This window comes from Fistularia commersonii, chromosome 10, assembly GCF_037954325.1.
Source record: "Fistularia commersonii isolate RoL2024-O1a breed Wild chromosome 10, RoL_Fcom_v1.0, whole genome shotgun sequence".
Classification (NCBI taxonomy): Eukaryota; Metazoa; Chordata; class Actinopteri; order Syngnathiformes; family Fistulariidae; genus Fistularia; species Fistularia commersonii.
Window position 1 is genome coordinate 18,328,347 of NC_141293.1, and position 144,179 is coordinate 18,472,525.

Here is a 144,179-nt window from a genome sequence, read left to right on the forward strand (position 1 = left end):
GTCTGTTCTGCTGGGAACTCTGTTCCTATCTGTCAGCATTGTTCTAATAACCAAACTACATTATGTCTGACAGAGGCTGAGAAGCATCAGGCAAGGCTTCGGCCCCGTCGTCTTTAAAAACAAGGATGTAGCCGATCGGTTGCCATTTAGAAATGCCGCGGGGTGCTACGCATGCCAGACGGACGGTTGCTTCGCGAGATACTGACAGCGTTTGGTACTCTTTCCCCTCAGGTTAGACTTTTGTGACTAATCTGAATATTCGTGCTCGGTTGTCAGACAGCTTTCTGCCCTTCTTGGTGAAAACTAAGAGCGCCGGTTAAACATGCGAGACCATCGCCGTGTCGTTCTCACCTTGCTCGATTTACAACGCCGTCCTCTACTGTCCTCCTTCCTAGATCATATATGTTCCCTTTCATAGGTCACTCTGTACCTTGTTATAAAAACGGCGCCGTGAACTTATCATTCCGGTTCCTTCGGCCCTTTTTAGACGCTGTCCTTGTCCGACTGCCCATGGGTAGTCACATCATTATTTATTTTGATCTCTACCTTCTCCGCGTGAGCCTTCCCAGCTTCCCTCCGGCCCCGAATGCCCCCCTCAGCCTCCGAGTCTATTTTTTTTTTCAGCCTCAGAGGTTAACTTCTTCATCTGACTTCTGAACCGCCGCGTGTAAACCTGAATCCGCGGATCTGGATCAGGTAACTCGTCTTCTCTCTCCCTCGGGTTCAGAGGATCTGATTCCCTTCCACTTTCTGTTTTGAGGCACGCTGTTCTCCATGGATGCTCTGCAGCTGCAGGTTCCTGAAAAACCTTGATGGAGGTTGAGGTTGCTCAGATAGCCTTAAAGAGGCGTTCATGTGTATAAACCGATGAGGAAGTACCCTTTTTGCCTGACGCCCATTTTCAAACATTATCTTTTGTATTCTTGCTCTGTGTTGATTTCCACCTCCAATTTTAAACAATATTGGATACAACAATATCATAACTTATGGATCATATGCTGGTGAGCATCTTATGCGTTATCAGATAGGTGATTCTGTTAGCTGCTAGCTGTTAGCGCTGTTATAACCCACACTAATGCATCTATCCAGTCAAGTCGTCGTCCACTATCTGCCAATTTCGACTTCACTGGGGCCAGAATTGGGGTTTTATATCCTGGGGCGGCATCGATCATGTGGTGGAGGAAGCTTCAAGCAACTGAAGTGCTCTTAAGCAAAACACTGGCACCGTAACCCCTTGCTAGGCGATGCTCGACGGCAGCTAATCGGCTAACGGAAGGATTTCAAAATGTACTGCAAAGGATTGATAAAGTGCATTAAAAAGCCTTTGTTGTGTTACCCAAAAGTGTCAATTTGTGTTGGATAATGCAGATATCCAAAATGTGGAATTACCTTCTCATAAAAAATAAATATAATTTTATTTCGCTCACATTTTTTCTATGAAATGTCTGTAATAAATGCAGGTTTAATCTTCTAAACCTACGCACTATCACAGAGATACATCCTCTCTAATGCCATCTGGTAGTGGTATCTGTGCAACTGATTCCTGAATTTAGACTGCGCGCACACGTCACACTCCGTCAGTCTTCTGTCAGCCTTGGCTGCCAAACATTAGAACCACCACACAGTTTGCAACCCTCTAATAACCCCTTAACTCGAGCAGAATTATCTGCACCACGCAATAGTCTAATAGCAAACCGTAACAGTAAAAATGGCATGACAAAAAGTGAGTTTTTGATTGGCTTTTTTTTTTACCAGGATTAATTTTCAATCTCATCGACTCTCTGGAACCCAAATAACAGATAACATCATAAAAGACGGTATTTGTCAGTTTTAAAAGCAAATCTTGACTCATCTGCTTTGCCGTTGCAAATGTTAATTAGTGGAAGGACTGCGCTTCTCTTTTTGAAGATGATCATCTGACTCATCCCGATCGGAGTTATTCTTATTCTGGGTGATGCAAGCTACTGACCATCCAGAATAAACTAAAGAAAAAAAAACACAATGAAAAGAAAAAAGTAATATAAAACAAAATCAAGCCGAACATGCAGAAGTGTAAGTGCCATGACACTGTCACAAAACGAGTAAATGCAATCGAACCACTTATTTGAAAAGCAATTATCTTTTAATAACTCAAGACCGTCCAATGAATGACATAGAATAAGAATAAGAATAAGAATAAGAATAAGAATAAGAATAAGAATAAGAATAAGAATAAGAATAAGAATAAGAATAAGAATAAGAATAAGAATAAGAATAAGAATAAGAATAAGAATAAGAACAACTTTATTTAACCCAAGTCAGTGCCATAAGCTTCTCCTTGTTTACAATCCTACTTCATCATGGTTTTAAAAACTGTAAGATGCTTAAGGGATCTGTCCTCATCTGGTCTCATGCTGTTGTTTTCTTCTCATGATTTGAGATTAAACCCAGAGGCCATTTGTTGCTGCTTTCTTTGCACTTAATACTAAAAGGAAAATCTTCGAAAAAATGTCCACCTGTGGCAATGAACATGGTTAGTTCTCAAATTGACGGAGAGCCGTTGAATTAGGCCTTGAAAGCCCCGGCCGGACCTCATCTGCCGATACAAAGCGAGATACCGTCTATCCTTTAAATTGAAGGATGAGGGTCTCGCTGTGTACCATGCTGCCAGACAAAATGTCTTACCGGCTGCATATCCTGGAGTTCTCCAGGATGGGCTGTATCTGATTGGTTTCAATGTATATCCCTAAATATAGTAGACCGCTAAGATACATACAAAGCATACATAGTCACTGGAAATTAAAAACTATCATCATCGACCACTATCCTCGAAGACACTCATATCACGAAACTATAGCTTACAATAGGCGACTCTACACTGTGCATGATATAACAAATACTGTTATATTGCACAAAAATGCTGCACAAAGCAATATCAAAGATAGTTGTGTGTTCTTATAATCGACCACCGGAGCAAAGATTAAATGTATTATATTTTGGGAATAAAGGATTTCTTGTAAATGTCTCCCTTGATGGAAAAGTTCATATTCTCGAAGTGAGATTGTTCACTATTTCTCATCTTTATACCTGTTTCGGGTTTTTCTTTTTTTTTTGCACACCTCCTGATAATTCGGGATCCATGTTCTTCACTTTCAGCTGCTGGCCTTCAACGCCACTTATGACTCAGTGCTTCTGTTTGCCTGTGGACCGATCGACACCCACTTCCTGGATCTGGTCAAAAAGCACTCAAAGTCAAAACGCTTTTCAAGTGAATTTCAAGGTGCATTTCCCCGCAGCTTTTACCATCTGTTATCGTTACAAAGCCCACCAACACATAAGTTTAGCTTCAGTTATCGCAGTTACTCTGACTACTTCTGGGAGTTCAAGCTCAACATGCCCATTTACAATCTTGACATGAATAAATGAAGACTCATGATATTTATTGAAAACACATAGAAATCATTCTTTCAAAAAAAAAAACAAAAAAACATCGCATTTATAGACATTGCTCTGAACTTTCACATCCTTGTTAAAGTGAGTTTCTTACATTATATTGGTTGAACGCAAAATTGATTTTACTGGAAGTTCAGATCCACAGCTGATGCACTGCCTTACACTTTATTTCACCTTATTCAAAAATTTAGGTTGTGAAGTCATTTCTAAGTTTATTTTCAATACGTTATAGAGTTACATGAGATGAGATGAGATGAGATGAGATGAGAACAACTTTATTAATCCCGAAGGAAATTGTTGTGCCAGAGTTTCAAGTAAAAAAAAAAACAAAAAACATAACAGTAATAGATAATAGTAGAAAGGAGGAAGAATAAGAAATATAATGAAATATGAATTGTCTTAACTGTTAGCAGTAACTACAAACATACATGAAGCTATGACCAAATGTAATGCTTTGCCGAAGGGAATACTCAAATCTTTGTACTTTTTAAGACCTGAAAACACTTGATAGCCTTAACTTTGACACTTCATATTTTATTGTATTTCTTATTCTCCCTCCTTCCTACTATTATCTATCATTGTTATGTTTTACTTGAAACTCTGGCACAACAATTTCCTTCGGGATAAATAAAGTTATTCTTATTCTTATTCTTATTATTCTTATTATTCCCCCACTGATAAATGACATTTACCAAATTAGTAATCAGGTATTACATTAATTTACCTTGTCAAAGAGTTAGAAAAGAAAAACACGCGCACAAAAAAAAGTAGAATTTAAAAAAAAATAACCACACCAAAAAACACTCCAGGAAGAAAAGATGATTTATTTTACATATAACACAAAACACTTGTTCTGGCATGCTTGCATCCTGCCTCAATAAGACCCCAACAACAGGATAAGCAATATCATGAATAATGAATAATTAAGCTACTAATACAAAATAAACAAAACAATATATTTTGTCTGCATTTAATATATACAATGATTTTAGACAGGTTGAAATGGTTGTTGATCCAAATCCAGTTCGCACACTAGATTCCTGAGAGTTCAGGTTCTTCTCGAAGAGCCAGTACGACCAACATTTTCCTAAAATTGTAATATCCTCATAAGAGATAGAAAAATCCATAGTCTGATTCTGATCAGCCTGCATGCATCCTGCCTGTTTTTGTTTATTTATTTTATTCTTTTCATTGCTATTGTCACTATTTATATTGTCGTTTAGTTCTGATTGTGTATTTTTCCCCCTTACTGTTCCTTCATGTTGTCCATTATTATCCCTGATGTTGTTGCTGCTGTCTATTTATTTATCTTCTGTCTCTCTATTTACATTTTTATTCATATTTATTTTACTTTTTTTATTTTTTGATATTATTACTGTTACACTGCTGCCACAAAGGGATTTCCCAAATGGGGATCAACAAATCTTATCTTATCTTATCTTATCTTATCTTATCTTATCTTATCTTATCTTATCTTATCTTATCTTATCTTATCTTATCTTATCTTATCTTGAATTACTTATTATTCAGTGCTGGTAAATATAGAGATATTCGGGGAAATTGAAAAGGAATTACGGTGACAAAAGTGGAGGTTAAAATGAGAAACTAATAAATAAATGAAGAATAAAACAGGCTGCGAGAAGAAAGAAGTTTAACTTTTTAGGAACTTTCTCGAACCTGAGGGTGGCGATACTGCGAAAGTGGGACGTTGGTAAAATCGAAGAAGAAGAAGAAGCGGTTTTTTCAGGCATTTACTCAGCTGTTTCTTTTTTGTTTACATGTTTACGCTCCGAGGATGAAAGTTCTTTATCCATGTGTCGGTGTGTAAAACTCTATTAACCTAACTTTTATGATTAATTTCAGAGTATCGCCGTAGGTTAAAACCGCAACAGATAGCGGCTAGTTAGCTCGTGTTGTTAGCATGTTTAGCATCAAATGAACGGTGTTCATTTCAAAGCCTTCTGTGTTTTTACTTTAACAGACGTTCATTTTTTTCAAGTATAGCTTAATGTATGTAAGTAGAGACACGCTTGCCGTACTAAATGTTTACTTTGCGAAATTTACACACCAAACCAGGTGCATATCTTCTTTTAGATTGAAATCCCTTTTAGTCCCCCCTCACAAACACACACACACATACAATGCCACAGAGACACATCAGTATTTGCAAAATTCTCAATGAAGAATTCATGCATTTTAATAATCAACATGAATGCTGTGTTCCATTTTCTCTGCAGTTCTGAATGACTTGAAATCCTAATTGCTCATGATGAGCACAGAACCTGCCAGCCTGGAGAATCTCCGCGTGTTGTATCATAATGATGACTACATTGTTGTGGACAAAAACTGGGATATTCGCATCGATAGCAAGATGTGGTATGAGAAACACACGGTGCAGGCACAGCTTCGGCACTGCTTCCCTCAGCTGGTAGACCCCAGCACCTACTATGGCTTCAGGTGAGACTTATCGCAACAGTTATAGAGAGCAGGCCGTCAAACTGTACATTTCTTTGTTTTTGAACATTTATTAGAACAGGTTCCTTGACAGAGTCACACACATTCTTACAAAACCTCATAACAAGATACACATTATACAATCTTCTTTATAGGTCACTTATTTCCTCACTTCGCTTAGCAAGCGAAAAATAAAATAAAAAACAAAACAAAACAACAAAACATCTAGCTCAGTCAAATAGAGATAATATCTTCAACTCTCCAAATATGTTTTAATGGGTGCCCATTTGTCAAGATATAGGTCTGTCTGAAGTCGTAAGTTTGCTGTTATGCGTTCCATGCAGTTTACCTCCTTAACCCTCTGATGCCACTGGTACAGGGTAGGTGGGTGGGGTTTGAGCCAGTTTACTGTGATCATTTTATGTGCAATTAATAGAAGAACTCTAAGCGAAAACACCTGTTTTTTCCTTAAATCGCTTGTTGATGCTGTACCCATAATAAATTGCTGTGGATCTCTCAAACTGTACATTTCAATGTGCAACCATCCATTTAGAAAATGACAAGCCTTTAAATTCGGCTAATCTATTTGGTGAGATCCTCTTGCAAAATGTTGATATTCTCATCTTTTCTGTTTTGCTCAGGTTCTGTCATCAACTGGATTTTTCTACCAGTGGGGCTCTTTGTGTTGCCCTCAATAAGTTTGCAGCTGGCCAGGCTTATCGATGTTTTAAGGACCGCACTGTCACAAAGGCCTATCTCGCTCTGGTATGTTGCATGGAAACAGATACACATACACACTTGCCATCCTTTCAACATTGGAGGTTACAGGATAAATGTGTTTTTATCTATGATGAATTAAAGTATGGAAGTTTTGTTCTTTAGATACGTGGCTTGGTGGAAAAAGACACACAAACTCTGGACTTTTCCATAGGCAAGAACTCCACAGAGGGAAAAACACATATGATGTGCATAGAAGGAACAGCTGGTACGTGATCCTTTCTTGCAAAATGTCTTTGATTGTTCGTGTAATTCCCATGGGACTCATTACTTTTTAAGATTAAAGATAAACTTCATAGACTCCCATTGGAGAAATTCCATTGTCACAGCAGCGCAACAGTTATTATGTCAAGACAAAACAAAAAGGAAAATGAATGAAAACATAAATAAAAGGCAGAAGACAGAAGCAAGACATCCACAAATGAATAAACAACAACAACAACAACAACATCAGGGATAACAATGGGCAACATAAATGAACGGTGAGGGTAAAAAATAAACAACCAGAACTAACCAACAATATAAATATAGCAACAAAAATAAATAGCAATGAATAAAATAAATAAAGAAAAATAGGCAAGATGTGTGCGGGCTGGGACAAACGAGGATGAGAGACAGCAGTTAGGACATGACGTATTAGGATATGAAGATAGTTGGTGTGAGAGAGGAGGATACAGAGAATAGGGTTAGATAATGAAGGTTGATTCGCTGTGGTGACCTCTGAAGGGAAAAGCTGAAAGAAGAAGAAGAAGAATTCTCTTCATTTATATTCAATATTATGAGGAAGACGTTCATGGTAAGCATGGTGGAAAACTTTCAATAGGGAGGAAGCAAATCTATAAGTAATGGTTGGACAATAAGCTCAGGGTCTGGACTGCTCATAAAGTCAGTTTCAAAAGTCTTTTACTGCTTTTGCGATTAGCTCATCCCCACTGTCCCATGCTCAACTACTGTTGGAATGGCAAAAAAGTACAAGGCATTGTTACTGTATTTAGAAAAAAAAAACAAAAAACTAAGTGAGACAATAGCTAAATAGCTAAAGAACAGTGGTGTCTCTCAATACAGACTCATCCATATAGACCCCAGTGCTCCTAAAACATAGAAATGGATATAACCTCTAGAATCTCCTACACACCAAACTGTCTGTCTCTGTAAACTGATACACTGACCTTTTTTTCATCCAAGCTGACAGGAACAAGAAAAATATGGACTACACCGAAAGCTAAAAGAAAGAAAGAATATGCTTGAAGCAACCATCGCTGAGCAGAAAATAATACATATGTTCAGAATATAATCAGCTGTATACTATTAAAATGTGCATTGCTGTTACTTCAGAATAGGCCTCTTATTAGCACAGAAGAGGGTCCCATTTTTCTGCCTGGAAAGTCACAATTCATGACTTTTGCACTACTATTCTCATTGCGGTAACTTTTAAAACATCATAGCTATTTGCAGTACTATAGACAGGTGTTAAATTGCTTTTTAAGTGCCATAATACGTATCAGTATGTCTTAACACTCCGTAATTCATCCAATATTCCGAAACAAGGCAAAAAAAATGCGAATCAGGGTAAATTTGATTGTATTGTCTCTTTTTCTGTTTTCTGTTTACATATATGGTCATTCATTTTTTTGTCTTGTCAGGCTGTGAGAATCCAAAACCCTGCCAAACGGAGCTGACGGTGCTGGAATATGGACTGTACGATGGAGACCCTGTGACCAAGGTGCTGCTGCAGCCGCTCACTGGTAACGGCAGTCATTTGCTTCTTTTCATGTAAAAAGAACTTGATCAGTCAAGCGTGGGAGGCAGCTGCCACATATTTTGCTGTCAGTATCTGAATAAGAATAATAAGAATAAGAATAGGAACAACTTTATTTATCCGGAAGGAAATTGTTGTGCCAGAGTTTCAAGTAAAACATAACAATAATAGATAATAGTAGGAAGGAGGGAGAATAAGAAATACAATAAAATATAAAGTGTCAAAGTTAAGGCTATCAAGTGTTTTAAGGTCTTTGTATAAGTTGCTTTGTATAACTGTATAACTTTTTTTTTTTTTTTTTTCTCCGTTTATCAATTTTATCGCAACGTCTTGTATTTTATGAAAATGCACAGCGGTGACGTGCCCATCGTCTTCCCACTCAGGTCGGACGCACCAGTTGAGGGTTCACTGCAGTGCAATCGGCCATCCGATTGTCGGTGATGTCACCTACAGCTCAGGAACAGACGACGCCCCCTTCCGGATGATGCTGCACGCACACCTCCTCCACATCCCGCTGAAACCGCAGGCGCTGCTCGTCTGCGCCGGAGATCCCTTTCTCACAACGGTAGACAATAAATGGCTCCCACAGAGAACTTTGCGGACACTCAAGGACACAGTGGACCTCCTGCTGAAGTGCAGGCAGGAGGAGCAGAGAGCATCCAGAGAGGAGCGAGAGAGAGTCAGACAGGTGGAGAAAGAGAGGAAAGAAAACAGGAAACAAAAAATGAAGGAGAGTGAAGAGCAGAGGAAAAGGTGTCAGGAGTGGCTGAGTGAATGGGTCGGGGACTGACGAGCCTATTTAAATGTATTTTGCAGAAAAGTCTGTGAGTATGTTTTTATGGCACCGTTGGTGTTTACTTTTACATTTTCATTGGCTGTTGTGACGAGAAAATTAGAGATAATATATGTATTACCATGTGCAACTATAAGCTTGTTAAATACTGATATCACAAGGTTTTTAGCAAATGAAGAAATTTATCAAAGTTTGATTATCCAGACAAACCATTATATAAACAAATAAAGAATCATACATCAGTGCCTTATAACAGGGGCTTCCCGCAACAACCAGTTTTACACACTGAGCTGTGCCTCTGCTAACACTGGGACTAACAATGAGTCCTGTTTTCTGGCAAATGAGGATATCAACATTTTTTTTCCCCCCAAACCTTTCAGTGACCAATATCCGTGTCCTCTTAATAACCTGTTCTCACTCTGTTGCTCAGTCCTGTCTACATTCCATGGAAAGTCATATTAGACCGCACTGTATGGTTTGATGAATGATGCCGATCAGTATCGTGACAGGTAAAGAAAAATACACCGTACCTGCTCTAGGAGATAACTGAATTGTGTGTTGTTTTATTTCCTTCAAGGCTAAAACTTGGAGAATAAATGATAAAAAATCCAAATCACAGTATTGCTATCTCATTTTAGAAACAGCAGTACTTTTGTGAAAGTCATGTTATAAGATGAGAAATAAAACACAAAAATAAACTGTGAGGTTCCTGAGGTTGAAATTGCAACTTTTTGTCACTCAAGAAAAAACAATGCAGTTTAACTTGTGAACTATGTTTTGTAGCATCTTCAATATTAACAATTGCTATCCTGAGAACTGCAATGTTATATAAGCCTGAACTGTTTTCCTTTACATAGTGGTTAAGCACTGTAATGTTAATTCATGTAATAATGGGGGGAAAGACCACAATCTCTATTCAGAATCTAACTCAGTTCAACTAAAAAAATCTAACCTTTTAAAAATATATATATATATTTTTTGTCCCCAGGGACCATCCATACTGGATCCATACTTTATTCAATGTCCCAGAATGTATTAAAACTAATACTTAAATATGACCTGGGTCATACTAGGAGACAATACTTTTTTTGTAAAAGCATTCAGTCTGAAAGAGTGAAACAATGGAATTTCTCAACATGTTTTCATCCAGAAACTATGGGGTCTAAGAAAAAAAGTAGCCTGTTGGGTAGCAGCTAGTGAAAATAGGAAAAAATAATGGAAAACCTTAAAGGATTTTATTCTTAAGGGCAAATACGGTGAGTGGACTGCTCAACCATCAACCATGGCGAATTAGAGATTGAAGCCCAGAAGGCATTGCAAAAGGGCTTGTTCTTGCAACAATCTCAGAGAGGGAAATATCCTGTGACATGCATGCAGACACAGATTCAATGTTTTTACGGTTTGTAGTTACGATGAAAAAATAAATACATATGTACATTCATCCATAAAAATGATGGACATGGCTGCAGAGTCAATAATGGCTGCTCATTTGGAACTTTAACTCTTCTAGTTGGAGACATTACATCGGTAAATTATCAAAAAAAAAAAAAAAAAGCAAAGAGTCCAGTGTCTGTCGACTACATGTTTGTGTGACCTAACAAACAATTTAAACATTTAAAAATGATTTGAACGATGATTTTGAAAAGGCGACGATGTTGTAGTTCACTATTGTCACCACTAGGTGGCGCTGCAGGATCCGCTCTACCATAAACATCAGTAGAAGAAGAAGATCTCAAATTTTTTTTCCGGAAAAACATGAATTAGTCGTTGACAGGTGACAGTCACGTTCGGGACCAAGCTGTAAATGGATCTTTTTAGCGAATTTAAATAATTCGCAGAAACCGTTAAAATATTAGAGTTTATCTCAAAATGACCTTCGACTTACTTTCCTATAGGAATTTAGTCCATGCTGTGTCGGGAGCAGTGGTAAGTTCATTAACACAGATTTACATCTCGAATCCATTTTCACACGGTAGCCTCACTTTGGGTCACGAATTAAGTTTATTCAAAATCATCAATGTTTTTTTTTTTTTTTTTTACTTTTTTTTTTTCTTCCCACATATATGCAACTGGATAACCTTTTGAACGGCATTCATTTGATCCTCATATCATATACAAATGACACACATGGATGTGAGTCAGCTATGAACTAATCCATGTAATGTGTTATGTGTTGTAGGGAAGTGTGACTGCTATGACGGTGTTTTTCCCTCTTGACACAGCCCGGCTGATGCTACAAGGTAGGAAACGGTTTGCACAGGTCAGAGCTGCAGAAACAAGCAGGCACAAACTATCTCTCCTTGTCTTTCTCTTTTTTTTTTGTTGGTCTTTTTCAAAGTGGACGAGAGGAGGAAGGCCAAGTCAACTCCAGCCATCTTAGCAGAAATTGTCAAAGAAGAAGGACTGTGAGTGATGTTTTTTTTTTTTTTTGTGTGTGTGTTCCGTGTTGCATTTAAAAAAATAACATTAGTAAGAGCTGCTCCTTTAATTGCACCCTTTATATACTGCTCAAAAAAGTTAAGGGAACATTTAAACAACACAATGTAACTCCAAGTTAATCAAACTTGTGTGAAATCAAAGCGTCCACTTTGAAAGCAACGCTTATTCATGTTGACTTGTTTTAAGGACATTAAATCAAAGTTGGATCAGCCTGTCATGTGTTTTTCCACTTTAATTTTGAGTGTGACTCCAAATTCTGACCTCCATGGGTGTTAACATTTGATTTCTCTTGACAATTTTTGTGTGATTGTGTTGTCAGCACATTCATCAATGTAAAAAACCAAAGTATTTGATACGAATATTTCATTCATTGGGATCTAGGATGTGCTTTTTAAGTGTTCCCTTTATTTTTTTGAGCAGTGTATTTACTTATTGTACTTATTAAAGTTTATCTGTATCTCTTTCTGATTTGTGTTTGCAGACTGGCTCCGTACAGGGGCTTGTTTCCAGTCATGTGCAGCCTGTGCTGCTCAAGCTTCGTCTACTTCTACTGCTTTCAGAGTCTCAAAACCAGCTGGCTGGAGGGTCAGCCGTCAACACCCCTGCTCGATTTGGTGATTGGCATATTAGCGGGTGAGATATCTTTAAAAACAAAAACAAAATTAAACTGTTGAATTACCTAGGAAGTCGGGGAACAAGTCATCTTCACCATCAGGCCAGATCACGTCATGTTTATTTCATAGAATTATAGAATTCATTCACTTTTCAGCACTGTGGAATCTAAGAGTGTGTGTGCGTATGTGTGATGGAAGGATGTCAATCATGTCATTCATTGCAGGAGTTTTGAAAAAAATCTGCATCCCCAAAAATGCTCCAAAAAGAAAAGATGATTTATTTCTCATATAACACAAAACACTTATTCTCACATTCATGACGTTTCAAGCAAAACATTGTCTCTTCCTCAGATGCTTACCGGAGATATTTGTTAACAAATATGTTTTTGTGGTGCCCTTTTTAAAGAGAAGAGAATGATCATGTGAATCATCCCTCCTTTTTTTCGTCTTTCACGCCTCTTGTTAGATATATGATGTCCTTTTAACATTTTAACATTGTAATATTATCTTCAATACTTTTCGAGAACCGACCCGAGACACAGATACTTTTTTATGTTTTTAATATATGCACAGATATACACAAAAGGGGACTGAAAAAAAAACATATAATACAATCAGCAGACAATATAAGTTATAAAAAAAATATATAAAAAACATCTACATGTGGGATCAGACCAACAGAGCAAATGTGTTTTTCTTTTCTAACTGTAATTCATTACAGTCAATTTGTTTTAATACAATCTACAAACAGTCATTTGGTTAGACTGTGTCGGTTATTATTATTTATCTAATAGTAAGTAGTTTTTCCCCATCTCTAATGAAGTCATTATCTAAATATAAATATTTTATATTTCTGGATTTTTCACATATAGCCCCAAAAACGAATTTTAAGCAAACAACATAATTTCTAGTGCAGATGTTTTCCTCCCGGTACGTTTTAACTGAACTCACTGTGAAATCTTTGTAGAAGACCGTCGTTGGTACTTGGATGATCCCATCTTCAGATTCTCAAATGTCTCTTTGTCTGTTAAGGTGTTATAAATGTCTTAGTTACCTCACCTTTGTGGGTCGTCAACACCAGGCTGAAACTTCAAGGATCCAAGTTTCGGAGCGAAGACATACAATCCACCAACTACTCAGGCATTTTCGGTAAATGATTCATCAAAGTTGAACAAACCAATAGAAGTCATGCACTGCGTGACTGCCTAAATAATCGCTCTTTCGGACATTTTTTTTGTAGATGGATTCGCCCAGATTGCTCATGCCGAAGGCGTCGGAGCCCTGTGGAGCGGCACCGTCCCGTCGCTGCTGCTCGTGTTGAATCCAGCCATCCAGTTCACCATTTACGAGAGTCTGAAGAGGCAACTCGGCAAAGGGGTTTCGGCAGAAGTGAGTGAGAGGACGAGATTTGCTTTGTTCGGGGCTTAAGGTAAAAAAAAAAATTGGATGTCTCAAAGTAAAATAATCAAATAAAATAGGACAAAGTTTTTTCACTCATTCGTCGGTGACAAATTTAATTTGTTCTTTTTGGAGCTCAGGGAGTTTTAGCGAAAAGGTGATATATTATGTGCATCAACATTGGCCTCTGCTGGCGTAACTTGGTATTGTCACATTATCTCACTATTCTTTTCAGATCTGCTTAAAGTAATTAATTTCCGGTTCCGCCTTGGTAGAAGACCGATTCTGTTAATATCACATTGCAAAGAAAGTCCCTGGTCTCCAAAAGATAACGTGACTCCTTTTTTCTTAACACCCGGGAAGGGCGGCTCTCCACGCCTTTCAAAAAGTAAATAGAAGAAACGTCACTGATATTCGTCAAGCTGGAATATTTCATCCAGAGCAATTTTGGATATTATCCCGTTCGATATTCGAGCAGCCATGATGAGACAGATTTGCAGTTATAATGTGGCTGTCAGGGTTAAACAAAAGGAAAGTTTTTTTCCTCCCCGAACCCTCTAGACATTGCAAACCTTCACAACAGCAGATCACGTCTCTCCGGGAATATAAAAAGAACTAAAAAACCCTTGTCCGACAAATGCGATCCATCTTCCGCTCTCCCTCCCCAGCTGTCTTCCTTGGAGACCTTCTTAATCAGCTCTCTTGCCAAAACTGTTTCCACAACAGTTACGTACCCGCTGCAGACTGTTCAGTCCATGCTCAGGGTAGGTTTTGTGTGCACGTCAGCGGGTTTTTGTTAACTTGTAGAAAAGGGATGGGGGTGAGCAATATTGCAATATCAATGCAATGTATAATCGAAAATTGATGAATTCATTATTGTTTTATGGTTTTATAATTGCTGCAGTTGGGTCAGTACAAAAAGTCAACAGGCAAATCAAGACTCGTTTCCAGTCTGATGAGCACCAAATGTCTTCTGGTCACCAGAATGCGGTAGGTGTGTTTTGGTGTTCAGTTTCCAATAGTTATTTGGATTATTAATATATTTAAATGTCCCCACTGTGGGACCATTAAAGGAAATATTCTTTCATTCGTGTAGTCCTTTATTTTTGGTTTGATATGTGCAAAATTTGGCCTCATACAAACAAAAATCTGCAAAAATCTAATTCACATGGAGGGAAATGACTTCATGTTATTCGTCTGACTGATAATAGTCTCATTATTGTCTCTTCGTAGCACACATGCAGTTCATGGGGTTAAAAGAATCTTAATGTAAACAGAAAGAGTGGTTATCTCCCCCCGTTTGTGCCTTTGGGTCCGATTTTAGGTTTTAAAATCTCCTAAATGGCCAGTCAACAATAAGAGCAAGAGATCCATTGAGGTTCTTTTTTGTCTCTCCGCCATTCGTTGAACATTTAATTCTACTTAGGGATTTCAATCTCTCTGCAACTACTGTTATTCTCCATTTTCTAAATGAGACTGCATTGCAAGTTGTGCCAGATCAATGCGCTTAAAGGTTGAATTCTTGTCGAAATCTTCTGGTCGTCGCAACCGGACTTGAATTTCTTCACTTTCAGACGTTTCACCGCTCGCCCGAGAAGCATCTTCTGATTAAGGGCGTTTCCGGGTGTTCATTTTACTAATCCACCATTCCAGGGACCAGTGTCAATGTATAACTGTAGGAATTAGTTTAGCGGGGGTAGCTGATGACGTGATCTTTATTTTGTTGTGTTCAAGTGTCCTTAGCTTGTTTCCCCATTCCAGAAAGTTTGGTGTGCTGGGTCTGTTCAAAGGCCTGGAAGCAAAGCTTCTGCAGACGGTGCTGACGGCCGCTCTCATGTTCATCCTCTATGAGAAACTGGTTAGCTGCACCTTCAGAGTCATGGGACTGACCGAGAACCACGAAAAGAAGCCTTAGCCGGCCGCTGTGGACTTCCGGCCGGAGTGACGGCGGTGAATATCCCTCGAATGCACTCCTAAAATCCAACACTCTTTTAACACCGAAGCCTTCAAAAGAAAAAAACAAAACAAAAACTTTTAATGCATTTAAGAAAACATTGCTTCTAGGAAAGGGGTATCCTTGAATTCAGTTTTGGTGGCACTAAAGGCTACCCAGGAAACCTACACTCCCAGCATAAACCTACTTATATATTAATATCTGCTTCATAAAAGAAAAAAAAAAAGTAGAAAAGCAAGGCAGGAAAAGATGCCCCCAACCGACGGAGCAGGATCCTACACAACCGTCCCTTTTTAGTAACCCGCTGGAGAAACACTTGATTCATCAGAAGAATGTAGATGTGGGTGAAGGTAAGCAGCCAAGAACTCACCAGATACCTCAGGAAACAAAATCCCTCCAGATTTTGGTTTGGACAAAGTATCGGCCGTTACACACATGACATGTTTTGCGTTTAGTCTCAATTTTAACTGGTGCTTATTATGTTCACAGTGTGCGTTGACCCCCCCCCTCCCCATATATATATATATATATATATATATATATATGTGTGTGTGTGTGTGTGTGTGTATATCTATATACCAATATATAGATGTTTATACAAACACACACACACACAAGCATATTGTATAGCACTGCAAACAACTGTGGCCTTTAAAAAATTGAAAGTGTGTCTGTGTGTGTGTGTGTGTGTGTGTGTGTGTAAACATATCTGTATATTGGTATCAGTAAATCCTTACCTATAGATGTGTATATATAGCTGATCACGCATCAGGATTTGGTATATAAACTTTAGCAACATGTTTCCCAACATGGATATCACATTAAAAACTTCCCTAAATCCACACTGTAGGATTATTTTCATTGAAAAATCCCTCAGTCCAAAACTCAAATTCTTATTAAATAAGAATACATTGAAAAGTCTGATGTTATTTGCCAGGAATGAATGTATTTGACTGTAAGGAAGAACATAAAACTTTGGCAAGCTATTTTCCGCCTTTTATTTTTGTTGTCTTCATCTACACTGGTTTGTTTTAATTGTGGTATTTTTACCGACAGTTTGCTGGTTTTTTTTTTTTTTTCTACTTTGTTTTTGAAAGATGGCAATGTTGTCCGGTATTACTTTGTGAATTCTGCGGTAACTTTTCAAAACAGGAAGAAGTTGAAGTTGTTTGAACGGGTGGTTTTGAGCTGAAAATGGTTCACGATTGATACATGCCTGCATTTATATTTCCAGGAGATTATTATGGAATAAATATTCTTGATTTGTGATCTGAGAGCGTGATTGGCTTTATGTCTTTACACAGTATATGGCCCTGCGATCAAAATTATTTTATTGTGACAAACTGAACAAGATTCTGAATGTTTTAACTAAATGTTTTAGCCCATAAACTTTATCTAACCTGATACTGGCAGTAATGAACAATTGCTTGCATGATTCTTTGACATTTGACTTCATGGATTTTTTTCAATGCATTTATTATTAATTTTATTTCTATTTTCAGACACCATTAGATGCTGAAGAGTCAGTTAATTTTATATAAATATATTGGACTGCTGGATATTTCATTGTGTGCTATAACTATTATCATAATTGAATAAGATAAGATAAGATAAGATAAGATAAGATAAGATAAGAACAACTTTATTAATCCCGAAGGAAATTGTTGTGCCAGAGTTACAGAAAATATAACAGTAATAAATAATAAAAAGAAAAAGGCAGAATTAGAAATAAAAATAAACTATAGACTATAAAGTGTCTCAGTTAAACTATAAAGTGTCTTAGTAAACAAGTGATAAAACTATAAGTGTCTTAGTAACAAGAATTTGTCACGAGGAAAATTTGTCATTTTCCTCATTTCTTTTTCATCTCAAATCATATTTAATATGTGGAGGTTCTCAGTCATCCAGGTCCTGTCGAAAATCTTCTTGTTTTGCCGATTGGACCTGAATTTCTTCACTCCAAGACGTTTCATCCCAGAGGCTTCTTCGGTTCTAATGACCTGCGGGGAGTTTCCGACTAGAACTGCCAGGTTTTTGGACGGGTCTGGATTATGGTGGCTTGTTATGGAAGTGGAAGAGTTGATGTGCAGAAACGGGGTGTAAGGAGGGCTTGCTATGCTAACGGAGGTGCCGTTTGTGGAACGAAAGAGGAACTTCGTGGAATCACCTGGATCGGATTGTGAAAAGCTAAACAAGGATGAAACATGTTGGCTCACATGAACTTGTGTGTGTTACTTAGGGGTTTCTTCTGGCGGTGGGTCTTTCCTGGTTGTTTGGAGGTTCCAGAAGGTCCTGGTCTGTGCGTGCAAATCTGTCTCGGTATCGATCCCGGTACGGCGTCGCACGTTTGCGAAAGGTCGCGTCTGAGGCCCCTCCTCTTTTGAGAGATGGTTTTCGGTTTCTTGGACTGGTCTCTTGAAGCGTCCGTCTTCTCCGGCCAGAATACGAACTTTGCCGCCTTCAACCGAACGTCCCTCGTCCTTCGGGTGCAGGCGGACCTCCGAGTCCTTTCCTGAAGCGGTGGCTCTCCTGTGCGGAGGTTGTTCGGTCTCTCCGATGTCATCGCAATCCTCGGCGCAAGTGACGGCAAACGCCGCATTCTCCGTCCTGCGCCGGGGTGTTCTGTCCTTGGAAGCGCACCGGTTTTTGCCTCAGGGTGTCGTGGGGTTTGAAATGTACGAATATGTGGTGTTTCTTAAACACCCGCAACGTACGGTATGACGATGTTCTTTGGTTTGTTGTCGTTTTCTACCTGTTCTACGTTCCTGCACCCGGTGGTTTCTGTTGCTGTATCTCGGCCTCGCTTCCTTCAGGTACATAATCTGAATATGAACCAAATTAAATATGGAAATATTTTATTCATTTGTCATTGAAGACGTCATGGCCCCCATCTCAGAACATTTGTTTTTATATTCTCGTAGTCTCATGTATTAAACATGTTGACGTTTATGTTGAGATACAACTGTACTTACAGACAAAGTGGATACCTAATAGCTCAGAGGCAGTCGTGTCCTGATTACATTTTCTTCTCCGACGTGATTATTTGATTAAAAGAAAATAAAAGACGACGCCGAAGACCCTTTTTCCTGTAAAAGTTAAGACTTTATACTTGTTTGAATAACAGGCAGACTCCTTTTTGGAAAGGGCAGCAGAGCGATGAAAGAACTCTTATTCTAATTTTTTTAGGCAGTCCTGTATATATATATACTGCTCCAAAAAATAAAGGGAACACTTGAACAACACAATGTAACTCCAAGTCAATCTCACTTGTGTGAAATCATAGTGTCCACTCAGGAAGCAACACAGATTCATTTTGACTTGTTTTAAGGACATTACATCAAAGTTGGATCAGCCTGGAGTTTGTTTTTACACTTTAATTTTGAGTGTGATTCCTAATCCAGACCTCCATGGGTTGATACAATTGATTTCCATCGATCGTTTTTGTGGGATTTTGTCGTCAGCACATTCAACTGTGTAAAGAGCAAAGTATTTCATAAGAATATTTCATTCATTTAGATCTAGGATGTGTTTTTTAAGTGTTCCCTTTATTTTTTTGAGCAGTGTATATATAACATACATATCTATATACAAATAGACAGATAAAGGGTTTATTCTTTTATTCTTCGCTTACAGCAATGGGCCACCTGGTGGATTTGAAACAACGTTTACCTCTGGACCATTCTGACACACCTGATATAACCTGAGTAATACCGTCAGAAGTCCAGCAGTTATTTTAAAAAATCACACATTCCAGTTTAGACCGACGTCCGTCCAGATCCAGCTGCCTTTATCTACTCCAGCTCATTTGGATTTTGACTTGAGTTCCTCAGGTTTCCACCTTCTTATCATCTACCTCATAGTTGGTGGAGCTCGTAAAGGAGATTCCTCAATACGTGTCTCGACACGCTAAGTTTCTGCTGCGTCGCTCCTTCTTGTCGGGTCTCTCGGAGTTTCCATGGGTGTTTACTCCTCTTCTATTCCCGGGCGTAGCTGCCTTTTGCCTTCCACTTCCCTGGGTGTCGTCGTGTTGCGGATGTTCTCCTCTCGACCCTCCGAACCTCTTCTCAATCTCACCTTCTGCGTTCTCTTCTTCCTCTCACACCGTCTTCTTTCACGTCATCTGTAAATCTCCACTTCGGGCCTCCTGACTGGCAGTTCCAACCTCAGCATCGCTCTACCCAGACTCGCTATTCAGCATCCTTCCATCAAACGGCAGCGCGCCGTGCAGCTGGCAACAATCTGCCCGTTTGATTTGCACTTGATGCCCACTTGCCAACACAGAAGACGGAAATCAAACAAACCGTCGACGTGACATCTGGGTCCCACTGATGCAAGCGTGCAGTTTTTTTTTTTTTTTTTTTTTTAGTTTGTTTGTTTTGCACGAGACGACGTCTCCAGTGCAGGACCGGGTGCGATAGAGTTTGTACTCTTATTACGACAGCTGTGACAAAGGCTGATGATGTCATATGAAGTGAATTCTTAGTCGTGGAATATTAGAAATATCCAAGAGAAGAAGGGTCACGTGAAAGGGTGGGTGTCAGTGAAAAAGCTGAATCATCAGGTGATGTATATATTAATGCACTTATTTTAAATTAATCATGAGGTAAAACCTCGTTTACCCATTTAATGTTATGCTTTCTCGGGCGCACGTGGGAGGTTTGGTGTATTTTGCTGACCGCGGCTACGGCATCATGCTGACTAAGGTCATGGAATCGTAGCGCGCGTGTCGGAGTAGAACATATCTAGCACAGAGGTGCGCAGAAGACTCTCCACCATAAACTAAACGATAAATTAAACCTTTGTGCCAGAACGAGCGCGAGAGAGGGAGGATGAGGAGGAAAGACGGCGCAGAAAGGTGGGAGAGAAATGAGTGCTGGAGATAGAGGAAGAAAAAAAATGGGTGAGCGCTAATACCCTGATGGTCTGCAGTCTTTTCCCCTCCGTTCTGTATAGCTCAGCAAATAGTTGTTCTGATTCTGGCTTCTCTCTCTCTCTCTTTCTCTCTCTCTCTCCTTTCTTGCACTGGTGTTAGAGAGGGGTTATCTTGGATAGCAAAGGAAAACCAGAGAGAGAGAGAGAGAGAGGGGGGATTGTGCACGAGCATGAAACACTTTATCATATCCTTCCTGCTCCGCTCTAATTGAGCCAAGTGTTTTAGTAGATTGAAAGACACTGTGGAGGTAGGAGAGATGCTGCAGTGTGTGTGTGTGTGTGTGTGTGTGTGAGGGGGGGGGGGGTCAAAGAGGACAAATGAGAGCTTAAGTAAAGGAGACTCGTTTTAATGCAGGACACTGCAACAAAAAAAAAAATTCAAATATAGACGCCAGATATGGGGTGGCTTTTGATTTCGGCTCTTTTGATGACACGTCTTTTTCATTTCTTGATTTATTTGCTACTCGTGTAATTACACCGATGCGAAGTCCACCGGCAACGTGTTAAGCGACACGTTACGTTACCGCAGACCGGCTAAACAAATCACACTATATGATAAATCATACGATTCAGCGTTACATCACACACACACACACACACACACATTGGGATGCCCCACATTAATCGTGCTACGGTGAATTGGTTGCTTTGCAACTACTATTTTATTTTTGTGTCTTTTCAGTAGGTTAGTGTTGGTAACCTACCACGACCTGCGCTACACATTCACTCGAAAGGTAAACAACACATTCATTTCCATATTGTGCTTATTGTGGATATAAATGATGAACTGAAGCTGAATTTAAATATTTTTTCTTTTCCAAATTCACAGTAATGAAACTATTTTTGAATATTCTAATTTCAGCTTCTGATTACCACCACTGTTACTACTGTTGCACGTGTGTTTGGATAAAAATAAGCTATTCATATGATGTTAAAAGCTCCTCCCACACTATAAATATATGTAGCTTTTGCGCAGCGATAATGCTGATAGTTCATTTTATTTTTTCCTCAATTATTCTTTTTTTTTTCCTCTCAGTCGCAGTACTATGGGGATACTTCATTTTTTTCCGTCGGCACTGGTACTCCTCTGGGACATTTTCCTTTTTGGCAAAAAAACATTCTCCAAAAACCATTTCAGATTTGTGTTTCACTGTCCTGGTACTCCAGTGAGGGACATGGAACACCCTGTTAATAAATACAGTTTATCTTATCTCGAGGACAAGGACACGTCTAAGGAAAAAATGGGAATTGAACCAGGAACCTTCCTGCTTTGAGGCAGAAACACAAACCACTTTACCGCCGTACGATGAACATAGTAATCATAAATAAGGCTGAAAAGATGACAATGTAAAAGTAAGTAAAAAAATACACAAACAAATATGCAGCAATATTCCATGTTTACACCAAGGATCATAGTGGTTACATGATGCAAAGGTCATAAGATAAGTGTAAAGGTGCTTGAAAAATCATACTTACCATAAGACAGGTTACTGTTAATAATTAGAATATTAGCTGGAATTTCCAGGCGTGTTTTTACACACCAAAGGTATTTTTTTTACATCCTTAACAAAAGTGTAATTTTCAGAGTCTTAATAAGCTAAGCCTTAGAAATCAAATAACCTCAAATTTATAATAAAATTGGCAGAAGAAAAGAATTCTCAAACCTCGAAAACAAATCGCGGCTTGTAACAGGGAATCTGTTAACATGCAATCGTGCAGAAAATCAGAGTTTACCTTCCCGAAAATGGGAAAAAAAATCCAATTGATAAAAAAAATGACCAGAGGAAAATGAAACTGAAGTGGAAAATATGAGTCTATATTCAAAAACACGGTGATAAAATCTTACAGGTCAATCGATACTGATGAATACATTTGCGGTTATGGATCATACAAGAAAATGCTCATCATTAGCATTAGCATAGCACATTTGCGGTTATGGATCATACAAGAAATGCTCATCATTAGCATTAGCATAGCACATTTGCGGTTATGGATCATACAAGAAATGCTCATCATTAGCATTAGCGTAGCACATTTACGGTTATGGATCACACAAGAAATGCTCATCATTAGCATTAGCATAGCAACATATAGCAATAAAGAAGAATAAATAGAAAAATAAGGATTTTGTTTTTACTGTAATTTCAGATACAGACACTGAATATCCAGCCGCACATGCAGGGTACCCCGTTTCGAGTCCGATTGAGGATCACCCCCGTTTTGGATGCGGTTGGATATTTCCAGGAATCAGGGGGCGCGGCTGAAAGCCAACGTCTCTTCCCGAGTGGGCGGATTCAGCAGTCAGTCATCTCCGGTGAAAACAGCACGGATTGAATATGGACTCCGACGGCCAGTAAGGGGAACGCTAGAATTAATTAATCTGAGTGTAATCCTGAGCAAATAGCATAAAACAAATGCTGGGAGGGGGATCCATTACTGCAAAGACTCATGATGTGGCACCTTTCAGCAAGGGGAGCCCGGGTAGAAGTACATGGCCGCCCGCCAGAGGATTAAGTTTCCGTCTAACACCCCAGCATTTACGGAGCTGCTGACATTGCAGATCTCGACCTATTGTCACCAAAATGTGCTCGTGGGGGCAGCCAGATGGATCACTCCTCCAGGGGTCTATGCAGATTCACAACTCCTAAGTTTGCAGGCATTTGCAACGCGCAGATTCTTGCCGATCGATTCCGGTGTCGAATAATCGGGGAATATCCCGCCGAGCAGGCTTCCCTTCCGCCGAGTCGCGTATTGGACTTTTTTTTAAAAAAGGCTCAGTCTTTGCAGCCGCCAGTCATTCCAGCACCCAACGTGCGAACGTGGTTTACAAATCATGTGAATTAGCTTCCTTTTTTTTTCGCCGTTTGTGAGTTTGGATCAGGTCGGACGCGTTCGTGTCGTAGGTTTCCTGTACGTCAGTTACCGAGTTTTGCGTAATCCTAAACATCTTTGAAACGAGTAGCAAGTAAGGCTTGAATTTAGACATTTACACACATTACTTTAAACATACGCAGACCGGGTATCCCCGATATTTCCCATGATTTTCACAAACACAAAGAAAAAAATAACAAGCTGGAAGCTAAATGTAATACATAGAAGTCATATTGAATATAAGAGATCTTGTTGAGTCTGATTAAAAAGACTCTCAATTTAAACTCTGCATTCAAAATAAATCTTCTTTGGCTATGGATGTATAGTTTTACACAATTTTAGCACATGGCAATAAATTTCACACAGGGATTCGATTTAACCCTAATACCGTAAAGTCTTGTACCTTCCGATAATAATTCTGCTGCTTTCAGCTCCGTCTTCTGGACTCCAGTGTCAGTCGGTTGCAACTCCTGGAGGAACTGATGCTCTTGATCAGACCCGGGCACTTTACGGCCCGCGGGCCACATCCGGCCCGCCAAACAATTTTCTTTTAATATTTTTAACACATATTTTCAATCAATGATAAATTCAGAAACTCCCTGTATTTTTCCTTTCGTTTGATTTTGTATGGACGATCGCATTCAAAATAATGTCGGTGCATTTATATGATCATTAATGATTAAGTTGAAATAAAATGCCGAAAAATGTAAATGTTTAAATTACAGTTTTTATATTGTTCAATTTACATGATATAGAAGTTAAATATAAAATGTGGCCCGCTTGCCGTAATAATTGCCCACCCCTGCTCTCGATTCTTCTTCTTCCACGGCAAACACAATTGTTGATACAATTGATACGTTTACCCTTTGACTTACATTACTTCTGTTACCACCTCAATCTGATTTTTTTTAGAATATCGTTGAATAGCAATGTTATTCGTCTAAGGAAGCACTGGCTTTTCCCCGAGCGGAAATCTCGGACGGAGCTCAACGTCGGCGTCCCGCCTTCTCGAAAGCGCGATAGTACAACCGGTGCTCCGCGGTTGGAGGTGAAATGACACAATAACGCTGTGCGCGTTGCAGGTTCGCTGCAGAAATTCGAGCGAAAATGAGAAACCGCGTGCACTCCGGAGACCGAAACCAGGTTACGATCGCGCTTGGATGAAGGGACGGCAGGTCAGACGGGACGGGAAGAGTGCGGCATCAGTGGCGTCCGACGATGTTTCGTCATCACGTACCGCGTGTTGGGAGTTGAAGCTAGCGCGCGGAGCTATTTCCACGCCGCCGCCTACCAATAGCGTTCTCGAGCCCCGTCCTCGTGTTTGTTCGGTTTTGGCTCGATCGCCCGGCTTCATTTCCGACCCGTAGCCGGTCCCAGAGAGTGTGCGGTATTCAAATTGGCAGGCGTCGGCGCCCTGGAGGCACCGTTCATTTCTAACACCGGCGTAATGATTCCCGCTGTGGTGTTACCTTGTTTACCGCGCTTTATTTAACAAACTACACCTGCTCCTGTTGGCTGCAGCCAACACCGGACAACGACATATGCTCCACCTCGGTTCTGGCCGTGCAAAATAACCTCCGAGCCGTGCACGCTTCCCCCCCCCCCCACACACCTTCGCCCTCCAGAAACACGACGACAATTTCCCGTTACTTCCGAGGAAAGCGCGCAGGAAACGGCAACGCGGGTCGACATTACCGGACGCGTGTTACACGATCCTTTTTTTTTTTTTTTTTCCACCCCCCCTACACGGAATAACGATTTAAAAACAAGCTACGCCCCGATGTCTTTTATGAACGCGTCGAGATTGAAACCCAAAATCAAGCGGGGTGACTCAAACGTGACACACTGCATGATAAACACATGGGTTTCACACACTGACAGAGCTGACTGGTGCAGTGTCCCCCTCTCTCACTCTCTCACACACTCTCTCTCTCTTGCTCACACTCCTCCTCCTCCTCCTCCTCCTCTCAGCTGCTACTTCCCGGGACGGTAACCTATAACAGAATAGATGAGGAAGGACAATAGCTGCGGCAGCATCACCATCAGCATCAGCAGCATCAGCAGCATCAGCAGCCGGGCGAGCCGACCGAAGCATGCTCCATCGCAGCCATGACTTGCTCGGCGTCAGGTAGCGAGAAAATCGTGATAAACTGCGGCGGGATCCGACACGAAACCTACCGGAGCACCCTGAAGACGCTCCCCGGTACGCGTCTCTCCTGGCTGACCGAACCCGACGCCTACAGCAACTTCGACTACGACCCCAAGTCCGACGAGTTCTTCTTCGACCGCCATCCGGCCACCTTCGCCTTCATCCTCAACTACTACCGCACCGGGAAGCTCCACTGCCCCAACGACGTGTGCGGACCGCTGTTCGAGGAGGAGCTCGCCTTCTGGGGCATCGATGAGACGGACGTGGAGGCGTGCTGCTGGATGAACTACCGGCAGCACCGCGACGCGGAGGAGGCGCTGGACAGCTTCGAAAGCCCCGAACCCGACGCGCCGGAGGACGACCCGGCGCTGGCCGGCGGCGCGGACGGCGACCTGAAGCGGCTGTGCATGCAGGAGGATTGCCGCAGGGCCACCTGGTGGGAGGTGTGGCAACCCAAGATGTGGGCGCTGTTCGAGGACCCGTACTCTTCCAAATACGCCCGGGTGAGCCAGCGGACGCGGATACGGTCACGGTTTCCCCATTTTTTTTTCCTCTCCACCCCCCCAAACCTCCCTCCTCCCCCCCCTCCCTTCCTCCCCTCTCTCTCCTCCAACTCCTTTTGCGCGCATCTCCAGATGCGTCGCCTTTGCGCATTGTTGCAAAGTTCTCCTTGATGGAACACGGGGGTTGCGGAGGGTTGGTGCGCACACACGCACGCACACACGCACGTACTTTCCTATTAATTTGCCACAGGCAAAGGAGTACGGAGGGCGGGGGTGATGCAGATTTAAATATTTCAAATGCAGCAGTTTTTTTTTTTTTTTGTGTTTTCAAGCGAAATCAGATTTTTTTTTTTTTTGTGTGTGTGTGTGCAGACGTTACTTATGATGTTGCAACAGAAAATAGTATTTTTCATGCCAACCCCACGAAAAAAAAAAAAAAAAAAAATTACATTACATACGTGATTCTGCTCCAGCCGGTATCTTATGATTTACAGCTGATTATTCCAGTTTAACTCCATTTCTCATGTTGTGTTCCCTGTCAGCCTGTTGTGAAGATTATCACGTTTTAGTATCCCCCCCCCCCCCCCCCCCCGGCCCCCTCGGTGTTTACTCTGCATGCAGAGAACCACACTGCACCAACTTAACTTGATTTAATTACCGCAAAGTGGGATTGAGTTCTTCCCGATATCGGCCCCGTTTTCTGTTTTTGAGGCGACTTGTTTTCCAGTCCAGCTGCCGACGAGATGCCGGATCTGGAAAGCGAATACTTTATATCCGCGCGATGATGTATCAGTATCTTCGTAAAGTTTTTCTTTTAAAATCCCCAGTCTTTTAAATTCAAAATACTTTACGTAACATTTTATTTTGATCCGCCGGTTGGCATCTCTTCGCCAAAAAGGGTGCAATCGAGCGACCGCGACCTGTTTGACCTGAAGGTTACCGCAGATTTACAGCCCAAGAAAGCGTCATAATACATTTAAAACTTTTTCTCACTGAAACATACAATGTTTTTTATTTTTTGAGAAGCCGCTTTTAAGAAACTATCAGAAGGAAAACATATTTTTGGAGAGATGAGAAATAGTTGACGAAAGATAAAGCCTGATTCCGCTCTCGGTTGCTGGTGTGATTTTAATGAATTGCTCAAAGTCGTCGACAATTGTGTATTAACAGTCTACTTGCGACAAATCTTATCACACACACACACACAGGCACACAGAACAAAACTACTAAGTCAATTTAAAACTAGTTAACTGTTTTCTGCTACCACATATTGTGCTCTGTGATCGTCCGCTGAAAAGAGGAAAGTCATTTTTATTATTTTTTGCATTTTTATTATTTTTTGCATTTTTATTATTTTTTGCATTTTTATTATTTTTTGCTTTTTTTAAATTTTACATCTTATTTCGGTCTTCTAAGTAATACTGATGAATTTTTTTAAATTATTTATTTATTTTTTATTTTTGAAATAAAAAAAAATTAAAAAAAAAAAATTTTTTTTTTTTTGGAAGATTTATGGACGTAGTGAGAGAGGATATGAAGGTAGTTGGTGTGAGAGAGGAGGATACAGAGAATAGGGTTAGATGAAGAAAGTTCATTCGCGGTGGCGACCCCTGAGGGGAAAAGCCGCAAGAAGAAGAATTTATTTTTTATTTTTGCATATTGAAAAGGCACAAAAAAAAAAAAAAACAAAAAAAAAAACGTGTCATCCATCACCGAGCTCCTGCAGCTCTCACCTGCATCCTAATTGTCTCTAAAAATCCATGCCCCTGTGCGGGACCCGAGGCCAACGCCGACCCTGGTCATTGCAGGACAAGGGGTGTTTTCTGTGGACTCGGCTGTACACACACACACACACACACACACACACACACACTGACAGCATATTGACTTAACTGATTGACTTGGCACGGACACACACGTGCTGCCGACGCACAAATGCGCACACGCGTGCACCTGTGCGGCTGGGAGGTGATGATTTCGCATCAGCAAGTCCACAAATCTATGCACATAAAAAATAAAAATAAAAAAATCTGCAATCTCACAGTAAAACACAACAGATGCAAAATGAGCAATGCACGGGATACTATGCGACATTTTTTATTATTTTTTTAGCCTGCTAACGTCTCTCCCCTGGCTTTCTATTTATATTTCTATTTACATTCATATTTATTTACTTTTTTTTTTTTTACATAACTGTTACGCTGCTGTGACAAAGGAATATCAGAATCATTAAAGATTATCTTAGCTTAGCTTAGCTTATTCACATAGTAACAATGTCGTAACATGGTAGTAAAAAAAAGGCTGACCGCTGATCGGGTGTTTATTTGAAATATATTGTTTGAAACTTCTAATTCTAGTTGCTGTTAAATTATCCATAAAATTAAAGCCTCTTCAAGTTGCTTTTCAGCAAAACCTTGACGACAGAGAAAGGGACAACAATTTTATTTTATTTATTTTTTTTTAATTTTTATGAAACAGAGCTGTAACGCGAGCTGTTAACGGCAGTAGATTTTTATCTGAGACTTTGTTTGGATTTTTAGAGGACGCTGCAGAATTTCCACTGCAGCGTCCCCAAACATCCTGATCCGGGAACACATTTCACAAAAAGGACAAATAAGAGGAACGGGTAAAAATCCAAAAAAAAATGCAACACGCTTCCTCAAGGTCACGGAGGATAGTGTTTTAATAGAAAAATAGTTTGTTTGTTTCAATCACTTTTGTAACAACGGTGTCGTCGTTGAAGAATAATTGAAGAATAATATAAACACAAACGTTACTCCTCTAAATGATATTGCCGCGTACATTCGCGAGCTAAATATACGTCTTTACGGTTTTAAAAAAAATGCGTAATATCGCGCCGCTTGTCGTAAAAGCCGATAATAATAATCGTCCGGTAACATTTTGAGATCGATAAATCGATCGGACGCGAAAGTAAAGACACGGCGACGCGGGTGAATGTTTAAGAGGTCGAAACCTTTCAAGCGTATTCCGACGCTTCTCTTTTATTTGAATTCTTTGCTGAGAGAGATTAAAATAAATGTACTCGGGGGCGGGAGGCGTATCAAGGTGGCGTCGCCATGACGGCTGAGGTGACATTGAAAATGTTGCAGTTAATAGTTACGGTGCCAGATCGCCGCCGAGGTGGGATTCGGACGGACGCTTTAACGGGAGGAGATCATTTTCTCTAATGGCATCGCGGGTGAGGAGAAAAAAGTTAGGAGAAAGAGACGCCGAGTCCGAGTCCGAGTCCGAGTCCGAGTCCGAGTCTGCCTCCGTCCTTCCAGCTTCGTCTTTGCTCTCCTGCTGTATTTCTTTCATCCTTCTGTCGTTCTGTCGCTCCTCGGATTCGCCGTCTGAATCCCCGCAGCTTCGGCAGCCTTGTTGCCTCGATTTTAGAGCCCAGAGGTTGTTGGAGACGTTCAGAGACCGAAACAACAACTTCACCTCCTCCGTTCCCTTCTTCTCTCCTCATCTCCTTGTTTCCTTACCTCAATTCCTCTCCTTACCTCTTCTCTCTCCTTTCCTCCTCTCCTCTTCTCGCCTCCTTTCCTCCTTTCTCCTTCCCCTCCTCTCCGCTAATTTTCCTTTCCTCCTCCCCTCTCCTTTCCTAGCCTCCTTTCTCCGATCTTCTCCTCTCCTTCTTTCCTCTCTTCATCTCCTCTCCTCTCTGCTCCTTTCTCTTTTCCTCTCTTCTTCTCTCCTCCTCTGCACTCCTTTCCTCGCCTCCTTTCCTCACCTCCTCTCCTCTCCTCTCCTCGCCTCTCCACCCCCTCTTGCCTCCTTTCTCCTTTTTCCTTTTTCCTTTCTCCTCTCCTCACCTCCTTTCTCCTCTTCTCTCATCCTCTCCGCTACTTTTCTCCTTTCTCTTTTCTCTTCTCCTCCTCTCCACTCCTTTCCTAGCCTCCTTTCCCCTTTTCTCTCGTCTCCTCTCATCACCTCCTTTTCTCCTCTCCTCTCCTCGCCTCCTTTCCACTCCTTTCCTCCTTTCTCCTTTTTTCTTTTTCCTTTCTCCTCGCCTCTTTTCCCCTCTTCTGTCCTCCCCTCCACTCATTTCCTCTTGTCCTCCATTCTCCTTTCCCCTCTTCTCTCCTCGTCTCCTCCCATCACCTCCTTTTTCCTTTGTCCTCTCCTCGCCTCATTTCTCCTCTCCACTCCTTTCCTCCTTTCCTCCATTCTCCTCTCATCCTCTCCACTACTTTCCTCATTTCTCCTCTCCTCTCTTCTCCTCGCCTCCTTTCCCCTCTTCTGTCCTCCACTCCTTTCCTCTTTTCCTCCTTTTTCCTTCCTCCTCTCCTCTCCTCCTCCTCCTCCTCCCCTCCTCTCTCTGAGCTTGTGCTATAGCGTAGTTAGCGTAGCACTGCAGTCCCCGTAGAAGCTGACTGTGCTGAATGTGCTGCAGTGAAGGAGAGAAAGAAACGCTCACGGAGGGAGAGAAAGGTGTTTTTGGTCCGGGGAGGGGTGGCGGCGGCGGCGGCGGCGGGCGAATTTAATTCCAAATAAGAGCCAGTAATTGAAGAAGAACAGAATAGAGCCCCCCAACCCTCACCCACCACACACACACACACACACACACTTTTTTTTCTGCCGGCCTCAGCAGGTCAGGACACTCGTATCCTGGTATCGACCGGGCCGTACATCTAAGCTCGTCTCATTCAGCCCGACGTCTCCGCCGAACGGCGTTCCTTTGTAAGCGAAACCCTTCCCACGCACATTCCTCCTCGTTCCTGACAGGTGTCACGGCGCCGACGGAGGCCCGACTCGTAGCCGGACCTGTTTCGATGCGTCCCCGTCCCCCCCCTCGCGCCGCGGGACTAATGAAAGATTATCTTAATCCACTCTCTCCTTTCTTTCACCCATGCGGTGGGATGGGTTTCCCCCGTCCCTCACGGATAGGAATTAATACCGACAGTCACAAATATCCCAGTGGCGCATAAGCTTCACATGGCATTTTGAGCTAATTTTCTTTTTTTTTTTTTTTTTTTTTTTTGGTGAGATTTGAGTTTCTCAGACTGTCACAGTATAGGCTGACTGCTTTGAAGTGGGATTTCTCTGGTAATATCAGAGTCTCCGACCGCTTAGAGGCACACTGGAAAAATGTTAAATATTGAACCGACTTATGAAGTCGCTGATAAGAACACTGAATTGAAGGTCGGCGCACATGATTTTTTTTTTTTTTTTTTAGCTGTGAGAAAACGAAGCCCACGGCTGGTTTGTTTTCCGTCACAATTCTTGTTTTGTTGCTTCATTTCTATATTTAACTTGAATAATTCAAATATGAGGGATCTCCTGTGCATATGGGATTGACAAACATGCTTTTTTTTTTTTTTTTCCAAAGTGCAACTTTTGAGCTGCATGTTTGGTGAGGCTATAATAATACAGGACTGTCTCAGAAAATTAGAATATTGTGATACAGTTCTATGTCTACTGTAATGCAATTAAAAAAAACAAAAATATTTTTTCATTATATTCTCATATTTTGAGATAGGATTTTTGAGTGTCCTTAAGCTATAAGCCATAATCAGCAATATTGAAATAATAAAAGGCTTGCAATATTTTAGTTGATCAAGAATGCATGACATTTAGTTTTTGTAATTGCATTACAGAAGATAAAGAACTTTATCACAATATTCAAATTTTTTGAGACAGTCCTGTGTATATATATATATATATATATATATACACAGGACTGTCTCAAAAAATTTGAATAGATATATATATAAAACATACATATCTATATACATACAGACAGATAAAGGGTTTATTCTTTTACTCTACTCTTCACTTAAACCTACATTAATGGGCCACCCGGTTGTTTGGAAACAACGTTTACCTCTGGACCATTCTGACACACACAATATATTATGGTGTTATTTCATGACGAAAACACAGTTTTGGACATGTTGTGAAGATCGGAAGTTTGCACGGATTTCATCTCGGTTCTCCTGTTTCCTGTTTCCCGCAAAAATATTCAGTGATAGGTAATATTTGAATGAGAGTGAGTTGAATGTCTTGCTAAAATGCTTGAATGATAAACTGAATAGTTGTTTGTTTTCTATAAACGGGATGGACAGGTGACCAATCCAGGGTGAACCCCAACTTTCGCCCAATGACAGCTAGGAAAAGCAGGATGCGTGGCACAAAAATGAACAAATTAATGAATAAACATGTGGCATTTCATGATTTCACAGCCTTGTTAGGCTCCATTCGCCGATCCAAAGCCCCGCAAACTAATTTAGCTCCTTTCAAAAGAAACCTTTCGTCCAGGCATATCTTGTTGGCGTATGTTGGTTCTACGGTTAGCGTCACGTAAAGCCTTACGCTACAGTTCTTGGTTTTCTGCCCAAGGGAGCCGCGTTTGTGAATCCGTGATAAACATGGAGAATGAAACCTTTTTGAGTCTCTCGAGACGCAAAGACCGCCATTTAATCCGGTCTTTAACCCTCTCAGGCTCAAATTAAGTTGTGGCGTAATTAGCTAAGTAGCATTTAGCTGTCGCAAATCTGCAACATCTGCCTGGAGAAGGTTAAGGTAATGCTAACCTCCGAGGTATACCTCTTTTTTTTTTTTTGTACTTCTTTGAGTACATGTGTTTTCATTTGTGTCACTGCTTTTAAAGATGAATATGGCGGTTGCAGCTGTTGTCAGCAGGATTGATCCGAAGGCAAACAGGACGCTGTTTGTCGCCGGCGTGAAGCGTGACGTCAGACGCACCGTCGCAATCTCTTTCCACCGCTTGAATTTGTTTGCTTTTTTTTCTTTATTTCTACGAGCGGAGAAGTATTTTTAAGATTTTATACATCTTTCGTCCTATTTTTATTTTTTTCTTAAAATCATCTGTCATGTTTCTTCCCTCCCTCTGGCGTGTTTTTTTTTTTTTTTTTTTGCACTAACAGCATTACATCCGCCATGTTTCTGCATGCGGTTTTCATGTTAATGCAGCTTTTCGTTCCTTTGTCTTGCCATTTGCAAGAGCGCGGCGATTACCGCAATATGTTTTAAGACCTGTCACAAACACTTTAACCTTCTCGGTGATCCATAATGTCTTTTTTGCCTGCATGCGACATCAAAACCACAGACTGCAAACACATAAAAATGTGTAAACAGTAAATGCTTGTACCGACCCCCTTGATAGGGTATTCTCACATATGTAATAGATTACTGCAGAGTAATCAGAGGATGCCCATGGTTCACTTTTGTACTGCTGCTATTTTCCAAAAATCAGTGTTTTATGGGTACGTATTTGAATATCGTCAGCGGTAGATTTATCCGGATTCTTTTACTCACGTCATGGACTTTTCAGTTGATCAATTATGCTCTCTTGTCAGTTGGGCGAGATCGTTTACCTTGGGTCGCTTCGGCGTTAGCAACGACGCTCAAACACAAAGATGCATTAAACTTTACTGTCATATCAAGGCAGCATCAAAAGATCTTCAATGGGCTTTCGTTCCGGAGGAGTAATATATTAAATTTTCGTAATAGAATTGTGCCTCTGCAGAGTCTGTTAATTGATAGCGCGCTTCTTTGGTTTTGACGGTAACACCTTTTTAAAAACATCCTGGCTGTAAGAATATAGCTTCATATTAAAGTCAAACCATAGACGTGAAAAATAAGCAACTATAAGTCTACTTAACTCCCATAAATTGGGCTTATAGGAGTCAAAGCAGGGCGTTGCTGCCTCGATCTCCTGATTCACTTCGTTTTTGGGGGCGGAAACCCGACGTCCGGCTGGCGGTAGCCATCGGCAACCCCCTCGCCGAGGCTAAAAACGAGCCGTGACCTGTAACTTCCGATCGGCGACCACGACGCCGGAGAAACCGTAGCACGACTCAGACGTCCCCCTCTTTCGTTTATAGCGTCGTGCCGGAGAAGTAATTGCGCTTGTGTTTTATCTGGTGTTTATTGCCCTCCAGAGTTTTCGGGATATGTCTTTTTGGTCGAGCGGAACACGATTAAATTGGTTATTTCTGCGTGCGTTTTTTTGGGGGGTGGATGAAGACGGAAACACTGTGCGTGGTTACTGGAGGCAGGACGTGAGCGCAGCACGACGCGATGGTTTGTTTACAACAGCTGGGCTGTAAAATCTCCAATATCGTCTTCGTGAAAGCCTTAGATATGTACAGTAAACCCTTGTTTTTCGCGGGGGGTTACGTTCCAAAAAGAACCCGTGATAGGCAAAATCCGTGAAGTAGAACCTCTTATTTTTTTTTTACAATTATTATACAATTAAATACTCTATTATACATCGCTGCTGTCGTCCTTATGTTTTTTTTTCTTCCTTCTTTATGGAACGAACGGAAGATTCATTCATTCCGTAATGCCGACCTACAGCCGCATAGCTTTTAGCTTCCCTTAGCATGTCCAGAAGTTTAACTTTATCTGCCATAGATAGCATCTTCCGCTGCCTTTTGGGCCCTTTTGTCGCTCCAGAGCGTTTTGTCAACATTACGGGTTTTAGAGAAACTCGAAATTGCGAGAGAATTTGCACGTACGTCATGTAAATTTGGCAAGCTGTTTTACGTACGTGTGCATATTAAACTGCGACGAGAAGAAGCGGAGTGACTTTTTTTAGCCAATCAGAATGCAGAACACAATGCACCATGCAAATCCGCGAAGTAGCGAAACGGTGAAAAGTAAAACCGCGTTATAGCGAGGGATCACTGTATTACATCACAATTCCAATTCATCGGTTTCTTCTTTTAACCAAGTTACCTCGGCAGGGCGTGTTGATTTTTCACAACTGAACAACTTTGCGGTTTTATCCGTATTTTGCTTTCACCGGTGCAGATCATCCAGGAAAAGACCGATTACCGGTTAGCGCATTATAACCGGGTATTTATTCAAAAATGCGTCCGTGGTCCCTGGAGTTGCAGAGCATCCGTTCTTTTCAAAGTCATATTGTGACAATCATTTCTTCCATCGTGGGAATTTTCAGCCCCACTCAGAGGGAGGCTGACAAGGAACTGTCATCCGATGAAGAGGCCCGAGGGAATCTCCGTTACTTCTCTTATTTTAAGAGCGGGCCAGTGAAACAAAAAAGACAAATACGCCGATACCCCCCTCCTGCAAGATTGTACGTCTGGCATAAAATGGGGTTTCCAGGTAACCTGAGAACCGACCAAATTATCCCTAAACGCAAAAGGAGGTCTTACCATTTGCAAGGGAGCGATAACTCGGAATCCGTTAGCGCTGTTAGACCGGAACAATCCTGCAAAAATAGCGACGACGGAAAACACTTCCTACTCTTTTCACGGCGGTAGAAGTATTTAGATTAATGGCGAGAAGTTGAGTTATAACACCCCGAACCGGCGGGCGCTGAGCGGCACCTGCGTCCCTCTGCGTGGCGTGACAATCCCTCAGGGTCTTGTCAGTTTTGTCAGGCCATCTTTTCACCAGCCGGTCGCTGGTATTCAGGAGGTCTTGATACAAACCGATCTTCTCGGCAAGTGAGGGGAGATTCGTTTTGTATCCTGGAAGGTGGAAGGTCAGTGGAAGATGGAGAACTTTGGAGATAAGGGGCCGTGTCAGGAGAACACTTGCTACTTTTATAATTGAACGCATGGATTCTCCAGGCAGGTAGTAAAGCCTCGGGACCATCAGTTAACAGTTCGATATCTTCGCTGCTGAGCTGTTCCGCCCGAGGAATTGGCCAGTTCTAACAAGAGCCGCCCCTTCCCCCCTTTTTTTTCCTACTGATTTCACCCGTCCTTTGCGGCTCGCCTGATATCAGCGTGGCATTTGCGCGGTGAACTCATTTGTCCGGCTGTTTCTCGGCCGACATCGTGACGTTCCTCTAACCCTTCTTACCCTTAGCTGGGTTTACTCTCTATCTAATTGTGACGACGGATGAGCGCCGATGGCTGATTCTTACTGGAAATAATGACTGAGCGACCCTAGCGTCGATGCTAAAAATGCCTCATCAGACACAAAAAAAATCTTCTTATCCGCTATTGTGTTGTAAAACCACGATGCAATAGTTACGGTTCTGAAGGGTGACGACCACGGGAACAAAAATGTTACCTGTTTTAAGCAGGTGAAAGAGCAGAAGTAAAGAAGCATGAAGCTAGTTTTCTCTCCCGAATAACATCTCTATTTATTTAACAACACAGATTCACAGATATATCTGCATTCCCAGCTTCAGTTTGTTTAAACTCAGATTAAATAGTTCTTTTGTTTAGTTTCTAAGACTCCTTGTGACTATTTTCACTGTTTCCACACCATATTCTTGGTCACTTCTGCTTCTTAGATGAACACATCTGTGTAACTAAGTATTTACATTAACAGTCCTTGTGCATAATATGCTCAAAACATTTAAATAAAATTTAAACTTCACAAGAAATGTGCATTTTTCTCTGTGCATATGCCAAAATAATACGAAATAAAGTTAGTGTAAAATGTACAGGCTACTGAAATATGCAGCATTGAATATGCTTGTGCTAACTTCCAAACATTTTCTTTTAAGACAAACAGAGTTCAGAACTAAACAGGATTCGCAAAATAAAGCAGCAAAAAAATACAAAGTGCTTATTTCCCCGTGAGTGTATTTAAATTCTGGCTATTAAAAACCAGTCTTTCTCAAAGGAAACCCAACACCTGCCTCTACCGTGTGACCTTCGGCGCACAAAATGGCGTAAAACTCTTTCATAAGTTGCTTTTCGTAATTCTAAACGAATGAAAACAGCATCAAATACACACACAAAATTCACCAAAATAATGCTTGACTAAAAACAAATAAAATCGGTTCTTAATGGGTGATTTACCAACCTGTTTCTGAGACCTTTCTGAGACGGTAAACTTTTAAGAAACATCATTAAAATTTAATATTAATTCAGCAAAATAGAAAAAACTCTTCTTTAAATGTGTTTAATTCTATACCTACAAATATCACATGTTCTCACACCACTGCCAGGGATGCAATCCATCATCCGAAGAGCTGCAGTTGCACCAAACGTTTACTTAAATGCATAAACGGGTGATTTTTGAACGTATTTATTTGGAATTTCACCGCTACATTAGGCATTTGACGGTAAGCCCTGCTTTCTCGTCCTGAGGTGTTTGACATTCTACCACTAAATTTGCAAAAACCGTAGCAGTGATGATCCCGAAAAGGCTAACGGGAGATTTTTGTTTGGATTCAACTTTTTCTGTCAACGTTCTCGTCATTTTTCGACGTTAGTTGTACGAGTTTTAGAAAATCACGATTGAGACTTCTTTAGGAGTGTAAAAACATGCGGTCTGTGTTCCCACTATGTTTTACTTTTAAAGCAGATACCGTGAATCAAGCTACATGTACCAAAAAAAGTAAAAATCTATTTAAGATGTGTTGAAAAATTATCAATTTTTTTAAATTTGCGACTAAATATTGTCAGTCAGGTCCAATCCAAGCATATAACATAAACGCATTTTGAAGATTGTGCATTATATAACAAAAGTCTTCACGAGAAGCCGTCTTACCGTCCGCAGAATTCCCAGTTTTGAAAACTGAAAAAAGACAGAAGAAGATGAAGCGCAGAATAAAGTTGTCAGTGCCAGTAGAACTGGGGTTGTATTTTTAAAGAAAAAATAATGAGCGGTTGGCTGAGATTTTGCCATTCGTGTCATCACACCATCTTTTTTGCAGGACTCCCTGTATTTTGAAAGACTCTGCAATTGTTTCCATGCCAAAAAAGTGAAGCTTGAAAATAAATAAGTGATGACCTGCCTGTGGTGCTCGGCTCTCTTGTTGTGAAATTGTTTAAAATAATAATGTCAGGGATGTACAGTATTTCTCAATGTAGTTCCAAAGACTCCAAACAACAAAAATGAGCTTGAGGGGGAATTTTAACGCCGTGCATGACACCATTAGAACACTGATATCCCGGATGAGCGTCACGCTTTAACTTTATCACATTCACGGCGTCGACCGGTTTGGGGTTGATTTGCAAAAACAGAAAATCCACGAAAAAGCGTTTGCTTGACCTTATAGGCTTTGCAAACATGCACACACACACACACACACACACACTCACCAAACCCCAGTACACTGCAGATTCAAATCACAGGATATTCATCATCAGTTTCTGGTTTTGTTTTGTTTTTTTCCATCACACTTTTCATAATTTCTCTTAATAATCAACTGGAAACAACCAGAAACAAGATCAAATTGCCTTTTTTTTTTCCCCCAGAAAATAATATATAGATCACTGCTATATTCCTGCTCAGGGGATCACAAGTAATTATTATTAATAATAAATAAAGATCTTTATTTTGCGTGAATCGCATGTTGGATTGATGATCTGGGGGGAACTTATGTGTCTTGGTGAAAAAGCGGACATTCTGTTGTATCTAGTAGTATTTTTGATATTTTTGGGCTTTCGTTATTGTAACACATTCGACGATGGGTGTGTTTTTACTTCGTGTACGTCTGTCGTTTGACGACAATATTATTAATGTGTCCTTAAAAATGTCAGATAAAGCTTGAAAAAATTGGCTCGAATGTTGCAGTAAGTTTGGGGTTGTACGTTCCTAAAAATCAAACACTCTCCCTGTGAAAACAAATCAATAGCAAACACTTGTGACTAGAATATCTGGGAGTGCAGGCGATATTGTAACCCCTGAGGAGGAAACCGTGCTTTGAACACATGCAAATTCAAAACAAGCAAAGAATTGTTAAAGTGTGTTGGTGGTGGTGTTGGGGGTGGGAGAAAAAAAAAAAAAAAAAAAAAATCTCTTGCAGCTCCCTCTCCCTAGCGGAACAAATTAAGCTTGTTCATTTTGCTGAGTCCCAGAAGTGGATTCCTTTTCAGAAAAAAAAAAAAAAAAAAAAACAAACGACACAGCTCTTTTCGGGAAAGGTTGAACCATCAGCCATCACTGACTGGCCTTTTGCACACGACTCCCGCTTTGGATAAAAATGCTAAATAAAACCGTGACAGTGTGGTGATTCCGATGCCACTGGATACCAATGCAGGTACATTTAAATGCTATTTAATCACATGGAGGCTTAAAAGGCTTCGGCAAGCAAATGTAGATCAGTATTTTTGTCTCACTGGCCCACCTTATTGTTAGCTTCTTCTTCTTCTTCTTCTTTCGGCTTTTCCCTTCAGGTGTCGCCACAGCGAGTCAACCTTCTCCATCTAACCCTATTCTCTGTATCTTCCTCTCTCACACCAGCTACCTTCATATCCTCTCTCACTACGTCCATAAATCTTCTCTTTGGTCTTCCTCCAGACCTCTTGCCTGGCAGCTCCATTTCCAGCATCCGTCTACCAATATATTCACTATCTCTTCTCTGTACATGACCGAACCATCTCAGTCTGGCTTCTCTGACCTTCTCTCCAAAACATCGGACATGTGCCGTCCCTCTGATAGACTCATTCCTGATCCTCTCCATCCTGGTCACTCCCAAAGAGAACCTCAACATCTTCATCTCTGCAACCTCTAGTTCTGCCTGCTGTCTTTTGGTCATTGGAACAGTTTCTAGTCCAAACATCATCGCTGGTCTCACCACTGTCTTGTACACCTTTCCTTTTATTCTGGCCGATAGTCTTCTATCTCTCTGACCCCTGACACTTTTCTCCACCCATTCCAACCTGCTTGGACCGTCTCTTCACCTCTTTTCCACACTCTCCGTTGCTCTGGACTGTTGACCCTCAGTACCTGAAATCCTCCAGCTTCTTGAAATCCACTCCCTGTAGCCTCACCGTTCCACCCGAGTTCCTCTCACTCCCACACATATATTCTGTCTTGCTGCAGCTAGCCGTCATTCTTCTCCTCTCCAGATCATACCTCCACCTCTCTACATCTTCCTCCACCTGTTCCCTGCTCTCACTACAGATCACAATGTCATCCGCAAACATCATGGTCCATGGAGAATCCTGTCTAACCTCATCTGTCAGCCTGTCCATCACCACTGTAAACAAGAAGGGGCTCAGAGCTGATCCCTGATGGAGTCCCACCTCCACCATGAACTTCTCTGTTACCCCTACAGCACACTGCACCACTGTCTCACAGCGAGCATACATGTCCTGCACCAGTCTAAGATACTTCTCTGCCACTCCAGACTTCCTCATACAATACCAGAGCTCCTCTCTTGGCACCCTGTCATATGCTTTTTCTAGGTCTACAAAAACGCAATGCAACTCCCTCCGGCCTTCTCTGTACTTTTCTATTAGCATTCTCAACGCACCAACGCCCACCTTATTGTTAGCAAAGCTAGCATATATACCGTAAATTGGCCACGAACATGTTTGTTAGAACATCATTGGCCTTGTTAGCCAATTCACCTCACCGGGACGCATAGCCGCAACTAATCGGTGCAATCAATTCTTCATAAATACCAACTCGTGCTATTGCCAGATTGGTCTTTGCGAGGCGGGACTAGCTAGCGTTCGCTATGACCGACTAAATCTGTGTCCGAGAATCCGTTGTCGTTGTTGCGATCGGGTCCATTGACCACCCGTTGCAATCATTTTATCTTAATAAATCTTCTTCTTTCTCCGTCTAACCCTATTCTCTGTATCCCCCTCTCTCGCTACGTCCATAAATCTTCTCTCTGGCCTTCCTCGAGACTCTCTTGCCTGGCAGCTCCGATTCCATTTTACCTTAATGAATAAGGCGGATTATTAACGGTGAAAAACACTTAATTGTGGAGACCTTTGGTCCTGGAGGGTCGTTTTTGTGAAATTCTGGAGCTGGCATCCTTCGATTTTGAAAAGCAGCAACACGTGATGTGGTCTGGAGAGGCGCCTCAGCTTAGAGGATTAAGCCGATTCCACATTCGGTGAATAATATATTCATGGTTTCCGATGACCGCTTTTAGCTGTGAGAGTAAGTTTCACCAAGAGCCACTGGAACTCTCAAGGAGGTGTCAAGAGAGTTGAGTTCCCCACACACTCGACACATGACAGGCCGCAGATCGTGTTTCAAGCTGACTTATTAATCCGAAATTCGCTAGTATGGCGGAGATGTTCATTCAGAATTCTGATTGATTTTTGAGTGTTTTGACTTGCAGGGCTTTTTTTTTTTTTTTTTTGATATGTGCTGGAAATGATCCTCCCTCTACAAGTACCGTCAAATTTTGGGGGAAACTCAGTGTGTAATGAATGTAGGTTCAATTAAAAAAAAGGAAAGATTTGCTTCTTCAAAAACGCCAACTATAATATAACAGTATACATAAACTATATATTTTAGTGATGGGAATCCCGGCTCTTTTTAGAGAAGCGGCTCTTTTGGCTCCCAAACGGCTCTTCAGATTTTTTTGTTGCTTTAATTGATATATCACCAATAATAATGTAACATTATGCACAAAATGAATTCATAATTAATAAAAAAATGTATTATACTACTATATTATAGTAGCCTTTATTTTTTCGCTCTACAGTGAACTTTTAAGTAATTTAAACTTTAAACTTTTTTATACTGAGCTACTTTAAAGTCAAGCAACATAGAATCCCCGAAAAACACACGGCTAAACAAAATGTAAATTTAAAATATTTACTTTTCAGTGCAACAACAAATAAACTATAAATACAAGAATAAACTTTTAGCTTTTGTCATCTTAACAAATTTAAAGTGAAACAAAGGATCCCTGAAAAACACACGAAATATAAATTAAAATATTTACACATCTACAAAAAATAAATCATAAAATACAAAACAATTTTAGCTTTTTATACACTCGGCAAATTTAAAGTCAAACAACAACACAGAATCCCCGAAAAAAAATGCAAAACAACAAAATAAAATAATTAAAAATTGCAAATAAATTAAAAATATTAACCCTTCAGTGTTATAAATAAACTATAAAATACAAGAACTTTTAACTATTAACCCATCAACTTTTGACCAATTCAGACTGAAACAACACAGCAAAAACATGCAAAAAAATATAAATGAAAATGTTTAAAACAAAAAGAAAAAGATCAGCAGTCTACTGAAGATTGGGATTTAGAAACACCAAGTCCAGACACAGAGACGACACCACATATATTGACCAATCACGTGCGCCTTCAAGAGAAAAAAAAGCGTCTTGAACGACGGGAGCCGGCTCCTGATTGGTGGGGAACCGGCTCCCCACCAATCAGGAGCCGGCTCATCGAGCCATTACGTTCGTGAACGACACATCACTAATATATTTGGATTATGTCTTTTCTGCCTCAGTTTTGGCTCCCGCATTATTGACACATAAATTTTGATCAATCCACAACATCTTTAAGTCTCACTGTTTTTGAAACCATAAACATCTTTTACGGGAATCGTTGTCGAATGTTGTGGCAACTGGGCAGAAGTTTTCTTGAAGACATTTTACCCCATTTTAGAGTTTGGGTAATTTCCGTATAGAACTGTTGGGGTTGAGCGTAAGTCCAAGTTAGGAGTGCTAGTTACCTTTCTGAGAGACTCGTGTTACAGGTTACAGGTTGAATGGAATCGTTCCGTTACGTCAGTTTGTTTGTCGCTTTGGGGTCAACGTTCAATTCCAGAAACTCACCTGAGTTGGATTCTGAACAAGAACCGTAATTACCGGACGATAAGCCGCGACTTTTTTCACGTAAACAACGATGCGGCTAATATATGGACTTACAATATATATATGGTCGCTAATAATGGCCGCTATAATGGCGGCTAATTAGCGGCTAATATATGGACGCCACTAAAACATTTATCCTCATCACATCGGACCGATGAAATGACCGGGAAATTCTGAGTCCGTTCAACTCCGACGACACCGAGGAAGACGACTTTGACGATTTAAGTGCGCAGGAGGAAGAACAAGATAGCGATCGGCTAGCTTATATTGAGGCGTGCTCAACGGTCTGCAAATTACGGTAATTGTAAGGCTAATGTGTAGATTACGAAAAACAAAAGAAACCTATTGGTTTACTTGGGCTGAGGCTCTGGTTTGGGTTGTTGACCATCACAGTGGTTGGAAGGGATGTTTGTGTTCATCTGTTTTGGGAGGGATCTCCAGGCGGTGTTGTATCTTGATGAGAGCTAATAATTTGGACCAACGGCCAACCCCCAATTCCAGCCGTTACCGCATAAACTGGAAACTCCACACCGTCTTTTGGGAGTGAAACGACATCAAGAAAAACGAAGGTCCATGCCAAGAGAAGATCTGGCAACCGAACAATGACCTGGATAACTGAGAACCCTAAGTTATAGATTTAGTCTCCCCTTGGCTCTGAGCTCCAAGGTTTTTCCTAACCAACCCTTGCTAGACTTTATTCAACAAGTTCTGATGGAATTTTGGGAATGTTAAAAAAACACAGCGCTGGATGCCCAGGGCAACTTCCTGGTCAGCGATCATGTATCATAGAAACATTATAGGTGCAGACGGACAGATTTTGTAGTTTGATTGACTTTTCTTTTCCACATTAGGTTCCTCCTGTGATGTGGACCTCCATAGTCAGGACTTCGAAGGTCCATGCTCGAGTTATCAACCCCTTTTTGGGGGCGCGTATACCTGGAACCCCCATCCTCCGAGTAAAAACCCAAGAAACCCTCAATGTTAAAGGCTAAACTTTTTTGAGAAATGACAGGAAGTCAATTTGCCAAAGTATGATTTGTCACCGACCACCAAGACCTAGATGACTGATAATCTTCACAGACTTTTTTAGGACGTCTACCAGGAGTAGCAGAGACTCCGTCATAGACTCCTCAACTTGTAGCTACGATGAAGTATAATCGGTGTCTTTCCACAAAAATGGTCACTGTGGGCATTTCATTCCGCTTTGAGCAAAATATGTTCAAAGAATTAGGGTTGAACAGTAAGAACTTTCAGTAAGGGTACATTTAAAATCAATTGAACACGATGTTATGACGATGCAGCCGTGTTTGCAGCGTGTTGTGTGTCCAGTAGGTGACAGTTAAGTGCAGTCAGGGGAGGCAGGAGATGATGTGCCTCACTCGCCAGTCTTGGAAAGAAAAGAGAATTGTTATATTTATCACTGATTTGCACTATAACGGTATTTTCATTTAACCTCACTGGTTTCAGATTGTTTTTTTTTTAATTGAAAATCGCTGGATTTTCACATTCATTGTTCAAAAACTAAGAAGAGACATACGGTGAGGCTGCGGACTGTTGAGCCTCAATGTAGATTGTGCAGTAACGGCTGACTGCCGGGATGCTCTGCATGCTGTCTCGCTGTATGTTGCTATTTCAGCGTTTAAACATTTTTTGCTATATGAACTACATTTCCAATGCACAGTGTTTTTGTGTGTGTTAAAAGTTTCTTGTTCCGAACGATCATAAAACGGCTTGGAAGAGCCCCAAAGTGAGGCAGGCAGTTCTCCTGCCTCATGGTAGTTATTCCAGGGATTCTTCATGCGGCAAATGACGATTCTTCATTTCTTATTTTAATTAATATGCTTTTTTATGTGCTACAGTTTGTATGTGTGAAGAAAGCTGATATAAGATCTTAAACAACCAGTTATTTTTGCCAATCAAATGGTGAATAAGCTGCTCTGTAGAGTTCATTTGTTTGTAAATCTGATCGTGATGATGTCGGTGCCTCACCAGCCATGAACCTCACCGCACGTAAGACTGATGCTGGATCTCAAAAAGTGTCTTCTAAAGATATGAGATGTGGTTGTGACTCTAGTTAGGGTTTTTATCCCATGTTGTGATGCACTATGTTAAAAAGCTTTGGATGAAACAGTATTAAAGGACTAAGATTGGCTATCACGGTCCAAAAATTCAAATCCCTGTTTTTCCAACACAGCTGAATAAGCTAACCCCCCCTTTTTTTTGCACTGTTTATACAATTTCCTACTATTATTTATTATTGCTCTGTTTTACTTGACACTGGCACAACAATTTCCTTCGGGATAAATAAAGTTATAGTTAAAGTTAAAGTTAAAGTTATAGTTAAAGTTATTACATTACATTACATTACATTACATTGCATTTGGCAGACGCTTTTATCCAAAGCGACTTCCAATAGAGGACATAGGGACTGCAAATACACTTGCAAATACATGATGCACAGGAAATATACAGAACAGTAAGCTTGGGTTAGTTAGTTTTTTTTTTTTTTTTTTTTTTTTGACAAAGACATACACAAACATACACACACACACACAAGCACACTGCATAGCCTAACTCGCTGCCTAACCTGATCTGGGGCATCAGTGCAGTAAAAAGTCCTGAAAGAGAATAGTTTTTACCTGTTTCTTGAAGGTTGAGAGAGATGATGCTGGTCTTGTTGCTTCCGGAAGTTTGTTCCACCACTGAGATAGTAGAACTGAGAACAGTTTTGCCTGAGATCGCTCAGAGCGAGCAAAAGGTACTCATTCTTATTCTTATTCTTATTCTTATTCTTATTCTTATTCTTATTCTTATTCTTATTCTTATTCTTATTCTTATTCTTATTCTTATTCTTATTCTTATTCCTATTTTTTTATTCTCATTCTTATTCTTATTCTTATTTTCATTCTTATTCCTATTTTTTTATTCTTATTCTCATTCTTATTCTTATTCTTATTCTTATTCTTATTCTTATTCTTATTCTTTATTCTTATTCTTATTCCTATTTTTTTATTCTCATTCTTATTCTTATTCTTATTTTCATTCTTATTCCTATTTTTTTATTCTTATTCTTATTCTTATTCTTATTCTTATTCTTATTCTTATTCTTATTCTTATTCTTATTCTTATTCTTATTCTTATTCTTATTCTTATTCTACCTGGAATTTGATAAACATATCCCTTTTATTTTTTTGTCCATGCACCATAATACATGTCTTTTTTTGCCACATTTCCCGCAGATGAAGTGATAGCGCTTACAAAATGCGCACGTTGCAGATGTAGGGGGGTCATTCAAAAGTATAGTGTGAGTACAGGAAAGGACTTGACACACAACCTTGCGGCGTGCCAATGCTGAGGGACAGATTTTGTAATGATGGATGCGACGGCCACTGGACTGTACTTATTTGCTGATGTTACATTGGGAGGCGGGGCAATGATTTAAGACGGGTAGGCAACACTGGCCCGGGACAGGGACACATTAAAAATGTCACTGGAAACATTTGCAAGGTGAAAGACATAGTCCTTGAGTACCGGCCCTGGAATCTCCGCGCCTCGAGTGTCCGTCTAGTAAATACAGGATTGTGATTGCATGAATGCGAGGCTGCTTTATGGAAGATTTAACGTGTCTGCCAAGCGGGTATTGTCGTCTGAAGGTGGTTCCTGGTTACTCCTTGGGCTCGTCCTCATTGCTGAAAAGATGCCGAATTTATTCCTTATGTAGTATTTTAGACGGCCCCACGCTAACCGCTCGGAAAATACGTAATTATTTGTTGACGGTGAGGTTTTTAACACGGTTCCTGATGAAACGGGGAACTCTACTAGTACAACCGTCTAGTTTCGGGTTTCAAGGATTTGGTGTTTGGGATCTGTTTTTAAAGATGCAGCTGTGTTTTGTTTTTTAAGTCTTAGATTAGAAACAGTGACAGATGATGGGACCGGCCTGGACGTTAGAGGTGACAGACCATGTGTCCCTCAGGGACATTGGAATAAACACATTCAAGAGTGTTATTTTCTCTTGCTTATGCTTTCACATGTTGGTCAGATTGCGGAAACTGGTATTATTAAAATCCCCGACCGTGACGGCATCTCCGCTGGCGTGTGCATTCTGCTGGATTTGATGGTTATCAGTTGGAATTTCTAGCGCTGCACTTCACCACAGATTGATAAATACACAAAGAAATGAGGCTATCAGACTTTTTAATTCCTCTTCCTTCAGCTGCAGGGAATCTTCAAATCTTTGCACTTAAGACCTTAAAATACTTTATAGCCTTGACTTTGACACTTTACAGTTTTATTTGTATTTCTTATCCCCCCCCCCCCTTTTTTTTTTTACTTTTTGTACTATTTCCTACTATTATTTATTATTGTTATGGTTTACTTGAAACTCTGGCACAACAATTTCCTTCGGGATAAATAAAGTTGTTCTTATTCTTATTCTTATTCTTATTCTTATTCTTATTCTTATTCTTATTCTTATTCTTATTCTTATTCTTATTCTTATTCTTATTCTTATTCTTATTCTTATTCTTATTCTTATTTTCATTCTTATTCTTATTCTTATTCTTATTCTTAAATGTATATGTGTATGTGTTTGGCCCTGACATTTGTCTGTCCTCAAATCTTTTAAATTATTTTTTTTCTTTATTGTTTGATTTCTTTTGACACAGGGGAGGAAATTCAACTTTTTTTCCCCTTTTTTTTTTTCTTTTTAAATCCCTCTTTGGTGCCTCAGCTCCACTATACTGCTTGTGATTCACATTATGTGGGAGGAAATCTCAGGAGTGTAAATTCACCCGGAGCGGAGACGACTTTTCCCTCTTGTTCAAAAGAATTGTAATAATTCTGCAATGAACACAGAATTTATTATGCGGCAATTTCCCCCCTTTCTCGATTTAGAGAAAAGACGCCTTGTCAAGTTATTGTATAAACCTATTAAAAATCAATCAAATCAAATAGAGAGTAATTTTACTGAATTTCTTGGAGCCAGTTTTTATAGAGGTTTCACTGTACAATTCCAGGTTAAACTATGATAGTTAAATAACACTTTATAAAAGATCTTTGTGTCACAAGCTACAGTTATTGTAGTTTTGATTTATAGCTTAAAGAAAGAAAAGGGTGTAATGTCATGGAATAAATTCTTGGAAATATCTTCTACCGTCTTCTGTTGCATCAGCATCAAACTTGAGCTCTGGTGACGGATGCATGAAAATTTACAGACCTGTAATAGAGGGAATACATCTCATTTACAGAGGCTTATGAAGTCTTTTTCCTATCTTTTTTCACACTTTTTGGCATTATATCTATTTTTTTTTTACACTGCCAGTCAGCTCCGACAAAAATATTAACTCACACTGCCTCCTTGCAACCAAGGTTAAGATGACAACAGAGCATAATATGAAAGTATTACACTTTATAGCAGTGCCTTGAGAGACAGGAAGCAGGACAAGTGTGTGTGTCTTGAATGCGCCATTTGTTGTGCTGAAAATATAATATAATCTATTATAATCTGTGTCCTGCAAAATGTAATTTAATTTTTTTCAAAATTAATCTAAATCGCAAAATGAATTGAGGTCGATAACCATTTAAACTTGGAACGCATTGATAAAACCTTTACATTTACGGATATAAATTTGCATATCCAATATCCAGTATGTATTTCAGTAAGCGTATTTACACTATGATTTTTTTGCTCACAGACAAAAATAATTGATTATGATATTAAGTTGGTGTTGATCTGTTCCAATCACATGTATGCGTGTTTGTGCTGCTGACATTTAGTGAGTTTGGTAATTTATAGTTTATAATTAATTTATAATTTATAATAATTTATAATTTCCCTGCTGCAAAGATTAAGATAAATAAATACAAATAAGGGACATTTTGAAAACAGGGGGTGAAAGGAGGATTAGCAAAAGAAAGCTACGATAACAAAAAAATTAAATGAACCTCAAAATTTGACTTTTTCTGCTCTGTTCATCTTGATCCCTTCAACACACACACACACACACACACACACACACACACACACTCACACACACGCAGGTAATCTGAAATTACAGTGGATTATTCCAGGTAGGCTGTGTGTGTGTGTGTGAAAGTAAATTTCATAGGGACCTCCCATGGTTTATTTATCAAGTTCCCTTGTGTGTGTGTGTGTGTGTGTGTGTGTGTGCTTGTTGACAAGTTGACAGGAGTGAAATTCGCTGCTGGAGAAGCGTCACTTATACAAGGGAAGCTGGGGAGATCCAAACAAAAATGCAGAGATCACACACTTTCTGTCTCAACTAGAAAATCACAACAACAAAAAAAAACAAAAACAAAAACAGCCTAATTTGTCGCACATCAACCAGATTTGATATTTGAAACAGGCTTCGTTCTTAACTCTAAAACAAAAAAAAAAGAGCTTCCACCTCCAAAGAGGGAATTATGGGTCAGTCTGAACGTTACAGAGACAATTTTACGTCGTAAAATGTTGCTCTTCCAGATTCAAGATGTGACTTTAGTACTTACTTATTACATCGCAAATGCTTTTCTCAAGTTTATGTTTATCATTACGGTTCTTGGCTTCAACGCGACCAGGTAACATCTTTTAACCATCTGGCAGCTATCGGAGAGCCGGCCTCGCGTAGTTAGTATTTTATAGCTCATAAGGGAAATCGTTTTGGAAGGAACGACTGGGATTTTTACCTGAGTAATCTCCAGGCGGGATAATGCCAGGGTAGATTTCCCAGAAAATCCATTCCTGGCTCGCATCCATACACAAAGTCGTGAAAGCCAGAACATCGCTCGGATCCGTCCACCTCGCCATCTATCTATCCTCTTTTTTTTTTTTTTTTTTTGAGGGACGGAGAAGAGATGCTTGGTATTTTCTTATGGCAAAACTCCAGCAGCAGCAGAGCTTGGAAACCCTCTCACAATCAGCGGCATTAATACACTCTTGGATTCAATGTGCTAACTCGCTAACACGCCCTGAAACTGACAGAAGTATCACAAGTTACCAGAGGCTTCGATCTTCTCCTCCAGGACCTTTTTTGTTCTGCAAGAAGACCATGAAGTAACAGATAATGATGCGTTATTGGGTCACAGAACGGATCAGAGTCCACTAGATGGTAGCAAACAGCAGGAAGTTCACCTGTGGTTTAATGCGGACAAATCTTTGACGAAACGTTTAATTACGATGGTTTCGTAATCTGCGAGTTAGTTGTGCGGTTGTGAGTCAGTTGGTAGATTATCCGATGTGTCCTCTAGCAGCCCAAGAAGCTCCCGCCAGTCTGGTTAGCGCCTTGCCTGGCTGCTCCGCCTCCATCGGTGTGTGTGTGAGTGTGTGAAAGGGTGAATGTGCTCCGGGGTAAAGCGCTCTCAAGTGATGGAAACATCCTATTAGTGGAAATCATTTACTTTGGCTGGCGTTTAGTGCTCACGTGCTAAGTAGCTCCTTGTTTGTACTCTCTAGCTTCACTCTTCTGTCAAAGAAAAACATTATTTGGTTATGAACCAACCCATTTGGTTTAAATATACCTGCTTGAAAACAAAAAAACAGAAAATACACCCAAGGAGGATTCCATATTTGGAAATACTGTCCGTAGAAATATGAGTACAGTATAACCCAGTGGTTCTTAACCTTGCTGGAGGTACTGAACCCCACCTGTTTTACATGCGCATTCACCGAACACTTCTTTATTGGATGGAAGATCGGTTCGTTGATGGGTACAAAGAACAGGCAGAGTAGCCTTTTCATGGAATCTGGCTCCCTTCACCTTGAATCCAGCAAGCGCTATGTTCTTGTAGCTCCCATCTCCATGCAGCTGAAGGAAGCCTTCCCTTAGTTTTGCCGGCGCCGGACTAGAATTGCTCATCTTGTCTTTGCAAATCATGCCGTTAGGACATCGATTCCAATCACGTTCCGTCATACATGTGAATCCGTATTGTACGTGTTCTTCCGACCGCTTTCTTTTTTTGCCCGACATAATTAGTATGAAGGGATTAAAATATTAAGTAAGAAATCACATGACGTACCATCACGACAGTCACAAGTTACTACAACTGAACGTGCCAAAATCCCTGCAGCACGGATAGGCTAAGCTATGTAGCGTGATCACCTGCAGCCGGTGATGTCATCACCAATGTGTGTCTTGACCTCCGCCGAACCCCTGAGACTGACCCGCCGAACCCCTGGGGTTCGATCGAACCCAGGTTAAGAACCACCGGTATAACCATTCAAAGACTTGTTGAGTCTGAGGCGTTCACGAATTTCATTAGACCAAGGAAGATGATATAAACATGTTCAGAAGTTGCCTCAGAGAGTCGAGCACCAGCCGTGCACCAAGCGAGCACAAAGTCTGACTTGGAGGATGGGGTTTTATGTAGTCTACCTTTTGGGCCCAAATTTTTGCATTAACATTCTGAGCCGTTCCATGATTTTATTAAACATACAGGAGTCCAGATAGCAAGACGCCAACATAACCAAGGCCTGATTGTGAAATGTATCCACCATGTTGCACCAGTGGAAGAAAGCAATTTGGCAAACAGAATAAATGACACCAAAAAATAACCAATGACCAACAACTCAGTCTTGTGTTACATCCAGTTTTTCCTGACAAACTGTACATGTCCAGATTAGACCCAAGACGTTGTGACATAGATGGAGGATCAACCCCTGATGCACGGTAGATTTAACATCGCTAATTACTGGTGCGCAAAACTACATAAAATCTGTTCTTGATCAGGAACCCCCCTGAAAGGGCCCTGTTTGAGACAAGAACTTGCTTTTCAAAATTCTTTAAAACAGGGGTCTGGTACCTTTTTGACTGGGAGAGCCAGAAAAGCCGGAGCCATATGGTATTTTTAACGTATGATAAATTAAATATGTCTTACTTTTAATGCAACTTCTGGTGCTGCATGGTTTTGTTTATTTGACCGTTTTATCATTTTAATCATCGCCTTTTTTTCTTTTCGCCGTCTTTTCCGTTACAAGACTTGAAGCGGTTACTAATAATAGTTGTCTATCTGATAAAATTGATTTCTATCCAGAACCTATGAAGAGCCGTAGGTTCTGGACCGACCGCAGCTGGTTAACTGGCATTTTATTTAACACTCCTGTAAGCATGTGGAATGACAGGCCCAGGAAGTTGATTAAATGGCTCAAAAAGAACATTACTTGCCAGTTAAGCAGATTGTTGCTGCAACACCATCTTTCCCAATAATTCAGATTAAAAAAAGCAGATCTGCTGAATGTACAGGACCATCTCAGAAAATTAGAATATTGTGATAAAGTGCAAAACACACCTCTGAATATATAGAAATCACTAGATTTACTTGTTTTATATTGATTTTTTTTTTTTTTTTAGCATAATGCATACATTGCATGTGATATTCTTTCTTTTTTGCACTGCTTTCTACTCTCTGCATTTCCTCCCTGTGAGACTTAACAAATGTGGGACAATTGAAAGGCAATATAATTTAAATATAATTTGAAATATGAAGTTTAACTATTAGGAAAAAATATAAATATATAAAAAATATATAAACTGTATTATATTCATTCAACATTAAGTGAAAGTAATTCGTATTCACAGTCCCTCATTTTGAGTGACTCAAGTAAAAGTATAATAAATACATTATAATAATAATAATGATAATAATAATAATAATAATAATAATAATTAATAATGATAATAATATTAATAATAAATATCATAATAAATATACAGGACTGTCTCATTAAATTGAAAAAAAAAAAAAAAAACTTTTTCATGATATTTTAATATTTTGAAATAGGATTTTTGAGTTTTGTTAAGATGTAAGCCATAATCAGCAATATTAAAATAATAAAAGGCTTGCAATATTTCAGTTGTAATGAATCCAGAAGGTATGACATTTTTGTTTTTGTAATTGCATCACGGAAGATAAAGAACTTTATCACAATATTGTAATTTTCTGAGACAGTCCTGTATAGTTTCTGGAGATTGGATGATATCATTGCAGGCTTGAAGGTAGAAGGAATAATATCAGGTGCAAGAAACACCGTTCCGATGTTCCTCACCGCAGATCAGGAGTAGATACTGTCTCAGATGCGAACAACGTGGTTGATGAGGTCGAGAGACAAAATCTCAAAATAAATGCCAACTGATACAAAAGATGTCTGGGTGATATTGTAATTTTTTTTTTTTTCCACTGAAAGCAGATCAGATGTCCTGAGTCATAAAGGTTGCTTGCATTGATGTTGCTTCACAAAGGATTTTTGAATTGCATCTGTAAATATAGCATTTGTTGAATAAGCACATTTTGCAGTGGATGGTGCTTGGCTTTTATAAATGACACACTCGTCCCGAATGTGAGCTCCGACCTTAAAATATATTCAACATCACCTGTTTTCCAATCTCCTGCTGGCCCTCCTAAGAGCACATGCTTCTTCTAATTTTTTTTTTTAGCTTTTTTTTTTTTCAAGAATTTGTATTTCATAAATAGAGTGGAAGTGGTAAAATTTTTCAAAGTTCACAGTCGAAGTTGCTTGTAAAACACACAATCAATTGTTTTTAATAGTCAGAGAGTTTGTCATTTATGTGGTTGAGGGAGTGGAGCAAATATGCTGAATGAAAAATACCCTGCGCGTAAAAAGGTGTGTGTTTTACCGCTCGGGCACTGATCAACACACACCCTCTGTCGTGAAAATGTTACCACCCTGTTAATATATTTCCAAATCAAACACCATGAATGATTAGCTTGCCTCACCAGCCACTGTAGGAAAAAGATGCCGTTTTTTTTTCCAGTTGAGGGGATGCTGAGAGGCACAAAACATTCATGGACAAACTTCAAAAGGGCTTTCGAAACAGCCGAAAATCAATATCACAGAAAATTCGAGGATCGCTTCCAAAACTTTGATCCCCGTCACACGTGGCAGGGTTTTCACGAAGCATCCAGGGCGACTTTCTCCAACTCTGACCCGTCACTTCCCGCTAGACGAAACCAGTCGTACGCTCGTCTTGGATGAATTCTTCATCACCAAAGGCTGCAACTGGACGCTGGACTTTCAGAATCACTTTATTTGGCCCCGGGGGGAAATTAGAGGGTACATGGGTTAGCATTAGCATCAGAGAAAGGATCCAGCATTTATATATAAAACTGTATGCGTGACTAATAGACCGTATATGTCTGCAAGTATATGTATATATATGTATATATATGCATATATATATATATATATATATATATATATATATATATATACAGGACTGTCTCAGAAAATTAGAATATTATGATAAAGTTCTTTATCTTCTGTAATGCAATTCCAAAAACAAAAATGTCATACATTCTGGATTCATTACAAATCCACTGAAATATTGCAAGCCTTTTATTATTTTAATGTGGCTGATTATGGCTTACATATTAAGAAAACTCATAAATCCGATCTCAAAATATTAGAATATCATGAAAAAGTCATTTTTGTTTTTTTAATTGGGTTAGAACAGAAGATAAAGAACTTTATCACAATATTCTAATTTTCTGAGACAATCCTATATATGTATACATATATATATATATATACTTATTTACATATGTGTATAGTATATATGTGTGTATATATACATATATGTGTTTTTAATATATACATATTTGTGTGTGTATATACATATATATGTGCATATATGTGTATATATATGTATATGTGTGTGTATTTATATATATGTTTGTGTATATATACATATATGTGCTTATATATACATATTTGAGTGTGTGTGTGTGTATGTGGTGTGTATATATATATGTGTGTGTGTGTATATATACATATTTTGTGTGTGTGTGTGTGTATGTATATATATTTGTGTACAACTATTTGGAGTTTGGGAGTCCTATTTGGGAATCCTATCTCAAAATATTAGAATATCATGAAAAAATTCATTTTTGTTTTTTTAATTATTATCATTTTTTATTCAATGAGACAGTCCTGTATATTTGTTATTATTATTATTATGTATATATTATACTTATACTGGCATCACTCAAAATGAGGGACTGTGAATACAAATTAACTTTCACTTGATGTTGAATGAATATAATACAGTTGATATTTTTTTCCTAATAGTTAAACTTCATATGACAACATATTAGAAATAATATTTCCTTTCAATCGTCCCAGCAATGCAGAGTGTAGAAAGCAGTGCAAAAAGAAAAATATCTCCTGCAATGTAAGCATTATGCTAAAAAAAAAAACAAAAAAAAAACACACAAAAAACATGAATATAAAACAAGTAAATTTAGTGATTTCCATATATTCAGAAGTGTGTGTTTGCATGTGTCAGCTGCTGGAAGGAGGAGCCTGCTAAAGCTCTCCTTCACGCTTGAAGGATGAAGCCGCCCGTCACTCAAATTTCTCTCCAGCGTCCACAGAGCGTCGTGCACGAGTCCATCTCCATCACCGACGACAGTTTGTTCATCATCCTTCCATCACTTACCGACTCTAACAGCTTATTTGGACGCCCCGAGACGCGACCGGCCTTCTTCATCCATTTATCCGGCCTCCTCCTATTTGCGGCCCATATGCACGCCATAAAAAAACGGTTGATGACAACGTTCTGTTATAACACATATTAAGGAGCGTCCCTGCGCTCCGTAACAACTCCGCTTCTCCGCCGGACCGCAAAGTCTCGGATCCATCTTGAGTTCTTCCTGTCGTCCCCGATGACGATGAGACAAGCCGAGAGCTGCGAGGCAACTATTCGAGAAGATATTCGTTTGTCACACCAGCATATCAGTTATAACGCCAAAAAAAAAAAGGAAAATAATTATAAATAAATACAAAAAAATATATAAATAGATTTAAAAAAACAAAAACAAAAAATAGAAATAAATAAATATAAATAAGTTGAAGGTATGCAAGAATGTATAATATATTTACATGTGAATTTGGAGGAACGTGGTCCTCACAAAGATAGGGAATCTGTGCTGCTGGAAAATTTCTTGCATTTGCTTTATTTTTTCTCTTTTTTTTCTTTATCAGTCCTTCATGGGAAATGATTTCCTGCATTTATGCGTGAGCAGCGGGCAGCCACTTAAACAGGCCCCTGGGGTTCGATCAGGAGAGAGAATTTTTCAATATATTATATAATTTTGTAGTATTGACCCTTACTTTAGAGGTGGACTATTTAAAAAATAAACAATTTCAGTCAAAAAGAAGCCAAATAAGGAAAAAAAAAGAAGATTTCTGATCTATTATAACATAAATCTGGGACAGAGTGAAAGAAATATTAAAGATAGTAAGCTGGAGAATCCTGGGAAAGGAGCGATACACAGACTGCAAACACATTTTCACTTGTTACTGCCGTACGTTTATGTTTTCTCGAAGTTTTACGGCTTAATTTCAATGAATCCTGGGCTCTTTTTGATGGCGGTGTATTTTTTCAATGTTTGTTGCCCAAATAATCCATATTATCCCGATATTTTCCCCTCGAGCTGAACATTTTCAATCAATTTTTTAACCTGGATACGGTGTCTTGTCAGGCGGACTTTTTCTCAATATTTCAAGCATTTCAAGGACGCCGACGCACAAATAACATATTAAATTGTTTAAAAAAAGTAAATGTACACATAATAAAGATAGCAATGTTTGTTTTGTTCATGTCTGTAAGAATAGATTAAATGACAAATTATCTCCAGAATCTGCTTTTTATAAATGAACACCCATGCAAACATGCATATCTGTGCACACGTGTGTGTTCGTGTGTGTGTGTGTGTGTGTGTGTGTGTGTGTGTGTGTGTGTGTGTGTATTCAGGACAACTCCTGATGGTGGCGTTAAATTAGACCACGATAATAAGCTGTGGGAATCCCAGTGCTCCCTGTGGATTAGAGAACGACTTAATCTGTCTGTCTTCATCACTGACCTGACACACACACACACACACACACACACCCACACACACACCTCATACTTCTTGCAAATATAAACAGTCTACCGAGCAAACAGAAATTGTCTTTTTAAATGCACATACACATTTTCAAATGTAGCTTGAGTGTGTGAGAGCAGTTTTCTCCGGCTCTGCAAACATTCAAAAAGCAAAAAGTTGACCTTGAATGACAGACAGCCATGCGGTTTCCTCAAAATAGTAAGTGGTTCTAACCAGATTTTAATAGTTTCGCGCTTTGAATACAGTTTTCCAGAGTTACGGATGGCAACGCTTGCTCTGCGATGAATTTAAATTCCACGCGATCTCATCTCTGCTGCAAACCGTCGACAAAACTCATTGTTTCCTGAAGGACGTATTTAATTTGTGATGAAAGTAACACACATGTAACACACATCCTTAAAGGGCAACTACTTTTCACCTGTTGTTTCAAATTATATCATATATTACATCGTTTTCGTCGGTGAGCCTGTGTTTGCTCTGTTTTTGTTGAGCGAGACAGACGGTCTTTAAAAAAGTTTCTACAGTTTTTAGGAACGGAAACAAGACGATGCCGGACAAAGTTGAGAATGAAGATTTTATTAAAAGGGACTCCGTAAATCTATTCCTTCTTTACGATATGTGAATGAGGAGGAGCAAACCTAGAGAATAAATTATATTAATATAGGTATCTCACACACACCAAACCGCAAGCACTGCATAGATTAAGGGAGGGAAGAGTATTGAGTATCGATGGAGGCAAAACAGCAAGAAAGATGGGGAGAAATCACATTTCATGCACATTACCTCCGTACAGAAAGAAACTGATGATACATAAATTTTTATTGGCTTTGTTGGCCAGCAGGACCAGATAAATACTCCCTAAAACTTCTCTGATGATGCTGCTGATTTTTCAAAAATGATCACAATACAAAAAAACAAAAATCAAAAAAAAAATCTCAGTATTATTTAGTTGTTATAAGCGTTTAATTAAAAAAAAAAAATCTGAATTATTCAGTTGTTATGAAGCATTTAATTAAAAGAAAATCAGAATTATTCAGTTGTTATTAAGCATTAAATTCCCCCCCAAAAAATCAGCATTGTTTAGTTGTTATTAAGCATTTAATTTAAAAAAAATCTGAATTATTCAGTTGTTATTAAGCATTTAATTCAAAAAAAATCTGAATTACTCAGTTGTTATTAAGCATTAAATTTCCCCCCCAAAAAAAATTCAGAATTATTTAGTTGTTATTAAGCATTTAATTAAAAAAAAAATCGGAATTATTCAGTTGTTATTACGCATTAAATTAAAAAAAAAAAAAAAAAAAATGCGTATCCAGTCATATTAGGACGTAGATACAATTAGATATATTATAACTGGTAATGTGAATGGCTTTTAAGGCAAGAGCACAAAAACAATGTGTAATGAAGTTGATGAATGTGGTTGCTGACGACAAGCTACTTTTTCACCTCCTAATCCCCCGTTTGCTTTTCCGTGACACAGTTTTTGAGGGAAACTCGGGTTCTTGCAGATACCGGACGTGTACCTACTGGACTACATTTGTCCTGGCAAACTATTCTAGTACTCTTGCAACTCAGCATGGACAAAAATATAAGGATCCGAATAGAAAAACACAGCTCGACCTACGTGCGACAGATCAGCGGATGCCGTCTAGCATACATGATCCGGCTGGCAGAGATGCGTTAATCTCCTCGCGCGACGACACACACTTACTAACACTCTCTCTTTGATCTATTTTCTTTGTGAAAAGAGACACGCCGTGCTTCGACGTCTTTTCTCGCTCTCAATCTGTCATCCCTCTCTCTCTCTCTCTGTCTCTAAGGCAGCGCTATTATCAATGGTTTTGCAGCAGTCGGGACAGTTGCGCTGAGTTAACGGCCTTTTTATTGTCCCCGGTATGTTATTGGCACCGGCTGCCCACAGTTTTTTTGGTATAACTGCATATATTTCAAACTCCGCCGGCTCAAACGTGTCAAAATATGAGCCACATAAATTCACAATTCCATGACTTTGACTGAGGTTTCTGCAGTGGTGGGCCATCCAGGCCTGCAAGGCCTTCTCTGCTGGCCTAAAAAAATATCTGAATCACAGATGTTAATTATATTTTCTCCATGAATACTTATTAAATAATTCCAAATGATCTGTTCACTTCCTTTCATAGCTTTTCCCCTGGCTGTGCTGCTTCCAGACATGCTTTTTCGTATTAAGATATTTAACCAATCACATTTCAGCCATCATCTGTTGCTAGGCAGGGTCAAAATCAAAGAAATCTGTCTTTTGGGGGGGGGGGGGGGGCACAATCAGTTCTGCTAGCCCTTTAGCCCCCAAAAAATAAGTGTTGATGACGCTGTTGCTTCAACCAATCAGATTTTGAGTTGGTGACATCAAAGCCTTCTAGCAGGCTACAGCAACGGCAGAGTATTCACACCCTCTGATTGGATAGTCAAACTCGCGAGCTGCGAACAGAGATTGGTTGCTGATATATTGTTAAAGCCAATTTCTCGATGGAGTTTTGAAGAAAAGCTGGACATAGTAAAGAACGATCGGGTAACTCCTAAGCTAGGATCGATTTTGTCTACAAACGATCAGAATTTTTACTGCATTTCTGCAAAATAAGATGTTTTTTTATTGCCATTTACTAATTATTGGGGGGGTGGATTGAAGGTCTAGGTGTAAAATGCACGGCCCGCCTCTGGGTTTCTGTCATCCGGGAAAAAAAAAAAAATGGATTCAACAAATGTGTCTGATTGTTAACACCGAATCCTCTCTGTTTGTCTCCATGCAGTACGTGGCGTTTGGTTCCTTGTTCTTCATCCTCCTTTCCATCTCCACCTTCTGCCTGGAGACCCATGAGGCCTTCAACACCATCTATAACAAAACAGAGAATGTCACTGTCGGCAATGTGACACACGAGGAGGTATTGTGAAGTTACACTGAGTTCGTTGGTGTTTAAGTGTTGATTTGAATGGATTTTGCGCGTTCATAAAAAGCTGGTGATTGGTGACAAATGTGTGATAAAAAAGAAATAAAAAAAAAAAAACAACTATTTTGACACTCTAGTCCATGAGCTCTCATTGCTCAATTTATTTTGAGGTCTGCGGAGGATTTTTATTAGTTTGCATTTTCCTAGAAGCCAAAAACAAGTTGGTAAAAAACTGAACTGCAAACTATTCAAAAATGGCATTTAAGGATTTCATATAAAAAGAGTGTTACTTCAAATCATGATACACTCATTTCACTGAATCTGACGCTGGAAAGCATGCAATTTTGATCGCAGAGAAGACAAACCCTTTTAATTCGAGCTCAGAAAATTCCCCTCAACCGCAATGTGAACGATGTTTTATTGGCCCATACATAAAATTGAAAAGACAGTTTCTTTATACTAATAAAGACCAAAGTGTCTCAAACTTGGAAAGCAAAAATAAGGACAAAATCTGATAAAATCACATTGACTTTATTAACAATACTGCAGGATGAAGAAAAAAGAAGAGAAAGAAATTTTGTTTTTTTGTTTTTGCACAAAGTAGCCCAACACCAAAAATTATTAAAAAAAAAAAAAAAAGAATAGTAAGATGATATAAAGTTCTTTATAATCTATATTTTGTAGGTTTTGTGCTTTTTTTTCATAGGTCAATCTTTGACCAGACATGGCCTGTACATTTATCATATTTCTGAATGAACTCTTATCTTTCACACTTTCCGCCGGCTAACATAAGGTCAGACGGGTCAGATGTGGATTTTCCATTTGCAAAGCCCCCTTTTTCCCTTCTTAAATCATAATTCATAAAACAATTGCCACCATCAGGTGACACGTGCCTCATTCCAGACCATAAAATATCATGTGAGAACCGACTACACCTCCACAAATCTAAGATATACGTTAAACTTGACCAGGCCCGGCGATAGAAGATCATTAACATATAATCCATCTAGATTGACGTGTCATCGTAAAACGAATCTTGAAACGAATTAAATATACGCTGCATGTGAAGTCCTAACGTTATGTTCATCAAGAAATTATCAACGTTACTTTCATGTAATTTGAGTTTGTAACCTCAGTCATCTTGCAAGATGGTTTTAATACCAGTTTCTTGAAACTGCACTCTGTAAACCAACTCACATTTACTAAACCTTTGCACCTTTACCAAACTAAACCTTTACTAAACCTTTCTTAACCCGTGTCCTATTTCTGGATATGACGTCAGCAGGACATTTAAAACTCTCCATTTTGCTCGAAATAAAATTCACTCGTCCTTTCGACTCCCCGAGACAGTTATAAAATACTTTTGCGACTTTGAAGAAAAGTTTTCCCGATGTCTCGCTTTTAACACGTGAACCTGAACCCGACTGAACTTAAACCGTCGCACTCACTCATCGTAAAACATTACTGCGCAATTAACTTTCAAAAGATGAATAGATGGAACTACAGGTCTAATTAAAGTTGTTATAATCCAGCAGTGACGTGCGATGAGCCACTGACTTCACATCACAAATCAGATTTACAAACATATGAACCCTACAGAGTAGCTTATTCAAAGTTTGATTGGCAGCGGTTAACCAGCTACATTTAAAATAAAATATCAGCTTTCTTTACGCATACAAACTGTAGTGCTCAAGAAACACATTTAATTTAAAAAAAATATATTATGGCCTTATTATGGGGCAGGAGATTATGATGTGAGGCAGGAGAACTACGTGCCTCACTTGGTGGCTCTTTGCAGCTGTTTTATGATCAGTCAGAACAAGAAACTAACACTAACACACACTGCACAACCACCGGAAACGTAGTAGATATAGCAAAAGTGTTTAAACATCGGCATACGTACATTGTCGACGTACAGAGACACAGCGATACGGTTATAGTGCAGAGCATGCTAGCAGTGCACTGTCATTGCGCAATCTGCGTTGAGGCTCAGCAGTCGGCAGCCTCACCTCAGGCCTCTTCTCAGTATTTGAATAGTAAATGTAAAAATCCAGCCATTTTCAATAAAAAAAAAAATTAAAAAAACTGTGAAAATGAATAACAATTGAAAAATACTTTTGGAGTGCAAATAAGTGATCATTTTTAACCATTTAATTCTTTTTTTCATTTGACATTTTTTTCTTTCCAAGATTGGCAAGAGAGGCACGGCCACTGGCGCCTCCCCCGACTGCACATCACTGTAATCAAGTCCGAATGGGGTGTTTGGCATTTTTAAAATAGAGGCCATCGATCAAGCTTCCATATTTGATGATTCTTGTCAAATGTATCTAAGTGGAAAAACTGCTGATGCTATAAATTACGTTTTCAGCTATAACGGCAGTTTAAGATACACTCTTTACTATGGAACATTGAGTCAGTAGAGGCATATGAGGCCGGGCCTCACCTGGCATCATGGAAAGAAAAAAAAGCAAAATAAAAAATAATTTGAATGGCTCTATTTATTCAGTAATTTGTACTATAAAGTTATTTTCAACCTAACTTCACAATTTTTAGTCGTTTTTTTTTTTTTTTTTAAATCGCTGAAAAAAAAAATCACATTTAGCGTTTACATATGAAGAAGAGCCTTGCAGTGACGCGGCAGCCAGCGGAGCCGCTATTGATTGCGCAACGATTCTGCTAACTGCGCTGCCATGCTATGCGGCTGAGACCATATCGCTGTCTCTGTGGATGGCACTATTAAAATTTTCAAACACTTTAAGCACTAATATATGAACTAAATTTCCACACTTTAGCTGATGTGTATCATTTTTTTCGTCAACAACTGCAACGTGTTTCTTGTGCTGATCGTAAAGCGGCAACGAAGACACACTAAGTGAGGCACGCAGTGACGGTGCCTCATGCTAGGGGGCACCGCTGATCCCAGGGAGCCTTTTTATTACCCGGCGAGAGAATGATAGAATTTGCAATAGCAAGCTACTGTAAACAGCTAGCAAGTCAAGTGCAGCCATCCAGTCATTCTTTCCTCTTGTTTGGCTTTATTTCCAAAATGGAGGATTACATGGCTAAACTGAAAGAATTTTCCAAACTGGACTTTCAGTCGAAGCAGGAGATAATAAGTAAGGGAAGACCGACGCCGGCGCCAACGGATTTGCTTCAGACTAGGATTCGATCTTTTCAAACGGAGTGGTACACTCGAAAAGGCTGGCTGTGTGAATGTCCAGTAAGAAAGCACCTTTTCTGCTTTTCCTGGATTATTTTCTCAACTTCTGACAATCAAACATGAGCGGTTGGACACTCACACCGAAAGTCAAATCGCGCTAAAAACATTTGCGATGTCCAGGATAGATTTGGCTTTGAATGAACAGCAAAGACTCAACATCAACATCCACAATGCTAAGCTAAAGGAAAACCGCATGGACTTCATTTATAAGTAAAGGTAAGAGATAATAAGGTTTTTTTTTTAAAGGTGTTTTTTTCTATGCTACAGTTTGTATATGTTAAAAAATGCTGATTTGATATTTTAAACAAAACACGTTGCCAATAAAATGGTGAATTAGCCACTCCGTAGGATTCATATGTTTGTAAATCTGACCGATGACGTCAGTGCCTCACCAGCCAGAAGCCAAGAAACGGGTCACTAATTGAAAGTTGAAGCTTGAAATTTCAACTAACAATGTATTCCTTACTTCTTCCCCCTAGATAGTGTATGAGGTGGTCACAGACGGCTGGCTGACATACGTGGAGGGCGTCTGCGTCATCTGGTTCACCATTGAGGTCCTGCTTCGGGTCATCTTCTGCCCCGACAAGGCAGAGTTCTTCCGCAGTGCCCTTAACATCATAGACTTTGTGGCCATCGTGCCCTTCTACCTTGAAGTGGCACTTAGCGGCCTTTCCTCCAAGACAGCCAAAGACGTGCTGAGCTTCCTCCGTGTCGTGCGATTCGTCCGTATCCTGCGTATATTCAAGCTCACTCGCCACTTTGTGGGTTTGCGAGTTCTGGGCCACACTCTGAGGGCGAGCACCAACGAGTTCCTGCTGCTCATCATCTTCCTGGCGCTAGGCGTGCTCATATTTGCAACCATGATTTACTACGCCGAACGGATAGGGGCCGACCCGGACGATCCGACGGCCGCCGCCCACACAAACTTCAAAAACATTCCCATTGGTTTCTGGTGGGCAGTGGTTACCATGACCACTCTAGGCTACGGGGATATGTACCCCGAGACGTGGTCCGGTATGCTGGTCGGTGCGCTCTGTGCCCTCGCCGGCGTGTTGACCATCGCCATGCCCGTGCCGGTCATCGTAAACAACTTTGGCATGTACTACTCCCTGGCCATGGCAAAGCAAAAGCTCCCCAAAAAGCGGAACAAGCACATTCCCCGTCCGCCGCAACCAGGAAGCCCGAATTACTGCAAGCCGGACGCCCTCGCCATGGCGACCGCCTCTCCGCACAGGCTGATGGGCAACGTGCTCGGGCCCGGTATGGTCGGATCCGGCAGCATGATGTGCACCGGAGACTGCCCGCTGGCGCAGGAGGAGATTATTGAAATCAACAGGGCAGGTAGGTCATTCCGGACGCGACCGACTTTTAGGTTTCCGAGCGTTCGTGAATCGACAAATCTGTTCGTTTTCTACATAGTTCACGTGATCCGATAAAAAGGGAATTAACAAACTGACGTCATCGCTGCTCCAGCCGTTGGCATTCAAGTGAGCGCGGTATTGTAACCGAGCTGAAACGATGAAACATCGACGAAATGATAATCATCGGAAATACTTTGGAATTTAATGCGGGATAATTACAGAAAACATGTATATTTTCCCCTTCAAAGGTATTGAAAGAAATCAGTCCGCGGAGCGGGTTTGTCTGTTTGCATTCGGTTTTAAAAAAAAGGACATTTTCTATGAAAAAGGTTTATGGAGATAGTTTTATATTTGGTCTCCCTCATCTCTTTGGGGTAGCGTTTATGCAAATAAAACAGCGCATGTAAAAATACCAAATTCCAATCCTCGTGATTGCTTCGGCATTAGGGAGGGGAAATAAATGAGACTGTCAGTGTTTGTCAGCTTCATGTCAAAATAACAAACAGAGGTCAAATCTCTTCTGGTTTTGAAGAAGTCTGCATTCAATTGACATGGACGCAAAAATGACTTCTTTTTTTACTCATACGCTGGGCTGGATTAAAGAAAAAAAAAAAAAAAAAACATTAAAATAGACTTTTACCAAGTATAAACAAAATGATAAGCCAAGGACTGGGTGCGTGGATTTGCCTGTCAAAACGGCGATCCGGGTCTGTTTTGGTTCCACCGTCTGCGCTGAAGCAATCGCTTTTCGTGCAGATCAGTTAGCATTCACGTCCTTAAAAAGCCGACGAACCTCCATCGGGGCCGCGTTGGACTTTCATTTTCTTGGGATGTGATCTTCTCCAAAAAAAAAAAAAAAAAAAAAAAAAAAAACTCATCAGATTGACTGAAAATCTATGTTCTTCTCCTCGATCCTTCCTTCGCTCACATTTTCTTCGTCTCTCTTAGACTCCAAGCAAAACGGGGACGCGGCGGTAAATGCCGCCGCCTTGGCCAACGAGGACTGTCCGACCATCGACCAGGTCCTCGGGGACGAACGGAGCCCGGCGACCGGCGGCCTCGGCTCCACCGCCAGTCGCGAACGCTACCCGCACGATCGGGCGTGCTTCTTGCTGAGCGCCGGGGAATTCCAGCGCACGAGCGACGGGAACGTTCGGAAAGGTAGGCCGGATGCGTTTGACGTGATGCTGACGGTACAGACGTAGACGAATACGTCGGGTAAAACCGAGGAAAAACGGATGAAATGTTACAATATTCAACCGGTTCTGGTTATAAAACGATGTGTTTTATAATCTTCAGATCAGCTCGGGTCCGAGTGGAGGTAGATACCTGCAAGAGGTGCGCAAAATATGCCGTTTATAACCTCCTGCCACTACAGTCGGCAAAGTTCTCTTATTTCACCCGTGTCTCCACTGCAAGGGTACAGCAGAAACCTTCTGGATCGCTGCCATCTCCCTCTGGATTTGCTTTACAGCAGCAAAAAAAATAAAAATATTCACGTTCCACATGCCATTATTATCCCCAAAACAACAGATCTGTACACACCCGTGAAATATACATGTTTTTTTTTTTTTTTTTTTTTTTTTTTGCGAGTATCCCTACATGAACTGCACCAAACCAAAGATGGAAAAGATGCAAATTCAGCAATAATCGATCGGACCGTCGACCGCGCATTTTAAATTTTGATTCCGACTTTGCATGATAACCGGCGAACTAACATCGCGGAGGTGATAGATGTTTCAACTGCAGCAAATTTCTGCCCCGGAGCCAAAGCAGCCGTCTGTAGCCACTGCAGCAACTTGCTGGGTGAATGCAGAGAGAGGAGACGCTGCTGCAGGACTTGGAGCTCGAAGGCTATAGAATACAGCTATAGATTTTTGCTGCATACCAGCAGCCCTTTTCTCATTCAGGTGACCTATTTTATCATCCATAACTTGGACGGATTATCTTTTTTTTTTTTAAGTCGTTTAATAACGTACCCATGATGCGTCGGCGTCTGCGCTCGGTTTCAACTTTTAAGGGGGACTGGAGGAAATAAGGATCGAGGGAATTACGCTGACTTTTTCCGCCGGATGTCAAAAAGTGTTCAGAGAACGTCAGGAATCACATCTTTCCCGGGAAATATCAATCAATTAAAATTAAAAGTGCTTTTTTTTTCAACAAAGAACCTGGACGGTTTAATCTGAAATGTTTCGAAACATGAAATGCATTTAACGCCTAACTTAAACTGAGGTGACAAAAGTAATTCGTGTCATTTTACTTCAGCGACTGAGAGAAAATTGTCCTTAAGTTTGAAGTTTCAGGGCGATTTAGTGTTTTCTAAGGCTCCAAGAGGAATCAAGTTTTCTTCATTACTTTTAGAAACTTTTATGTTTTTAAACATAAAAAAGGCGATTATTCGCGTGGGTGAATTGAGCAGCTGCGGTCGAACCCTGAACTAAATCAATGAAGAAAATGAGATGAATTTAGGTCGAATATCACTCTTACCAGACATAGAGTACATTTACTGCTACCGAAAGGGGCACGTAAGGAAATTTTATTTCTAACCTGCTGTGGAATAAAGTTATGAGTTCTTGCATGGCACTAGAACGTGAGCCGCTAATATTAATAATCGAATCGTCTCGAGGCGATAAAACCAGCTGAAAGTCGACAAACTGTGCCGTCATGTTCATGTCCGGGAATTTCCCATTTCTTTTCAACCTTGAAAATTTTCCTTGCTGCTCCAGTCTGACAAAAGCCAAATCGGTAAAATCAGCTGCGAATTGCATCGGGGTCGTCGCTACTATCTGACTTTATATGTCTTGGCAAAGAGAAAGCGGCGTGTAACGCATGCCCGATTTGTGCCAAATGCAAGGAAATGCAAAAAATAAAATAAAGTAAAATAAAATAAAATAAAATAAAGACAAATAAAATAAAATAAAATAAAATAAAGACAAATAAAATAAAATAAAATAAAATAAAATTGAATTAATCAAATTACAAACAAATCACAAATCAGGTAGTGTAAAAGCAGTTTTAATGAGAAATGAAATAATAATCTGTTATTGGTACAGTTCATTGTCTTTTGGTTGAAGGAATAGTTCAATTTGCAGGAAAAAGATTTTTATACCTCTTGGTTTTACCAGGTAAATGCATCTTCGCTCCTGACGATGAACTGAACCGTTGACCTTGTAATACATGTATTACCAAATCAATCCATTTTCTCCAAGCCCGAGTGTTTTAGGAGTGACACTGACTTTAACATCTCCTTAGTCATCACATCATTCTCTTACACTTTCTCCTCTCCACGTTCCTTCTTTCACACTTTTCTCAGACTTTTCCTTCCTTTGCCGGCGGAGTCTCGATGTGTCGTGACTCATCGAGACGATGCATTTCTTCTGTTTTGGACCATTATCTCTTCTCGCTTCCTCTTGTTTCCGACTTTACATTCATTTCCGTTCTCTTCTCCGAGATAATCTTTCGTCATGTTTTACCGTCTTAGTGTTCAATGCATCTGTGCCGGTGTAGCGTCCTTTGTGAAAGAACTCTACGGATCAATCAAACTAGACCTGAGCGAACGGGAAAACTCACCCATCCTCAAACAAACTCAAAATTCGTTTCCCCAAATTGTGTCGGAGGGAGACTTTTGTTTGGCGCTCATAAGTGAACGGTGATACATGTGATAATTCGGTGTACAAGTCTTTAATACAAATTATTTTAGTGAGTTACCAATAATATGAGAGATACTCAAACAGAATGTAATAATTTGGGTGTAAATTACAAAAATGCAAAATGAAAAAACAATATTGCACGTCATACCGCCATTGGTTTCAGTGACTTTCTCTTGGAAACAGAAGGAATCAACCGATGCTGAGTATGAATGTATCATAAATGTATTAAAGTCTTTGCAAAGATGAATTAAGCCACGACATCTGTCTGACATTTTTACAATTAAAATAACCGGGTCAAACTATTGCAAATTTATTCCACATCTTAGGAAAGAAACGCTGTTTAATACATCTCTTATATTGGCAGTTGAGCTCAGCAAGGTGCTTCTGTACGGTTGTGTAAGTCTTAATTAAAATAGGGCTCATAAACATATTTAGCTTCGTCATCAAATAAAGCCCCCCCTCTTTGGCGTAACAGTCGGCTTTTCATTGTGATTTTAGTGGTTTTGAGTTTGAAAAGAAATCTCATCGCCGTCGGGGGAGGAAAGAAGAGAAAAAAAAACAAAAAAACAAGTGTGTGTGTGTGTGTGTGTGTGTGTGTTGTGAGTTACTCCTGCCAAAAAATCTTCTTCAATGTTGAAGGCACAGGAAGCCCTTCATTTATTTACGGGCTGATTTTCAGTAAGCTTTTAAGAAAAAAAAAAAAAACAGCGACAAACCGATCCAAAAGTCAGCTCTGATGCTATTTAAGAAACAGATCCCGCGAACACAAGGCGGTATCGTAACGGCGACACCAGCAATTTTGTATCGCGCCAAAGTCGATTTTCTCGCGAGGTCGACCACGCGACGGTCGAAAGGTGATTCGAGGAAACGCGAGGACGCCCGGGTCGTGTTATTGGCGAGGCGATTGTGCGTGAACGTTGCAGTGAGCATCCCCTCGTCCTCTGGCAGCAGGAGAACCCTTTCACAATGTCGAAAATGGTGCAGTGATGTCAGGAGGTGGGAAACAAAAGCTCGGCCCCGAGTTTATGCAGAAGCTCGCTCGGAGGATTGAGCGTGGATGTATTCTGGAGCGTCAGGAAAAAGTGAATTACGTGTACAAAAGAGCTTTAAATTACCCAGGGGTTACTTATAGCTGGTTTATTATTAAAAAAAAAAAAAAAAAAAAAACAGCACTGCTTTTCTGCAATAACACAAAACATTACCTATTTTTTTCTGGGAACAAACTTGGAATCATATATCGTTCACATTCTGCGCCTCAACAGAGCCATCTTTGTTTTGTTTTTTTTCACTTCGGATTCAAGTCTGATCTCAAAACAGGTGAAAAACGTGCTGCAAAGTCAAAGTGGCGAGCCCTAAAATGAAGGAAAAAGGTGTCACATGACCGGCGTGTCCATGCCTCGCGCTCTCGGCGCCGTTATGACTCACGGGTTTTACGATTTAGGCCAGATAGGAAGCTAAAGCGGTTTAGTTTAAAATGAACTGGACTGATTATAAGTCAACGCAGGGGAATTTTGCAGGACAACTGACTGACTGGGCCTCGTAAGTGACCGCTTTTAAACGGCTTCCCGACGCCGACCAATCACCGCGTCTCTTTCCGTCGCTGACGTAAACACACTCTGAAGTTCTGTCACGTGCAACTGAAGGCTGGAAGCTCAACGTGGAACGTTCGTCTGGCAGGTCCTCTGCTTCTGCAACGCTGCAGACAAATGCAGATCTTGCTGGATTTAACCACTGGAACACAGAGGGAGTGACAAAAACACCATTTTTTTAAGGTTAAAAAAAAAAAAAGACTTATTTGTGAAACTGGTTTTATGGATTTGATCAACCAACATCAGTGTACTTCTAATACTTTTAAGATTTTAAGATAAAAAAAAAAAAAGACTATTCGTGAAACTGGTTTTATGGATTTGATCCACCAACGTCAGTATATTTCTAACACTTTTAATATTTTAAGATTAAAAAAAAAAAAAAGACTTATTCGTGAAACTGGTTTTATGGATTTGATCAACCAACGTCAGTATACTTCTAATACTTTTAAGATTTTAAGATAAAAAAAAAAAAGACTATTCGTGAAACTGGTTTTATGGATTTGATCCACCAACGTCAGTATATTTCTAACACTTTTAATATTTTAAGATTAAAAAAAAAAAAAAGACTTATTCGTGAAACTGGTTTTATGGATTTGATCAACCAACGTCAGTATACTTCTAATAATTTTAATATTTTAAGATTAAAAAAAAAAGACCTATTCGTGAAACTGGTTTTATGGATTTGATCCACCAACGTCAGTATACTTCTAATACTTTTAATATTTTAAGATTTAAAAAAAAAAGACTATTCGTGAAACCGGTTTTATGGATTTGATCCACCAACGTCAGTATATTTCTAATACTTTTAAGATTTTAAGATAAAAAAAAAAAGACTATTCGTGAAACTGGTTTTATGGATTTGATCAACCAACGTCAGTATACTTCTAATAATTTTAATATTTTAAGATTAAAAAAAAAAGACCTATTCGTGAAACTGGTTTTATGGATTTGATCCACCAACGTCAGTATACTTCTAATACTTTTAAGATTTTAAGATAAAAAAAAAAAAGACTATTCGTGAAACTGGTTTTATGGATTTGATCCACCAACGTCAGTATACTTCTAATACTTTTAAGATTTTAAGATAAAAAAAAAAAAAGACTATTCGTGAAACTGGTTTTATGGATTTGATCCACCAATGTCAGTGTATTTCTAACACTTTTAATATTTTAAGATTAAAAAAAAAAAAAAAAAAGACTTATTTGTGAAACTGGTTTTATGGATTTGATCAACCAACGTCAGTATACTTCTAATACTTAACGCTATAAATATACATTAACATAATAAGTTAATAATTTAATATTTTTTTCCGACTAAAAAGTTTTCATCTGATTTTTTCCCTAATTGTAGGCAGCATAAAAAATAATGTAAAAATGATGGAATCATTCATGCAGATCACAATAGCACATGATGTTCTTTCAGTATAACATACAACTCACAGAAAAAAAAAATATACTTAAACAATAGAGTAGAATATGCGTGCTTGACGGTGTAAACCACAGATGCGTGCTATCATCTTGCGTTATCGGGAATAAATCAACTACTTTTTTTACAAAAGGCTATTTCGTCTGAGCAACAAACCAAAATACAAAAACAGGTGTAGATTTGCAGAAATCTATTTTTGCTGACAAAGGATATTCACGCAAAATGCGACAGGAATGATCATCTGCACAGATCACTGTAGTCTAGCTGAGAACAGATGCAGAAACGACAAAACAAATTCAGGTAACCACAAAATACGTAGATATGGAACAATTATATCGCTGTAAGTACGACACCGTAAGCAAACATTACCTCCAATAAGATTGACCTGCATTTATTTTTGTTTATTTCCGAGTTCTGTGCTCAGTGACCGTCCCACAACTCTCATATCAGCTGTGGAAATAAATCCATTTCTAATACAAGGTTTGCCACATTTAGAACCACAGTATGAGCATTATCTTGCTCCATAATAGGGCGAGAAAATACACAAAACATATCAAACGCCATAAACCGTCCAAATAGCTGAGATAAAATTCACGTTGAATAAAAACGCGGTCGGTCCTCGCTGACCACAGGCCAAAAACAATAATATGCAGAGATTGCTAAAAGTCTAATCTCTTGCTGGCTGGTCGGGGAGAATAATTGGAAGAAAACCCTGCTGCCCCGAGCCGTCATCAATCTGGCTCCATTTATCTGCAACCCATCCAGAGTTGCACCATTAAACACCTCGAAAAAGGACAACCTTTTACCCAAGTAATGCAGGGTTTCCCCCTTTTTAGGCCCGATTTGTCACGCGAGCATATTCTTTGCTTGGAAAACATGGACTGGTCATGATTCATGCATACAGGCGTTGCAGTGGGTGTGTGTAAACCACTCAAATTGGTCAAAAATGTCACATATTTCCTCAAATCTGATCAATTAAAGACGTCCATTCATGGAGATTTTTGTAAAAAAAAAGGGTGATTTTTGTGCTTCGTGTGTCACGCAAAAATCGCGCAATACTGTAAAACTTGCTGAGAATGAAAAGGCACGGGTTCTTTGATTGGTTAATTAATTTAGTCTTTGACAAGCTAAGAGGATTATTTTATATTCGTGCACACACACACACACACACACACACACACACAAGCATATTGCATTACACTGCAAACAACAGTGGCCTGTGAAATCTTGAAAGTGTGTCTGTGTGTGTGTGTGTGTGTGTTTGTGTGTGTGATTTCCATTTGTCAAACTTCAAGAACATGAACGTTCGTGAAAAGAGTTCAGATCCATGTCAGATATTTACTTTTGTTGTGATTATTATTGTTTTCTTTTTGTTTTTCCCAGGTTGTTTCAGGTCATCCTGTCAGTCACGTGATCCATCCGTCTGTCCGTCCGTCTGTTTTTTTTTTTTTTTTGGCGGTTATTTAGAAAAAAAGGAGAGCAAAAAATGTAAACTTTCACCGTGAAGTCAGCGAGTTAAGTCAATTTTCCATCGTCCCCCCTGGAGCTGATTCACAGAAGAGTCCTCCAGATTTTATTTGTTTTATAGCAGCACCGGGTGCAACCATTAACTCAAGGTGATGGATTTCTCAGGGAGCCATTCTGTATATTTACTCCAAAGGAAAAGTTCCTTTTGTGGATGCAAAAATAACAGTATAATTTGCATCTGATGTGGGTAAAAGTCGCCGGAGCAGCCATCGCTCACACCGCTACAAAGCTTTTGACAAGCGTTTGTGCTTCAAGGAAAAAGATCTCGAAGGACTTATGGAAGGGAAAAAAACAGACCAAAAGTATAATCTGAATTCTACATTTATCTATTAAATTGTGACTTAAAAAAATTCCGTTACGAAATAATAATAAAAAAAAAAATAAAAAAAAATGAAAATACCAAAATATCATAAAAAATAAATGAAAAAATAAAATAAAATAAATAGATAAATAAATAGATAAAATCCAGTATCCCTTTCCATTATAGATGCCGCCAAAAATAACAAATCATTCATTCTGGGGGATTTTTAAATGACTAAATGACCAAATGAAAAGGCAGCAGGGCATATTTATTTACTGTTATTTATCTTATTTTACTCTTGAAACTTTTTTGGTTCTTGTTTGTTCTTCTTCGAATCCACTTTTCCCTGCACTTGGCAAACAAAGGGTGTTAAACTGACTGACATCACTCCAAATAAACTCTGCATTTACGGACATTTAAGACATCGTACGCGTTCATTTGTGTTTCTGTATTTTTTCTTTAATTCATTTCATTTTTCTTCCAAGACAGCAAATACCTCAGAGAACGTTGTTGTATTAGCGTGTAATCATACGATCTTAGCATTCATCGGCTCGACGAGAAAACCCGTTAACGTCAACGCCGCAAATCGAACCCGTGCGAATCGAACCGTATCATCATCATCATCGTCGCTCATTTACACCTTAAGTGAAGAAGCGCTGAGAAGCCAATATTGATTTTCAGCCCGGCGTGTCAATCCATGTCTTTGTGACTGCGGCTCGCCGACCCGTTTCACCGATTCCCTGCAAAACTTGATAAATGATCGGGGGAAAAAAGTTGGGGTCGAGCCGGTTCGCGACCGGATCCCTGTTGCTTCTAGATCGGTGTTTCCCAACCGCTGTGCACATTAGCGCCCCGTGGAAAAATACCCACTTTCACCCGATTGGTCCGAAAATTATTTATCCAACGCAAATAATGTGTTCCCATTCCATGGCGACGGGTAGTGAATTAACCTGTGCATCTGTGTGTCAGAGTGATTAGTGACTCTTTGCGTGATACATTTTTTTAAAATAAAAAGTACCGTAATTTCCACACTATTGGGCGCACCTGAATATAAGCCGCACCGGCTAGCCGGTCGCTATCTCGGTCTTCCTCCCGCGCGCTAAAACCGTCAAAGTCGTCTTCTTCGGCGTCGGAGTCGAACGGACTCAGAATTTCCCGGTCATTTCATCGGTCCGATGTGACGAGGATAAACGTTTTAAAAAAGTCCATATATTAGCCGCATCGTTGTTTACGTGAAAAAAGTCGCGGCTTATCGTCCGGAAATGACGGTTCTTGTATCTGCGTAAACAAACAGGCAGCGTTGTTGAAAACTACCAAGACGAGTGAGAAAGCAGTGAAAGCTGCTATAAAGTTGCTGAACTCGTCTCTAAATCCAAACAGCTAAACTTTAATACGACCTGCCGGCAAAATCATCGGAGAAAAAATGCTCGGCTCTGGCGTTGATAAAGAAATAGAGCTCTCTCAAATAATACCATTTTCAGACATATTGATGACATATTGATGACATTGAAAAAAGTGTTCTGGAAAAGTTGCATATGTTGAAAATTTGCATCGCAACTTGACGAATCTACAGATATTAGATATATTAGATTTCACACTAAGTAAATTTAGACTACGGTTTCATTCTAATTCGTTAAAAACTGACATATTTATTTGATTTTTCTAATGTAAAATATGTGCTCAACAAAGGTTGGGAAACACTGATCCAGCGGACGAGGGAACAAACAAAGTGACTTTCAAAGACGTCGGCGTTATTGATAGTTTTATCTCTTTTCGTCGGGAATATTAACCAACAACGGCGACGGACATCAAGTAAGGAAATGAAATGTCGCATCGATTACGCACTCGCTTTGTATTTAATGCTCCCTACGAGTGCGATCCTGTCCCAATAATCCCCCCCCCCTTTTGTCTTTTCAACCTCGTCTTCCTCTCAATTGAAGCGATATTGATTCCCTTTATTGATCGACCGATAGCATCTGCTTGAACCGACTGGAGTACTTAGGGTTCCCGTTGATACAAGAAGAAACCATAACTCTTTCATTCCCCCTCCTTTCGTTCTTTCAACCGTCTCCGACACACTCACAGGATTTCCTCCCCGTTTTAATCACTTTGGTTTCTACGCCTCCTGTTTTTTTTCGCCGGCCTGACCTTTGACCTTGAATGCAATAATTCTCGATGGTTAGAATTCCCCGGGGCCTATTGAGTGACCGGAATGTTTATTTCCCGAGCGGAGCTTTTTCAGGGGGAGATTGATTGACGTAGGAAGGTATCCGCACATCGATTAGGTGAATTTTGTTTATACTTTTGTTTCTTCGACGTGAATGATTATTTAGATGTCTGATGGGATATATTGGGTTTAGCCAAGCGGATCTGTTTTCATTTTTGACTTTTTATTTTTTCTCAACAATAGCGACAATCTCAATAATTAGAAAGATGTAGAAAACCTTTTTTTTTTAGTTTATTCCGTTTGTTTGACCTATAAACTTAAATGAAACCAAATTATCAGTGGGAGTTTGTCACCATAATGACCCCGTTTACTGGAAAATTGGTACTGATTAATCAATGTTTCAGTCACAAAGTAATAAGAAGATAAAAGAAGAAAAAGACAAAGGTTTAAATGTGATATAAGGCATTTTTTGACCGGGGGAACGGACACAACCTTTTCTTTGCCTGATATCTGCCGGTCACTTGTTTCCATGGCGAAAATCATGTCTGCACGTTGCAGAGCGATGGAGATGTTCCTCAATGTTCTCGAATTGTTTCTAGCTGTATTTCTATTTTGCCTTCTTTGTCCACGTAACTTTTCAAGAACTGAGGATACTTGAATTCTGGAATCTTGGACAATATTCCTATGAAATATACTCCCTCTGAGTGATCTCCTCATCATCAAGTCTCCATCCCACGTCGTCATATTTTTGGATGGGAATATTTTTCCTTTCAAATTCAGCCAAATTTGGATTTAGGCAGGATTTACGCACCTCAGATCTTAGCTGTAAGATTGCACTCCTATCATTTTGTCCATTGATTCCATCAGAAAGCACAATTTATCATCAAACCCTTCACTTGAGGCTCCCGTACACAGACCCCTGAAGAAGCAGGAAACATTGAATAATATTGTCCTTTTTCTTCCCAACTCCTTCCAAAATGACAATTTTCAAGCAAAAATGCCACTTTTTTTTAATTAATTCACCCATTCTATTTTTCCATTCGACAAATGGATGTAGTTTCCCAATTTTCTGACAATTGAATTGACATTTATAAAAATAAAAATAAAAACAAAAATTAAAATAAAGATAAAAAAATAAAATAAAATAAAATAAAATAAAATAAAATAAAAAATAAAAATAAAAATAAAAATAAAAATAAAAATAAAAATAAAAATAAAAATAAAAATAAAATTGCCAGATTATACAGCCAGGGTGAGATTAAACATTTGCTCTTGCACCTGCTGTTGCTTGATACTAACATTACAAAACCGTCTTCATTTTGATATATAGGACTAAACTCACTTGTCCTTCTGGCACCATAGCATCTATTTTACAGTATTTATTTCCTACAACGTGTACAGCAAGTTAAACACCATCACAAAGCCGTTGATATTAAATATATATTTTAAATATTGTTAAATTTGACACGAGCGGAGTTCTTTCTGTCTTTTCATCTGTTTTGTTTTCTATCTGTCCTTTTGTCTTTTTGTCTGTATGTCTTTTTGTCTTTTTGTCTGTCTGTCTGACTAATTACCCAGATAATAATCCTGGGTTCTCAATCACAAAGTACGATTAGTGGAGTAACAAGGTAAAGGACCTGAAACTTTGACGTATCTCAAAGGTGGTTCACTTTTAAGCAGGATATGTCGCCCTGGTAACCGATGCTGTAAGATTAAGCCGCTCCAGAGAGGTTGCATATCCATTAGGTTGTTCTGATCTTCAACCTAATAGATTATAAAAAAAAAAAAAAAAAAAAAAGGGTTACCGCCACCTGACTCAGGTCTAGTGCTGTTGTAGTTTCTTAGAGGTTTTAAAAACTACAACTTGTATGGCCGCTTGTCCGCTTGTGATCCAGTGAATGCGGACGAAATATACTGTACAAATGAATGTCTTACACACAATACACGTGTGTGTGCGTGTGTGTGTGTGTGTGCCCTTTGGTTTAGTATTGAAAAACAAACCGACGAACCTGCTTTTCTGATGTTGCGATGTTAATTCTCATATCTCATATTCCTGTTTTGTCTTGTCTCTGTTTGTCTGTCCATCTGTCTGTCTCTCTGTCTGTCTGTCTTTTTCCAACTTCCTCTTTCGGTCCTTTAAAATATTTCAATTTTTTTTTTTTTTTTTGTGCCGATTTTGTTTGGAATCCATCAACTTTCCGACTTTGTCCCATTTCCCGACGCATGCGATGAATTACATTTTTAATGTGCGATGTTTTTTTTTTTTTTTTTTTTTTTTTAAAAATCTATAAAAAAAATGCTGCAAAAACCTCCTATAACACGTTAAAATGATATTTACACAAAAAAAAAAAAAAAAATGACATTATTTCGGAACACTGCATGCACACCGCAAACGCCGCATACGTTTCCACGCTGTTCCGAACGTGCACGAATGACACGACCTCCGTGCCCGTGTTATGGCATCTTTACAACTCATTGCGAACGGCTTTTCTCATAACGCCACCCTCACGTCCGCCCGATGACCTTTGCTTGTCATCTTCATCACGTAGCCACCGGCTATGAGAAGTCACGCAGCCTAAATAACATTTCTGGGATGACCGGAGCTCCTCTGCGTCTCACCCCCATCACAAATTCCACCTTTGAGCCGTTCGAGCCGCCCGGGCTGAGGCGATGTCACTCCCCCATACCCTCCATCTTGTAGCCTAGCAACCAGGGAAGCGACAACACATGGAAAACAGCAACTATAAAAGAATGAACTTTTTAATATCCTAGAAACAAAAGCATAAAAAAAAGAATATAATTTCAGTTCCGGTCGCTCCGTCATCGTGCCCCTTCGTATACTGTAACACCTCCGGATAAAGATTCTCAGCTTCCGAGTAGCTGAATTAGAAACGCTGAGACACTTAAGCAAATATGGTTTTTAAAATACAATAGAAGACGCTTCCAAATCTGCCTCTATAGGAATAGAGTTGAGATAATATAAAACTGAATCAGTTTAATCCAAGCTTCCCCTGACCTACTTCTTGCTTGTATTTTAGCTGCACTTGCACTTAAATGCTTTCAGACCCGGCACTCAAGAGTAGCTATAACCCTAATGTCGTATTAAGCCTCAGAATGTGCACATGACTGTGATTTCAAAATAACAATGCAGTATATCTGCAAATAGATCAAAATAATATTTCAGCCTTCATTTACACTAGCCTTAAGCTCTGATATCTCTTATTTATTTTAGCTTGGCCAGCCTCCCTTTTTCCTGACGAGCTTCATGTTTCCTGTGCTGAGGTAACTACTGTCCGACGGATACCGTAGGATCGTTGTCATTTTCCAGAGATTTAAAAAAGTACTGCATTTTTCATTCAGACGTCCATTCCGACTTACTCGATTCGGCACAGAAGGGATATTTTTTTTTTTTTCTCAAGCCGGAAACACAAGCGGTCAAACACGTGAAACAATACAATTGTGTGTTCTAGGGCCGATCGGGAAAAGGAACGGCAGCTGGTTGAATTTTTCCCGCTGGTCTGCTCTTGGTTTCAAAATTGCAAAATCACCCGCGACTGACATGACGTTGTGAAAATTGGATGGTTTTTCTTAAATGGAAATAGCCGGTACGGTGACGACATCATAAGTGGGCCAGGCATGGACATATAAACATAAAGCACAGTCGCACAAAAACAAACGACCAAAAAAAAAAAAAAAAAAAAAAAAAACTTTTCGTCCTTTTAAATTCGCCCTTTGACTTTGCAACTCATTTAAAATTCGTTTATTGCTTTCGAACATCAAGTGTTATATTTGCGTAAGATTCCAAACTCATTTGCTGAGGAAGATGATACCATAGCAGAGAAGCAAGATGGTCTCGCGGCTATTTCTTCTTTTTCTTCTCGACCCCTTCATGGGTCGTCACAGCCAATCACCCGCCTCCATCTAACCCCATTATCTACATCCTCTTCTAACTAACCTCATGTCCTCTTTCGCTCCTTCAATGAATCTCAGCTTCGGCCTTCTGATGGGATCACGGGCTCATCAGCCATTTTCAGCATTTGATCGGACAGGACGTACAGTTTTTGTTTGGAAAATAATACTATGAAAATTGTTTTGTTATAAAGTTATGTGGCATTTCATATGCGGCGGAATTGATCGCGTTTGAAATCCAGGAAAAATAAGATAAGATAAGGTAAGATACGATAAGATAAGCTAAGCTAAGCTAAGCTAAGCTAAGCTAAGATAAGATAAGATAAGATAAGATAAGATAAGATAAGATAAGATAAGATATTGTTTTGTCGCATGGGAGGAAAACAGCAGCAAAATGGACAAGAAAAAGACAGAAATGTCAAGAAAACGTCAACAAGTAAATAATATACAAATTAAAAAAAAAAGCAATTCCTGGAAGGAAAATGTACAAATGTACAAATATGTTTAATTTGTACGTTCTTATTTCAGGGTGTAAAAATACGAGTATAAAATTGGTTTATGCAATTCTAAATGACTGTTTAATAAAAAAATAAATAAAATAAAATAAAATAAAATAAAATAAAATAAAATAAAATACAATTAAATTAAATTAAATTAAATTAAATACCCAGAGTTTTTGTATGTGGTTCACCGTGGTCAGCGCCACTTTTCCAGTCTGACAGCTGCAGGACAGGAGAGTCTTTGATACTAGATGTAGCTAAATGCAAAGAATTAAGATAAATATTCACAAATCGGTCAATACATTTTGATCATTATGAATCATCATGACATTTGGTGGGGTCATTCTTTGCCCCTTAGATAGTCCATGTCTGGGAACCATGAGCTCCATGAAACCTCTAAAATTCAGCTCTGGCATCATGAAAATGAACCGCGGATTGTTTCGATCCTCCAAGGATTGAACTTGCTTGTCGAGCTCATTCCACGGATCCCCAACGCAGAACTGAAATCCGAGGAATAGCATCCAGATAGCAGCAGAACCAACGGTTTATTAAAAGTGTACCGTCTAAAGGATCGTGAACTCTCCCCACTGTGTGCGGTCTTGGTGGCGCAAAGGACAACCTGCACCTAAAGTGCTGCGTTTGTTCAGTAAATTAACCGTTTAATTTACTTTCTGCGTTCATCAGTGAACCTCCAGCCGCCCGTGATCCAGTTGCCCCGTCCACAGTTTTCCTTTCGGTCGGTGCTGATGACTGCAAGGCGCCGCGGTTGCTGGCGAGGTCCTGATCCGATTGTCCAAAGATCCCAAGACGGGCTTGTAATCCTCGCATTATCCCAATTTTCCCTGCTGTTAATATATCACCTATAAAAAAAAATGATCATAATGCTGATAAGTTTAAACTTGTATGCACCAGATTCGAAAATCGTACCAAAAGAAGATTATAATAACAGGATTAATTAAAATTGAAGAGTAAATAAATTAGCCTTCTTTTTTTTTTTTTTTTTTTCCAATCTCAGCGTTGGGTAACCCCTGTGTAATTGCAAATGCGATTCATTTTTCTTCACACTCCAGAAATACTTTCGCTTTCATTTCTCCAGCCAGGCATCGGGTACGACTGAACGACGAACCCCTTCTTTTGACGTCATTCAACTATTTTAGCATTGAACTTTTAGCACTTTTAAAACAAATGTGCCTTCGGAACAGCAGAAGGCGACTGGACACATTTTGACTCCGTGAAAATCCTAAGAGCTTCGGACGTTGCGCTTTAGATTGTAAATATAAGGCGCTTAGTCTTAATATAGTATCTGTAAGGAGGGCAAAAAAAAAAAAAATGGGAAAAAAATTACCATTAATATTTAGAACTGCTAATCTGCAACTGGAGACATCATTATCTGAAATATACCATTTGAAACGATATTAAAAATATGAAAATTCCTATTTATAAAATGCAAAGTTCAATGAGAATAATATTTTCAATTCCCGATCCCTAAATCTTGACCTCGGTTTCAAATGTTAGCCTTTAGGGATCTCGGCTCGACCGAGATGTAAGGTGACCGGGTTTGTGTCAGAAGGTTTTATTTCAAAATACAGAGAAACAAGTATTCTTCACAAAAACGTTAATGTTGAATATTTTTCAGAGATTGAACCAAATCAGCTGAAGTTTATTTTGCCGTCGTTGTTGTTTCGCATAAACTCTTAGCAGGATTTTGTCGTGGAAAACAACTCGGGATAAAATCATGACATATCACATATATCTTACAAGATATTTCATACATTTATACATGTCACTTTATACATTTCGATCTTTACTTGGCTTCTGCAAACCAAAATCTAGATTCCGTCAGTTTGCAAAAAAAAAAAAAAAAAGGAACTAGATTTTGTCTCCATTTCCATAACAGATTCCTGAAATAGAAGAATTCCAAAACAGAAAGTCCTTCAAATACAGAATCTTGAACAGAATGTCCAGGAGTTCATATTCTATGACAAGATAATGATGAAACATTAAAAATAAATAAAACTCAAGGCGAGTCTCAACAAACATGAACGTCCCAATATAGGAAGCGATCAATGAAATTGAGAACCTTCACAACCGACCCGTCCATCGGAGGAAAAGATTATCCAGCTATTGGCCAAACATATTCAAATGTCCTTACATTGCAACACCCACCTTGTCCATAATTGCTGCTATAAGATATAATTTCTCACTGCACATCTTGGGCATGCTGTTTGAGCGGAGATGCAAAAGTAGTTTGACGCAATTGTACACTTTTTTTGTCGTTCCATTTCGTCTTCGCTCGGTTTCTAAACGTGAAAATGCAAAAAAAAAAAAAAAAAAAGACTCGTCCGTAAATATCGGCGCGATTAACGTCTCAAATGATTTTTTTCCACCCTGCATGTTGCATGGATTAAACCTCACATGCATCGATGGCTTCATATATGAAAATCTGCACTGTTTTAAGAAAAAAATCGTATTTTTTAGAAAGAAGTCCCTGAAAGTATTGAGCTTGAATCCATCCCACCGCCGTCCATCTCCATCCCCACCTCCGCCGTCGGCATTAATACAATTTCTGCAAGTGTGACCGAAGCAGCCACGGCAATATTTTTTAGTTTTCTCCCTTTTTTTTCGGCTTCTCTGTCTCTCCCATCCTTCCCCTTATTCCCTTCCCTTCCCTTCCCTTCTGTCCATCCGTCTCTTCTTTGTTTTATGGCTGCGGCCGCTCAGTAGGGGGCGCCATAAATGGCTACTGGAGCGACAGCCCGTGGTAGAAGGACGGACGACGCGACCGCCACGCCACGCGGAGGAGATGCGAGAGCGTGACGACAGAGACGGCGTTTGAAATTAGACAAAAATACGTAGATTAAAGAGACGGTGGCGGTTTGGATCAGTGGGTTTATTTCATTTCTGATATTCTGTGGCGAACCACACACCTGTATAAATAACTATGCGTGCGTGTCAGTGTGAGTGTGTCCACCCCTATGTGTGTGTGTGTGTGTGTGTGTGTGTGTGTGTGTGTGTGTGCACCAAAACATCTACCTCTGCACTATCATGCACTCTCATTTTGCTGCTTCTAGAAACAGAGTTAATGAATTCACTGGTGTTTTGATGTGTATTATTAGTCATTGCCGCGTAATCGGATGATAATAATGCCACCTTTATTTTATTTCTTTTTTTTTGGTTCGTCGATATATTTTTGTATCCATTAATCTCATTTCCGTCTGAAAAGCGGATCTTTTTATGAATTGTATTTCCGTTCAGAACCGCAATGTCACTTTTATCTCCTGCCGTGGAAGTCATTACTTGTCTGTTAAATTGTGTCTGTTTAAAGGCATTGTCCTCAATTTTCGGCTCCCTTCTCTCCCGCGAGAGAATAACAAAGAGCTCTCCGCTGGCAGGAATCCACACATGACTGACTGACTCCCATGACAGAATAAACGCACTTAGCAAGGGCTTAACGGAAATCTTTTCTGGCACGGAGAGAAAAAGAACGGGGTACAAAAAAAAAAAAAAAAAAATTCTGGCTCCAAACAAAAATCGAGGTTCCCTTCCTTGCTTTTTTTTTTTTTACTTTCAAGGGAAGGAGCGCTGGGAGGCGAGAGCGCCGAATGAGGGGAATGCCGGACTTAAATATTTGTCAGGGAAAAGTAAATGTTGGTGGGATATGCAATAACTGGCAGGAGGGAAATACATCATCTGTGCATACGGGGCCAAAAAAGTGACTAGCTTAGCATTAGGGTAGACTCTTCGGACAAATACGTTGAAATGTATTCATGACTGACCAAAGCAGCAGATCGGCGCTGTATGCTAAGCTCCGTTCTGTAATGCTCCATTCATACACCAAATCCAGGCAAAAGTGACTAGCTTAGCATTAGGGCAGAAACGTCATTGTTCGGACAAATAAGTTGAAATGTATTCATGAATGACCAAAGCAGCAGATCGGCGCCGCATGCTAAGCTCCGTCTCCTGTAATGCGCCATTCATACACCAAATCCAGGCAAAAGTGACTAGCTTAGCATTAGGGTAGAAACGTCACTGTTCGGACAAATACGTTGAAATGTATTCATGACTGACCAAAGCAGCAGATCGGCGCTGTATGCTAAGCTCCGTTCTGTAATGCTCCATACATACACCAAATCCAGGCAAAAGTGACTAGCTTAGCATTAGGGCAGAAAAGTCACTGTTCGGACAAATAAGTTGAAATGTATTCATGAATGACCAAAGCAGCAGATCGGTGCCGCATGCTAAGCTCCGTTCTGTAATGCGCCATTCATACACCAAATCCAGGCAAAAGTGACTAGCTTAGCATTCGGGTAGAAACGTCACTGTTCAGACAAATAAGTTGAAACGTATTCATGAATGACCAAAGCAGCAGATCGGCGCTGTATGCTAAGCTCCGTTCTGTAATGCTCCATTCATACACCAAATCCAGGCAAAAGTGACTAGCTTAGCATTAGGGTAGAAACGTCACTGTTCGGACAAATACGTTGAAATGTATTCATGAATGACCAAAGCAGCAGATCGGCACCGTATGCTAAGCTCCGTCCTGTAACACTCCATTCATACACCAAATCCAGGCAAAAGTGACTAGCTTAGCATTAGGGTTGAAATGTATTCGTGAATGACCAAAGCAGCAGATCGGCGCCGTATGCTAAGCTCCGTCTCCTGTAATGCTCCATTCATACACCAAATCCAGGCAAAAGTGATTAGCTTAGCATTAGGGTAGAAACGTCACTGTTCGGACGAATAAGTTGAAATGCAGCAGCAGATCGGCGCCGTATGCTAAGCTCCGTCTCGTAATTCTCCATTTATACACCAAATCCAGGCGCGCCAATCCATCGAGATTATTATTTGTTTTTCCATTTCTTTTATTTATAAATGAGGGGCGATCGGAACTTGGACGTCACGTAATGTGAGCGATTTGCAGATTTGGCGTCCTCCTATCATCTAAATTGAGACATTTCTTCTTTCACGATCAATCACGATTAATTCACGATCACGATTAATTCTGGGGATACACCTTTGAGATGCACGTATTCAATCAGAAGATGATTTATGGGAAATATCCAACTATTAATCGGACGTGGAGGTGGGAGGTGACCTTGTTGTCATATAACTCGAGCCTGAGTCCATTTTTTTCCAAACCTGTATTATTTTTTTCTTGACGGAAATCTGGTGGGTTTTGTTTTCCCACCATTATAAGCGAAAGTTATGATATCGCTGATTTGCTAAGTGCTAACTCACATAGTTTTCCAGAATTCTGGACGCGAGAGGCAGCTTGGATAAACAGAAAGGGGGTGGGGCATCTTCTTAGCTAGCTTTTTTTCTGGATTATTGTGCGTGAAAATTCATTTTGTTTATTTTTTAGTACATTTTTCTAAGTAGAAAGTAGAAATTACTAAAAAAAATACATATCCAAATAATTGTTATCTTACTTTTGAAAAGCATTAGCGTTAGCAAACGGTGTAGGCTTAAAGCCTGGGCATGCTAAGCAAGAAGCTAGTTTTGCATTTTATTTTTCATTTAACCCTTGTGTTGCCTTGCGGGTCAAAAGTGACCCACTACCTTGTTTAGTTGTAGAAAAAACACCTTAACCTATTTTTTTCCAACTTGAAAATTTATGATTTTTCCTCAAGAAACCCCATAATTAGAAAAGTACTTCTTTTTTGTTTATGTTCCCATGTGGGCTGTAAACCACTAGGGTACAAAGATTGCCTTATGGGTCATTTTTGACCCGTAGGACGAGGGGAGTAAACACAATGTTAAGATCGCACGAGGGTTAATTAAATTTCATTTTTTTTAATTAAATGTCATTTTTTTTTTCAAATTTTATTTAATTTAATTTTATTTTTTTCATCAATCCAAGTCCCTCCTATGGCCCCAGTATAGAAATGCAAAGTTGCGCCCGCAGACCCGCATCAGTGTCTCCATCTCTGTGAAAAACGGCAGGTTCATTGTTGTGTTAATGTCTTATGCTCGATACACAAGCTTGAAAATAAGTGTGACACTTCCACAAACACACACACACACACACACACACACACACACACACACACGATATGTAAATTCCCATTTTTTACTGAACCTTTCCTCTGTGTTCCCCTTCCTTCCACTTGTTTTTTTTTTTTTTTTTTTTTTTGGAGTGAGCGACACATTCTCTTCTTCTGCCAGCCGCTGTAAAACCTCCCGGACGAAGAAGAGCATGTGTCCACCTCTTCCCCTGAGTCTGTTTGGCCGGGACGATGTAAATATGTAAAATGTCTGGTGTAGATGATTCTGCATGGGTTTCCACTGCAAGCAATAAGGATGTGACAAATAATATGCAGAGGTCTGATATTTTAGTATTAAGCTTATTGAATGCATATAACGTTTAGACTACTAAGAATTTGTTTGGATGTACAGTATCTATCAACATGTGCGACGTGCACTACCGAAGCATGCAAAAAGATCTTTACCTGTTTGAATGCAAGAGGTTGGACAGGTTGACTTGATGCATGCCAAACTGCTGTGATGCTACTGGTTGTAACAGACCAAGTTAGGTAACAAACCAGGGCTGGAATCTGGGGGGGGGAGAGTTTATTTCTACAGGTGGGGAAGAGTTTACATTTTTTATTAGGTCTTGTATAGCTGCTTTCCTATCGATCTCCAGATATTTATGATAAGAGAAATGTTACGAGGATAGCAATTATGTATTATTTACTTTTTTTTTTTTTTTTTTCATTGGCAGGGGGTGCTTTTCTTTCTTTTCACAGAGAATTGGTCTGAAAGCCCCTGTGCTTATCAGATATATGCAAAAACTGTGAACTAAGAATCCAGCTTCTTCCAGCTCTGTCTCTCTGCAAAACAAAGAAAGAGACCTTTCAGTCTCACAAAACGCTTCTCCGGCTTCATCTGTCCTCATTAACTGTCAGCATCGTGTCACACTCCCTCCTGTCCTCTTTTCCGCTGTCCTCATTTCAACACTTGTTTTCAAACTGCAGCGATTTCCAAACGAGAGACGCCGCGGCGGTTCGGGAGCTCGACAATTCAATGCAACTTACAAGAAAGGGCTCCATATTTGCTGCACCCGAAATCGTCCCGATGTTCGTACGAGGGGGTGAACGTGTCCGAAACGTGCGCGGCCCTGCGATCGATCCGGGGTGAATCCCAAATCCCAAATTTTATTCAATAATATTTACTGAGCAGCCCCAATTAGAAATATAATGTAAGTTGAAATTAAAAGCAGCATGAAAAGCTGGTTTTACTGCACATTTGGAATTATAACATTAATATTTAATATTAAATAAATTCTAATATGATAATATAATATGATATAATATATATGATATATTGATATATAATATGATATATATGATAATATGTAATATTATCATATACATTATAATATTAAATATATCATTATATATATTCTAATACTATATATTAGAATATATGATATTATGTGATTATATTATAGATTCTAAATTGCTGTAAAAAAAAAATCGCGGTTAAATCAATTTTGTTCTTTATTTCTTTTTAAATAACACAGAGAATGCGTAAGATTTCAGTTTTCTGGTGCTTTGAAAGGCTACAACTGCCTTTCGCACAAATTAGAAGATGTCATGAAAAGTAAAATTCGCTTCAATTCCATTTCTTTCCCCTGTAATCCTTCTGAGATCCAATTGTAAATATTTTACAAGAAATCACCTGAGGATGTTTTGAAATCTCCAAAAAATGAGGGCAGCTTTGATAAAACAGATATCATATTGTTTACCTGCCACACTGCATGTAAACAAGCGCAGGCAAACCTGTTAATCCCTGGTGACTGAGCGTGCAAACTCTGCAAACAAGTCTCTGTTTTCCTACTTTTTGAACATGTTCTAAATTGAAATTATAGAATAAAATATTTGATTCATGGAATTACTTGCATTTGAAGGTGAATTGTAAAAAACATAATTATTAAAATAACTAAAAATTGATATTTTAGAGGAAAACAGGGGATTCTGTATGTAAGGTGAATGAAAAATAGAAATCTGACTTGACTGAAAAAAATAAAAATCCCAGATTTTCTCTTGCCAGTCAGTTAGTATAAGTTCATGTTGTTGTTTTACAATATATTGAAATAAATCATTAGGTCAAACCGAAAATGGTCACAAAGGTGAGCATCGCTTATGATTTATTCATGTTTTAATCCGCAATATAAGATGTGTGCGTGTGTGTGTATAGAAATCACATTCATGAACCATATGAATAAATAGGTTAATCCATATTTTTACTTCAGTAAAGTGAAAAATATTGCGCTTCTCCGCCTCAGGATCGTCGCTTCCCGGTCAACAGGGACATCTAGTGGTTGAAGTAATGACATCAAAACTGTCTGACTGAAAAAAATCTTCAGTTAAATAAAATATTTGATACTGATTCCCCGGATAAACTTGTAAGTTGCGCTGAAATCTCCCACGCGAACGGCAACCCTGAACATTTCGCTGAACAGCAAACAAACCCATCAACTCACGACTCAGGTATCTCTTTCTAAAGCTTTCTGTGCCCCCTTTGTATGTATGTATGTATGTATGTATGTATGTATGTATGTATGTATGCACCCGTGTTTATTACAAACTAAAAAAAAAAAAAATGCACACGTGGAAAAAAAAAATATGGAAAGACGAAGGGGAAAATGACTTTTTTTTTTCTGTTTTGTGCGTGCCTGTGAGTTCCTTCCTTGGAGAACACCTTCAACCTTCCCCGCTACAACTTACCGTCGCATCTCCCCGCCTTCTTTCAACCAAACTGTTCCCCCATATTTCCGAGGCGCGGCGCCGCCACGGCAACGAAATTAAAAAAAAAAAAAAAAAAATGGAGAAATAGATCACTCATTTGGATTCTACTGAAGAAGAGGAAAGGAAAGACACCGAAGTGACTGCAAAAATCATCTGGTGTATGTGTGTGTGTGTGTGTGTTTGTGTGTGTGTGTGTGTGTGTGTGTGTGTGTTGGAGTGGAGGGGTCGATGCATTTCGGGAACTGTCGGCTCAGCGGCGTCAAAGAGAGAGGAGGAGGAGGAGGAAGAGGAGAAGGAGGCGTTTGAGGAAGACAAAAAGGTGGTGATAATAAGGAAAAAAATAAGAAAGAAAAACAAAAACCCATGTAAGAACAGCACGGCTGTCCTCGCGCCTCGTTCGCTTCCAGCGTGACACTTAAATGTGTGTTTTCTGTTGTTCCTCGAACTCTCGTCCCCTTATTGTTTTTTTCAAATAACCTTCATTTAAACCACACCTGGGTCAAACGTCCCTCCTCACCTCAACACAAGCAACACCGTGCTCAAATCCACCTCGTCGCATCACTTTGGCTGCTATTATTTGTCCCAGATCTGGTGTTTCGCCGCTCCGGTCCTGCAAGGCTGCTTATCCGGCTGCACTCATTTGACCTTTGACCTTTGACTTACATTCTATCGTTTTTAACTCTAAAACTTCGCACACCCAAGATCCGTCCCGACAGAGCAGCTTCTGAGGACCGGAAGTATTCGCGGATGATATGTACCTTATGTGTGTGTGTGTGTGTGTGTGTGTGTGTTGGAGAAACAGTGTGTGACATGCAGTTCACAGCGCCTTTGCATGGTGGCTGAGTTGCACAAGCTTATGTTGTTGTTGTTGTTGTTGTTGTTGTTGTTGTTGTTGTAGTTGCTTCATTGGTGTGTTTGGCCAAAAGACTTTCATCACAGGATGTCAAATATTGCTTTTTTTTCACGGACCTCGAAACCCGAAACTGATTTCGGAAGCGCCGTCGCGCAGCTTTAAGAGACACGGCAGGCTTTTAACAAAAAACCCCCATAAACTCGTCGGTGTGACCGAGCTGGCTGTCAGTATGTAGCATGACATCAGTGTTATTAAGCACCCCAGAAATATTAAAACAGGATGGATGTTACCAGGGAATATGTCAAAAGATAAATAAAAAAAAAAAAAAAAAATAGAGACGCCATTGTGTCAAGTTTTGATAATGAATTGAAGACGAGTGGCATTTTCATTTTTCAACAAGAAGAGCAGTTTTATGGCGATGTAGTGGATAGCTCACTCTCTCTTTCTCTTCCTCTCTTGTTAAGACGGGACTGAGTTTCGAGGCTGACTAGTTATCTCCGGGTAATCCTACATCCAGAACATTTTAGCGGTTAGGTTAACCGAACACTCTGAACTGTGCATGCTTTTCTCTTATATGTTTGCTTTCTGCTAACTGGCACCAAAGTGCAGGATGCACGCTGATACTCACAAAATACCTGAGAAGGAAACGGTTATATTTATGTAAGTATGTTTATCAACACTGTTACCTCTTTTTATTTTTATTTATCAATTTTTTTCTGTTTAGTGGTTGTGATCCATAGGAGTTATTTGACAGCCAGTCACACACACACACACACACACACACACACACACACACACACGCAAATGCGTATGTTTGATTGAGCGCGCTTTGCAGATCAGTCTTGGACACAGAGGACCGTCACCAAATATCACTTTTTGGTAACCTGGGATGGTAAAAGGCAATTTGGCCAATCATGTCCATGCTTTGGGTTACATATAATTTTTTTTTTTAATGGTGATACAAAGTTTTATTGCTTAAAAATATAGACTGGGTTCTGCTATCATAGAAGTCTTTCAATTTCTGTGTTGAGAAAATGTGTGGTTTTCACAAAGGCCGCTTTACCAGGATGTTGAATTAATTCACAGATACTCTTTACCCACAACAACTTAAAACAAATTAAGAAAAAAACAAAAAACCAAACATACAATTGTTGTTGTTCAATCTGACTTAATCAAAATAATAACTCAGTAGGTTGAATTGTTATAATATTTATTGCTACTTGAAACATTGAATTCAGAGCCTGAGCAACATTTACCTCAGCCTCAAAGAAATATGTGAAATGAATGTTTTTTTCATTCTATTTTATTTTATTTTATTTTATTTTATTTTATTTTATTTTATTTTATTTTATTTTATTTTATTTTATTTTATTCTATTTTATCATTTAAATATAATTGTTAACGTTACTGTTTTGCACAGCTTAAATCCAATGCATGTGGTGGCAGCTCAACAACTGGGAAAATTATCATTCAGGGAAAAGTCAAAATAACCAAACAAAAGTCACTATTGGGTGGTCAGCCGATTTTGTTATTATGAATTTATTCACAGACAAAACAGCTTTGCCAAGAGTTAGGACTACAAAACTGCAAAACAAAGACGCCGAGCAACTTTCAACACATTAAAAGATGCCGACATCTTATAATGTGTTGTCAAAGTTTAAGGTCACTTCACATATTTTATTATCTCTCCCTTGGATTCTAATATGAATCCACCAGACCGCCGCGTTGGTCATAAACAATGAGGTTCTTTAAAACTTTTGTCAAGTTATTTTAACAATCAATAATAGGCCAGATCTCTGCTATATTTAGTCAAAGTGTAAGTGGTGCAGAAATAGGATGCCTCCGATGTTATCGAGCCAGCGGCTAAAATGTTCACCGGCTTTTGCTGCCAGCAGGATATATAAGAAGTGTACCGGTAGATAATGAAGTTAGGACTTCTTTACTAAGTAGTGCATTAGATAATCTTGAAAAGAACTTGGTTACTGCATTGTAAGAATTGAACGTAGCGACGTAGCGATGTAGCAACGTAGCGATGTAGCGTCGTAGCGACGTAGCGCTTTGGCAGACTAAGCTGAAGTTATAATTTATCGCAAGTACCTCAAAGAATATTCGCATTCACAACTGATGGGACTTTTTTTTATTTTTTTGTGTGTTATGAATCCACTCATGTGAAAAAAAGATGCGGAGCTGATAGAAATACAAGACATGCAAAAATGAGATATTAAGATTCACTTTAAGAATGATTAGAAAACAAAAACAAACTGGATTCTTTTTAAAAAATAAAAAAGCACAACGCTGACATGTCTTTTTCACATGAGACTGTAAAGCAAGATAAGAATTAATGTCCAAGAACGCCTGCATGACAATAAACTTTTCTTTTGGTGCGATGGTGGGTAAAATTCTTCTGTTTTTCAAAGCCCCTTTTGTCTTCTTTCGTTATTTTCTTATTTTTTCCTGGGACCCCTGTATTGCCAAATGTATCTATATGAGAAAATAATGTGATTGGATGTCAAGCGATGACAAGAATTAGTTATACGTGTGGATAAATATGAAGGAAATGAAAGAGTTTACCCTCCACCACTCCACTGAATGACCTTTGACCTTCACTGGCACCGGACCTGCATCAGAAAACAACGACACTTTATCAACACATCACTAATCATGAGCAGATAACCTTGAGCTTATTTATTTATTCATTTATTAATTAAAAAAAAGCATTGAACCTATTGGATTATTGAATAAAATAATCTATTTGATGAATTTTCCTTTTGATGATGATCAGTGTGATACTTAATGTTTTTCAAGATTAAAATCAAAAGGAACCTTCACTCGCCACCCTCGAGTGTAATATATTACTTTTACCACAAGATGGGAGTGATGTGTGTCAAACAAGATGAAAAGGATGCGTTACTATTGATTACATTTCTAGTCCAACAAATAACTCAATTAAATGGCCAAATATAATTTATTTCCCTTTTATCGGTATAAATTGAAGGGTGGACAGAACGGGTAGAAGAGTCCAACTAATAACCTCCAATTCTTTAACAGCAGCACCAAATTATCGCTTATGCTGCTTGTATATAGCATTTAGTTCCTGAACTAAATGTAAAATATGTGAAAGAATTAAAATATTCAAGGCATGTTTTGTCAAGATAAACAATTTGTCCGAACAGATTCCTTAAAATCACCTTAAAAGTATTTTTTTTAAATCTGGAGATTTAAACATATTTAACCACGTTACAACACAAACGCATGAATTTATTTTCAGACGATCCTCGTCTCGTCCGGTGCCTGAAGGTCAAACATGGTTATGTGTGCACTTCAAGTCCTCACTCACCCCTGTTTTGTTTTTTTTTTTTACCTTTCAGTGCTGAGTTTCTAGAGAAAAACCCTATAAAGCGCCGCCCCTCCGTCACCCGCATCCAGATCGAATGTAAACAATGGAAAGGATGCGGAACATTAAAAAAACAAAACAAACAAACAACGAGGAGAATAATAGGACCCATTGCAATCATGCATCACGTTGACTTTGACCTTGACTTGGACGTTTCCCTCATCGATGTGACGCGCTCGTACGGTGAACCCCCGGTTCAGAAAGGCTGCCAAACCAAACGCCTTTCCACCTTTTCAAAAAATAAAGTCCAGAGCAAACCATAGCTTAGTGCCTACCAGCCAAGCAGCACGGACCCGGAGCCGGAAACCGTACCGTTAAATATGATCTGCGTCGCTACGACGACGTGCGGTAAGAAGTGTTCACGTGTCGTGAACGCGCCGTTGTTTTGTTATTTAAAGCGCTATGCAAGGCGGCGTGTGTCCGACCGCTTCCCCCCCCCCTGAGTCTGAGCCGCAGTGGCCACCGGTTTGGCTGATATTTAGTCGTACATATCAGAAAACATCAGCGATATCACGGGTTCCGAGGCCGACGGATGCTTTTAAAGACTGATCTAAGGGAAGACGAAAAAAAAAAAAAAAACCCTGAAAATGGATTACAGATGCAAATATGGATGTTTTGGTTTCATTTAGATCCTGAACATGACACTGGCTGTTTAAGTTAAAAACAGAGGCATCACTGAAGATACTTCTGGAAGCTTCCCAAACATCTCAGCAACTGCAGTAGCTCTTTTTTTTTTTTTTTTTTTTTTCAGCAAAAAAAAACAAACAAAAAAAAAAAAAACGCATGGTCTGAATCAAGTCTGGATTTAAAAAGCGGGATAAGTGATGACAATTTTTTTTTTTTTTTTTTTACCGCAATCTTTATGCAAAGTTGACTCGTCCCGTTCATCAGATTCACTCATACGTGCTGAGCAGCATCTCCTGCATCTCCTCCCAGACACCTTCATGGATGTGCACCTTGGGAGGGGGGGGACGCACAAATTAGACAGAGAAGAATATCACTGAGGGACTTACAAGACACACACACACACACACACACACACAAACACACACACACGAAGCAAATATCTGAAATGCATTTTTAAGACATTGTTTGACGAGCATGAGATATTTTGCATGAACCTGCAAGCCATTCAAATCCCCACCATGACCGGGGCTTGAGATTAAGGATTACATGTGAAAAAAAAAAAATGTGTTGTATTTATGCAAAATATTAATTTGTGTATATTTTTTAAATGATGAATTAAAAAAAAAAAAAAAAAAAAAAAACATGATCCAGTCCCCCAGCTTTAGAATATGTAACCCACTTCTGTCGGCCTTTAGACCACTTCTCTTTTTGTTTTCCTCTAGAACGCTTTTAAAAATATACTTTCCTCAAAAGTAGAGACTGTAACGCTGGGATGCCGCTCCCCTTCGTGCTGTCCAGGTTTTCTTTGTGTCGCTTTTCTTTTCACAACTTCACTGCGATTTGAGAGACACATTCCTGTTTTGCAAGCTCTGAAATCAGCCTGCAAGAAAAAGCAAGTTAGTTTTACATATCATGTTAAAAAAACATAAATAAATAGATGATTTCAGTCATAGTCATAGGGTTTTTTTTTTTATTAATTTTTTATTAATAACATTTTTATTTTATTTTTTTTCAAACCAACTCAGTAGCTATTTAAATTTGTTGGAAGTTCTTTTCAGTGAAACTCCATTTGACCCAAGCAAGCAGCCTGTGTAGCCATACTCAGCTACATGTGCTATCATAAAATAAAATAAAATAAAATAAAATAAAATAAAATAAAATAAAATAAAATAAAATAAAATAAAATAAAATAAAATCGGAGTAAAATATTTTTTAATCAACCGTTATGGAAAGCAGAGGATTTTTTTTTTTGTTTTTTTGGAGTTATTAGTTTATGTGCACAAACTTCAGCCATTTGTTTTGCCAGCGTTCTTCCTCTCACCTCATCCTTTTTCCCTCCCTCTTTGCCTCCTCTTTCACAAATGTTGATAAAATAAGGTTCTCAAAGGTGCATCACACAGTTTCATGATTTGCTGTTCCTGAATGCTTGATATGCAAAACAGATTTCTAAATGCATGCGCGGCAAACTTTAAACTCTGCCTTTGACCGAAGCGTCCGGCGCGTCTGGAAAACGCATAGGTTTTTATCGTCACTTCTTTTCTCTGTCAAAAAGTGGCGCGTTTCGATGTGGGAGTTCAAACTAGTTGGACCTCCGGTGTTATTTCCAGATCGCTCAATCCCTTGTTCGTCTTCATCTATTTACGTTTTCGACCTCAAATATGGCATTCGCTGTACCGCATTTTTCAAGCTGGCGGAATAACAGCCAAATTCGAACAGCGAAATCCTAGAATTCAACAAGCATCGGCGGACAGCTGTCAATGTTTTGGAGCGTGTATGGGAAACCGAGCTACGTGTTTTCCCATACAAACTACTCCCATGTGTCGCCCTTTCACAACAGATGCTACAGATACGGAAGGATCATGTTTAACTCCTTCCACTTCCACTTTCGGCGGCTGTAAACAGATAGTGTTTCAATCTGAAGGAAAGCCGCCGTGAAAATGTTCCCCGTTTGTCATCAAGATGGGTTTTATCACCATCTTTCCCGTTGATCCGATTTGTACTTTCAAGTTATTTTTGTTGCATTTATTTTTATCCTGCAGCGCCTGCACATGTTTATTTTGCAAGGTGATTTTCAGGGCCAGGAACGATGTAAAACAGGCACCACGCGACCGTCAGGATGTCAATATCGACTGATTGGTTGATTGATTAGGTCATTCGTTGATGTGTGTCTCTATCAGTAAGAGGCAGTGAAAAAAAAAAAAGAATAAATAAATAAAATAAACAAAAAAAAAAAGGATACGGAGCTTCACTCCAGTAGTCTTTATGCTGAACAGACTGATGCTGGATATAGTTTTATTGTGCCAATGGACAGGAAAAAAAAAGGATTAAAAAAATATATTTCAATGGAATGTTTATTATTCAACTTTTATATTTTTAAAACATGTAAAGAAAAAAAAAAAAGATTAGTTATTTCAACAGCATTTGTGAAAAGAGACTTATCAAGTATAAAAATTTGACTGTGAATGCTGATTTACTTGAGCAACTCTTTCTCCTTAACTGACAAGATGAAAAAAAAAAAAAAAGATGTCATAAAATCTCCTGGGCAGCGTCAACAAATTCAGAAAAAAAAATAATAATAACAAAATAAAAAGAGGAAGCGCTTATGTCAAAGTAATTGACTGTGTGTCCTGTGCTTTTTGTGTGCTTTCGTTCATCGATATTTATTCACACACACCACTGGCTATTTTTTCCAAATAACCTTTTACATGGGAATTTTGCATTTTATTTCCGATTCTTTTAATCACAGGATTATCTTTTCACCATCCACAGACTTTAAAATAAAAATATATATCGCCTGAGTTTCACATGCAGGAGAACGTCAATCGCCGATATGGAATTTTTTTTTTTCCCACAGATTCAAAACAAGTCAATCACGTCTATTTTTCTCTGCTGGTTTGTCATATTTGTCACCATGGCGACCGCAGAAACGGACACGGAAGCTGCCGACGGCCAAATCCACGTTCCTGTCGTCGGCCAGTAGGATTCTCTCATTGGCGGTACAAGTTCTAGTCACAACACACTAAAGTGTGTTTTTGCAGTATTTCTCTATGAAGAACATTGCAATAAATTACATTTATTATTAAAAAAAAAAGCCCTTTTTCAAAATTTGATTAACATGCCGGATGTAAACCCCAAGTAAATTTCCAAAGTCTTTATTTCTTTATGTATTTATTTCCACGGCAGACGGATCTGATTCATCCGGATCACAAATATAGCCGTGAAACTTTAGATGTCACTGTTGCACAGGCCATGGGAAATGTTGTTGATGTTGTAGCATAATATTGCTAAGCGTGTCACTCATTGCTCGTACAAAGGTCACGGCTCTGAAAGAAATGCTTTGTAAATGTAATAACACAGAAAATGCTACCATGGTACACGTCGATATGCTACATGTAATGCAATTGTGTTTGTCATGACACCAAAAATATGACCATGGTACAAAAAATGATGTTACGAAAGTGTATGGTGCTCAAGATATACTAAAATTACTGGTAAAGCACATTATAGAATTGTGATATATCAATTTTTATCTCCAATTTCAGCGGTTTCAAATACCGCGATACTTTACAAAGTTACCGCAATGGCATTTTAAATACCGCTAGCTCTTATTGCACAGGTACTGCAGGTGCGAGAAGGATATATGTCATTGTTTTCTCACATTTATGAAGGTACGTGACATGGAATTTAATATATTTAGAATTTACCATGTTATGTGTTGCTCAGACAAGTTCCAGTACAAATCATGGTAACACAGATATTACTATGAGGGCAAAACTACGATATAAAATCTCAGATATGACCATGATATATATGACTATGAAAGCTTCTATTACCTGCTGTGGTACCTCCTATTTAGCACGACATAGTAATGTTGCACCGTAAACTTCAAATGTATTTTAATTTAATTTGTCATTTATTTTGCAGCATCGACGTGAACCACTTGTCATTTAGGATCATTTCATTGCTTTTGTAAAGGCTTTCAAATGTTTCGCGCTACAACGGTGACCTTAAAAGGTCGGTTCTGGAGGTCGGCGTCATTTTTTATCCATTTGACGGAGCCTTTGTTGGAAAAAAAAAAAACAGGAAGAACGCCGGGCTCAACCCAGATGGAGCCTGATAACTGGTGAAGATATCCAGCGGGAAAACAATAATAATAATACATAAGATTTGTATAGCGCTTTTCAAGGTACACAAAGACGCTTTACAAATGTGGACGTTATTTCATCAGTGCCATTTGATGAAACAGTTATTGGTCCCACATGAGGTCAATTCTGCACTGTTGTTGTTTTCCAAGGCCAGTCGCTACGGCGTCTTAGAAGACGATGGTTTTAACCTCAAATTAACCTGTTAGCATTCTCAAATATTACTGTTGTAAATCAAATTATATCTGATAAAACACGATCCCTGGAATTTTACTGTAATACATGGCTTTTGCTTGTATTGGGTGTTCCAATGATAGAAGCAAAGACACTGTAAATATATTATAATTGTCTTAATGATTTTTCAAAATTACATTTTAATATTTTGTATCAATTTTATACGGCTACAGTTTGTACTAGTTAGTGTAATACAGTAAACCATCTTGCATTTGATGCATGTTCTCAATATAACTGGCTGAGCCAATTCTACTCATGTAGTACATTCTGTTTTTAATTTTAATATTTATATCAAATATTCATGCAGATGTAACACACTGGGTCCCATACACAGTAAATAAATGATTCTTAAACACTGACCATATTTCCCTTAACTGTAATTCATTCAGGAGTGACTGGACACGGTCATAAATTCCAAAAAGAATTTCTTGAACTCAAACCTGTAATATTTTTATTTCATCGGCATGTACGAGGAGGTCGATCAATCAAAGTTTATTCTTATGTACAATTTATAGGAAGTGCCAGAAAAAAAAAAAAAAATGAGCATAAAACACATATCAATGTTTCCATAGTAGTTTGATGAATCAGGTGATAAAGGTACATATATATATATATATTTTTTTTTTTTTTCAGTTCAGTACACACTGTGACCAATGAATCAAATCAGACTCCCCACAGTTGAAGAGCGGGAAAATTGATCGATATCACGACTCCGCCGGCGTGAAATAAAGCTTGACATGATTGAAACAGTCTGGGTTCTGGTTTGGGTGAAATGGAAGTGTGATAACATTGTTTAACTCCACCGCCAAAGCACAAAGATGGATGATGATTAAACAAATTCATCAATGCTAAATTCAAAAATGCACACCGAATAAATGCAAATAAAAGTTTTTAATATCACTCTTATGTTTAATACTTGTCGGCAAAAATATTTGACTTTTCCTTCGATGTTTTGACATATTTCCGATGCGATCGAAGTAATATTCGAACTCTTCTGATAAAAAAAGAAGAAACATTAATCAAATAATGCGGGATTTACTTTCTCTCTCGGACACTTTGAATAATTTCCGAGTAGAACGAAGAACATTCACGTGCAAAAATGGATGAAGAAAGTCTTTCAAATCTCACAGGACGGATGACTGATGTAAAATATCATTGGGACTGAAATACATTAAGGTATTGGCTCAACCATCTAAATAATGGGAATCAGGTGTTCCAATCACCTCCATGGTGCACAGGTGTATAAAATCAAGCCCGTGGGCGTGCAGACTGGTTTTGCAAACATTTGTGAAAGGATGGACGCGGTGGATTCCAGCGTGGAGCTGTGATAGGATGCAAACGTGCAACAAATACAGTCGTTCCTAAATATTCCACTGTCAGCTGGATTAGAAGAACATGGAAGTGTTTGGGAACGACAGCAACTCAGACATGAAGTGTTAGGACACGTAAACTGACGGATGTTGAGGCGCATCAAGCCAAGAGGTCGCCGAGTTTCTGCAGAGTCAGTGGTTGCAGACCTCCAAACTTCATGTGTCCTTCAGAGGAGCTGAAGAACAGTGAGCAGAGAGCTTCATAGAATGGGCTTCCACGTCCGAGCAGCTGCATCCAAAGTGCAATGCAAAGCTGGGATGCAGTGGTGTCAAGCATGGAGACACTGGACTCCAGAGCCGTGGAGACGCCTTCTCTGGAGCGACCGATCGCGCTTCTTCTCGTGATGGACGAGTCTGGGTTTGGCGGTCGCCAGGAGAACGCTACTTGTCTGACCGCATGGTGCCAAGTGTGAAGCTCCCTGGAGGGGGGATTATGGTGTGGACTTGTTTTTGGCCCCTTAGTTCCAGTGAAAGCTTCAGCATACCAAGACATGTTGGACAATTCCACGGGAACAGTTTGGAGCTGGACCCTTCCTTCTCCAACATGACTGTGCACCAGTGCACCAAGCAAGATCCAGAAAGACATGGAGGACAGAGTCTGACTGGCCTGCACAGAGTCCAGACCTCAACCCGAGACCGAGAGCTAGGCCTTCTGGTCCAACATCACCGATGCGCTTCTGGAAGAACGGTCAGAACTTCCTGTCAACACCCTCCTGAACCTTGTGGACAGCCTTCCAGAAGACTTGGAGCTGCAAAGGGTGGACCCACGTCATCCTGAACCCTATGGATCAGGCACTTCATATGCGTGTCAAGGTAGGTAAGCTAATATTTTTGGCCTGTGTGTGTGTGTGTGTACATATCTCTATAAATAAGTCCAGAAAGAATATTACTGCATATCTACATCTAAATAGGAGTGTTTGTAATGTTCATTTACTTATTTTTTCTTGATTTATGTGTCCATATACATTCAACTGACTTTACTCAGGGGTTTGACACTAACAAATGTGGGAAAACATAACAAAATACAGAAACCGCAAACCTCACGGTCCTTATTTTTGCTTACCTCACCCCTTGACTAATCACATCGCTGATGCCGCAATACTTTTTATTTTTTTATGTGTGTGTGATATAAAAAAATGTGTAACCATCTGATAAATTTATATTTCCTGTGTGGAAGCAGTCAATAGGTCTAAAAGTGCAGGATAGAATATAATATGTGAAAAAGACAAAAGGAAAACAAATTCTAGATCAGTTGTCCATTAATGCTCATTGTTTTAGCAAACAATTTAGTCGCAGATGACAAGGAAGAGTGTGTGTGTGTGTGTGTGTGTGTGTGTGTGTGTGTGTGTGTGTGGTCTTTCACTGGATAAACATGCTCAAAAAAGGCTTGTTTTCCAAGAAAACAAGATACACCCCCATGCTGATCACGTACAACAGCTACTGCTGCAGTTCCCTGTGTGTGTGTGTGTGTGTGTGTGTGTGTGTGTGTGTGTGTGTGTGTGTTTTATAGAGGCTGTGGACGTGAGTACAATAATGATAACCAGGACAGTGACGGAGGATATGTGGCACATTTGCAGGGTTTTGAGATACTTCCCTGGAACCTCTGCACAAATTGGTTTGAATTGCTAACAGTTTTGTTTTATTCTTTCTGGGCTTCCAAATGTTTTTAATGTTCTAAACCCATGTTAGTCAAGTTACAAACAAAATTTAAAAAAGCTTTTTGTGTGGGCTCAGGAAATGATGTCCGATGACTGTAAGAAACTTAGATAAAAAGAAAGTCCAGTCTCGAGTTCATGTTAGGTGAAGTTAAAGGGAGCCTGCTTGGGAAGACTAATCGGCATAAACGCTTCAATACTTGTCTCGTACAAGAATGTGGAAAAAAACAAAAATTCTTTTAACCATCCTTTAACTTGTGCAATGCATGCCGGGTTGATGACGTATGCAGGTTGCCCCGCCTTGATTTCGACTTTCCACAAGCGTCAACTTTTGCTCGGTATGTTATTGTATCTGCGGTAATAATGCTAACGCTAAAGCCAAACGGCATTAATCACAAGCGTACAAAAGGTCCTCGGTAAACTAGTGGAGCTCTTAGAAACGACACAGGCAGGAGATTCAACAACCGCTTCTGCAGAAATGGCGTCAAGAGGACGAAAATAGCGGGCAGGGAAGGTGACGAGAAGGCGTCCAATCTGTCAACACGCAAGTCTTTGAGTCTGCAGTGAACAGCCGATGACACAAAGCGGAGCAGCTGACAACGGATGCTATCTCTGCTAGCATCGCAATGCAATACATCCAAACACACTTTTGTACTTTTGCAGACTCTTTTCCACTTCACCTCTTTGTTTGTCGTTTTCCTCCTAAATGTTCAGGGTTGCATCGATGACGTGTTTCGGCACCGCAGCGTAAAACGAAACCCAGTTCAAGCTGGCGGTGTCACTACCCGGACAGCATTGTGATGTAAACAACAATGGCGACCAACGAGCAAAAACTTTTTTTTTACCATTTTATACAAACCAAGATATGTTTTTATTGTAGTTTATTTTGTAGCCTGGAAAATATATTGATCAAATAGGACAATGACATTTTGGAAAGCTGGGATCTCATGAAATATATTCTCCCAGACGACCAAACTCTAATACAGTGGCGAGATTAAAAAGGAGATTTATAAAAAAAGGAAGCGCTAAAAGACAGCACCTTGAAATGATTTTATAGTGTTCAGGGTTTATCACTAACCAGTCTTTTCTAGTAAGAAATCAAAACTAGAACATGTACTATCTTCCAACAAAGAAAAACCTTTAATCCATGATTTATATTTTAAACTCCAAACACTTCAGAATCCAAATATACTTAACTAGTCTGGTACATGTGGCCAGTGAGGGGATTCATTCAAGGCTCCCGCTTGGAAATGGAAAACTGCTTCTTTTTGTAATCGGCTAGTTCCATTTTTTTATTTTTTCCTTAACTTATGAACTCCTTGTTTTATCTTTTCCTTGCTCGTGCGTTCAGCTTGTGGTGCTTTGGCTGTAGCAGCGCTGTTAATACTTACTCCACTGTGATGACATTCTTCTTTTTTTTTCTAAATTTGTCTATTAATCCTCACATTCCAGCTTCCTATATACCATAATTTGTAAAAAGAAAACCACACATGCACAAACCCCTTGAAGAACATCTGTCAAGCTCTTGCTCCGAGCCTGACTTGCAATTCCCCGTTGAATTACTCTTGCAAACATAAACATGTCCTGATTCGGGGGTCGGTTTGTTTAAAACTGATACCAAACAAACATCTGGGAATGAAATATTCACCTCTGATTTAGTCCAACTAACATATGTCTGCATATGATTGCGTTAACGGTATGTTTCTGGTGTAAGTACAAAACTGCAACGCCACATTTTGTAATAACAGTGCATTTCGTAATAGACGTCCAAAATGTAGTAACTTTTTCATTTCATTTTGTAATAAAGCTGCATTTTGTAATAAACAGCCCCAACGCATTTTGTAATAAATGTTGCCGCATTATGTAATATGTTATTACATTCTGAGAAGATTATTACAAAATGCACTTGCAACTTTTTTATTCTCTGGGAAAGTAATAACATGGAATTTATAGAATATTCTCTGTTAATGCAACCTTTGAATAGTGTACTGATAGTAATTGCTAAGTACTGCTACTAGGCTAATACAGTGATACTAATAATAGGCCAAGCCTTTACAAATACTTTTAAGTAAAATACAATTAACAAAAAAATAAACTGCTTTAGAATTATTACATAATGCACCATGTTATTACATTTCCTAGAGAATAAAAAAGTTGCAAGTGCATTTTGTAATCTCAATGTGTAATAACTTATTATATAATGCGGCAAAATTTATTACAAAATGCGTTGGGGCCGTTTATTACAAAATGCGGCTTTATTGCAAATTGAAATGAAAAAGTTATTAGATTTTGGACGTTTATTTCAAAATGCAGCAGTTTATTACAAAATGCGGCTTTAATGCAAAATGAAAAAGTTATTACATTTTGGACATTTATTACAAAATGCACCGTTATTACAAAATGCGGCTCAACAAACGCTGATATTTAGCCTAAGACGTTTCAGCATCGAACCGAAATTCAGCAAAAGAACGGCATCTATCGTTGCTCTGCAAATGTTTCTGTGAGCGCCGGACCTCCCAAGAAATGATGCTCGATGGTGAACAATCCCTTCCCTTGAGCTGCTCCAAGAAGTATTATGCAGGACCAGGGAAAAACGAGGAGGGCAGGCAGGAAACAGAGGTGGAATTTGGACAAAGTTCACCCGTTCTTTCACTCCTCCGCCTCCTTCTATAAAGAGATCTCTGGTTTCATCTGGGCTTTCTGTGAACTTTTGAACTGCTTTTTTTATTTTTTATTTTTTTACAGCTGGGAAACAGGAACATTCAAATCTCAGCTCAGTGTGACTCATAAAAGGCCTATTATTAGTATCAGTGTATTAGCCTAGTAGCAGTTAGCAATTACTATTAGTACACTGTTCAAAGGTTGCATTAGCAGCGAATGTTCTATAAATTCCATGTTATTACATTTCCCAGGGAATAAAAAAGTCGCAAGTGTGTTTTGTAGTAATCTTCTCAAAATGTAATAACATATTACATTCAGCCGCCGGCAACTATAAAAACCTATCTTTAACCTAAAAACAACAAAAACTGTGCAATATTTCATTTCACTGTGCAATATTTCATTTCATAACAGCTACACTACAATTTTTCCTTTTATCATACTATTGTGCACTCCTTACCTCACTTGTTACTAAGACACTTATAGTTTTATCACTTGTTTACGAAGACACTGTATAGTTTCACTGAGACACTTTATAGTTTATTTTTATTTCTAATTCTGCCTTTTTCTTTTTATTATTTATTACAGTTATATTTTCTGTAACTCTGGCACAACAATTTCCTTCGGGATTAACTAAGTTGTTATCTTAAGTAATTTAGAGATTTTTTTTTTTTTCCCCTCGCGATCAACCTTTTTTGTGCTTGTTTGTTGCAATTAAATATTTCAGTTCATGAAAAGAATTCAGTTGTCCAAGTAAAAATGTCCCAGTAAAATGCAACTTTTTTTTTTTTATTTTTTTTTTTTTTTATGGGCTCTCCCAGTGGAGAAACCAGTCTTGTAAAACAAGATTTTTTAATTTTTTTTTTCCAAAAGAAGCAGCAACATAGGATAACTTCCAAGTTGAGGTAGGAGCACCCAGGTAGACTCCATCTTGCATGGACGATGTCATCTGAAGGATATCAGTGACTCCAAAGTAGTGGTGAATGAGAACGGTGAGGGTACATGGAGCGGAGATAAAAAGGAGAATTCGAGTCCGGAGCAACAGAAAGTATGGAAAAAAAGGTGAATAAACATTTGTAAGCAGGTTGGAACTGGTGGAGAAAAGTGCAAGGAGTGATTTGCAATAAGAGCATCAGCCGGAATGAAAGGAAAGGTGTGCAAGAATAAGGGAGACCTGGATTTTTGATTTAATAAAAACAGAAGCATCTGCAAAGCGATAGGAACCAGAAAGTGCAGAAGCAGAGAGAGAAATGTCGAGATTCTCTTTGGATGGATTGGACCAGGAATTGGTCTTTCAGAGGGAGAGCACGTATCAGTTGTTTTGGACATAAAGATCCGGACTGAGATGGTTTGGACTTGTGCAGAGGAAGGATAGTGAATCTATTGGTGGAAGGAGGGTGAGTTTGGAACTGTCAGGGAGGGATTTATTGATGTCCTGAGAGAGGATGTGAAGGTAGCTGGTGTGAAGGAAGACGATTCAGAGAAATGGGTGAGGTTGAGAATGTCAATTCACAGAAGAGACCTCCGAAGGGATCAGCCTAAAGGAAAGAAGAGTTCAAAAATTCCCTTTATTCAAACACTGGAGTCTTCTTAGAATGAGAACATTAACTTGCCGTGGTTGCTTACAGAACATGAAACCCTTCCTTTCGCCCAAATAGAAATAGTCTCCAAAATTTCCAGTTAAAGAGAAAATTTCAGGAGAGTCTCAGTGCTTTTAAGACGTCACTGGACTCTTGTTCCCTCTGGCCTTCTTTTTCCAGGTTGGCTAAATGGCTGATCTGGCAGAGCCCGCCAAAGTTTAGCGTAACTGGTACCCTCTTGTTGTTCTTCAAATGCTTTGGACCAAAAATAAATAAATGGAAGGTAAAGGTAACCCTTCAAGCCAAGAAATAAACCCTTAACCCTCTCAGGCTCAAATTAAGTTGTAGTTGCAGGAAAAATCTGATATTTGGCTGTCGCAAATCTGCAACATCTGCCTGGAGAAGGTTAAAGAAACTAAACCGTGGCAGTACCTTGGGGCATTCAATAAACATAAGAGGCAACGTCTCCGATCACCCCAGGCTCAAAATGTACCCTATGTTTTTGTAGTGATGACGCCGTGCACAATCCTCCAAAGCACTTTACCAGTGGTGGCTTGTATGGTGTGTACAAGTTCTGCCACTTTGATTCTTTCACTTGTGATAGGGGTTCTAAGTTAAGACACTTGACAAAAGTGGCATAGAGGTCTTTTTTTTTTCCGTTTAGCTTGAAACTCTTTGAGGCTTGGGGTTCGGAAGTTCATTGGTGACTGTCTTTGTCTTCTCGCCTCTTGTTCCATAGCTCATGGCGGGAGCGATCAGACGTAAGGCACTTCAGGTAGGCAGGGAGAGCGTTGCAGATTTTCTTAGTGACCTTGGTGATCAGCCTAGCAGTGGTGGTGCTAACAGAGGCTAGAATCCTTCAGTGCAATCCAGGAAGAGGGAGTTGGTTGCAAGAGGTGTCCCAGCTTTGTAAGACCCACCCTGCTAAGGCTGAGACCCAGGCCTGAGGAACGCAAGGACCGGGACCTCAGGAAGCTGTTGAAGAGCAGAGGCTTTTCCAGCAGGCTTCAGCCTGGGGGTTCATTTTCTACCAGGCTAAATGCTAGAACCTTCCAAGCTTGGAGGACTGAGCTAAAGAACGATTTGTGAATCCGGCCTGATTGAGAACCTACGGCTGCATCTAAAAGAGCTGTCAGTCGAATCTTAACCATCCAACCTTTTTCAAGAGCGGCGTCACAGCGATCAGCCAGTCGGGTCTGCACTCCTATAGGAACCTCTTCGCTGTAAGCTGTCTGAAAGACGATACCTTGCTAAAAATGTGAGGAACCAGAAGATAGAGGACTGCTGCTTGGGTCCAGCATTTTCCAGACCAGTAAAAGTCCAGGATGAGCCTCTGGATCTCCTCCAAGAAGCCTCTTTCTGGCGCAAGTGCAATAAGCTTGTGCCAAAGAGTCAATGTCATCAGATTATTGATAAGTAGTACCTTCCCCTAGAGGACAGCTGAGGCAGGAGCCTCCTTCTTTTACACCTTCTCAGTTATTTCCCTTAAAAGCCTCAGCACCTAAAGGCCGTCCCTCTCCCAGCTGAGGCCAGAGGGTCGGATGGGCAATGAGTGGCCACTCCATCGGCCCAGAGCTTCTTTTCCCAGTTCACCTCTGCTGAGCTCGACCTCTCGTATAGAAAGAAAGCACTCACGAGGTGCCGGACCTCGTCTTGGTTGGAAACGAACACTTGTACATCATCAGCATAAGCATACCGACCAAAGGAATGCTCTTGTCCTCCTGGCAAGGGGAAGCCATGGAGTCGATCCAGTGCACAAAAAATGAGGTACATTTATGGAAAATGGGGAATGGAAAAGTGGGCCAAACGGCCTAAAAAGATGCTTTGGAAGAAGAAGAAGAATTTTGGTTGTTTGGACTCAGAGGGTTTCCCCAGTATTCCAGTCCCTCTGCTTTGCAGATGATGAGTTTCTTTATGGTTTTAGTGGAGAACCAAACCCTAATCATAGATTTCAATGATTGCCATTTGTTGTATTCTGATATTTCTTTTATTTACTTTTCTAATGTTACCTTTTGACACTGTTCTCCTGACCTCAAACTATCAGGCAGCTTCTATTCATAGATTAGACTGACCGGGTTTGACTGCAGTTGTGACAGGGTTTCGCCAGCGAAATTATAAGAATTATCGATAAAATCAACATGACATTATTGAAGTACAGTATACCCTTGTTTTTCGCGGGGGTTACGTTCCAAAAAGAACCCGTGATAGGCAAAATCCGTGAAGTAGAAACCTTTTTTTTTTTTTTTTTTTACAATTATTATACAATTAAATACTCTATTATACATTGGAAAGAAAGAACAAACCATTTTACAGGCTCAATCATTTGTTTCACAAATAAGGTACTGTAGAAACGTTTTTTTCAACAAATAACTTCTGTACTGTCAAATAATAATTTTAATCATCAATGTTAACAGAATGCTTAAAATTTCAGAGATTAGCAGCGCCCTTCCTTCTTTATGGAACGAACGGAAGATTCATTCATTCCGTAATGCCGACCTACAGCCGCGTAGCTTTTAGCTTCCCTTAGCATGTCCAGAAGTTTAACTTTATCTGCGATAGATAGCATCTTCCGCTGCCTTTTGGGCCCTTTTGTCGCTCCAGAGCGTTTTGTCAACATTATGAGTTTTAGAGAAACTCGAAATCGCAAGAGAATTTGCACGTACGTCATGTAAATTTGGCGAGCTGTTTTACGTACGTGTACATATTAAACTGCAACGTTCTTGATGCACAGGTAGAGAAGAAGCGAAGTGACTTTTTAGCCAATCAGAATGCAGAACTCAATGCACGATGCAAATCCGTGAAGTAGCGAAACCGTGAAAAGTAAACCGCGTCATAGCGAGGGATCGCTGTACATGTAAAATGAGAATATTTAGAAAGGGGGTAATATTGTTGATAGTTCTGTATTCTTCTGTATGACATCGTATGTCTTCCGTCACCTCAAATGAAAAATAAACAACCCCTCCCCAAAACGATAACATCGTCATACAATTAATGACCTGCCATGCTTATCTTTAAATCAACTAAATTCTAGCGGCGAGTAATCCAGAGGTGAAAAGGCAAACGAAAACTTGAAAGTCCAAAATTCGTCCTCCCGCTGCAGCTCGTAAGTCACGGCGACGCCGATGGCTTTATTAAGTTTGCTAAATGTTGAAAGCGCTGAATACAAAACAGCACCACGTGGGATTCTTGAAGGCCTCACTTTGGAATTTGTGTTTTACGGCCGACGTTCTCGAGCGAAACCTCATCCATCAAAACATATTGACCCGCATGCTTGTATTCTCCAGTGCGTGCCGTTAAAGTTCATTATTATTTATTGAACTGAACGTCTCCTGAGAAACCAAGGCGATCATCGCATTATTTCAGCCCTTGATTTATATTCTTTATTTATCAAGATGTTAGTTGATTTCTCCAGTTTTTTTTTTTTTTTTTGATCTTCCTTGTTTTCTCAAAAAAAACACAGGATCATTTCGCAGTTTCTTACCGGAGTTGACGATATTGTGCCGAATCAACATTCAAGGTAGCCGTGTCAGAAGCGCCAGGAAATATTGATCCAGGCTTTAGATGCTTCATGCTTCACTGTTTTTAAAGAGGTTGTAAAAGTTAGCGTACATTATCTAAGAAAATGGCGAGGCTTAAGCGATAATGGCAGCGCAATCAAAGTAAGCCTTTCAAAAGGTTAAGAGAAATGTTGTCCGGCTGGATTGTTGGTCTCCAGGACCCGAGTCTCTGCTGTGAAATTCATTTTAGGTCCAGAAGTTTTCGAATTCAGAGCAAAGCTTTTCAGTTTCCTCGCCTCAAATTACATTTAAACAAATTGCATTTGGCAACGAAACCCATCCGCTAAGCTTACGCCGTAAAGTATCCGTCTTTCCGAGAAGAGGCGAAATTCCACAAACGGCTTCCTCTCTTTCCTTTTGTCTGACGTCTGGCAACTGAACTCTCGACGTCGTCCAAATTCAATCCCATCAATCAGTTCATAATGCAACAAAGATATGAATTGTCAGTTTGATAACCGAGAGCACTTCTTCATTAAACTGCTGAGATACTCCAGTAAGAAAATAACAGTCATCTAATTCTACTTTAACCGTTGATCGTCATTGGTCCGACGGCTTGTTGTATTTGTTTACGCATCCAAAGAATTCCATCTGCTTCCAACATTCTTCAACGTTGGGGCTCATTTGCCAGCGGACAGTAATTAACATTCAGATCACATCCCGCCGCCTGTTTAGGCTCAAGATAATTAGTAACTCAGGGATAAATGACAGCAAAAGCTAATGTTCTTTTTCTTCCTGTTGCCGTCTCACCCGGGAGTAAAAGTCCTTTTTCCGGTCGATCAAGATTGGAGTGTATCGACTGAACTCGCGCAGAACTGGTTATCCATATCGGATATGGAAACGTTGGCGGCGAAAATGCAAATATAGGGGGGGTGGGGGAAACGTGTTTTACGTTGCAGTTTCAAAATGTTGCATAATGTAAAGTACATCTATCTGTGTGTGTGTGTGTGTCTCAAAGAAGTAGTATGCAGAAAGAATGACAGATAATTTTTCATTTGATAAACAAGCCTTACAAGGACTGGGATGAAACCAACTGAAAAAAACTTAATTTCACAACAACTTTTTCGGAAATTGGTGATTACAGGGGGCCTGGAGGATGTTGATTGTTGGTGGGAAAAGATTCTCCGAGCCCCGGCATTCCCCTTTCCACACACACACACACACACACACACACACACACACACACACACACACACACACACACTGAATGCTTGCCAAAAAGAGGCCCGAGTAAAAGGGTGCTTTCTGCTGCCACTGAATGGAGTGGATTAAACCAGCAAGATGGTAGAACTTCAAACTCAAGCGTGAAGGGAATCACGTTTCCTAGATTTCATCGAGATGCACGACACGTCTGGTCGATCGATTGTTGTCTTGCTAACTTAGCATGATGCTATTTCTCCACCGTCAGTCTTTTGGACATTATAGTGAGATTTAAACATACTTGGTTTGTAGTTTTTATTTCACATCTAACAAGTAACTTGATGATGTAGCAGCCTGTGGTGAACAGACATATGAACAAATACAAATGTTGAACTGACAGTACATTTAAATGACCATAGTGTCTTAACATTGCATCGGCATCAAGTCAAAATGTTAAAATTACAAGTTGGCCTCACAGCACAACCCCCCTTTTTTTTTTTTTTTTTTTTTTTTTTGCTGGCACATTATCTTTCACAACATCCAGTGACAGGTGACATTTTTTGAAATTTTTCATAAAATTTGATATGTGTGCACAGTGCATGTATATCCATTTTGGAAACTTCTTCCAAAGTGAAGCTGAGGGAGAGTTTAAAGCAATGCTGGAAGTATTTCTCAGTCAGGTTAACATATCAGGTTTAGCTCGACATGTGACTGTTTTGCTCAGTTTAAATTTAACTCAAAGAGGTTTATTCATATAACCGCTTAATTATGTTGCATAAACTGCTCAAATTCATCCCGATTGTTGCAGAAAGAGGGGAAATGATTTCCTTTTAAAGCGTATTTAATGACCGTTTTAGACTGATGAGTTAGCTCGGGCGCTATTCTTGGCGAGGTTAGCAAAATCAACTCCAATCTACGAATTTCATGACGGCTTCGAAGCCATTATAAGTAAACGGTTCTAATCCAGGGCTGCACGACTCCTGAGCGAGACAAGCCATCCTATTGAACTCGCAGCTGTCCTCCCGACCCGGCGCGATGTAAACGCCGTCCGCGGAGTGGATGGACGGATCCTCGTCGAAGTAGTTATGGGGTCGCAAAAGAACCCCGCCCCCGTTGCCCACGGTTACGGTGTTGGGGATGTCCTCGGCGTGCGGTATATGGAGGAATCCGGCGGTCACCCAGGCAACCAGGTCCTGGGGAAAGCGTTCGAAAGCGCAATCAAATCAACCAAATTTGCGTTTGTACAGGATTATGGTTTTGACATCCATATCAACACACCTCGTTATCAATGTTTTCATTGTCTTCGATGAACTTGCTGAAGTCCACCGCCGGGCTCCAGATGTTGTTCTGGTTGTACAAGCTGCTGCTGGTTTGCTCCGCATCCTTGTGCTTTGTGACGGCCACCTTATATCTGGAAACGATAGAGGAAGAAAGTTAAAGACTCCAAATATCATGGAATTCTTGAAAAATCCTAGCCGACGGTCACATCAGGTCATCCTAGATGATGTTGTTGTTGTCTGCTTATCTGCTGTCTATTAATCCGTGTTTGTTTTTTTTCCTCTAATACCTTTTTATTTATGTTCATATATTTTTTTTTTTTTTTGACATAACTGTTACGTTGCCGCGACAAAGGAATTTCCTCCACTGGGGATCAATAAACCTTATCTTGTTAGAAGGATGGATCTGCTTAACAGTACATAACTTACCATGGATGTTTGTCCTGGCTGAAGTCAAGATTTATAACCTTTATAACCATAAAGGCAGTTTTCATACACGCTACTTCTGTGCTGTCAGGTTCAAAAAAAGCACTGCGCAATTGTGAAAATCTACTTTATATTTAAACACAGAAGCGCCGTGTGAAAATATGAAAGCATGAGTGTTGCTCGACGCGAATAAAATCACCTTTTAAAACAAAAAAAAAGTCAGGATTTTGGAAGTAAACTACTTGTATATGTTGATGCAGCCTTCAAATTGAATGGACAGGGAAATTAACATCTGCCTGTAAAAATGAAGGAATAAGAGATGCTAAGCTAACGTCTGTAGCTTAGAACATTGTTTTAAAACACACAGACGTTGGAAGTAAACCATAATATCTTAATCTAGAATTTATTTTTCATTATTTTAATCTCTATCCTAGACACAATCCCAAATTCAGATGATCAAAAATTGTCAATGAAAAAGTCAATGAAATACTTTTATATTTTTTTGTAACCCTGTTTGTCCAAATCTAATATTATTACAATGTTTTTTTTTTTTCCCCACTTAGTTCATCCCCCCAGCCAAATCCTCCATAGTGACTATATAAATCGCAACTCTATCCAAAATAACTAAATAATAATAAAATAATAAATTGTGAGCGCCGAAAAAAAACACCATAAAATCTTTTTTTTTTTGTATTTTTTTAAAAAAATTTTTTTATAAACACGTTAACACCTAATACATTTGTTTTAATTCACTCTTTGGTCTCACCTGGCCCAGGACATCGCCCTCTCCTCAGCTTGACTCTCTGGTAGATGATCCCCGGAGAAGCTGTAAACCTGCAGCCTGTAGGAGCGCTGGTGGCCCCAGCGGTTGGTCTTATTGCTGGAAATGTGGAGGTAGCGAGGGATCTTTGTGCCGTAACGCAGCGCTGCCTCCTGTGGCGATATCATAGTTCCCATCAGTCCACAGATTTTTTGCATTTCCAGTCACACTATTGACACCCGGTGAGGAAATCTGATATAAACCAATATAAATGCATTATTCAACCCGATGTGACACAATAAACAAGCCATAAATAATCACGAATATTGAGCAGTTTAAGAGTCTTCCTCAAGGTTAATGAGATCTGTATTTAGAAATGAGCCACCGGGATGCAAATAATGCACATATAAGGAATGAGGGACACTTTTAAGATCAATAAGCAATTATATGTTGAGTAAATCCAGCGGTACAGTAGAAACAAATGATCAGGAGTGATGCATTATTTTTCCAGTCGGCTGCAGACGGCACTGTGCAGCACATGGAAAAACGGGGCCAAATCTATATGATTGATAAGAATCTGACCCAGTAGAGTAAAGTAAAAACAATGCCGCTGTCATATTTAAGAGTGAATTTCAACCATAAATTGAATGGAGGCGATTGAGGGTAAAATGTGTCACTTACTATGGCTCAGTGCATCAATCCTATGCAGCCAGCAGCATAAAAAATAAATAAAAAGAAGATAAAGAGACTCTCGCTACATGCAGGATCACAAACTCGGCAAACATGTTGGGGGTTTCGAGGAAATCTTAAGTCTTAAACAAGTAAACTGTTTCATTTGTCATCAGAACTTCCCCTCGACAGCAGATTGTAATATATGTCTATCACCAAACTTTATCTTGCTGTTATCAGCATTTTGGGATTGAAATAATTTGATTCATGACAGTTTGAAGTGGATGGATATTCACACAAATGTTGCAACATATTATCCAGGTTTTCAAGCATTCCCTCTCTTGATGCTGAGTGAATTAGGCCGACTGACTGGAAAGAATTTATCTGAATATAAAACATTTAATTTCCCGTAACCAGCAGGTGGCACTATGATTAAGACATGCGTAGATGAATGACATGCATGGATTTTCATTTTATCATCTTCGACACGGGCAATAGCTTGCAAAAACCTGATATATATATATATATATATATATTTTTTTTTTTTTTGTGTGTATATATATATGTATGTGTGTGTGTATATATATATGTATATGTAGGTATATGTATGTATATACATATATATGTATACGTATATATGTGTGTGTGTATATATGCGTATACATACATATGTATGTATGTATATATATGTGTGTATATGTTTGTATATATGTATGTATATATATATGTATCCATATATATATGTATGTATGTGTATATATATATATATATGTATGTGTATATATATATATATATGTATGTGTATATATGTATATATATATATATATATATATATATATATATATATATATATATATATATAAAGATACGCTTTATTGCTAAGTCTTATTTAGTTTTAATTTTTTTTATTTCTTTATTTTTAACTTTACTCTTGATGCTCGCAACTTCAATGCCGTTACCCCAATTGCCCCCCAATCGCCCCTTGGGGGAAAAATGTTTTCTCTGATTTAAATGAAAGCTGAATTTCTTACAAACGCATCGACCGTTAACAGCTATTATCATTATGTTATATTATTATTATATATTATTATTATTATTGTTAGCTATTATTAGCACCATTAGTTGTATAGTGTTGATTTTTTTTGCATCCAGATTCCTTTTTTCACATGTTACTATATGGTTTTCGAGTTTGCAAAAGGTGTATTAACCGGTCACCTAGACTTAGCATTAAAATTCAAGGCCACATGAATAGGAGTGAGGTGTCAAAGTCTACATCTATGGAAAAAGGAAAGAAACAACGCATGTGTCGGTCACAACCGCTGGAGCTCGACTCAAAAATATCTTCGCCGTAGGCGTCATTCCCAAAAAAAACTCAAAGATAATGGTCCGCGGTTTTCAGGCGGAGTCTTCAAATATTTTGCTCCAATGATTTCATAGATATGACAGTCAGGCCTCGTGACGCTTCAGGCGATGACATGGCCAAGAGAGCCTTGCTGATAGCCTCACAAATCTTTGAGATTGATCCTTTCTCCGGAATGAGCCTTTTCTCTCAATGTTGAGAATAAAGTGTTCATACAGTCACTAAACTGGACGTCTTTGTTTTATCACTTCTTTGCAATGGACTCTTTTATAGTCACGGCTGAGTTTACACAGAGCGCGATCTGCGTCAAATAATATGCATGCATTTTATAGAGAAAGAAATCGAAGAGGCGGAGTCAATGTACGTGTGTGTGTGTGTGTGTGTTTGAACAATTTTAACAGCTTTCAAAATTGTCAAACTGTAAGAGCGGTCGAGGACAAACAACTCTTAAGTTTGTTCCAGAAACTCCTATGTGAGGGCGGATGAACGTTTTCGGTCATGCAAAGCTACATTACGCAAACTGCAAAACGTCATTTTTCCGCAGGGGGATTCCACAGCAGCCCACACACACACACACACACACACATATACAGTATCTACTCACCTCTTGTGATACTCACAAATCAGCACTTTAGTTTATAACCTGGAAACGAGGCTATAAATTGCATGAGCAGGTAACTAACACATCCAGCACATGCAAGGAACCACTGCGAGTGTGAAACATGTCCAGAGGCAATTTAAAGTGAAAGATCTCGTCTCAGACCTCCAATGAAATTCCATCTGGGAACCGACCGCTATAAAACGACACAATAAAGAGGGATGTTTGGTGAAAACCTCCAGCAGACGATGCTGCGACTCTCGGAAAGATACTGCCGCGCTGTAAAGCAAATATCTTTGGGATGCGTCGGGAGGAGGGGAGGAAAAAAATAATAATAAAGACACCGATGCAGAGTCAAATTGTAAAATTCCCGACGCCGAAGATTCGATTCATCTCCCGCTCCGGGCCGGTTCACGCCTCCGCCGGCTTAAGCATGCAGGACCTGCAGCGGGCCGCCGCTGAAGCGGCTGCAGCAACAACACACTCCTGCCTTCAACGCTCAACGGTGGTCTTAGATGAGAGAGAATTCATGTAAGAATTAGATTGCAGAATATTTCAAAGCTTCTCTTTTCAAAGGCTGGAAAATGAAAGGGCTGTCTGAAAGAAGAGAGAATCAAATGTTTAACCATAGGCTAAAATCTGTTCTAGTGCATTAATGTGTCAGCACATTTTAACGTCTTTCATCCTCATGTCAGAGACCTTAAGCCTCTATGTGCATTTAAATGAGCAAAGAACTGTGTGTGTGTGTGTTTTGCTAAAATTCAGTTGCACAATTCATTACAGATAGTTTTGCCTAGATATCGGAGATACGTGTATCATAATTATCCGCAATTTGGCAACTTCTAAACGGTCACTGAGAAGGTGGTTATCACTGCTGCCTTGCAAAAAAAAGAAAGTTCCTTGTTTAATTCTCACTGGAGTTTTTCTGTTTTGAATGTTTGCAGATTCTCTGCCAGCACAAGTTTTCCTCCAGTTCTTCTCTTCTATTTCCTTCTGGAGCTCCAAAACACGACAGGGTACATAATATTTATCACTAAAAAGTATTTCAGTTACAAAAATGTCCATGTACGGCGATCCAAGAAGGATACCATTGCCCCCAAAACACACACACACACACACACTTGGACACCTCGCTTATATGCTAAATTTTGTTCCTCAAATCATCTGAAAGTGAAAAGAAAATCACATAGAGGAACAGGTTAATGCTGTTGATAAAACCTAAATACAACATTTCTATTCATTTATCTGGTTGGTTGTGTGTTCTTTAGTGTTAGAGTGTGAACTTTTAGTTGTTTTATCCACTCCCGGCCCCCCATGTTAACCAAAGATTACTCTACCCATCGCAAACAACCTTAAAGCAGCATGTTTTATCCGTCCGGCTAAGATTGAGCAGATCGTCCTCTCTCTCAAAAATCGCATCAGCAGCAGCAGAATAGATGGGAGGAAGGAGGGAAAATGTGTCGGGTCAGAGCTGGAGAGACGCCCGGCTGTTTGGGCCAGATCTGCGACAACAGAATTTAAAAACAAAAATTAAATATTGTCTGTGATTTTTGAGGAAGATACGAGGAATAATGTCCAATCAAGATTGCTCGACTTGACCGATCGTAAAGAGACGGAGCAGAATTTGTCTCATTTTTGCAGAGCAGCCATCACCACTAGGTGTCCTCCTTGGTCTTTACATGCTACCACGTCTACAAACGCCTCAAAAGCCAATGCCTCCCATGGGTAACCATAGCGACCGCCACCGAAATCCATTTGGTCGAAGCCAAGGAACGGGACAACCTGTTCAACGTAGTTACCGAGCAAAAAGAGGAGCATTTGAATGGGCTGTAACAATGACAAGTGAAGCCGGTAGTCACTTGTCCAAAACAAAAAAGAAAACAAATTAAGAACAAAAAGAAAGCGTTGACCCAAAAGTGTGGGATGACCTTCCTGTAATTCTGAGATGCAGCTTTTTAATGATGTCCAGGCGGCCGGACCAGTAAAATCATTACCGAGAAGTGATACAAAGTCCAAATTTTAGGTAAACAGGTAAATTATAAAAATCTTTATATGTGATCAACTGCTCCTCTGAAAAATACACGATGAATTGATATTGAAAATGAATATTAAAAAAAAGAATTGATGAAATTACACCCAAAAAATTAGTTAGTGAAAATTTGCCACAAGAATTTATTGTATAAGAGGTTTAATGTTTACAAGGCTAACAGTGGCTATTCTGGTTATTAAATCAATCTTTTTAATTTTGCCCATTTTTTTTTTTTTTTTTTTTTGTTTTTTCCCCGCTATTGTTTTTTTCTTTTTCTTTTTATAGAAATAAGAAAAGATCGTTTTAACAATGTCACTAAAGGTTTTTTCATCAAAAAATCATTTTGATTTCAAAATTTGAAGCAAAAAATACATAGCAAAGTTACTTTCATTTTTTCTTTGCCCATTTTTTTTTTTGTTTTTTTCCCCGCTATTGTTTTTTCTTTTTCTTTTTATAGAAATAAGAAGATTGTTTTAACAATGTCACTAAAGGTTTTTTCACCAAAAAATCATTTTGATTTCAAAATTTGAAGCAAAAAATACATAGCAAAGTTACTTTCATTTTTTTCTTTGCCCGTTTTTTTTTTCTTTTTTTTTAAACCCACTGTATAAAACCCCCAGATGAATGTGAGAAAACAAAAAACGCGGGCCGCACTAATGTTTATTTTATAGAAATAAGAAAAGAAAAGATTGTTTTAACAATATCACTAGAGGTTTTTTCATCAAAAAAATCATTTTGATTTCAAAATTTGAAGCAAAAAATATATAGCAAAGTTACTTTCATTTTTTCTTTGCCCATTTTTTTTTTTTTAAACCCACTGTATAAAACCCCCAGACGCATGTGAGGAAAAAACACGCAGGTCGCACCAACGCAAAGATTTGATTTCAGGCAAAATATTGTTCCGAGGGCCACAATCATCCCACGGATGTGCAAACTTTAACTTCCACCAGCAATCAGACCAGTACCGCGACAAGGAGGAACAAATAACGCAACGTTACACACCTGCAAAGACCATCAGATCGCATGAACATCTGATGGAACCGACCAGAAAGCAAACACAGTGTTGAACCAGTCAACCGGTCTGATATTTGGGTGGCCGCGTTACTAAATAAGCGGAGATTACTACCATCGACCAGTGGATTGAACCCACGATGGGCGAGTTTTCAAATTCGACAAGTGTCGAGTTATTTGCCGCAGAACCAACGTTCTGGTAACTTTTAGCGAAAGGCCACAAAGTCAGCAAAGAGAACGGCGTTCTGCACTGGAGGTTGAGTGTCCAACCAGGTGATTAAAAACTGCTATAAAAATCATAATGAACAACAAACACAATAACTTGTTATAACAAAGTGAAAACCCAGTGGAAGAAAACTGGACTGAACTGGGACCCCAGGCTTTACGTGAATTCATCTTTTTAAAAGTTATCGTATAAAATGCTAACCTGCGGGAAAAACTAGGTTATAGCAAATCGGATCGCCTGTATGCAACCGGTAACGATGGTAAGAAAAGGTCTCCAATAATGAGGGATATTATATGATTGGTGCTTTGGCACAAATCTAAATCAAGCCAGCAAAACACAAATAAAATAGAATTTGCCAGCTCAGCTCTGCAACAACATAAAACCCACTGACGTCTCTCCTCTGAGCTCCGACTCCCTTTCGAAGCCAGAGAATACTCTGTTTATAAAAAATAAAGGTAAATAAATGTCTTGATATAGCAAAGTTTACAACCAGAAACACTGATTCAACAAAAGTACGCAGTAGAAGATCGTGAATGAATGAATCAAAAAGTAGACGATACAAGGTGGATGGAAGAAATACATGAATTAGTGACTTTCACATTAATCACAAGTCAATTTTTCCCCTCTCATTGATCAAATTCAACTAATATCTCAATGAGAGTATATTTTATAGATAACATATATGTGGATGAATTGAAGTTTCTCATCGGGCGAAAAAAAATCACATTTATATTTTCTTTGAATGGTAAAGTCCTTGCGGTTGTTAAATAAAATAAATGATGAGGAAAAAAGCCAGACCTTCTCAGTTTTGAGTTGCTTCTCCACGAGCTGAGGGACCATCGCGTAGTGATCCGGTATCCATGGCAACGACACGTTGACAAACTCCATGTCTTTGGTCGTGAACATATTCTTCAACCCTGGGAAGAAAAAAATAAATGATAAATATTTTATGAAGTCGTACAATACACGTATCGCTGTTGTGAAAAATCTTAATGGTTTTGCAGATTTTCTTTATTTTCATCACATATTACTTGAGACAATCCCAAACCGAACACATATTCAATCAAAAATCTGGTGAAATGTAACATTTACTGTTATGCGTTAAAATTATGTCATAAATAAATGTAAACTTTTGCATGACTCCTTTTTGCTGGTCCCTTCAGGGGTCGACACCACAAATCATAATCATCCATCTAAACTTATTTTCCACATGAATCTATACGATAAAAACCTAATAATATACATATATTAATGAATTCATAATTAATATAATTTGAAATAAATAATTATATTAACATACATTAATTACATCATAATATACACCAAAAATGCGGAATATAATCCTAGTGTTTTGGATTGTTCTGGGGTGGAAAAAATATTATTGATTTTACTGCAATTTCTGTAAGATAATGTTGGATTTCAGGAAAAAATGTTGAAGATTATTGAAGATATTTTCGAAACACATTTGAAAATGTAAATGCTGTGATAAAATGATAAAATGACCTGAACTGAAAAAGAGAATAATCTTTTAATCAAGAGAATGTATTGATATTCCTATGTATTAGAATTCAGCATCATAAATAACACACACACCCACACACACACTTATGGCTTTATATGCAATATATTATATATTATATGCAATAAGTCATTTTATCTGTCAAGTCATGTGAGATATATATATATATATATATATATATATATATATATATATATATATATATATATATACATAGTATTACATCTTTAAAACTATGATGAGAATGAATGCTTATTCAATATTTATTCTATGTAGTGAGAAAGCTTCTGGAAATTTGGGGAAAATATCTTATGCTGGATGGTCAAAATTGATGTGGCTCATAATTCATGTTTTAAATCAGATTTTTATGGTATAAAATCTGAGATTTATATCTCACAGATAAAGGGGGTGAAAATGAAGATGACATCCTTGGTTTTACATCCGTTCTACAAGAATTAAATACTGATAATGACGAGGAATCCAACGCTGATGACTGAGTATAATATGTGTGTTTAGATCAGGGTGTCAAACGCACGGCCCGCGGCCTGGAAACGGCCCGCAAAGAGGTTCGATCCGGCCCGCAGGATAATTTGAAAGTGTAAAAATGCATAAAAAGCAAGGATTTAATTTTTTTTAATTAAATGTAATTCAAGGATTTTTCCGCTAGCGGACGCACTATTTTGGTCAGAGTAGAAAACAAGTCGCATCACCGAGACGGACCAATCAGCAGACGGTATCTGCTACTTGTTAGCACGTTGTTTCTACCCCGTTCTCCACCTCCCTGCTACTGCCTCATTAGCCAAAATGTCGTTATCAAAACAGAGAAAAAAAGATAAAGAGTGTAGAATTTTTAAAGATAAATGGACTACGTCTTATTTATTTACGGAGACGCACGGGAAACATTTGTGCTCGGTGTGTTTGCAACAAGTTTCGGTATTTAAGGAATATAATATTTTGCGCCACTATGAGACTCATCACGGTGAAAATATGACAGCTTGCAAAGACAACTGAGAAGAGATAAGATAAACAAATCACTGGCGGTTCTGAGGAAACAGTGTCCACTTTCACCCATAGCAGAGAAATCAGTGCAGCAGCGGGAAAAGCCAGCTAGCTAATTGCTAACGAAAATATGCAATTTAATGTTGGTCAGGAGCTTCACTATAAAAGAGTATGTTGGAATTCTACTGCTCATGCAACTCCATACATTTTCAGTATGTATTGTATGTGTTTGCATGTTTCATGGATGAAGTTTACACATTTACTTTCTTCTTCACACATTTAATAGCACTCTTTAATTTGTGAGGTGTAGGCAGCAATTTATTTTAGATTTTATATGCACATGTGTAAATGGTTTAAAAATCCCTTTCTTTATAAGTCTCATCTTATTTATATTTTTTAATACCAATTACTTGTTAAAGTTTTGTGCCTTTGTACGATCAGTGGGATCCGTTGCAATGCATACATGTCTGAAAAAAGTAAATTACATATTTTTCTAAGCAAATATGAGGGGTTTCATGTTTTGTAAAAGGATAGCTTATCAAATTCCAAGATTTTCCTAATGTCCTTGTACTTCTTTACACAAAAACAGAGGAAAGAGATTATATTTTGGTTATTTAATGCTGAGTATGCTATTATTTTAACGGTCCAGCCTACTTGTGGCCGCCATGAGAAATGAGTTTGACACCCCTGGTTTAGGCTAATACACTCTGTTACTCAGTTGCAAAAAAGTAGAAATAAATAAATAGAGGGATGGACGGACTGCTCAATCAAAAGATACATGAAAACAAATCTTACATTTCACCTAAATGGTAGATGTTTTCAGGGCTTCCGTGTCATTCAATATTATTTTTGTTGTTGCTTTATTTATTTGGCATTCAGAAGACTATGAGGGGAAAATTGAAAGTGCTAAAAACACAATAAAAATATCAAAAATCATCTTATGAATAGAAATAACAAAATATCTGTAGTTGTGTTTATTTTGATGCCGTGATCGGATCTTGTCCTGTGACTGAATGACGTCCTACTATCGAGTTTTTAAGGTAATATACAGCTAGATAAATAAACAGATAAACAACCTGCTTTTCTATATTTCAATGTTTTCTTTTGGTGATATTTAAGCGGTATTTAAATGCGGTTATAGCACAACACATTTTACTTTTGCATAATCTTTGCAGCTTAAACAGGATTTCTGTGCAACAGTAAAAAAAATTATTTTATTTATTTTTTTTTTTGCATTTAAAAATCTATTTAATCAACTGAAAAGTTCTAAATTTTGGTTAGCTGGCGATGAAATAGTGACTACATCCCCTAATACTTTTCAAAATCAAGTTGTTGGCATCAGAAGGAGCATTTTACCTCCAGATTATTTTTTTCTTAGCAACTACGTATACTCTTTTTTTTTTTTTTTTTTTTTTTTTTTTCTTTTTCTCCACCCTCTTTTCATCCTATTTTAAATTCATTTTTTTCATCAGGAGGTCGTGAATTTTTTTAAAAAAATTATTTATTTATTTATTTTATACATATATTTTTTTCTGTTTATTCTGTTTTTTCGTTTATTCTGTACGTATGCCCTTCTTTTTTTACATGTGCAATTATATGTGCTTACGTGTGCAATAAAGTTAAATCTAATCTAAAAAAAATAATAATTAATGATAATAATAGCTTAAAATGTATTAAATCCTCATGGGGAAACTCGTTCTCTGCAATTAATATAAAGATGCACAACCATTCATGCACTTCATATATACATAATATATATGGGAAATTTAGGGTCTCCAAAAAATCCACTAGTTTTGTCATTAATAATAATAATAATTAATATATACTTTATTAATTTCTTGTGGAGAAATTCGTTCTCTGCAATTAACCCAGTAAATCGCAGATTTAGAGATGCACAACTATTCACGCTTTCATTCACACTTCATTCAACTATTTGTCCCCACACCTGGGAAATTAAGGCCCCCCAAAAAATCTACTAATTTTGTAATAATCCTATCTTTCATATTTTATCCACCTCTACTTGCATTACCTGTAAAAAAAAATTGCATTCATTCTGCAAATACTGCATTTACCTGTATAAACTGCACTATTTACAGATAAATGCATTTTTTTTCTGTTTATTCTGTTTTTTCTGTGTATTCTGTACATATGCACTTCTTTGTTTACATGATCAATTACATGTGCAATGGCAATAAAGTTAAATCTAATCTAAAAATAATAATTCATAATAATAATAGCTTAAACTTTATTAATTCCTCATGGGGAAACTCATTCTCTGCAATTGATATAAAGATGCACATATACATAATATATATGGGAAATTTAGGGTCTCCAAAAATCCACTAGTTTTGTCATTAATAATAATTAATATATACTTTATTAATTTCTTGTGGGGACATTTGTTCTCTTCAATTAACCCAGTAAATTGTAGATTTAGAAATGCACAAATATTCACGCTTTCATTCACACTCCATACAACTTCATGCAAAAAAATCCACTAATTTTTTTAATAATCCTATCTGTCATATCTCATCCACCTCTACTTGCATTACCTGTAAAAAAAATTTGAATTCATTCTGCAAATACCGCATTTATCTGTAAATTCTGCACATTCTGTACAAATGCACCTCTGATTAGAAGCTAACTGTGTTTTTGTTGTATCCTTACACGTGCAATGACAATAAGGTTGATTCTAATCTAACAATAATAATCATTTAGACTTTATGAATCCCTAATGTGGGGGTTTGGTTCTCTCTGGATGAACCACGACGCACCAGGACGCATTTTTGAGGGGCGTAAAAACGCGGAGCGAAGGGAATCCGACCAAAAAATGTCGGGTTCCCCCGAAAACAAACCCGAGACGCCGAGAACCGGTTCTCCTCCGATCTCACCCGTCACATCCAGGTCCACCTTAAAGTTGATGAAGTGGGTGTGAATGTTCCCCAGGACGTTCTCGGCCACCTGATGGCCGTATTTCAACCCTCCGTCCACCAGGTAGGAGGACGAGATGTACCCGGTGGCGTGAACTTTGACCTCCACGGCGCCGCTCTGGTAGAAGACGAAGTCCCACATGTAGTCGTAGTTTCCGATGGCGGTGATGGTCCGAAACACCAGCGCGCTGTTCGCCATCCCGCCGTAGCTGTTGTGGAAGAAGTCTGAGAAGTGCCTCCTAAGAGGTTGACCCATGTCGTGCTCGAAGACGCAGATGGAGTTCTTGCTCCTCACCGGCACCGGCGTGTCGATGTACCGGTACGTGTCCACGTACGTGGCCGCGTACGGGCAATCCACGCCGCGCGTTAATTCGTGCGCAAAGCGGCCGATGCCGATGCTGGAGTCGATGAACTTGGTGACGATCATCCCCGGCGTGACGGAACCGTACACGGACATGGCCTCTTGCACGCTCAGCTCGTAGGCGACGCGCTCCCCGCGGAAGCGCACGTCGAACACGCGCATCCCCGTGAGAGCGCTCAAGCCGAAGGCGAAGCTCCAGTCCAGGTAGATGACGTGGTTTCCGCTGACGCTGAAGCGCTTTCCCTCCGCGTAAAAGAGCCGCGGGCCGAGCTGCAGATTCCCGCCTCTGGGCTTCAACGATCCGTAATCTTCCCACTCTTTGTGCACGATTTCACGCACGGAACCCGCGTCGTACTTCCGCCGCAGCTCCTCCACGGTGTCGAAATACGCGCCGTTGTAGAAGAGCTTCTCCACCCGCCACTCGGACGCGTTCAGGCTCCGGTGGTCGACCAGCACCTCGAAGCCCACGGGGTGGATGTACATCCCACTCATGTCACGGAAGAACGACACCCACGTCTTCCGCTCCCGGGATCGGACCCCACGGGGCATCTGCTCGAAGGCGTTCAGCTTGCGGGTCTCCGTCACGCCGAAGCTCTCCCGCAAGAGCTTCTCCAGTTTGGAGAAAACCCGCTCCTCGAAGAAGCGGAAGAGCAGCGCGTACTCGCCGATCGTGACCGTGCGCGCCTCCATGGGGATCTCCGTGCCGTACCTCTCCTTCGTGACATCTCTGTGATACGTGGGGTCCGGGAGAGGCCCCACGACGTATTCCTTCACGTAGCCACGCTTGCCGTGGAAGATCACCGCCGTGGCTTCCCGCGGCGGCTGCGCCCCGGAGCCGTCCAGGTAGGACAGCGCGTCGGCCTTGCGTGGGAGACTCAGCTCGATGAGGAACAAGAAGTTTTCCGTGGGTTTCGTGATCTGGTTGGTGGACACGTCCAGGTCCCCACGGTCACGCAAGTACTCCTGGACGCGCACGTACTCCTGCGGGCTGAGGTCGGCGAACACGCGGCTCCTTTCGTCGTGTTTGGCGCGCAACGGGTGGACGCGCCGCGTCGGGCACTTGGGCGGCTTGTTTGCGTGGGTGCACAGAAACACGATGTTGACGATCACGGAGACGACGACGAGCAGGGCGAGCGCCCCTTTCACCAGAGAGTTCATCCTGAGAAATACGAGCTCCGCTTTATGGCAGCGGGGTTTTTGGTGGCTTTTGGGAAAAAAAAAGGGGGGAAAAAAAAAACCCCACTCCCACGCCAGCCCCTTCAACAACCCGCCACTCCTCCTCCCTCGGGGTTGAACCGCCTTAAATAGAGCAAACTTCTCCCTCTGATTCAACAAACTTTTTTTGTTTTGGAATTATTTCTTTTTTTTTTATTTATTTTTTTTTTATTATTATTATTATTTTTTTTATCACAGCATCATCAGCAAAACCAGATGGAAAAATCTAATAAATATAATAAAAACATAATAATCATCATATATCATGATGTTATTATATACTATGCATATATATATATATATATATATATATATATATATAAAATCATATTATTATTGACATTATACACTGCTCAAAAAAATAAAGGGAACACTTAAAAAACACATCCTAGATCTAAATGAATGAAATATTCTTATGAAATACTTTGCTCTTTACGCAGTTGAATGTGCCGACAACAAAATCACACAAAAACGATCGATGGAAATCAATTGTATCAACCCATGGAGGTCTGGATTAGGAATCACACTCCAAATTAAAGTGTAAAAACAAACTCCAGGCTGATCCAACTTTGATGTAATGTCCTTAAAACAAGTCCAAATGAATCTGTGTTGCTTCCTGAGTGGACACTATGATTTCACACAAGTGTGATTGACTTGGAGTTACATTGTGTTGTTCAAGTGTTCCCTTTATTTTTTGGAGCAGTATATATACTATGCATATATGTATAAATATATAAAATTATATTATTATTGACATTATATATTATAATATATTGTTATGGGACCTGCAGGCAGGATCCTAGGTGACCCCTCTCACCCAGGACATGAACTTTTCCAAAATCTCCCCCCTGGTAGGAGGTTGTGGTCCAATCAAGATCAAAACTACCCGTCACAAAACAGGGTTTCTTCCCATCGGCAGCATAAATAACTCCCTCTGACTCTGTCCGACCCCTCCGGTGCACCGCTTTGCACCGCTTTGCACAACCAACCACCATCTTGCTTTTATTTTTCACTTATTTAATGCTTTTTCAATGTTGTCCTTTTAGCACCGGCAACCAAAGCGAACAACTCGGAGAACAAAACAATTCTGATTTCTAAACTGCAACATATTTTAAATATAGTGCAGTACAGGATTTGTTACCGCAAGCAAGGTTACATTGTTTATTACAAATGCTTATTATTAGAAATGTTGTATATGTATGTGCTTCTTTATCCTTTTTTTTGAACATATACACTTGTATGTGCATGTCTACACACACACACACACACACACATTCTGAATCTCTCAAGATTTAGTAATTGATCGGTGCAATCTAACACATTGTTTTAGCTGCAAGCGCACACACACACACACACACACACACACACACACACACACACACACACACTTCTCCCAGTACTTCATCCTTTTTGTAGCTCAACTTTTTCATTCATTTTTTGGTTGTGTTTTCCAGTACTAAAAAAAAGGAAAAAAAAAATAATATATGATATATAATGGTCAAAAAATAAAGAGAAAAGTAAAATAATGCATCCTAGATGTGAATGAATTAAATATTCTTAAATACTTTGCTCTTTACATAGTTGAATGTGCTGACAACAAAATCACACAAAAATGATGAATGGAAATCAATTATATGAATAAACAGAAGTGTGACTGACTTGGAATTACATTGTGTTTTTTTAAATGTCCCCTTGATTTATTTTTTCAAGCAGTATATTTCTAATGTCAATCTTAATCTAAAGAGATTTCTAAAAAAACATGAATTAGTGCTTAATCATCTAAATTCCACTTAGAATACAGCAAGCAATAACTCGAATAGCAGCTTGTTTCCAACAGATGTTTTTTTTAAATTAAAACGGAACTATTCTGAAATATTCTGAAATATCAACATCCGAGGCCAGGTAGGCCAGCGGGGGCGGACGCTGGGGGGCAAAATGTGGCCGTAGAAAAGTTATTTGTGCCTCCGGACTAGATTTCGGTGTGTTGGTGGAGCAGTGAGGTGGGAAGGAGGCTAGTTTTTGTTTTGGTTTACGCACAGAGGGTTTCCATGCGGCCACAGCTGTGCAGCCACGCGCTGCCAGGGTGAGATTAACCGAGTCAGGCTCGAGTTAGGCTTAATTTCCTCGATAGCGCGACCTCGGATCTGCGGCCGGAGCTCACGGGCCGGCGAGGAACGACCCCCGAAGTCGCGATCGGGAGATTTAAACCCCGATTTAAGCAAAAGGAGAATCGCTTCAGTTCATTTTCATCTGCAAAACCCAAGCATAATGCGATTATTTCAATGTTTATCAACCTAAATATGTGCGCTAATGCGCTATGTCTGTTTGCATGCGCTCACACACACCCACACACACACAAATGTCTGGGATGTTTATGGACTCTGGGACTGATAACTGCAATTCGGGGTCGTAAAAGCGCACACATCTGTTTTCAGTTAATGGCTCTTACTACTGACCCTGTGCTCTCCACACATACCAAGTGCTTTTCTTTTCTTTTTTTTCCTCTCATTCACTGCGTCTTGTTTTCCTCCTTTTCTCTTTTCTCTCACTTTGTTTCACTTATTCAAAATTCAAAGCGTTTATTGTCTCATGTAGAGTGTAGAAATGTGTTTCTTCCCTGTACTTTGCTGTTTGCAGTGCATTGGGATCAACATTATAAATATGATTATAATGACATGACAGGTTATTTTTCTTTTTTTTCTTTTTTTTTTTTTTTAACGTCATGTCTGGTTTGCAAATAAAGCCCATCAAAATGCAGATCTGTAAATGAAATTTTTATTTGAGGTGTAAAATTTCAGAGGGGTTGGGTTCTATCATGCAGAATTGAGTGACATCAGTTTCCTTTTACACATTATTTCCTGTTGCCGGCCGGAGCAGATTTGGCGTTTTGACGCCCTCAGGCCGTGTTTTTTTGCGGTGGCAACCTGAGACCCGAGAGATTTTCTAGTTTTTGTTCATTTAACAGCTGTTGAAACCTTTAACTCTCCAAAGGAGCTTCTCCAGAAACAATTTAAGCTGAACTTTTCATTTGTTTGCAGCTTCTGTGGACATGAATGAGTCCCTGAAGTGTAAACTGTAGTTCTGAATAAATCAATATCCCTTCCTCGCTTTCCTTTTTCTCTAAATTCTCTCTAAATGAGAGAAAACAGAGAAATTCTATCTTATTGTTCGACTGGCTTCGCCACAAGAGCTTTCCTCGATTTTTGAGATTTGTTTTTCGTTCGGTGTTTCAGATCTCGTTTAATCCAAATTTAAAGCAAAAATTTGTGCAAGAAATGAGAAATAAATCTACTTGTTAGAGGTCTGCGTTTTTAAACGGTCCGAGCCCAATCGTCTTTGCAAGCGAACGTTCCTGGTTGGATTCCCGGCTCCTCCTAGTGTGTCGTGAGGGATTAATAAAGGATAAATTATTATTAATTCAAAAAAAAAAAAAGTTTAGGTCCAGTTTAGGTCAAATGTCAAGTTTTATAGTCTGAAAAAGTATTAAATCTCCACCTCTTCTTCCAGACAGGGTTGTTTTTCTTAGCTGTCCTTCAACAATCCATGGTTACATGATCTTTGAGAAGCAAAACACCAATTCTGAAATCTACAATAGATTTCATTATTCAATACGATTGACTTTAACTTCCTCCATTGATGACGACCTGCCCGCTTTTCTGCAACTCACTTACTGACTTATTTTTAAGCAAATAAGTGCTTTGTCGTCATGTTTTTATCGTATTTTCACAGATTTTACAGCCCCAAACTGTGAAGGAATAAATAGGGTATATTTTTATTCATTCTGATGTGCTCAAAAAAGAAAAAGAAGAAAAAAAAGGAAATAATAGTTACTATAATATAACCAAAAAAATATTCATAAATCAATTAAGAGTTGAAAAGAAATCAATAAATAAATCACATTTTCAGAAAAAAAAATTCTGTCTCAGAAAATTTGAATATTGTGATTAAGTTCTTTATCTTCTGTAATGCAATTTAAAAAAAAAAAAAACAACTTTTTCATCATATTCTAATATTTTGAGATAGGATTTTTGAGTTTTCTTAAGATGTAAGCCATAATCAGCAATATTAAAATAATAAAAGGCTTGCAATATTTCAGTTGATTTGTAATGAATCCAGAATGTATAACATTTTTGTTTTTTTTAATTGCATTACAGAAGATAAAGAACTTTATCACAATATTCTAATTTTCTGAGACAGTCCTGTATATTTCAGTTGATTGAAAACATGTAGTTTAGAAAGCAATTAAAAAAAAATAAAGCTTTCTTTATTTTTTGGGGAAAAAAGGATAAAGTGAAATAGGCAGTTAAATAAAATTAGTGACAATATTTAAGACTGACGGTGGTGTGAAGGATAAAAAAAACCTTCCATTTCTAAGACTTTGATTTATTGCTTGTAACAGTTGGTTCTCGGTCAAAGCAGCGCAAAGAAGGAGAACAAAAAAAAAAAACAAAAAACGATGCATTGCGAGAAGCATGAACCGTGTCCAGCTTTTTTTTTTTTTTTTTTTTTCCTGGAAATTGTTTTGACATATAAAGAAAAATATGTCCAGCTGACAAACGCGGTGCAACACTTGAGGTATCTCGCTCAGAACGAGCGTCTCTGCAGAAAAGCCAGAAGGAAAAAACTCCCCGAGACGAAAACCAGATGATGCCCATTTCGGGGCCGGAGGAGACGCAAGGCGTTCATCACCGTGGCGACCGCTCATCCAGCCGCCACCCATGCAGGACTGTAGTCTGTCTTCTCCTGGAAGCAGGTCAGGCTTCCAGGATGGATTGTGTGCTCCTCAAAAACATCTCTGCTTCTGCTGCCCTCTGGGTTTGTTTGAAATAAATTTGCTCGTCCGCAAATTCCACCAAAAACTCCAGGGTGAACATTCAGCGGCTTTACTTCGAGATGTGTCAATTGTTGTGTGTGTGTGTGTGTGTGTGTGTGTGTGTGTGTGTGTGTGTGTGTGTGTGTGTGTGTGTGTGTGTGTGTGTGTGTGTGTGTGTGTGTGTGTGTGTGTGTGTGTGTGTGTGTGTGTGTGTGTGTGTGTGTGTGTGTCCGTCCTGCTATAAATTTGAGCCAATCTAATATTCAGGAATATATTCCATTTGGCTTTTAAAAATAGGCTATTCTGGGTGAAACTGAATTTTTTTTTTTTTTGTTTATTGGAAGATTGTATTATATTATATTTATAAAACAATATTTGTCCAATATTGATATTTGCAGTGAAATATATTGATCAAACTTTATTTTTCTATTTTTTTTTTTTAATTTAAACTAAATTTTAAGGGTTTGGGCTGCTACTTTGGGCATTATATCTACATTTAAATTTCCCACATTGCCAGTTTTTCCCGATTTGGGATCCCAATATTGCTGTGAATTTTTATTGGAAGATTGTACTATATTATATTTATAAAATAATAATTGTCCAATATTAATATTTGCAGTAAAATATATTGATCAAACTTCATTTTTTTTTTTATTTTTTTTTATTTAAACTAAATTTTAAGGGTTCGGGCTGCTACTTTGGGCATTATATCTACATTTAAATTTCCCACATTGCCAGTTTTTCCCGATTTGGGATCCCAATATTGCTGGGAATTTTGCCGTTACTTAGGACACTAATATTCCAGAGATTTTACACAATGACTTGTTTAAAAGTGTTTTTTTATTTTCCCTAAAAAGGGTTTGGTCACAACTTTAAACAACCAACACTATGCTGAGTAATCTCCTGTAACAAATATGAAAAATACAGTTACAGTGTGGAATTTCACATTCCTTTTTGTCTGCAGTTGTTAGACGAGACAAAACAGTCCATCGTCTTCACGTACGGCGCTGTCTTTAAATGACATCGCTTGTTATCTTTATTATATATGTATATTATAAACCTGATCTAGCTCCCTGCACTCTGCCGGCCCACTGACAACATCTCTGTTTAATCCTTTTACTCCCCTTTTTCTTCACGTAACCCGATCCTAACCGAATCATCTAAACAATACCGACCTTCTGCTTTCGCCAGTGGAGATCAATCTTTTTTTTTTTTGGTTTTTTAAAAGGATTTGCAACCAGCTCGTCTGGATTCCTGGAACAAGTGTCTCCAGTATCTGCTGCTGCTGCTGCACGCATTAAGTCCATCCGTCCTCCAGGGACCGATATCTCTACTTTGGGTTGTTTCTCGAGGGACTTCAGGCCGTGGAGCCACTTCTAACTTCCATTTTCTTCTCCTTGTGAGATAATTCCTCACTACGAGCTCTAAATGTGCTTCTCTGCATCCGACCGGGCTCTTATTGTTCGACTGGCTTCGCCACAAGGGCTTTCCTCCACTTTTTGAGATTTGTTTTTCGGTCCCGACGGAGCACGTTCGGTGTTTCAGATCTCGTTTCATCCAAATTTAAAGCAAAAATTTGTGCAAGAAATGAGAAATAAATCTACTTGTTAGAGGTCTGCGTTTTTAAACGGTCCGAGCGCAATCGAATTTGCAAGCGAACGTTCCTGGTTGGATTCCAGGCTCCTCCTCGTGTGTCGTGAGGGATTAATAAAGGATAAATTATTATTAATTCAAAAAAAAAAAAGTTTAGGTCCAGTTTAGGTCAAATGTCAAGTTTTATAGTCTGAAAAAGTATTAAATCTCCACCTCTTCTTCCAGACAGGGTTGTTTTTCTTAGCTGTCCTTCAACAATCCATGGTTACATGATCTTCGAGAAGCAAAACACCAATTTTGAAATCTACAATAGATTTTATTATTCAATACGATTGACTTTAACTTCCTCCATTGATGACGACCTGCCCGCTTTTCTGCAACTCACTTACTGACTTATTTTTAAGCAAATAAGTGCTTTGTCGTCATGTTTTTATCATATTTTCACAGATTTTACAGCCCCAAACTGTGAAGGAATAGATAGGGTATATTTTTATTCTGTCTCAGAAAATTAGAATATTGTGATAAAGTTCTTTATTTTCTGAAATGCAATTAAAAAAAAAAAAAAAAACTTTTTCATGATATTCTAATATTTTGAGATAGGATTTTTGAGTATTCTCAAGATGTAAGCCATAATCAGCAATATTAAAATAATCAAAGCAAATAAGTGCTTTGTCGTCATGTTTTTATCAGATTTCACAGATTTTACAGCCCCAAACTGTGAAGGAATAGTTCGGGTATATTTCTATTCATACTGATGTGCTCAAAAAAGAAAAAGGACAAAAAAAAGGAAATAATAATTATGATAATATAAACAAAAAAAGTTCATAAATCAATCAAGAGTTGAAAAGATATCAATAAATACATCACATTTCAGAAAAAAATTCTGTCTCAGAAAATAAGAATATTGTGATAAAGTTCTTTATCTTCTGCAATGCAATTAAAAAAAAAAAAACTTTTTCAGGATATTTTAATATTTTGAGATAGGATTTTTGAGTATTCTTAAGATGTTCTGTATATTTCCTGTGCATCTTGTATTTGCAAGTGTATTTGCAGTCGCTATGTCCTCTATTGTAAGTCGCTTTGGATAAAAGCATCTGCCAAATGCAATGTAATGTAACGTAAGCCATAATCAGCAATATTAAAATAATCAAAGCAAATAAGTGCTTTGTCGTTATGTTTTTATCAGATTTTCACAGATTTCACAGCCCCAAACTGTGAAGGAATAGTTCGGCTATATTTCTATTCAGCTTAACCATCTCGTCTGGATTCCAGGAACAAGTTTCTCCAGTATCTGCCGCTGCTCACATTAAGTCCATCCGTCCTCAAGGGACCAATATCTCCACTTTGGGTTGTTTCTCAAGGGACTGCAGGCCGTGGAGCCACTTCTAACTTCCATTTTCTTCTCCTTGCGAGATAACTCCTCACCACGAGCTCTAAATGTGCTTCTCTCCCTCCGACCGGGCTCAGCCCCGATGCTCATTTAGCCACCGGCTTCCATGCATTAGCGCTTGATCCTCCCGGTGGGGAGATTTGGCCTCACGGAGTGTCTCTTTGACAGTCTCTGGGATTGTAATAAAGAAGAGTGAGCCGCTAGAAGAGAGAACTGTGCTCTTGAATCCCTTCAAGCCCTCGCAATAATCGCCTTAGAGGAAGATGCAGAAGAAATGAGGAGACCCGAAGACTCTTCCCTTCTCCTTCCGCCAATGCCGATTACGCGACCCAATAAAAATATATAAATTAAAGCGACAGTCATGATAGTTAGCTTCGCTAAATGGGGAAAAAAAAAAATCTTGAAATTCTATTTGCGCTCAGGTTTGGTTGTTTATTTTCTTGAGACGCTCCTGCATGTGTTGTAAAATGGACTTATAAAGCAGGAGTGTCAAACTCAAACACACAGTGGGACAAAATTCAAAATTGGGACAAAGTCACGGGCCAACGTTGATATTTATTGAAAAAAAAAACTTCCTCCAGTTATAAAAATGAACCTTTTCATTTGGACCCAAACTAGCTTAACCCTCATATTATGTTAAGGGTCAATTTGACCCATTTCACCCATTGACCCAATGGATCAAATTGACCCTTAACGTAATATGAAGGTTAATACTATATAATACATAACTTAATATTGCACACATGCAAAATCCTGTTTTCTGGCTAAGTATTAGCATAAGGTCGCTATGACTACCGTCCACAGAGGAGAGGGCGTTTATGGGTCCTTTTTCCTGCCAAAACACCAGCAGAAAATATGGGGATTTGTAGAATTAACGATATATGCCTTGTAGATTACCGTATTTTTCGGACTATAAGTCGCTCCGGATTATAAGTCGCACCAGCCAAAAATGCATAATAAAGAACGTGAAAAAAATAACATATATGTAAGTTGCACTGGAGTATAAATCGCATTTTGGGGGGGGAAATTTATTTGATAATTGCATTACAGAAAATAAAGAACTTCATGAGACAGTCCTGTGCATATATATATATATATATATATATATATATACACACAGACGGGTATTCCGCCATCAGATGACCAAACTAATAATATCACAACAATATCACTTTCAACTTGGGTTCTACTTATCTTATTGCCTGTTTATATATTATAGTTATTTTATTGCCTTTTGATATATTTGATTTCCTATTTGTATATTTTATATATATTTTATTGCCAGCACTGCCAGTGGCGGTTTCGCATTCTGATTTTGTTTATTTAAGGTAGTGCATGGTTAGTTTTGTGGTTGTACCTCTGAGTTTGGGGGATAACCAGCGGCTTCGCTTGGTTATCACTTATATTGCACGTCAGCTTTTACATGTAACTCAGTATTTCTGTTAATTAGTAATTATTTTAGCTGGTCCCTCAAACCCTCCGTCGTTTGTATCGCACTTTTTCTACCCCGACTGGTCGAGACAGAAGGCCGTCGGGTTTCTGTAAATCCTCTTAAAAGCTGAAGTGTCATTAGAAAGCCATGTTTTGATTAAGTGCTATATAAATAAATTTGACTCGACAACAAAACCTCGCCCGACTCTGCGACTGCGTATCAACTCCTGAAAAGTTCAGGACTTATTCCATTTACTTTACGATAGTTCGAGTCAGTCGCAATGTTTTGAATCCATATTTCAACAGAGGCTGTCCCAGAAAATACACTTTTTTTTTTGTGTGTGTTTTGCACCGGATTGAAACTTTCACCTTCCACACAGGGCTGCAACTGTCTGTCTTCGGCTTGCTGGTAAACAACGTTTCAGTATATGTCGTACCGTCGTCCTTATCTTTCTCGGTCCTCTGATCACCGCGGCTGCAGCGACGTAACCGACACACACTGATGGGTCGGCTGCGGTTTAATGGAGTGTGTGTTACTTTCATTCCGCCTCTGCCGCCCAGGCTCTTGTAGCGCTCAGCCATCAAAACCCATCGACAGCAGCGTCACTTCCGTTTATGCAACCGTAGGACTACGTTCCTGCATCCCATATGGTGAACATTCAACCTGGACTTGCACCAAAAGGGGGGAAAAAAGTCTTTATCAGTTTAGTAGCCAACAAATTTAGACGCCAGCAACGGATGCTAAAGAAGGCTAAAAATGCATGAGCGCTAAATGCTAAATTTGACTGCTGTTTTGCACATAAAGTTGTCTTTTAACACACGTAACGTGCGTTTCCGCTCAGATAACATTGTAACGGGTTAGTTAGAATTAAACAGAATTAAAAATTGGAGCAGTGATGACCGACCACACTGGCAAAACCCAAATCAGGAGCTCAGGATGTCACAAAATAAGCCTCTTTTGATTGTTTTTTTGGAAATAGTCAGAGCAACAACACCCTTGGAAGATTCACATTAGTTATATCTAAATTTTTTTTTTTTTCTGAAATGTATTTGTCAGCGTTTTGTATTTCTGAAGGGTCAGTTTTATGAGTTTATGAACAATTCAGACTTCGTTCATTGTCCTAAGATTTGAAAACACTATTTTATATGGATGTATCCAAGAAAAAAAAAAGCCCATTGGTACAAAATGAAACAACATAAACATATAAATAAAATAAAAATAATAACAAAAAAGAGAAGATGCAAAGCAGATACTGAAAAGCCTCTCTTTGGAATTGAACCAGAGAGCTTCTCGCTGTGAGGTGGAAGAAATAATCAGTGTGTAACTCCAAATTTTGCATTTTACTCAATCGTATAATATGAGTGTAGCCAATTCATTTACAAATAATTTAGATTTAAAAAAAAAAACAATAGACAAAAAAAAAATCTAGCAACAAAATTGAGAAAAAAAATACAGAAAAAATAAATCTGCCTACTGAATACCTTTATTTATTATCATTTATATAAAAAAATACATTTGCATATTTCAAATTATGTTAATATACTTATTTATTTGTTATAACAAAGTTGAAGCTTCACTGCAGATGCTGCCTGTCACTCACAGGGTAACCAGCATCACTTCAACTTAAAAAAATAAATCATACTAATTAAATTAAATCAAATTAAATGAGACAAGACTGCTGCTAATAACATATGTTGCACCAGTGAATATTTACTGCAGATACTTTAGTAATTTCTGGTTACAGGTTCTTCATGTCTTTTCTCCATGTGCTCAATACCTTGTAAAATTTGATTTCTATATATTTTGATGGAAACCATGTCGTTAGTATGTGACTTTCTAACAATTGCAAAAGTTTGTTTTGTCAAAACTGGCGAGACAGAAAGTGGCTCCGCTGTTTATTTTGTGACCTTGTGTTTTTTTTTTTTTTTTTTTCTTTTTTTTTTCCAGGTGACTTTCACCTGTCAGGAAAGAATCCTTGTTAGCAGAACTCAGTACAAATGTACAGGAACAGGCGCTCACACTTCTCTGACCTTCACATTTGTAGAACAATTATGTTTTCATTTTTCTGACTTTACTAGTATCAATTTTATTTATTTTTTTGTAAATAACTGAAAAAAAAGATCAATTAAACTGAAAAAAACAAAGATTGATGGGAAAATATTTTGTCTCTAGCGTGGCTTCAATTAATTCATATAATTAATTCATATAAAGTCACGAGTCCTAGGGATTCATCTACATATTTGAGGTGAATGAAAATAATCTAAAATTCAAAATAATTTAAATAATTATAAGAATAAGAACAACTTTATTTATCCCGAAGGAAATTGTTGTGCCAGAGTTTCAAGTAAAACAAAACAATAATAAATAATAGTAGGAAATTGTATAAACAGTAAAATAAAAACGGGGGGAGAATAAGAAATACAAAAATATAAAAAATAATTTGAAAAAAAAGGGACTGTGAACCCTTTTTCGGCTTTCAATATTTATCTTTTTTTTTTTTTTTTTTTTTATCACAAAATGAATAAATTAAATTAAATTTCTTCTTGGACATCACTGCATTCTAGAGATGCAACACTAGGTGGGGATGCTTGACAGGACATGACCCATCAAGGAGGACAGAGTTTTGCAGGCAAGCGGGTGTTTTGTGTGGGAGCATCAAAGAACTGCATTTGCATAACTTTCCCATGATCATTAAAAAAAAAGCCCCCCAAAAAAAGGAAAAAAAATCTCTTTCTAAAACAGTCAGGTTGCAAATCCAAGGCTTATTTTCTTTTTAAAACAAAATGAAGTCTCATGAATGCTGTATTGAGATGGTATTTTTGGAAATGGCTTGTTTTGCAGGGTGCAAAAAGGACGTGTGTGCGCATGTTGTGCACATTTTCTCACACGTCTTTCTCACGAACACACACACACACACACACACACACATGTTGACACACACACATTTGCTTGGAGAAAACTGCTTCAAATTATACATTCATGCTCCCCCCTTTGTTTCAGGTTTTAGTATAATCACATGTAGTTTATTCACATCTCATTTTAACTTGGCTTCTTTGCCCTTAAGCTGTACAGGTCAGAGGGAAAACACTGCCCAGAACCATTTTTGAAATCATTTTTCTCAATAATTTTAAAGTTATTTTCTGTAAAAATGCAGAACAGAATTTGTGAATCTGAATTATTTAATCATCAATGTTTTATATTAAGGTTGAAGATGGAATAGAATCGACAACCATACATTCAATGGCTGAAGGTACAGGTGCATTAATTAGCATAAAGTAATGATTATATCATAAAATAATAAATATATACCATTACATATTTTATTATTACCATGAATTACATATTTTTCTCCTGCCCTTCTTTGCGTAAAGATTCTTTAATCCAACTTGAACCAGGCATCACAGCAGTATTCGTGCCTGTGTGTGTGTGTGTGTGTTGTACACACATAAAATAGCATAGAAGCTGTCCGTTTATATTACAGAACAGTGCAGTCCCATTTTTACACACACACACACACACACACACACACACACACACACACACACACACAGTCAATATGCGGGTGTATTCCGATGCAGGAGGGCACTGTGGTTCGCACTTTTGCCTCACAGAAAGAAGCTCCCTGGTTCTTTTCCGCGTGGAGTTTGCACCTTCTCCCAGTATCTGCAAGAGTTTCAAAAACGCATGAAATTGTTTTATTTGAGATTCTAAATTGCTTAGATGTGTGAATTAGAGAGCAGTTGCACGTGTTTACGTGGTCGTGTTATCGATGGCTGATTGACCTCTCGCCCAATGACGGTTGCCGTACGTTCATGACTCCCCTCTGCAACCATGAGTAGATGATAAGTGGTGCAGATAATGAATGAATCATCTTCTTTCCCTTTTGTCTTGTCCCTTCAGGGGTCGACACAGTCAATCAACCTTCTCCATCTAACTCTCTTCTCTGGATCCTCCTCTCTCACATCGACTACCTTCATATCCTCTCTCACTACATCCATAAATCTTCTCTTAGGTCTTCCTTTAGACCTCCAACATCCATCTCCCAATATATTCTCTATCCCTCCTCCATCCATGACCTGACCATCTCAGTCTGGCTTCTCTGACCTTCTGTCCAAAACATCTAACATGTGCTGTTCCTCTGATGGACTCATTCCTGATCCAGTCCATCCTGGTCGCTCCCAAAGAGAACCTCAACATCTTCATATCTGCCACCTCCAGCTCTGCTTCCTGTCTTTTCGTCATGGTAACAGTTTCTAGACCACATCGCCTCGCTGGTCTCACCACTGTCTTGTCCACCTTTCCTTTCATTCTCTCTGTTGCTCTGGACTCTTGACCCAAGTACCTGAAATCCTCCAACTTCTTGATCTCCATTCCCTGTAGCCTCACTGTTCCACCTGATTTCCTCTCATTCACACACATATATAGTCTGTGCTGCTGCGACTAACTTTCATTCCTCTCCTTTCCAGAGCATACCTCCACCTCTCTAGATTTTCCTCAATCTGTTCTCTGCTTTCGCTACAGATCACAATCTGCAAACTTCATGGTCCATGGGGATTCCTGTCTCACCTCATCTGTCAGCCTGTCCATCACCATTGCACACAAGAAGGGGCTCAGAGCTGATCCCTGATGGAGTCCCACCTCCACCTTGAACTTCTCTGTTACCCCTACAGCACACCGTGCCAGTGTCTCACAGCGAGCATACATGTCCTGCACCAGTCTAACATACTTTTCTGCCACTCCAGACTTTCTCGTACAATACCAGAGCTCCTCTCTTGGCACCCTGTCATATGCTTTTTCTAGGTCTACAAAAACACAATGCAACTCCCACTGACCTTCTCTGTACTTTTCTATTAGCATTCTCAACGCAAAAACTGCATCTGTAGTATTCTTCCTAGGCATGAAGCCATACTGCTGTTCACAAACGCTGACTTCTACTCTCAGTCTAGTTTCCACTTCTCTTTCCCATAACTTCATTGTATGGCTCGTCAACTTTATCCCTCTATAGTTCCCGCAATTCTGCACATCCCCCTTATTCTTAAAAATAGGCACCATCACACTTTGTCTCCATTCTTCAGGCATCTTCTCACTCTCTAAGATCCTGTTGAATAATCTAGTCAGAAACTCTACGGCTGCCTCTCCTAGACACTTCCACACCTCCACAGGTATATCATCAGGACCAACTGCTTTTCCACTCTTCATCCTCTTCAATGCCTTCCTCACTTCACTTTTACTAATCTCTGCTACTTTGTGGTCTACAATAGTCACCTCTTCTACCCTTGCCTCTCTTTCATTTTCCCCATTCATCAGCTCTTCAAAGTACCCGTTCCATCTTCCCATCACTTATCTGTCAATACATTTCCCTCTCTGTCCTTAATCACCTGGACCTGCTGTACATCCTTTCCACCTCTGTTTTGCCAACCTGTATAAATCATTTTCTACCTCCTGATTGTCCAACCAAGCATACAAGTCATCGTATGAATAATGCACTATTAAATCATGAAAGGGGTACGTCCAAAACTTTTTTGCAACTGCTTCTAAGACTCCTACTACAAATAATAATGATAATAATAATAATAATAATGATAATAATAATAACAATAATAATGATAATAATGATGATGATAATAATAATAATAATAATGATAATAATAATAAATAACATTAACAAAAATCAAGACCAATTTTTAATATTGTGTCCAATGCATCACTGAGAAATAGAAACTGAACATCTTTGTTGAAAACGTGTGATTTGAAGCACATACATTTAAATCGTTGTTTGGGGGACGATTTGTTTTGAAATTAAAGGAAGGAAATACACTTCAATTTGTCTTCGTCCTCCATAAACTGGGATGCTTGTGTCAATCTGGATCATAGACAGTTTGATTTATCGATAAATTCTTGACTTCTTAATGAAAGCGTGGCGTTTTAATTACTATTTTGCTCCAGCGCTACTTTGATTTTTGTGATCTTCATTTTTTCGCCTTCTGATACACCAACCCAGACCTCTCGGTAGCATTTCAACACTGCAAACAAAGTAATAATCGATCTCCACTGTGGTCACCTCAACATTTTACTAGAATTGAATACCAGCAGGTATAATTTGGTCGGTAAATATAATGATTGTTTGAGAAAGTGAAAGGCATTCAAAGGAAAAGGAGAGTTGGGCAGCGCCGGCTAAGGGACGCCTGTGAAGAATGCTAATGCAACATAGATGTTTGACAAGATAAGACATTAATATTCAAAGAAGTGAGCTCTCAAATATGAAACCTTTTTATGTTATTTTTTTTTTTTAAACTCTGGGTCTTCCAAGCGGGGAGACACCAGATCTCAAGGTGGGTTTCTTGCAAGATAAGAGATGCTGGCGAGAGTTTATCTCGGAACACCATCAGTGTACGGATTTGATAGCCATCTCAAACATCACCGATGCTGACAGTGTTTGCTAAAGGTCGCAAAAAGCTCTCCCTCCTCCGAGATGCAGACCAATATCAGTTTTGAAATTCTGATTTCCTGACTGCAATAAACACAGTTTTCTTCCTCCCTGTCAGTTTGAGGGGCTAATTTTGCGCGGGATGCTCATAGAGCTTGATGTGTCTCTTCTTTGCTGTCATGAATATTTGATTAAGCTTGCCATCCCCACAAGGGCTCGTCTGAATGTAAGCGAAAATAACAGTATCAACAACTACATGAAGCACAACAGCAGCATGCATTACAGCAATATGTGTGTGTGTGTGTGTGTGTGTGTGTGTGTGTTTGTTCCATACGGAATGTCTCTATCTTCAAAATGGGGGAAAAAAAAAAAGAAAAATATATACACATATACATCCATACGTGCATATATATATATATATATATTTAAAGTATAAAGATGTTTAATGAAAAGTTTACTGCATGTTATACTGCAGGTATAACCTTAATCTCACACAAAAGTATGACATTTTGGATAAGAGAGAGAACGAAGGGAGAAATTTTGAATGGGATATAAATATATATATATATTATCATAATATTCTAACTTTCTGAAACTTTCTGAGACAGTCCTGTATTTATATAATTTATCATAATATTCTAACTTTCTATATATATATGTATGTATATATATGTTATGGATTAATATTATAGATATATATTATGATAAATAATATAATATATACGATATATATTATATGATAAATAATGTAATAATAAACAAAAATTGTTCACAAATCAATAAAGTAAATCACATTTTTTTTTCTCTCTGCCAAAATTCAAGTGGAATCTTCATGTTGCACCCCATGCCATAAGTGAAAGAGAATACAGGACTGTCTCAGAAAATTTGAATATTATGATAAAGTTCTTTATCTTCTGTAATGCGATTAAAAAAAAAAAAAAAAAAAACTTTTTCATGATATTCTAATATTTTGCGATAGGATTTTTGATATTTCTCAAGATGTAAGCCATAATCAGCAATATCAAAATAATAAAAGGCTTGCAATATTTCAGTTGATTTGTAATGAATCCAGAATGTATGACATTTTAGTTTTTGTAATTGCATTACAGAAGATAAAGAACTTTATCACAATATTCTAATTTTCTGAGACAGTCCTGTATATGTATATAAAACATACATATCTATACAAATACAGACAGATAAAGGGTTTATTCTTTTATTCTTCACTTAAACCTACATTAATGGGCCACCTGATTGGAAACAATGTTTACCTCTGGACCATCCTGACACACACAATATGTTATGGTGTTATGTCATGTTGTGAAGATTGATTTTTGTCTGTAGGATCAAATAGTCTCTGGGAGTGAAAACCTCTGTGAACAACATCCAATAATCTGCATTTTTTGACGGATAAAACAGATATAAGTGGGTTTACTAGCCATAAAAATGCAACGGTTTGACTTAGAGTTTCAGATTTCTACTAAAGTAGAAAAACTTGGGCTTTTAAAAGTCAAATTTCACCATGATATTTAATATATTTCATTTCCACTTGGATGTGTGAGATTGGTTGTGGAAAAGATTAATACTTTGAATGACATGTGAATAACCTGTGTTGTTCCATGTAAAAAAAAAAGAATCACAATTGCCTCAGACTTGTATAAGTTTTTATGTCAAATATTCTTTTTGCATGTGATCCATGAAACAAGTATCTCTGTGTGAATCAACCAGGTTGATTTGAACTCCCTGATTCTGTATGTGTGTGTTGCACGTGTTGGTTTGTACTTTCTGCAGCGTCCCAGTTTTTGCATTTTGGTCTTTGAGGTCAAATATGGAGGAAACATTCCACATTGGTTAAGAAAAAAAGACGATACCCAGAGGCACGCGGAGCAGCTCTTTCTCTGACAGGCGCACACACTCCAGCAATTAACTAAATTCAGATTAGTTATGCCATCCGGATACATTTTCATAGATGTGATTAAAGCAACAGCATCATCCATATAAGGAGTGGCAATAACAAAACAAAGAGGGAGCCCATTTCCACATGTCCCGTGGATTGGGGGGAACACACACACACACACACACGTATCCACAGCAGCGTATCAACATTTATGTGCTTTTTATGTAAACATTTAGACAAAAAGTAAATTACAGGCTGCAGTACATCAAGTTAAGAACGCACACAATCACACAAAGACGGGGGGAGTTGCCATAAAGACATACAGAATCAATGAAAAGGTAAGCTAACATGGAAACAACTGAGATGTACACACACACACACACACACACACACATACAGAGTAACAATTTAGACTGAGTGAAGAGAAGACATCATCAGACCTGACGTGGGCCGGGGGTTTTTATCCGATTGGCCGTCACAAACACTCGGGTTGTCGTAACCATGGCTGTCGCTGCGGGACACGGGAGGCCTGAGCAGCGAACCGACCGCAACTGGAACACTGTTAAGGGAATTGCAAGGTTTTTGTTTTTTTTTTTTTAGTTTTTTTGGTGGATTTGGCTCACTGAAATTCATAAGTTTTATTTGTGTTAAATCCTTGATTCATGGGCATACAAGTTGCAACACTCACAAGATTCCCATTTTGAATTTATCATAATTCATAAATATAATGATGATATTAATAGTAATTATTATTACTTTTTATTATGTTTATTATTACTTTTTATTATCATGTTTATTATAATGTTTAATATCATGTTTATTCTTTTATTTATTCTTTTCCATTTATTCTTTTAATTATTATTATTATTAAATTATTATAAATGATTCCATACTACTATTACTACTACTACTAATAATAATAATAATTATTATAATTATTTTATAATATTACTACAGCTACTTCTACTACTACTACTACTAATAATAAGAATAATAATAATAATTGTTATTATTCTTAATATTAGTAGTAATAAATAACTTGATATAAAAATAATAATTGTTATTATTATTATTATTATTATAAGTTTGGGCAATTCCCTCTGCAGTTAAAAAAAAATCCCCCTTTTTTTCTCCAATACAATGTTTTGACTTATAATAAAATTGTTTGCAGGGTTGACACATACATGCTTTTTTTAATAGTAGAACGCTAAACGCACTAAGTTACTCTTACATTCAAATCTGACTACCAGATGACTGTCACAAATATATAACACAATATACAACACAAATATATAATCCAGGCTTTAAACTGTGTATACACGATAAATATTACGGATTAAATAAAGTTTCCTGTGTATTCATAATGTAAAGAGCACAAATTAAAACACGTCCATATGTATAAAGAAAGTAAAACATGCGTTAAGCCTTCTTGAAATAATGAATGACGTATGTGAAAGGAAAAAAAAACAAAACAAATGATGTTTAAAAACTCCCACTTAACAGTTTTACCTTCCCCCTGGACGGAAAGCATTTTCCCCAGCGCAGCCTTTGGGATTTGCGCCACCTCTCCTTTTGCATCACTATATATCGCATGAATATTTCATTCTTCACTCACTCCCATTTAAAAGGTAGCCGGCAGTTCATTTCATTTAAGTGCTGCATAAAGTTGAATCACTTTTTACCGACGTCAGTTCAGCCGGAGGCAGAAAAAGAAACAAAATATCACATTTGACTCGAGTAAAGGAAAGTTTACTTCGATGACATTTTGCTCAGGTAGAAGTAGGAATAATGCTCTAAAAATAAATCAAGAGTAAAAGGATATTTCTCCTCCGCTCATTCATACTTTATAGAAGCAGCCAGTTCTGTCTCTTTGTGCACAAAAAAAAGTTTCCACACAAAAAAAAAAAATAAAGGTGTTGCTTTTTATACATTTGAAGCCAAAGTGGTAAATATAATCAGGAATTCACAGCTGCTCCTATAAAACATCTTTTCTTCTTTTAGTTCAAATATAGTTTCATACACAGTGAAAAAAAAGGGTATCAAAATTGATAAAACAATAATACTTGTAATAGAATCCAATGAAAATACATTAAAATACAGTAAAAGTGAAAAGATGAAAAAATTGGAGTGAAAGTAGCGACGCTGAAAAAGGAATGAATGAATGAATTAAATAGATAAATCAAATAACACGGATTACGGTGACTGAAATAAACAGATTTGAAGAGCTTGACCTTGATTT

The 144,179-nt window shown here is 38.9% G+C and overlaps 4 protein-coding genes and 1 long non-coding RNA gene across 11 annotated transcripts; 3 read left to right on the forward strand and 2 right to left on the reverse strand.

Annotated features, from left to right (window-relative positions):
* The first annotated feature begins 5,132 nt into the window (after positions 1 to 5,132).
* rpusd1 (RNA pseudouridine synthase domain containing 1) lies at positions 5,133 to 9,913 on the forward strand. 3 transcript variants are annotated; one of them, XM_086154206.1, is made up of 6 exons: positions 5,133 to 5,252; positions 5,670 to 5,889; positions 6,528 to 6,651; positions 6,769 to 6,871; positions 8,307 to 8,408; positions 8,806 to 9,913. In XM_086154206.1, the coding sequence occupies exons 2-6, from the start codon at positions 5,699 to 5,701 to the stop codon at positions 9,210 to 9,212; spliced, it is 927 nt and encodes a 308-aa protein (XP_086010332.1). In that variant the 5' UTR covers positions 5,133 to 5,252; positions 5,670 to 5,698; the 3' UTR covers positions 9,213 to 9,913. The 3 variants fall into 3 exon arrangements, with proteins under 3 accessions (XP_086010332.1, XP_086010331.1, XP_086010330.1); XM_086154205.1 differs by lacking the exon at positions 5,133 to 5,252 and adding an exon at positions 5,303 to 5,508; XM_086154204.1 differs by lacking the exon at positions 5,133 to 5,252 and adding an exon at positions 5,303 to 5,446.
* Positions 9,914 to 10,980: 1,067 nt separating this feature from the next.
* LOC147230714 (peroxisomal membrane protein PMP34-like) lies at positions 10,981 to 16,894 on the forward strand. 2 transcript variants are annotated; one of them, XM_086154207.1, is made up of 9 exons: positions 10,981 to 11,141; positions 11,395 to 11,455; positions 11,554 to 11,620; positions 12,136 to 12,287; positions 13,301 to 13,417; positions 13,509 to 13,657; positions 14,335 to 14,430; positions 14,571 to 14,656; positions 15,428 to 16,894. In XM_086154207.1, the coding sequence occupies exons 1-9, from the start codon at positions 11,085 to 11,087 to the stop codon at positions 15,579 to 15,581; spliced, it is 939 nt and encodes a 312-aa protein (XP_086010333.1). In that variant the 5' UTR covers positions 10,981 to 11,084; the 3' UTR covers positions 15,582 to 16,894. The 2 variants fall into 2 exon arrangements, with proteins under 2 accessions (XP_086010333.1, XP_086010335.1); XM_086154209.1 differs by having other exon boundaries at positions 14,571 to 14,660; positions 15,428 to 15,484.
* A 5,994-nt stretch (positions 16,895 to 22,888) lies between these two features.
* LOC147230715 (voltage-gated potassium channel KCNC1-like) lies at positions 22,889 to 95,289 on the forward strand. Of its 4 annotated transcripts, XR_015106730.1 has the most exons (8): positions 22,889 to 22,905; positions 25,395 to 26,075; positions 59,265 to 59,396; positions 63,102 to 63,963; positions 64,932 to 65,144; positions 77,192 to 77,924; positions 81,773 to 81,935; positions 92,023 to 92,054. XR_015106730.1 is itself a non-coding variant. In XM_086154211.1 (6 exons), the coding sequence occupies exons 2-6, from the start codon at positions 25,533 to 25,535 to the stop codon at positions 92,034 to 92,036; spliced, it is 1,764 nt and encodes a 587-aa protein (XP_086010337.1). In that variant the 5' UTR covers positions 22,889 to 22,905; positions 25,395 to 25,532; the 3' UTR covers positions 92,037 to 95,289. The 4 variants fall into 4 exon arrangements, 2 of the variants coding, with proteins under 2 accessions (XP_086010337.1, XP_086010336.1); XR_015106729.1 differs by lacking the exon at positions 92,023 to 92,054 and having other exon boundaries at positions 81,773 to 83,182; XM_086154211.1 differs by lacking the exons at positions 77,192 to 77,924; positions 81,773 to 81,935 and having other exon boundaries at positions 92,023 to 95,289.
* Positions 89,774 to 93,005, reverse strand: LOC147230716 (uncharacterized). The gene is made up of 3 exons (XR_015106731.1): positions 92,901 to 93,005; positions 91,226 to 91,272; positions 89,774 to 91,135 (listed from the first exon to the last, which is right to left on the reverse strand). It is a non-coding gene; the product is annotated as an uncharacterized LOC147230716 (long non-coding RNA).
* Positions 95,290 to 109,309: 14,020 nt separating the features above from the next.
* On the reverse strand, positions 109,310 to 124,367 carry aoc2 (amine oxidase copper containing 2). The gene is made up of 5 exons (XM_086154212.1): positions 122,774 to 124,367; positions 118,163 to 118,281; positions 111,478 to 111,644; positions 110,287 to 110,419; positions 109,310 to 110,201 (listed from the first exon to the last, which is right to left on the reverse strand). The coding sequence occupies exons 1-5, from the start codon at positions 124,329 to 124,331 to the stop codon at positions 109,911 to 109,913; spliced, it is 2,268 nt and encodes a 755-aa protein (XP_086010338.1). The 5' UTR covers positions 124,332 to 124,367; the 3' UTR covers positions 109,310 to 109,910.
* Between the last annotated feature and the right edge of the window lie 19,812 nt (positions 124,368 to 144,179).

Coding starts and splice junctions, on each gene's coding strand:
- rpusd1 (XM_086154206.1), top strand. CDS start 5,699: ATGATGAGCACAGAACCTGCCAGCCTGGAGAATCTCCGCGTGTTGTAT. Junction 6,652..6,768: donor CAAAGGCCTATCTCGCTCTG/GTATGTTGCATG, acceptor TTTGTTCTTTAG/ATACGTGGCTTGGTGGAAAA. Junction 6,872..8,306: donor GTGCATAGAAGGAACAGCTG/GTACGTGATCCT, acceptor TTGTCTTGTCAG/GCTGTGAGAATCCAAAACCC.
- LOC147230714 (XM_086154207.1), top strand. CDS start 11,085: ATGACCTTCGACTTACTTTCCTATAGGAATTTAGTCCATGCTGTGTCG. Junction 11,621..12,135: donor ATTGTCAAAGAAGAAGGACT/GTGAGTGATGTT, acceptor TTGTGTTTGCAG/ACTGGCTCCGTACAGGGGCT. Junction 14,431..14,570: donor CTGTTCAGTCCATGCTCAGG/GTAGGTTTTGTG, acceptor TAATTGCTGCAG/TTGGGTCAGTACAAAAAGTC.
- LOC147230715 (XM_086154210.1), top strand. CDS start 25,533: ATGACTTGCTCGGCGTCAGGTAGCGAGAAAATCGTGATAAACTGCGGC. Junction 26,076..59,264: donor ACTCTTCCAAATACGCCCGG/GTGAGCCAGCGG, acceptor GTCTCCATGCAG/TACGTGGCGTTTGGTTCCTT. Junction 63,964..64,931: donor TATTGAAATCAACAGGGCAG/GTAGGTCATTCC, acceptor CGTCTCTCTTAG/ACTCCAAGCAAAACGGGGAC.
- aoc2 (XM_086154212.1), bottom strand. CDS start 124,331: ATGAACTCTCTGGTGAAAGGGGCGCTCGCCCTGCTCGTCGTCGTCTCC. Junction 111,645..118,162: donor AGCAACTCAAAACTGAGAAG/GTCTGGCTTTTT, acceptor ATATCGCCACAG/GAGGCAGCGCTGCGTTACGG. Junction 110,202..110,286: donor ATGAAAACATTGATAACGAG/GTGTGTTGATAT, acceptor CGCTTTCCCCAG/GACCTGGTTGCCTGGGTGAC.